The following is a 144179-nucleotide window of genomic DNA, read 5'->3' on the forward strand; positions in this document are numbered from 1 at the left end:
TTTCTGATTATGATGACCGAATTGTTTTATTAAGAGTTATGGAGTATGTGACCGATATATTATTAAATTACACCAACAACCTCAATGGTATTTATGTAAAAATAGTATATTATGATTGTTAATTATGCAGATGTTTAGGCTATATTATGATGCTCAGGATACTCAAGTTAATGCTGATGATATGAATGCTCTATAAGATATTTTATCGATATCACAGCCTGATAACCTTACAAGCTGCATTACTTCTGCATGCATGTTATGTTGTTAGAATGAGCGTGCACCTCAGAGTAACAGTAAGTTTACACAATGTTTTATTGTTTATGTTTTAAAGCATCCAACGCATTTACAGGCCAGTCCTGATGCAACAAGGTTTTGCCTAGACGGTGTGTTCAGATGCCCATGCTGCACTTATGCAACTGACCAACAATTCAAATTTACAACACACATTCAGAGCCACGTGAGACATGCAGTACAGCATAGAGGTAATTCCTAATGATGTTTATTGGTCTATTGATTTTGGTGGTTTTAAAACATACACATGCTTAAATGTAGAATGCACTTCTTACAATCAAGATAGACAAAATGATGTGGAGTTCCTTAGTGGGAGTCCCTGAAGTCATGTGAATATTGGTAAGCTAATTTACCTATGTTTGTGTTTTGTTTGACACTGTAACTTTCTGATCAGCTACTCCTGACCTCACTCCCCCAGTCCCGTTCTGTGTATACCTTTCTTTTCTGTTGATAGCTTTGGTCTTCATGTTGCCGTCTTGCAGGTTTCTTCATCAGCAAATGCAACAATTATTGCAGACCCACAGGACACTTTCATTGTCTTTATTGCAGCCAAACAATAATACGCAAAGACCAGTTTAAACATCATGTATCCCAATGCATCAGTGAAACCAAGCCAACCACAACGGAAGCGCATCAGTCACCTCCCGCCTCTCCTGCTCCCTCCTTTACTGCTTCTGAAGCTGCATGTCCCCCTCCCCCAGTCCCCATCCTCCACCCCTCACTTTCTTCATGTTCCTCTGATCCTGGCTCCTCAGCAGCACCAGCACTACCACCCCCTCACCCAAAGAAAGCAGAAAACAGTGAAGTGTACTAGCTGTGGCCTAATCCTTAATAGACGGAACCTACGGATACATCTTCGAAGACGTCACACTCCCATCAAAATGGACATTACGGCACAGAACCACCTCAGTGCTCAGTGTGTTGATTACACAAATGGAGTGTTTGCAGTAGCAAAGTCTTTTATAGCACCCAGCACACCAGTACGTGTCATTAAAAGGACATGGGGTCCTGAACAAAAAACAATGTGTGAGCTGGATATCTGCAGAATTAATGCAGAGTTTGCAGAGAGGTCAAACCTTCGTCCATTTGAGTGCCACCACATTCAGTCCCTCGTGTACTGCCCTCCAGCCAGAATGGACACTCCATCACTTACAGAGGATGTTTTGCAGGTGATGGTACATGACAAGTGGTTTGGGGAAGACAAAAAGGAAAGGTGTTTGGTACGTCAGAGAGAAGCAAATGATGCAGGAGTCCCGTTGTCCTGTCTGGTGACTGTGTGTGGACCCCCCTACAAAAAGCACATTTCTGTATACGAGTCAACTATCTCCTATTACAGCCGGCTTGGCAGAGTGGTGGTAAGGTACAATTCTAAAATCATTTCATGGCATTGTCCTTGCGCGAACCCAAGGCAGTCATGCATACCTAAATATGTTGCCAAGTGGCATTTATTTGAAACGGACCAGGCACTCTTCAGAAAAACCAGAAGTGTGGAGGAGAACATCACAGAACATTTTCCAATTGACATGGAAAGTTTTGACCTAGAAGAAGGAGCTCCATACTCACCTGAAGGCAAAAATCTGTCGCGGATGGTTCAATACATTTTTCATAAGAAGAAACTGCCTGCGATTTTCCCCTCAGACGTGGTCAAGACCATTCATTTCCCTGTGCACTTCATACCATCAGAAACCTTTTGCTCAGAATGTTTAGAGCCCACTCCTCTAAGCGAACCTGTGCTGATTACATCTAAGGCTAAAATCCTAACAATCACTGATGTCATAGAAGGTATGTTCTCTCTTTATTTAAATATTTATTATCGATATTTTAACATTTCATTACTCACTACATGTACTGTAAATGTCAGTGTAGCCATGACTTCCACTATCAGCAGCTTAGCCTCCTTCCCAGCAATTCACACTTGTATGCTTACTGAGATAATTTCATACACTGGCTTTTAGTACTGTGCAAAGTATAGAGACATGTCACAGTGTAAAATGGTGAAAGATAAATGTGTAACATTTACTGGTGCTTGTGTCCATTAGGAATTTCAGTGTACAGAAAATGGTGCTACAGGTGTGGTATGGCATATCGATACCAGGAGTGGACTGATGGTGTCCACAATTTCGATGACCACACACTTCTGTCCATATACATGTGCCATTTTCTACGCAATACACTTCAGGTAGGAACCATGTTCTGTTGTTTTAATCATTTAAAACAATTACGAATACTTTATCAAAATAATATATTGTAAAGCCTTTAAATGTCATACATCAATTTCACAGACTCATCAGGCAGTAGGGAGTGCCATGGATGTGTTGGAGAAGACCTCTGGTAAAACCTATCCATCCAGGGAAAGGGTCCTGCAGGCTTATTTAAGCTTTGAAGCACTGTCAGACCTCGGTTACACATATGCTTGTGTATCGTGTGGTTATCATCCAGTATCTGTTGTGATGGACCTTCATGAGAAGGGCGTTTTTAGCATGCCTGGTAAGTGAACACATTTATTCATTTTCTTAGTCTTACATTGTTTCAAGCACCACATATCCAGCTATGACTGTTTGGAACATGCTTACTTAAGTCTTGCTTTCCTTAGTGAGCAGCATTGAGGAACCATCTCAGACTTTTGATGGAAAGGTAAGTGTTGAAAATTTCTGGGAGATGGTTTCCCTTGAAATGATCAGCCGTGGGTTGGTCCCAAGTAAGTACAGTCCGCACAATGTTCTAGGTGGGATGACAGTATTCTAGCATTTACTTTGTTTATCGTGGAATAATGTACTGTTATGTTAATAATATTTTCTAACATCATTTAAAGGCAACAAGTCAAACCCATTTGTCGTCCATCCCAGTTACCATAGTTGGGCTCCGTGGATTGGTCCTCACACAAGAGATAGGGATGTTGTACTCAACACTGAATACAAAGAAGTGTATTCTGCTTGTAGTGCAAAGGAGGAATCTGAGTTTAACCTCACAGAGGACCGACTGACTGATGAACTTCTTAAGCTCAAGGTACTGAACTTAAGTCAATTTTTGTCAGTTTTGTCAAAGATGTGTGTTTTTGAACCACGCCAGACCAACTATACTAATGTTCATTATAGATGGAAGCTGTGCGTGCTCTGTGCCGACAGTGTGGCATAGACCCCAAAGGCTCACGGATGGACCTGGTAACGAGACTTCAACAAGAAATGAAGAACAGAGCGAGTTATGATAAGGTGTTTTCACAGATCTGGGGAGCTTCTGGTAAGTTGTGTTCTATTACTGAGAGACCGTTTTTACAGACAGTTCTTAGTTTCATTACTTGGAATGGTTGCACTCTGATTTACAGTTTCCTTAAACAGGTGGATGGGCTGTGGTCACCTGTCCTTGTGCTGTGGTGTATGGTGTTAAGTTCAACATAAGGGCTGAGAGCCCCCGGGACTTTGCTGACCTTTTATTGTCGATGAAACATTTTCCAAACATTGTATTATATGATTTTGCGAGAGGGTTGGCAACACATACCAACCTAAGAGATCCAGAATCATTACCCTTCAAACCTCATGGGGGTAGGTTACTTGAGCCTACTGAAGATAACATCAGATGTGCCACTACTGGACAGATAAAAGTGAGCTTGCCATGGCTAGTCACCAAGAAGCCAGTTCCTGATGAAAATGGCCACCCTATAACTGGATCGTCTGAGCATTATGCTCTTTATGATAGATTTCATGAGGCAAACTCAAAAGATGCCAGGGATGTCTTGCGAAAGGTGGAACTGGTCCCAGAGTTACGTGGTTGGATCAACAGCCCGTGTGCTGAACAGCTCTTTGCTGGAATGAGGAAAAACAATCATTTTCTCAACATGATGACTCCCTCATCGCATGTCTTTTTGATGCGAAATATTTTGTGTCACTACAACAATGCTAGAAATTCAAGAACCATAGAAAGCATGAAGAAGAGATTGGGCAAAGGAGTGGACATACAGTTAAATTCCAATGGTCAGACAGTTTTGGGTATGTATTCCACCCTCATTCTAAATTATTAGTGGTAATGTCATGTTTATGTCATGTTTATGTAATTTTGCTGTCCGGTGCCGTGAAGTTATATTTGTCTTTTAATTGTAGGTGATTCCTCATGTTTATTTTGCAATTTGAAAGATCATAAAGCTATAACTTACAAATCTGTCAGAAATGCTAGACAGCATAGCGTTGATGAGAAATGCATGCAGTACAACCGATTTAACTCATTCTAAATCATTTGGTTTAAAATGTGCTTTTTTGCAGCACCAGCTGAAGCACCAGCCGAACAAGCACAAACAACAACAGCAGCACCAGCTCATGGTATGACAACTGCAGCATCCCCTGGTATGAAGACAATATATATTTTTTGAGGGCCTGGTTGTACAACTTAATAAAAACCTTAACACATCCATGTTTTTTAGAATATGTATACTTATGTATGTTTGCAGTGGGTACTTGATCTGCAGCTAAATGTATACCAACCTTCAGCCACCCTAAGAAAGTGTTATATGCTTCATAAGATGGCTCAGTATCACAGAAATGTGGTGAAACACTTATTTGGTTAATATTTTCATGCATGGTCTGATATGTATGACAGGAGATCTACCAGTGTGCAGTGATGACTGCTGGGGACTACCACATCTGGAGCACACAAGTGCCCGATCGGAAATCAGAGACTCAGAGGTGCATGTTTTATGTTTTGTTCCTCCGTATTTGTTTGTTTGTTTATATATTGATTGACTCATTTGATTGATTGCCGCATGGGCTCTCTTAGTCGCAAATTTGGAAACCATTTAACAATTGGCAACCATTTCATGTAATACAGTTGTCATTGTTTATGGGTGTTATAACTTTTAACATCTAATGTATCGGTTATTATATTATTTATAACTTGGAAACAAACTATTCATTAATCAGTAATACAATTCCTTTTGTGTCATACTTTTTAAATATTTTCTGTGATGCCTCGTAGTGCATGGCATATAAGTGAAGTGATTAGTTGTCATTGACACACCACAGCACACAGTGCACAACAACAAAATGTGTACTCTGCATTTAACCTATATGACACCATGACATTGCAGAGGAGAGCAGTGCTTGGGGGTGGTACCTTGCTCAGGGTACTTCAGTGGCACCTTTCGATTACAAGTGCACTTCCCTATCCATTAGGCCACCACTGACCCTATTACAAACAGCAGCATAATTTAATGGAGTCAGATTAATTGGTCTTAGTGATCTGATCTGAAGGTGGGGATTAGGGTTGTAACGGTATGAGATTTTCACGGTATGATAATCGTCTCAGAAAATATCACGGTTTCGTGGTATACGGTATTAAACTATCATTATTATTAGTATAATCATCAGCTACAATGACCCTTAAATGAATAAAAAGAGATATGGTTTTTGGATGAACATGGTTTATTGTAACAAACTTTTTTTTAATGAAAATAAAAAAAACTTATGGAAGTATGAGTCTAACTTTTGGGGGAAAAATAAATAAAATAAAGCTGCGCATCTCCCATTTGAACAAAATAAGGAATAAGTTATTTCTCTTTATATTAGACAAGAATAAATCAAACTGTCCTTCCTCTTTAACAGCATATATGGGAGAGCAATATGTGCAGGGTCATGTTTGTTAATATTTTCCTGAGATTATCATAGCAGCATGCATTTCTTTGCTTTTTTTCAGGTCAGATTATGATGAAGAAATGTAAGCATGTTGAGATTTTCAGGGCTCAATCTTGACCGCTGAGGTGAGAGAATGTGTCCACTTGTACTAAACACCTATGAGTTTTCAGTTAGTGTATTTGATGATTATTCTTTTAAATAAAATTATAAAATGATCATTAAGTGTTCTCTTGAGAGTAGCTCTGGATATGTTCATGTGTTCACGTCTTCACATAGTGAATGAGACAGCAGACGCTTTAAAAACCATGACCATCATGCAGTGGCGGTTTTAGGCATGGGCGAACGGGGCAGCCGCCCGGGGCGGCACTTTTTCATGTCACGTGGGGGGCGGCACACGAACTTGGAGGAAAACAAAAATAATCTAAATAAAGCGTTTTTCTAGAGGATGGGCGAGCGGAGACGATAAGGGATGAAGTTGGGAGGGCGCCGGGAGGGATTCTATGGGGGGCGGCACACGAACCTGGAGGACAAAATAATCATCTGTGCCGCTGTGTGTGTGTGTGTGTGTGTGTGTGGGGGGGGGGGGGGGGGGGGTAGTTGGTTAATGAGCAAGCGGCAGCCTTTTTGCGCTGTATATTCACAGACGCACATCGCGATTTAATTTGCTGCACAGCTATATTTTGATTTATTCATCCATCTATCTATCAAATCGGACATTTTACGTGGCATCTGAATTATACTGTAATTGACTCCAATTACATGACTGGATTCCGGGATTCCCTCTGCATCACAGAAATAATACGGCTTTAAGTTATAAATGGAACTTACCTTTATCTTCACGGAGGGATGGTGTTCGCGAATATGGGAGAACATGTTCGACGTATTTCCTCCTTTTGCGGCCACTGTTCGTCCACATTTCTTGCAAACTGGATATCCACCCCACGATCATTTTTCGGATACCCAAAATATTCCCATACTGCAGATTTTAATTTTTTTTTCGGCGGGAAATAGAGATTAGAATTTGCAGCCACTATCGGACATTTTCGCCGCTGTGCATTTATGGGTGGAGTCTAAGCAGTAAAGCGGAAAGAAGTTGCATATACACAGCAGCGCAGGTGAGATCTGGTTTCTTTTTTTTTTTTTCCAAACCGCGGATAGGCAAATGTGCATGATATGATAATCGTACATGTCAATATCACAATAAACCGCCATACCGGTATACCGTTACAACCCTAGTCTTCACATAGTGAATGAGACAGCAGACGCTTTAAAAACCATGATCATCATGCAGTGGCGGTTTTAGGCATGGGCGAACGGGGCAGCCGCCTGGGGCGGCACTTTTTCATGTCACGTGGGGGGCGGCACACGAACTTGGAGGAAAACAAAAATAATCTAAATAAAGCGTTTTTCTAGAGGATGGGCGAGCGGAGACGATAAGGGATGAAGTTGGGAGGGCGCCGGGAGGGATTCTATGGGGGGCGGCACACGAACCTGGAGGACAAAATAATCATCTGTGCCGCTGTGTGTGTGTGTGTGTGTGTGTGTGTGTGTGTGTGTGTGTGTGTGTGTGTGTGTGTGTGTGTGTGTGTGTGTGTGTGTGTGGGGTAGTTGGTTAATGAGCAAGCGGCAGCCTTTTTGCGCTGTATATTCACAGACGCACATCGCGATTTAATTTGCTGCACAGCTATATTTTGATTTATTCATCCATCTATCTATCAAATCGGACATTTTACGTGGCATCTGAATTATACTGTAATTGACTCCAATTACATGACTGGATTCCGGGATTCCCTCTGCATCACAGAAATAATACGGCTTTAAGTTATAAATGGAACTTACCTTTATCTTCACGGAGGGATGGTGTTCGCGAATATGGGAGAACATGTTCGACGTATTTCCTCCTTTTGCGGCCACTGTTCGTCCACATTTCTTGCAAACTGGATATCCACCCCACGATCATTTTTCGGATACCCAAAATATTCCCATACTGCAGATTTTAATTTTTTTTTCGGCGGGAAATAGAGATTAGAATTTGCAGCCACTATCGGACATTTTCGCCGCTGTGCATTTATGGGTGGAGTCTAAGCAGTAAAGCGGAAAGAAGTTGCATATACACAGCAGCGCAGGTGAGATCTGGTTTCTTTTTTTTTTTTCCAAACCGCGGATAGGCAAATGTGCATGATATGATAATCGTACATGTCAATATCACAATAAACCGCCATACCGGTATACCGTTACAACCCTAGTGGGGATTGATACACCTTACAAAGTTGATGCTGTAATATTTATCACTCTGATGCATTGTTCTGACCCATATGCATATAAGCCTTTCAGTCTGACAAGCTGGTAGTATCATGACTGCCTTTTTCCAGGTCTGGTGCCCAACGTGATCAAATTGTTTTACACCTGTGCCCTCAGGTGGAGTCAACTCTATGTGATACCATTACAATATGTCATAGTTTTACAATAGTTGTGACAATATAATTTCTTTTAGGAAAATTCAATGTGTTGAAAGCACAGATGGTAGAGGAGGAGGAATGGGTTCCATCTCCATTGAACAGGTATTTATGTAGCTGATCTTACAGCTGAACCTGCTGTTTTTCTCTTTTTTTCTCTGTGCTTACTGTGCTGTACCCTACAAAAATGTGAAAACAATGAGCTTCATTTTAAGCAGTTGGAGTTGGAATGTAGAAGTCATGCTATTTTTGTCTGTTTTTGTTATATTACAGAACTATTGTAAAATAATATTTGCGTGCTTGTATGATTTCTTTCACAGATCCCCCTCGACGTCCTGGAGGATATCCTTTTAGAAGTAGTCCTGTTCGAGGGTGACAAAGCTTTTTTAAAGCTGTCACTTGTTTGTCACCTTTTTTTGGGACTTAGTCGGAAGGGAAACATTCCGTGCCCGAGCGCATTTTCAGTGGCTTGACAGTAGGTATAAAACATATTATGATATTTGAATACCCTTTGAGTTAGGATGTTTGTATTCCCATTAACAAGGGATTTTACTCTAATGAATCATTCTTAAATTTGAAACCTACAGGTGTAGTCCCATGGAAACTGTACAGTGCGGCCTATCAAGCACAATTCCGACGATTGTATCGCCTGGAATGCTGCCAGCACTGTCTAGAGACTTATAAGAACAGCTTACCAGGTATGCATACTGTGTAAGAATGTTGACAATTGTTGCTGAAGTCAGTGGTTGCAAAAAGAAAGTCACCAGAACAATTTATTGTGTGTCAGGTCCTGAATATTTTCTTGAAAGTATGCAATGAAAAACATTGTTGCTCTGTTTTGATACTAAGTATGCTTGCTTATTATTTATTGTCCCATAGGCTACATTGGGCGTGGAAGACGAGGGGAACTTCACACAGCCTGGGTTCTGCAGCGAGTTCTGCAAACACCTTACGGAAGACTTGGGTGTGTGAATGGGTGGGTGGGTCAGTGAGTGAGTGAGTGAATGGGTGGGTATGTAAGGAAAATAGCAAATTGGATGACTTTGGAATAAAAAAATAACAGCTACTATGCCTCTGTTTCCTTGTCTACACACAGACTACACACATGACCGAACCACATTTTAAGTTTTATCAGCTTTTCATTAAAAAGCACAGTGGCACCCAATTGTGATGAGTTACTGTATGTGGAAATGAGTGGCACCTCTGTATCATTTGTGAATAATTTGTCATCTCATATCGACATTAAATCATAAGTTTATTTAATTTTAATGTTGGCACAGAAATAAGTTACAGTGCCTTTGGAAATGCAATAAAATGCTCATTTGGAAAACGTTTAACTATCCTTTGTAATTGAGTAAAATTATGATAACTGAATACTTTTATAAGGCACTGTATACTTGATTGCAATGGGTTTTATTACTTTCCGGCTATATTAATACACCAATCAATATGTTAACCAATCATCACAGACAAGCATTACATCGATATCGGATTGAAACTATATTATGGCCATCCTACAGCTACATAAACAAGGGTAAATAGTCCTACTTTCACTGTCCTGGAGAGAGAGAGCGAGAGAGACAGAGATGTAAACATGTAAGCAGCAGCAGAATAAAATAGAAATATGATTTCAGAATGTTTTACTTACTGTATGCAAATGTCATTTTCGAGAAATGTTTGGCTCGCATTATCACCAAATTGATGACAATATCACCATTTACTACAAAACTTTGAACTCAATAATTAACAAAATAATATATAAGAAATAAATTGAGAAACTAAATTTCCTGTTACAGACAATTTATCTTAAAATAGTTTGATGTTCAGAATGCTCCTCACTCCACTTCACGCAACTTTAAAACACGCAAGGACCATGTTAGGCCAAAAGCTGAACAATGTTTGTGGGCAACACTCTTGATTTCCCCAGGAGATCTAGACATAGCATATATGCTCACCTAAAGGATTATTAGGAACACCTGTTCAATTTCTCATTAATGCAATTATCTAATCAACCAATCACATGGCAGTTGCTTCAATGCATTTAGGGGTGTGGTCCTGGTCAAGACAATCTCCTGAACTCCAAACTGAATGTCAGAATGGGAAAGAAAGGTGATTTAAGCAATTTTGAGCGTGGCATAGTTGTTGGTGCCAGACGGGCCGGTCTGAGTATTTCACAATCTGCTCAGTTACTGGGATTTTCACGCACAACCATTTCTAGGGTTTACAAAGAATGGTGTGCAAAGGGAAAAACATCCAGTATGCGGCAGTCCCGTTGGGCGAAAATGCCTTGTTGATGCTAGAGGTCAGAGGAGAATGGTCCGACTGATTCAAGCTGATAGAAGAGCAACTTTGGCTGAAATAACCACTCGTTACAACCGAGGTATGCAGCAAAGCATTTGTGAAGCCACAACACGCACAACCTTGAGGCGGATGGGCTACAACAGCAGAAGACCCCACCGGGTACCACTCATCTCCACTACAAATAGGAAAAAGAGGCTACAATTTGCACGAGCTCACCAAAATTGGACAGTTGAAGACTGGAAAAATGTTGCCTGGTCTGATGAGTCTCGATTTCTGTTGAGACATTCAAATGGTAGAGTCAGAATTTGGCGTAAACAGAATGAGAACATGGATCCATCATGCCTTGTTACCACTGTGCAGGCTGCTGGTGGTGGTGTAATGGTGTGGGGGATGTTTTCTTGGCACACTTTAGGCCCCTTAGTGCCAATTGGGCATCGTTTAAATGCCACGGCCTACCTGAGCATTGTTTCTGACCATGTCCATCCCTTTATGACCACCATGTACCCATCCTCTGATGGCTACTTCCAGCAGGATAATGCACCATGTCACAAAGCTCGAATCATTTCAAATTGATTTCTTGAACATGACAGTGAGTTCACTGTACTACAATGGCCCCAACAGTCACCAGATCTCAACCCAATAGAGCATCTTCGGGATGTGTTGGAACGGGAGCTTCGTGCCCTGGATGTGCATCCCACAAATCTCCATCAACTGCAAGATGCTATCCTATCAATATGGGCCAACATTTCTAAAGAATGCTTTCAGCACCTTGTTGAATCAATGCCACGTAGAATTAAGGCAGTTCTGAAGGCGAAAGGGGGTCAAACACCATATTAGTATGGTGTTCCTAATAATCCTTTAGGTGAGTGTATGTGTGTATGTGCACAATGAATGAATGGAATAAGCTGCTACAGTTACATTGAACCATGTGCTTGTGCTCATGTGCACAAGCACACACACACACACACACACACACACGCCGATGGGCTTTAAAGTTTAACTTTAGGTTTGTGAAAGCAGACATAATTATTTCTGTCAGGACCTCGATGTGTATCCAAGCCCCAAAAACACACTAACTCAGGCGTTCACGCAACTTATCGCGAAAAACCAGACAGAAATAGACTTGAAAATTTTAAAGAAAAGACATTAGCGGTTTTTGTTAATGTTTAAAGGTATAAAAAAAAACCTTTGCTGCCTTTCTTAAATGGCTAGAAAACATTGCCTCAACACTATTAAACACGGAATCCGCTGTTTGTAAACGGTCCGCATTTTACCCTCACCGCTAAAATAGTTGTGCTTGTTTCACACTTTCTCTTGTTTCGCTTGGGTATGCCTCTACTTAAATATTGTGTCTCTAGTTAAAAGTTTGGGACCTGTGTCTCATTCACATAGGCTTTCACATATGCAAATTGCCACCCCTCTTCTGGGCTAATGCCGTACGCTCATTTTGACAACGAATTACCAGCGTTATTCGTTGATTTTTTTTGTCTAAAATGTTTATTATTCACATTGGTAGAAAAGTGCTTCAATACTTTAAAAAAAAGGTCATGGTTTATTTGAAATAACTGGGCACTCCGTTTGTTGCTGCCATATTTTGAAATGGGTTGTCTAAGGAATCCTTATTCTTTGTTTGATGCCCCGGTTTCGGGTAAACATCCGCGACGGTTTATGACTACACCACATGGCCAAAGTGGCCTGCGAACGGACGATCACCCTGATAACAAAATACAACTAAATACATCTTTGTCAGGATGTGGGGGGGGGGAGAGGTCTATGACATTCGGGCTAAATGGGGGCAATAGCTTGGGGAGCCAGCCTATCTCAAAGCCTGTGGCCTGTTTGATTCTACCCCATGTTTCCTCCGTGTATGTCCGCTGTGATATGCTTAACAGACACGTTTGATGGCATTATTCTAACATAGCATGTTGCTAAATACCGCTCACTAGTTCCTACAGCTATTAAATGTATTTAAATGAAATCGGGGCATCTTGTTTAGAATAAAACTAAGAAAATACAGGAGATCGATCTTTCGCGTGTGTTGCTGCCGCCGCCATTTTGAAAGGCGCGTCTGCGTCACTGCGCATGCGCAAGCTTCGCATCCCATAAGGCAGTTATTTCGCCCGCATTGTTCAAACGGGTGGCACGCGCCTGGCCCTGCTCCTTGGATAATGGCAGCCTAGATCACGCTAGCTTTGTGCTACGCTGACGGGACCCAGAGCCGCTATGGATGGATCTTCGCCTTTGGTGAAGTGTTTTTTTTTCTCTTTGACATTGAAATAAAACTGTTAAACTGATTACGGCTTTTTCTCATTTTTAAAAACTTGGGCTAAAGTAGTTGTGCTTGTTTCACACTTTCTCTTGTTTCGCTTGGGTATGCCTCTACTTAAATATTGTGTCTCTAGTTAAAAGTTTTGGACCTGTGTCTCATTCACATAGGCTTTCACATATGCAAATTGCCACCCCTCTTCTGGGCTAATGCCGTACGCTCATTTTGACAACGAATTACCAGCGTTATTCGTTGATTTTTTTTGTCTAAAATGTTTATTATTCACATTGGTAGAAAAGTGCTTCAATACTTTAAAAAAAAGGTCATGGTTTATTTGAAATAACTGGGCACTCCGTTTGTTGCTGCCATATTTTGAAATGGGTTGTCTAAGGAATCCTTATTCTTTGTTTGATGCCCCGGTTTCGGGTAAACATCCGCGACGGTTTATGACTACACCACATGGCCAAAGTGGCCTGCGAACGGACGATCACCCTGATAACAAAATACAACTAAATACATCTTTGTCAGGATGTGGGGGGGGGGAGAGGTCTATGACATTCGGGCTAAATGGGGGCAATAGCTTGGGGAGCCAGCCTATCTCAAAGCCTGTGGCCTGTTTGATTCTACCCCATGTTTCCTCCGTGTATGTCCGCTGTGATATGCTTAACAGACACGTTTGATGGCATTATTCTAACATAGCATGTTGCTAAATACCGCTCACTAGTTCCTACAGCTATTAAATGTATTTAAATGAAATCGGGGCATCTTGTTTAGAATAAAACTAAGAAAATACAGGAGATCGATCTTTCGCGTGTGTTGCTGCCGCCGCCATTTTGAAAGGCGCGTCTGCGTCACTGCGCATGCGCATGCTTCGCATCCCATAAGGCAGTTATTTCGCCCGCATTGTTCAAACGGGTGGCACGCGCCTGGCCCTGCTCCTTGGATAATGGCAGCCTAGATCACGCTAGCTTTGTGCTACGCTGACGGGACCCAGAGCCGCTATGGATGGATCTTCGCCTTTGGTGAAGTGTTTTTTTTTCTCTTTGACATTGAAATAAAACTGTTAAACTGATTACGGCTTTTTCTCATTTTTAAAAACTTGGGCTAAAGTAGTTGTGCTTGTTTCACACTTTCTCTTGTTTCGCTTGGGTATGCCTCTACTTAAATATTGTGTCTCTAGTTAAAAGTTTTGGACCTGTGTCTCATTCACATAGGCTTTCACATATGCAAATTGCCACCCCTCTTCTGGGCTAATGCCGTACGCTCATTTTGACAACGAATTACCAGCGTTATTCGTTGATTTTTTTTGTCTAAAATGTTTATTATTCACATTGGTAGAAAAGTGCTTCAATACTTTAAAAAAAAGGTCATGGTTTATTTGAAATAACTGGGCACTCCGTTTGTTGCTGCCATATTTTGAAATGGGTTGTCTAAGGAATCCTTATTCTTTGTTTGATGCCCCGGTTTCGGGTAAACATCCGCGACGGTTTATGACTACACCACATGGCCAAAGTGGCCTGCGAACGGACGATCACCCTGATAACAAAATACAACTAAATACATCTTTGTCAGGATGTGGGGGGGGGGAGAGGTCTATGACATTCAGGCTAAATGGGGGCAATAGCTTGGGGAGCCAGCCTATCTCAAAGCCTGTGGCCTGTTTGATTCTACCCCATGTTTCCTCCGTGTATGTCCGCTGTGATATGCTTAACAGACACGTTTGATGGCATTATTCTAACATAGCATGTTGCTAAATACCGCTCACTAGTTCCTACAGCTATTAAATGTATTTAAATGAAATCGGGGCATCTTGTTTAGAATAAAACTAAGAAAATACAGGAGATCGATCTTTCGCGTGTGTTGCTGCCGCCGCCATTTTGAAAGGCGCGTCTGCGTCACTGCGCATGCGCAAGCTTCGCATCCCATAAGGCAGTTATTTCGCCCGCATTGTTCAAACGGGTGGCACGCGCCTGGCCCTGCTCCTTGGATAATGGCAGCCTAGATCACGCTAGCTTTGTGCTACGCTGACGGGACCCAGAGCCGCTATGGATGGATCTTCGCCTTTGGTGAAGTGTTTTTTTTTCTCTTTGACATTGAAATAAAACTGTTAAACTGATTACGGCTTTTTCTCATTTTTAAAAACTTGGGCTAAAGTAGTTGTGCTTGTTTCACACTTTCTCTTGTTTCGCTTGGGTATGCCTCTACTTAAATATTGTGTCTCTAGTTAAAAGTTTTGGACCTGTGTCTCATTCACATAGGCTTTCACATATGCAAATTGCCACCCCTCTTCTGGGCTAATGCCGTACGCTCATTTTGACAACGAATTACCAGCGTTATTCGTTGATTTTTTTTGTCTAAAATGTTTATTATTCACATTGGTAGAAAAGTGCTTCAATACTTTAAAAAAAGGTCATGGTTTATTTGAAATAACTGGGCACTCCGTTTGTTGCTGCCATATTTTGAAATGGGTTGTCTAAGGAATCCTTATTCTTTGTTTGATGCCCCGGTTTCGGGTAAACATCCGCGACGGTTTATGACTACACCACATGGCCAAAGTGGCCTGCGAACGGACGATCACCCTGATAACAAAATACAACTAAATACATCTTTGTCAGGATGTGGGGGGGGGGGGAGGTCTATGACATTCGGGCTAAATGGGGGCAATAGCTTGGGGAGCCAGCCTATCTCAAAGCCTGTGGCCTGTTTGATTCTACCCCATGTTTCCTCCGTGTATGTCCGCTGTGATATGCTTAACAGACACGTTTGATGGCATTATTCTAACATAGCATGTTGCTAAATACCGCTCACTAGTTCCTACAGCTATTAAATGTATTTAAATGAAATCGGGGCATCTTGTTTAGAATAAAACTAAGAAAATACAGGAGATCGATCTTTCGCGTGTGTTGCTGCCGCCGCCATTTTGAAAGGCGCGTCTGCGTCACTGCGCATGCGCAAGCTTCGCATCCCATAAGGCAGTTATTTCGCCCGCATTGTTCAAACGGGTGGCACGCGCCTGGCCCTGCTCCTTGGATAATGGCAGCCTAGATCACGCTAGCTTTGTGCTACGCTGACGGGACCCAGAGCCGCTATGGATGGATCTTCGCCTTTGGTGAAGTGTTTTTTTTTCTCTTTGACATTGAAATAAAACTGTTAAACTGATTACGGCTTTTTCTCATTTTTAAAAACTTGGGCTAAAGTAGTTGTGCTTGTTTCACACTTTCTCTTGTTTCGCTTGGGTATGCCTCTACTTAAATATTGTGTCTCTAGTTAAAATTTCCGGACTTGAAATGCCCTTAGATTCAGAACATGAGAAGGGTAACACATTGAATAGACTAAAATGAAATTGGGTATGCCTCTACTTAAATATTGTGTCTCTAGTTAAAATTTCCGGACTTGAAATGCCCTTAGATTCAGAACATGAGAAGGGTAACACATTGAATAGACTAAAATGAAATTTGAATAAATAAATCATGTATATATGTTTTGTTTTAGGGCGTAACACTAGAAAACGCAGACGGTACGTTTTGCTGCTAGGTTGTTTCTCTTTTGTTTCAGGGACCGCAGGTCTGGGCCTTATGTCCTAAAAATTATATGACAATATTGCAAAATATTTATCACAAATGCATATGTAGAAAACAGACTACGACAGGTGCTTTTGAGTTTTTCTGATTATGATGACCGAATTGTTTTATTAAGAGTTATGGAGTATGTGACCGATATATTATTAAATTACACCAACAACCTCAATGGTATTTATGTAAAAATAGTATATTATGATTGTTAATTATGCAGATGTTTAGGCTATATTATGATGCTCAGGATACTCAAGTTAATGCTGATGATATGAATGCTCTATAAGATATTTTATCGATATCACAGCCTGATAACCTTACAAGCTGCATTACTTCTGCATGCATGTTATGTTGTTAGAATGAGCGTGCACCTCAGAGTAACAGTAAGTTTACACAATGTTTTATTGTTTATGTTTTAAAGCATCCAACGCATTTACAGGCCAGTCCTGATGCAACAAGGTTTTGCCTAGACGGTGTGTTCAGATGCCCATGCTGCACTTATGCAACTGACCAACAATTCAAATTTACAACACACATTCAGAGCCACGTGAGACATGCAGTACAGCATAGAGGTAATTCCTAATGATGTTTATTGGTCTATTGATTTTGGTGGTTTTAAAACATACACATGCTTAAATGTAGAATGCACTTCTTACAATCAAGATAGACAAAATGATGTGGAGTTCCTTAGTGGGAGTCCCTGAAGTCATGTGAATATTGGTAAGCTAATTTACCTATGTTTGTGTTTTGTTTGACACTGTAACTTTCTGATCAGCTACTCCTGACCTCACTCCCCCAGTCCCGTTCTGTGTATACCTTTCTTTTCTGTTGATAGCTTTGGTCTTCATGTTGCCGTCTTGCAGGTTTCTTCATCAGCAAATGCAACAATTATTGCAGACCCACAGGACACTTTCATTGTCTTTATTGCAGCCAAACAATAATACGCAAAGACCAGTTTAAACATCATGTATCCCAATGCATCAGTGAAACCAAGCCAACCACAACGGAAGCGCATCAGTCACCTCCCGCCTCTCCTGCTCCCTCCTTTACTGCTTCTGAAGCTGCATGTCCCCCTCCCCCAGTCCCCATCCTCCACCCCTCACTTTCTTCATGTTCCTCTGATCCTGGCTCCTCAGCAGCACCAGCACTACCACCCTCTCACCCAAAGAAAGCAGAAAACAGTGAAGTGTACTAGCTGTGGCCTAATCCTTAATAGACGGAACCTACGGATACATCTTCGAAGACGTCACACTCCCATCAAAATGGACATTACGGCACAGAACCACCTCAGTGCTCAGTGTGTTGATTACACAAATGGAGTGTTTGCAGTAGCAAAGTCTTTTATAGCACCCAGCACACCAGTACGTGTCATTAAAAGGACATGGGGTCCTGAACAAAAAACAATGTGTGAGCTGGATATCTGCAGAATTAATGCAGAGTTTGCAGAGAGGTCAAACCTTCGTCCATTTGAGTGCCACCACATTCAGTCCCTCGTGTACTGCCCTCCAGCCAGAATGGACACTCCATCACTTACAGAGGATGTTTTGCAGGTGATGGTACATGACAAGTGGTTTGGGGAAGACAAAAAGGAAAGGTGTTTGGTACGTCAGAGAGAAGCAAATGATGCAGGAGTCCCGTTGTCCTGTCTGGTGACTGTGTGTGGACCCCCCTACAAAAAGCACATTTCTGTATACGAGTCAACTATCTCCTATTACAGCCGGCTTGGCAGAGTGGTGGTAAGGTACAATTCTAAAATCATTTCATGGCATTGTCCTTGCGCGAACCCAAGGCAGTCATGCATACCTAAATATGTTGCCAAGTGGCATTTATTTGAAACAGACCAGGCACTCTTCAGAAAAACCAGAAGTGTGGAGGAGAACATCACAGAACATTTTCCAATTGACATGGAAAGTTTTGACCTAGAAGAAGGAGCTCCATACTCACCTGAAGGCAAAAATCTGTCGCGGATGGTTCAATACATTTTTCATAAGAAGAAACTGCCTGCGATTTTCCCCTCAGACGTGGTCAAGACCATTCATTTCCCTGTGCACTTCATACCATCAGAAACCTTTTGCTCAGAATGTTTAGAGCCCACTCCTCTAAGCGAACCTGTGCTGATTACATCTAAGGCTAAAATCCTAACAATCACTGATGTCATAGAAGGTATGTTCTCTCTTTATTTAAATATTTATTATCGATATTTTAACATTTCATTACTCACTACATGTACTGTAAATGTCAGTGTAGCCATGACTTCCACTATCAGCAGCTTAGCCTCCTTCCCAGCAATTCACACTTGTATGCTTACTGAGATAATTTCATACACTGGCTTTTAGTACTGTGCAAAGTATAGAGACATGTCACAGTGTAAAATGGTGAAAGATAAATGTGTAACATTTACTGGTGCTTGTGTCCATTAGGAATTTCAGTGTACAGAAAATGGTGCTACAGGTGTGGTATGGCATATCGATACCAGGAGTGGACTGATGGTGTCCACAATTTCGATGACCACACACTTCTGTCCATATACATGTGCCATTTTCTACGCAATACACTTCAGGTAGGAACCATGTTCTGTTGTTTTAATCATTTAAAACAATTACGAATACTTTATCAAAATAATATATTGTAAAGCCTTTAAATGTCATACATCAATTTCACAGACTCATCAGGCAGTAGGGAGTGCCATGGATGTGTTGGAGAAGACCTCTGGTAAAACCTATCCATCCAGGGAAAGGGTCCTGCAGGCTTATTTAAGCTTTGAAGCACTGTCAGACCTCGGTTACACATATGCTTGTGTATCGTGTGGTTATCATCCAGTATCTGTTGTGATGGACCTTCATGAGAAGGGCGTTTTTAGCATGCCTGGTAAGTGAACACATTTATTCATTTTCTTAGTCTTACATTGTTTCAAGCACCACATATCCAGCTATGACTGTTTGGAACATGCTTACTTAAGTCTTGCTTTCCTTAGTGAGCAGCATTGAGGAACCATCTCAGACTTTTGATGGAAAGGTAAGTGTTGAAAATTTCTGGGAGATGGTTTCCCTTGAAATGATCAGCCGTGGGTTGGTCCCAAGTAAGTACAGTCCGCACAATGTTCTAGGTGGGATGACAGTATTCTAGCATTTACTTTGTTTATCGTGGAATAATGTACTGTTATGTTAATAATATTTTCTAACATCATTTAAAGGCAACAAGTCAAACCCATTTGTCGTCCATCCCAGTTACCATAGTTGGGCTCCGTGGATTGGTCCTCACACAAGAGATAGGGATGTTGTACTCAACACTGAATACAAAGAAGTGTATTCTGCTTGTAGTGCAAAGGAGGAATCTGAGTTTAACCTCACAGAGGACCGACTGACTGATGAACTTCTTAAGCTCAAGGTACTGAACTTAAGTCAATTTTTGTCAGTTTTGTCAAAGATGTGTGTTTTTGAACCACGCCAGACCAACTATACTAATGTTCATTATAGATGGAAGCTGTGCGTGCTCTGTGCCGACAGTGTGGCATAGACCCCAAAGGCTCACGGATGGACCTGGTAACGAGACTTCAACAAGAAATGAAGAACAGAGCGAGTTATGATAAGGTGTTTTCACAGATCTGGGGAGCTTCTGGTAAGTTGTGTTCTATTACTGAGAGACCGTTTTTACAGACAGTTCTTAGTTTCATTACTTGGAATGGTTGCACTCTGATTTACAGTTTCCTTAAACAGGTGGATGGGCTGTGGTCACCTGTCCTTGTGCTGTGGTGTATGGTGTTAAGTTCAACATAAGGGCTGAGAGCCCCCGGGACTTTGCTGACCTTTTATTGTCGATGAAACATTTTCCAAACATTGTATTATATGATTTTGCGAGAGGGTTGGCAACACATACCAACCTAAGAGATCCAGAATCATTACCCTTCAAACCTCATGGGGGTAGGTTACTTGAGCCTACTGAAGATAACATCAGATGTGCCACTACTGGACAGATAAAAGTGAGCTTGCCATGGCTAGTCACCAAGAAGCCAGTTCCTGATGAAAATGGCCACCCTATAACTGGATCGTCTGAGCATTATGCTCTTTATGATAGATTTCATGAGGCAAACTCAAAAGATGCCAGGGATGTCTTGCGAAAGGTGGAACTGGTCCCAGAGTTACGTGGTTGGATCAACAGCCCGTGTGCTGAACAGCTCTTTGCTGGAATGAGGAAAAACAATCATTTTCTCAACATGATGACTCCCTCATCGCATGTCTTTTTGATGCGAAATATTTTGTGTCACTACAACAATGCTAGAAATTCAAGAACCATAGAAAGCATGAAGAAGAGATTGGGCAAAGGAGTGGACATACAGTTAAATTCCAATGGTCAGACAGTTTTGGGTATGTATTCCACCCTCATTCTAAATTATTAGTGGTAATGTCATGTTTATGTCATGTTTATGTAATTTTGCTGTCCGGTGCCGTGAAGTTATATTTGTCTTTTAATTGTAGGTGATTCCTCATGTTTATTTTGCAATTTGAAAGATCATAAAGCTATAACTTACAAATCTGTCAGAAATGCTAGACAGCATAGCGTTGATGAGAAATGCATGCAGTACAACCGATTTAACTCATTCTAAATCATTTGGTTTAAAATGTGCTTTTTTGCAGCACCAGCTGAAGCACCAGCCGAACAAGCACAAACAACAACAGCAGCACCAGCTCATGGTATGACAACTGCAGCATCCCCTGGTATGAAGACAATATATATTTTTTGAGGGCCTGGTTGTACAACTTAATAAAAACCTTAACACATCCATGTTTTTTAGAATATGTATACTTATGTATGTTTGCAGTGGGTACTTGATCTGCAGCTAAATGTATACCAACCTTCAGCCACCCTAAGAAAGTGTTATATGCTTCATAAGATGGCTCAGTATCACAGAAATGTGGTGAAACACTTATTTGGTTAATATTTTCATGCATGGTCTGATATGTATGACAGGAGATCTACCAGTGTGCAGTGATGACTGCTGGGGACTACCACATCTGGAGCACACAAGTGCCCGATCGGAAATCAGAGACTCAGAGGTGCATGTTTTATGTTTTGTTCCTCCGTATTTGTTTGTTTGTTTATATATTGATTGACTCATTTGATTGATTGCCGCATGGGCTCTCTTAGTCGCAAATTTGGAAACCATTTAACAATTGGCAACCATTTCATGTAATACAGTTGTCATTGTTTATGGGTGTTATAACTTTTAACATCTAATGTATCGGTTATTATATTATTTATAACTTGGAAACAAACTATTCATTAATCAGTAATACAATTCCTTTTGTGTCATACTTTTTAAATATTTTCTGTGATGCCTCGTAGTGCATGGCATATAAGTGAAGTGATTAGTTGTCATTGACACACCACAGCACACAGTGCACAACAACAAAATGTGTACTCTGCATTTAACCTATATGACACCATGACATTGCAGAGGAGAGCAGTGCTTGGGGGTGGTACCTTGCTCAGGGTACTTCAGTGGCACCTTTCGATTACAAGTGCACTTCCCTATCCATTAGGCCACCACTGACCCTATTACAAACAGCAGCATAATTTAATGGAGTCAGATTAATTGGTCTTAGTGATCTGATCTGAAGGTGGGGATTAGGGTTGTAACGGTATGAGATTTTCACGGTATGATAATCGTCTCAGAAAATATCACGGTTTCGTGGTATACGGTATTAAACTATCATTATTATTAGTATAATCATCAGCTACAATGACCCTTAAATGAATAAAAAGAGATATGGTTTTTGGATGAACATGGTTTATTGTAACAAACTTTTTTTTAATGAAAATAAAAAAAACTTATGGAAGTATGAGTCTAACTTTTGGGGGAAAAATAAATAAAATAAAGCTGCGCATCTCCCATTTGAACAAAATAAGGAATAAGTTATTTCTCTTTATATTAGACAAGAATAAATCAAACTGTCCTTCCTCTTTAACAGCATATATGGGAGAGCAATATGTGCAGGGTCATGTTTGTTAATATTTTCCTGAGATTATCATAGCAGCATGCATTTCTTTGCTTTTTTTCAGGTCAGATTATGATGAAGAAATGTAAGCATGTTGAGATTTTCAGGGCTCAATCTTGACCGCTGAGGTGAGAGAATGTGTCCACTTGTACTAAACACCTATGAGTTTTCAGTTAGTGTATTTGATGATTATTCTTTTAAATAAAATTATAAAATGATCATTAAGTGTTCTCTTGAGAGTAGCTCTGGATATGTTCATGTGTTCACGTCTTCACATAGTGAATGAGACAGCAGACGCTTTAAAAACCATGACCATCATGCAGTGGCGGTTTTAGGCATGGGCGAACGGGGCAGCCGCCCGGGGCGGCACTTTTTCATGTCACGTGGGGGGCGGCACACGAACTTGGAGGAAAACAAAAATAATCTAAATAAAGCGTTTTTCTAGAGGATGGGCGAGCGGAGACGATAAGGGATGAAGTTGGGAGGGCGCCGGGAGGGATTCTATGGGGGGCGGCACACGAACCTGGAGGACAAAATAATCATCTGTGCCGCTGTGTGTGTGTGTGTGTGTGTGTGTGTGTGTGTGTGTGTGTGTGTGTGTGTGTGTGTGTGTGTGTGTGTGTGTGTGTGTGTGTGGGGGGGGGGGGGGGGGTAGTTGGTTAATGAGCAAGCGGCAGCCTTTTTGCGCTGTATATTCACAGACGCACATCGCGATTTAATTTGCTGCACAGCTATATTTTGATTTATTCATCCATCTATCTATCAAATTGGACATTTTACGTGGCATCTGAATTATACTGTAATTGACTCCAATTACATGACTGGATTCCGGGATTCCCTCTGCATCACAGAAATAATACGGCTTTAAGTTATAAATGGAACTTACCTTTATCTTCACGGAGGGATGGTGTTCGCGAATATGGGAGAACATGTTCGACGTATTTCCTCCTTTTGCGGCCACTGTTCGTCCACATTTCTTGCAAACTGGATATCCACCCCACGATCATTTTTCGGATACCCAAAATATTCCCATACTGCAGATTTTAATTTTTTTTTCGGCGGGAAATAGAGATTAGAATTTGCAGCCACTATCGGACATTTTCGCCGCTGTGCATTTATGGGTGGAGTCTAAGCAGTAAAGCGGAAAGAAGTTGCATATACACAGCAGCGCAGGTGAGATCTGGTTTCTTTTTTTTTTTTCCAAACCGCGGATAGGCAAATGTGCATGATATGATAATCGTACATGTCAATATCACAATAAACCGCCATACCGGTATACCGTTACAACCCTAGTGGGGATTGATACACCTTACAAAGTTGATGCTGTAATATTTATCACTCTGATGCATTGTTCTGACCCATATGCATATAAGCCTTTCAGTCTGACAAGCTGGTAGTATCATGACTGCCTTTTTCCAGGTCTGGTGCCCAACGTGATCAAATTGTTTTACACCTGTGCCCTCAGGTGGAGTCAACTCTATGTGATACCATTACAATATGTCATAGTTTTACAATAGTTGTGACAATATAATTTCTTTTAGGAAAATTCAATGTGTTGAAAGCACAGATGGTAGAGGAGGAGGAATGGGTTCCATCTCCATTGAACAGGTATTTATGTAGCTGATCTTACAGCTGAACCTGCTGTTTTTCTCTTTTTTTCTCTGTGCTTACTGTGCTGTACCCTACAAAAATGTGAAAACAATGAGCTTCATTTTAAGCAGTTGGAGTTGGAATGTAGAAGTCATGCTATTTTTGTCTGTTTTTGTTATATTACAGAACTATTGTAAAATAATATTTGCGTGCTTGTATGATTTCTTTCACAGATCCCCCTCGACGTCCTGGAGGATATCCTTTTAGAAGTAGTCCTGTTCGAGGGTGACAAAGCTTTTTTAAAGCTGTCACTTGTTTGTCACCTTTTTTTGGGACTTAGTCGGAAGGGAAACATTCCGTGCCCGAGCGCATTTTCAGTGGCTTGACAGTAGGTATAAAACATATTATGATATTTGAATACCCTTTGAGTTAGGATGTTTGTATTCCCATTAACAAGGGATTTTACTCTAATGAATCATTCTTAAATTTGAAACCTACAGGTGTAGTCCCATGGAAACTGTACAGTGCGGCCTATCAAGCACAATTCCGACGATTGTATCGCCTGGAATGCTGCCAGCACTGTCTAGAGACTTATAAGAACAGCTTACCAGGTATGCATACTGTGTAAGAATGTTGACAATTGTTGCTGAAGTCAGTGGTTGCAAAAAGAAAGTCACCAGAACAATTTATTGTGTGTCAGGTCCTGAATATTTTCTTGAAAGTATGCAATGAAAAACATTGTTGCTCTGTTTTGATACTAAGTATGCTTGCTTATTATTTATTGTCCCATAGGCTACATTGGGCGTGGAAGACGAGGGGAACTTCACACAGCCTGGGTTCTGCAGCGAGTTCTGCAAACACCTTACGGAAGACTTGGGTGTGTGAATGGGTGGGTGGGTCAGTGAGTGAGTGAGTGAATGGGTGGGTATGTAAGGAAAATAGCAAATTGGATGACTTTGGAATAAAAAAATAACAGCTACTATGCCTCTGTTTCCTTGTCTACACACAGACTACACACATGACCGAACCACATTTTAAGTTTTATCAGCTTTTCATTAAAAAGCACAGTGGCACCCAATTGTGATGAGTTACTGTATGTGGAAATGAGTGGCACCTCTGTATCATTTGTGAATAATTTGTCATCTCATATCGACATTAAATCATAAGTTTATTTAATTTTAATGTTGGCACAGAAATAAGTTACAGTGCCTTTGGAAATGCAATAAAATGCTCATTTGGAAAACGTTTAACTATCCTTTGTAATTGAGTAAAATTATGATAACTGAATACTTTTATAAGGCACTGTATACTTGATTGCAATGGGTTTTATTACTTTCCGGCTATATTAATACACCAATCAATATGTTAACCAATCATCACAGACAAGCATTACATCGATATCGGATTGAAACTATATTATGGCCATCCTACAGCTACATAAACAAGGGTAAATAGTCCTACTTTCACTGTCCTGGAGAGAGAGAGCGAGAGAGACAGAGATGTAAACATGTAAGCAGCAGCAGAATAAAATAGAAATATGATTTCAGAATGTTTTACTTACTGTATGCAAATGTCATTTTCGAGAAATGTTTGGCTCGCATTATCACCAAATTGATGACAATATCACCATTTACTACAAAACTTTGAACTCAATAATTAACAAAATAATATATAAGAAATAAATTGAGAAACTAAATTTCCTGTTACAGACAATTTATCTTAAAATAGTTTGATGTTCAGAATGCTCCTCACTCCACTTCACGCAACTTTAAAACACGCAAGGACCATGTTAGGCCAAAAGCTGAACAATGTTTGTGGGCAACACTCTTGATTTCCCCAGGAGATCTAGACATAGCATATATGCTCACCTAAAGGATTATTAGGAACACCTGTTCAATTTCTCATTAATGCAATTATCTAATCAACCAATCACATGGCAGTTGCTTCAATGCATTTAGGGGTGTGGTCCTGGTCAAGACAATCTCCTGAACTCCAAACTGAATGTCAGAATGGGAAAGAAAGGTGATTTAAGCAATTTTGAGCGTGGCATAGTTGTTGGTGCCAGACGGGCCGGTCTGAGTATTTCACAATCTGCTCAGTTACTGGGATTTTCACGCACAACCATTTCTAGGGTTTACAAAGAATGGTGTGCAAAGGGAAAAACATCCAGTATGCGGCAGTCCCGTTGGGCGAAAATGCCTTGTTGATGCTAGAGGTCAGAGGAGAATGGTCCGACTGATTCAAGCTGATAGAAGAGCAACTTTGGCTGAAATAACCACTCGTTACAACCGAGGTATGCAGCAAAGCATTTGTGAAGCCACAACACGCACAACCTTGAGGCGGATGGGCTACAACAGCAGAAGACCCCACCGGGTACCACTCATCTCCACTACAAATAGGAAAAAGAGGCTACAATTTGCACGAGCTCACCAAAATTGGACAGTTGAAGACTGGAAAAATGTTGCCTGGTCTGATGAGTCTCGATTTCTGTTGAGACATTCAAATGGTAGAGTCAGAATTTGGCGTAAACAGAATGAGAACATGGATCCATCATGCCTTGTTACCACTGTGCAGGCTGCTGGTGGTGGTGTAATGGTGTGGGGGATGTTTTCTTGGCACACTTTAGGCCCCTTAGTGCCAATTGGGCATCGTTTAAATGCCACGGCCTACCTGAGCATTGTTTCTGACCATGTCCATCCCTTTATGACCACCATGTACCCATCCTCTGATGGCTACTTCCAGCAGGATAATGCACCATGTCACAAAGATCGAATCATTTCAAATTGATTTCTTGAACATGACAGTGAGTTCACTGTACTACAATGGCCCCAACAGTCACCAGATCTCAACCCAATAGAGCATCTTCGGGATGTGTTGGAACGGGAGCTTCGTGCCCTGGATGTGCATCCCACAAATCTCCATCAACTGCAAGATGCTATCCTATCAATATGGGCCAACATTTCTAAAGAATGCTTTCAGCACCTTGTTGAATCAATGCCACGTAGAATTAAGGCAGTTCTGAAGGCGAAAGGGGGTCAAACACCATATTAGTATGGTGTTCCTAATAATCCTTTAGGTGAGTGTATGTGTGTATGTGCACAATGAATGAATGGAATAAGCTGCTACAGTTACATTGAACCATGTGCTTGTGCTCATGTGCACAAGCACACACACACACACACACACACACACGCCGATGGGCTTTAAAGTTTAACTTTAGGTTTGTGAAAGCAGACATAATTATTTCTGTCAGGACCTCGATGTGTATCCAAGCCCCAAAAACACACTAACTCAGGCGTTCACGCAACTTATCGCGAAAAACCAGACAGAAATAGACTTGAAAATTTTAAAGAAAAGACATTAGCGGTTTTTGTTAATGTTTAAAGGTATAAAAAAAAAACCTTTGCTGCCTTTCTTAAATGGCTAGAAAACATTGCCTCAACACTATTAAACACGGAATCCGCTGTTTGTAAACGGTCCGCATTTTACCCTCACCGCTAAAATAGTTGTGCTTGTTTCACACTTTCTCTTGTTTCGCTTGGGTATGCCTCTACTTAAATATTGTGTCTCTAGTTAAAAGTTTGGGACCTGTGTCTCATTCACATAGGCTTTCACATATGCAAATTGCCACCCCTCTTCTGGGCTAATGCCGTACGCTCATTTTGACAACGAATTACCAGCGTTATTCGTTGATTTTTTTTGTCTAAAATGTTTATTATTCACATTGGTAGAAAAGTGCTTCAATACTTTAAAAAAAAGGTCATGGTTTATTTGAAATAACTGGGCACTCCGTTTGTTGCTGCCATATTTTGAAATGGGTTGTCTAAGGAATCCTTATTCTTTGTTTGATGCCCCGGTTTCGGGTAAACATCCGCGACGGTTTATGACTACACCACATGGCCAAAGTGGCCTGCGAACGGACGATCACCCTGATAACAAAATACAACTAAATACATCTTTGTCAGGATGTGGGGGGGGGGAGAGGTCTATGACATTCGGGCTAAATGGGGGCAATAGCTTGGGGAGCCAGCCTATCTCAAAGCCTGTGGCCTGTTTGATTCTACCCCATGTTTCCTCCGTGTATGTCCGCTGTGATATGCTTAACAGACACGTTTGATGGCATTATTCTAACATAGCATGTTGCTAAATACCGCTCACTAGTTCCTACAGCTATTAAATGTATTTAAATGAAATCGGGGCATCTTGTTTAGAATAAAACTAAGAAAATACAGGAGATCGATCTTTCGCGTGTGTTGCTGCCGCCGCCATTTTGAAAGGCGCGTCTGCGTCACTGCGCATGCGCAAGCTTCGCATCCCATAAGGCAGTTATTTCGCCCGCATTGTTCAAACGGGTGGCACGCGCCTGGCCCTGCTCCTTGGATAATGGCAGCCTAGATCACGCTAGCTTTGTGCTACGCTGACGGGACCCAGAGCCGCTATGGATGGATCTTCGCCTTTGGTGAAGTGTTTTTTTTTCTCTTTGACATTGAAATAAAACTGTTAAACTGATTACGGCTTTTTCTCATTTTTAAAAACTTGGGCTAAAGTAGTTGTGCTTGTTTCACACTTTCTCTTGTTTCGCTTGGGTATGCCTCTACTTAAATATTGTGTCTCTAGTTAAAAGTTTTGGACCTGTGTCTCATTCACATAGGCTTTCACATATGCAAATTGCCACCCCTCTTCTGGGCTAATGCCGTACGCTCATTTTGACAACGAATTACCAGCGTTATTCGTTGATTTTTTTTGTCTAAAATGTTTATTATTCACATTGGTAGAAAAGTGCTTCAATACTTTAAAAAAAAGGTCATGGTTTATTTGAAATAACTGGGCACTCCGTTTGTTGCTGCCATATTTTGAAATGGGTTGTCTAAGGAATCCTTATTCTTTGTTTGATGCCCCGGTTTCGGGTAAACATCCGCGACGGTTTATGACTACACCACATGGCCAAAGTGGCCTGCGAACGGACGATCACCCTGATAACAAAATACAACTAAATACATCTTTGTCAGGATGTGGGGGGGGGGGAGAGGTCTATGACATTCGGGCTAAATGGGGGCAATAGCTTGGGGAGCCAGCCTATCTCAAAGCCTGTGGCCTGTTTGATTCTACCCCATGTTTCCTCCGTGTATGTCCGCTGTGATATGCTTAACAGACACGTTTGATGGCATTATTCTAACATAGCATGTTGCTAAATACCGCTCACTAGTTCCTACAGCTATTAAATGTATTTAAATGAAATCGGGGCATCTTGTTTAGAATAAAACTAAGAAAATACAGGAGATCGATCTTTCGCGTGTGTTGCTGCCGCCGCCATTTTGAAAGGCGCGTCTGCGTCACTGCGCATGCGCAAGCTTCGCATCCCATAAGGCAGTTATTTCGCCCGCATTGTTCAAACGGGTGGCACGCGCCTGGCCCTGCTCCTTGGATAATGGCAGCCTAGATCACGCTAGCTTTGTGCTACGCTGACGGGACCCAGAGCCGCTATGGATGGATCTTCGCCTTTGGTGAAGTGTTTTTTTTTCTCTTTGACATTGAAATAAAACTGTTAAACTGATTACGGCTTTTTCTCATTTTTAAAAACTTGGGCTAAAGTAGTTGTGCTTGTTTCACACTTTCTCTTGTTTCGCTTGGGTATGCCTCTACTTAAATATTGTGTCTCTAGTTAAAAGTTTTGGACCTGTGTCTCATTCACATAGGCTTTCACATATGCAAATTGCCACCCCTCTTCTGGGCTAATGCCGTACGCTCATTTTGACAACGAATTACCAGCGTTATTCGTTGATTTTTTTTGTCTAAAATGTTTATTATTCACATTGGTAGAAAAGTGCTTCAATACTTTAAAAAAAAGGTCATGGTTTATTTGAAATAACTGGGCACTCCGTTTGTTGCTGCCATATTTTGAAATGGGTTGTCTAAGGAATCCTTATTCTTTGTTTGATGCCCCGGTTTCGGGTAAACATCCGCGACGGTTTATGACTACACCACATGGCCAAAGTGGCCTGCGAACGGACGATCACCCTGATAACAAAATACAACTAAATACATCTTTGTCAGGATGTGGGGGGGGGGAGAGGTCTATGACATTCGGGCTAAATGGGGGCAATAGCTTGGGGAGCCAGCCTATCTCAAAGCCTGTGGCCTGTTTGATTCTACCCCATGTTTCCTCCGTGTATGTCCGCTGTGATATGCTTAACAGACACGTTTGATGGCATTATTCTAACATAGCATGTTGCTAAATACCGCTCACTAGTTCCTACAGCTATTAAATGTATTTAAATGAAATCGGGGCATCTTGTTTAGAATAAAACTAAGAAAATACAGGAGATCGATCTTTCGCGTGTGTTGCTGCCGCCGCCATTTTGAAAGGCGCGTCTGCGTCACTGCGCATGCGCAAGCTTCGCATCCCATAAGGCAGTTATTTCGCCCGCATTGTTCAAACGGGTGGCACGCGCCTGGCCCTGCTCCTTGGATAATGGCAGCCTAGGTTTATGACTCACATTGGTAGAAAAGTGCTTCAATACTTTAAAAAAAAGGTCATGGTTTATTTGAAATAACTGGGCACTCCGTTTGTTGCTGCCATATTTTGAAATGGGTTGTCTAAGGAATCCTTATTCTTTGTTTGATGCCCCGGTTTCGGGTAAACATCCGCGACGGTTTATGACTACACCACATGGCCAAAGTGGCCTGCGAACGGACGATCACCCTGATAACAAAATACAACTAAATACATCTTTGTCAGGATGTGGGGGGGGGGAGAGGTCTATGACATTCGGGCTAAATGGGGGCAATAGCTTGGGGAGCCAGCCTATCTCAAAGCCTGTGGCCTGTTTGATTCTACCCCATGTTTCCTCCGTGTATGTCCGCTGTGATATGCTTAACAGACACGTTTGATGGCATTATTCTAACATAGCATGTTGCTAAATACCGCTCACTAGTTCCTACAGCTATTAAATGTATTTAAATGAAATCGGGGCATCTTGTTTAGAATAAAACTAAGAAAATACAGGAGATCGATCTTTCGCGTGTGTTGCTGCCGCCGCCATTTTGAAAGGCGCGTCTGCGTCACTGCGCATGCGCAAGCTTCGCATCCCATAAGGCAGTTATTTCGCCCGCATTGTTCAAACGGGTGGCACGCGCCTGGCCCTGCTCCTTGGATAATGGCAGCCTAGATCACGCTAGCTTTGTGCTACGCTGACGGGACCCAGAGCCGCTATGGATGGATCTTCGCCTTTGGTGAAGTGTTTTTTTTTCTCTTTGACATTGAAATAAAACTGTTAAACTGATTACGGCTTTTTCTCATTTTTAAAAACTTGGGCTAAAGTAGTTGTGCTTGTTTCACACTTTCTCTTGTTTCGCTTGGGTATGCCTCTACTTAAATATTGTGTCTCTAGTTAAAAGTTTTGGACCTGTGTCTCATTCACATAGGCTTTCACATATGCAAATTGCCACCCCTCTTCTGGGCTAATGCCGTACGCTCATTTTGACAACGAATTACCAGCGTTATTCGTTGATTTTTTTTGTCTAAAATGTTTATTATTCACATTGGTAGAAAAGTGCTTCAATACTTTAAAAAAAAGGTCATGGTTTATTTGAAATAACTGGGCACTCCGTTTGTTGCTGCCATATTTTGAAATGGGTTGTCTAAGGAATCCTTATTCTTTGTTTGATGCCCCGGTTTCGGGTAAACATCCGCGACGGTTTATGACTACACCACATGGCCAAAGTGGCCTGCGAACGGACGATCACCCTGATAACAAAATACAACTAAATACATCTTTGTCAGGATGTGGGGGGGGGGAGAGGTCTATGACATTCGGGCTAAATGGGGGCAATAGCTTGGGGAGCCAGCCTATCTCAAAGCCTGTGGCCTGTTTGATTCTACCCCATGTTTCCTCCGTGTATGTCCGCTGTGATATGCTTAACAGACACGTTTGATGGCATTATTCTAACATAGCATGTTGCTAAATACCGCTCACTAGTTCCTACAGCTATTAAATGTATTTAAATGAAATCGGGGCATCTTGTTTAGAATAAAACTAAGAAAATACAGGAGATCGATCTTTCGCGTGTGTTGCTGCCGCCGCCATTTTGAAAGGCGCGTCTGCGTCACTGCGCATGCGCAAGCTTCGCATCCCATAAGGCAGTTATTTCGCCCGCATTGTTCAAACGGGTGGCACGCGCCTGGCCCTGCTCCTTGGATAATGGCAGCCTAGGTTTATGACTCACATTGGTAGAAAAGTGCTTCAATACTTTAAAAAAAAGGTCATGGTTTATTTGAAATAACTGGGCACTCCGTTTGTTGCTGCCATATTTTGAAATGGGTTGTCTAAGGAATCCTTATTCTTTGTTTGATGCCCCGGTTTCGGGTAAACATCCGCGACGGTTTATGACTACACCACATGGCCAAAGTGGCCTGCGAACGGACGATCACCCTGATAACAAAATACAACTAAATACATCTTTGTCAGGATGTGGGGGGGGGGAGAGGTCTATGACATTCGGGCTAAATGGGGGCAATAGCTTGGGGAGCCAGCCTATCTCAAAGCCTGTGGCCTGTTTGATTCTACCCCATGTTTCCTCCGTGTATGTCCGCTGTGATATGCTTAACAGACACGTTTGATGGCATTATTCTAACATAGCATGTTGCTAAATACCGCTCACTAGTTCCTACAGCTATTAAATGTATTTAAATGAAATCGGGGCATCTTGTTTAGAATAAAACTAAGAAAATACAGGAGATCGATCTTTCGCGTGTGTTGCTGCCGCCGCCATTTTGAAAGGCGCGTCTGCGTCACTGCGCATGCGCAAGCTTCGCATCCCATAAGGCAGTTATTTCGCCCGCATTGTTCAAACGGGTGGCACGCGCCTGGCCCTGCTCCTTGGATAATGGCAGCCTAGATCACGCTAGCTTTGTGCTACGCTGACGGGACCCAGAGCCGCTATGGATGGATCTTCGCCTTTGGTGAAGTGTTTTTTTTTCTCTTTGACATTGAAATAAAACTGTTAAACTGATTACGGCTTTTTCTCATTTTTAAAAACTTGGGCTAAAGTAGTTGTGCTTGTTTCACACTTTCTCTTGTTTCGCTTGGGTATGCCTCTACTTAAATATTGTGTCTCTAGTTAAAAGTTTTGGACCTGTGTCTCATTCACATAGGCTTTCACATATGCAAATTGCCACCCCTCTTCTGGGCTAATGCCGTACGCTCATTTTGACAACGAATTACCAGCGTTATTCGTTGATTTTTTTTGTCTAAAATGTTTATTATTCACATTGGTAGAAAAGTGCTTCAATACTTTAAAAAAAAAGGTCATGGTTTATTTGAAATAACTGGGCACTCCGTTTGTTGCTGCCATATTTTGAAATGGGTTGTCTAAGGAATCCTTATTCTTTGTTTGATGCCCCGGTTTCGGGTAAACATCCGCGACGGTTTATGACTACACCACATGGCCAAAGTGGCCTGCGAACGGACGATCACCCTGATAACAAAATACAACTAAATACATCTTTGTCAGGATGTGGGGGGGGGGAGAGGTCTATGACATTCGGGCTAAATGGGGGCAATAGCTTGGGGAGCCAGCCTATCTCAAAGCCTGTGGCCTGTTTGATTCTACCCCATGTTTCCTCCGTGTATGTCCGCTGTGATATGCTTAACAGACACGTTTGATGGCATTATTCTAACATAGCATGTTGCTAAATACCGCTCACTAGTTCCTACAGCTATTAAATGTATTTAAATGAAATCGGGGCATCTTGTTTAGAATAAAACTAAGAAAATACAGGAGATCGATCTTTCGCGTGTGTTGCTGCCGCCGCCATTTTGAAAGGCGCGTCTGCGTCACTGCGCATGCGCAAGCTTCGCATCCCATAAGGCAGTTATTTCGCCCGCATTGTTCAAACGGGTGGCACGCGCCTGGCCCTGCTCCTTGGATAATGGCAGCCTAGATCACGCTAGCTTTGTGCTACGCTGACGGGACCCAGAGCCGCTATGGATGGATCTTCGCCTTTGGTGAAGTGTTTTTTTTTCTCTTTGACATTGAAATAAAACTGTTAAACTGATTACGGCTTTTTCTCATTTTTAAAAACTTGGGCTAAAGTAGTTGTGCTTGTTTCACACTTTCTCTTGTTTCGCTTGGGTATGCCTCTACTTAAATATTGTGTCTCTAGTTAAAAGTTTTGGACCTGTGTCTCATTCACATAGGCTTTCACATATGCAAATTGCCACCCCTCTTCTGGGCTAATGCCGTACGCTCATTTTGACAACGAATTACCAGCGTTATTCGTTGATTTTTTTTGTCTAAAATGTTTATTATTCACATTGGTAGAAAAGTGCTTCAATACTTTAAAAAAAAGGTCATGGTTTATTTGAAATAACTGGGCACTCCGTTTGTTGCTGCCATATTTTGAAATGGGTTGTCTAAGGAATCCTTATTCTTTGTTTGATGCCCCGGTTTCGGGTAAACATCCGCGACGGTTTATGACTACACCACATGGCCAAAGTGGCCTGCGAACGGACGATCACCCTGATAACAAAATACAACTAAATACATCTTTGTCAGGATGTGGGGGGGGGGAGAGGTCTATGACATTCGGGCTAAATGGGGGCAATAGCTTGGGGAGCCAGCCTATCTCAAAGCCTGTGGCCTGTTTGATTCTACCCCATGTTTCCTCCGTGTATGTCCGCTGTGATATGCTTAACAGACACGTTTGATGGCATTATTCTAACATAGCATGTTGCTAAATACCGCTCACTAGTTCCTACAGCTATTAAATGTATTTAAATGAAATCGGGGCATCTTGTTTAGAATAAAACTAAGAAAATACAGGAGATCGATCTTTCGCGTGTGTTGCTGCCGCCGCCATTTTGAAAGGCGCGTCTGCGTCACTGCGCATGCGCAAGCTTCGCATCCCATAAGGCAGTTATTTCGCCCGCATTGTTCAAACGGGTGGCACGCGCCTGGCCCTGCTCCTTGGATAATGGCAGCCTAGATCACGCTAGCTTTGTGCTACGCTGACGGGACCCAGAGCCGCTATGGATGGATCTTCGCCTTTGGTGAAGTGTTTTTTTTTCTCTTTGACATTGAAATAAAACTGTTAAACTGATTACGGCTTTTTCTCATTTTTAAAAACTTGGGCTAAAGTAGTTGTGCTTGTTTCACACTTTCTCTTGTTTCGCTTGGGTATGCCTCTACTTAAATATTGTGTCTCTAGTTAAAAGTTTTGGACCTGTGTCTCATTCACATAGGCTTTCACATATGCAAATTGCCACCCCTCTTCTGGGCTAATGCCGTACGCTCATTTTGACAACGAATTACCAGCGTTATTCGTTGATTTTTTTTGTCTAAAATGTTTATTATTCACATTGGTAGAAAAGTGCTTCAATACTTTAAAAAAAAGGTCATGGTTTATTTGAAATAACTGGGCACTCCGTTTGTTGCTGCCATATTTTGAAATGGGTTGTCTAAGGAATCCTTATTCTTTGTTTGATGCCCCGGTTTCGGGTAAACATCCGCGACGGTTTATGACTACACCACATGGCCAAAGTGGCCTGCGAACGGACGATCACCCTGATAACAAAATACAACTAAATACATCTTTGTCAGGATGTGGGGGGGGGGGGAGAGGTCTATGACATTCGGGCTAAATGGGGGCAATAGCTTGGGGAGCCAGCCTATCTCAAAGCCTGTGGCCTGTTTGATTCTACCCCATGTTTCCTCCGTGTATGTCCGCTGTGATATGCTTAACAGACACGTTTGATGGCATTATTCTAACATAGCATGTTGCTAAATACCGCTCACTAGTTCCTACAGCTATTAAATGTATTTAAATGAAATCGGGGCATCTTGTTTAGAATAAAACTAAGAAAATACAGGAGATCGATCTTTCGCGTGTGTTGCTGCCGCCGCCATTTTGAAAGGCGCGTCTGCGTCACTGCGCATGCGCAAGCTTCGCATCCCATAAGGCAGTTATTTCGCCCGCATTGTTCAAACGGGTGGCACGCGCCTGGCCCTGCTCCTTGGATAATGGCAGCCTAGATCACGCTAGCTTTGTGCTACGCTGACGGGACCCAGAGCCGCTATGGATGGATCTTCGCCTTTGGTGAAGTGTTTTTTTTTCTCTTTGACATTGAAATAAAACTGTTAAACTGATTACGGCTTTTTCTCATTTTTAAAAACTTGGGCTAAAGTAGTTGTGCTTGTTTCACACTTTCTCTTGTTTCGCTTGGGTATGCCTCTACTTAAATATTGTGTCTCTAGTTAAAAGTTTTGGACCTGTGTCTCATTCACATAGGCTTTCACATATGCAAATTGCCACCCCTCTTCTGGGCTAATGCCGTACGCTCATTTTGACAACGAATTACCAGCGTTATTCGTTGATTTTTTTTGTCTAAAATGTTTATTATTCACATTGGTAGAAAAGTGCTTCAATACTTTAAAAAAAAGGTCATGGTTTATTTGAAATAACTGGGCACTCCGTTTGTTGCTGCCATATTTTGAAATGGGTTGTCTAAGGAATCCTTATTCTTTGTTTGATGCCCCGGTTTCGGGTAAACATCCGCGACGGTTTATGACTACACCACATGGCCAAAGTGGCCTGCGAACGGACGATCACCCTGATAACAAAATACAACTAAATACATCTTTGTCAGGATGTGGGGGGGGGGAGAGGTCTATGACATTCGGGCTAAATGGGGGCAATAGCTTGGGGAGCCAGCCTATCTCAAAGCCTGTGGCCTGTTTGATTCTACCCCATGTTTCCTCCGTGTATGTCCGCTGTGATATGCTTAACAGACACGTTTGATGGCATTATTCTAACATAGCATGTTGCTAAATACCGCTCACTAGTTCCTACAGCTATTAAATGTATTTAAATGAAATCGGGGCATCTTGTTTAGAATAAAACTAAGAAAATACAGGAGATCGATCTTTCGCGTGTGTTGCTGCCGCCGCCATTTTGAAAGGCGCGTCTGCGTCACTGCGCATGCGCAAGCTTCGCATCCCATAAGGCAGTTATTTCGCCCGCATTGTTCAAACGGGTGGCACGCGCCTGGCCCTGCTCCTTGGATAATGGCAGCCTAGATCACGCTAGCTTTGTGCTACACTGACGGGACCCAGAGCCGCTATGGATGGATCTTCGCCTTTGGTGAAGTGTTTTTTTTTCTCTTTGACATTGAAATAAAACTGTTAAACTGATTACGGCTTTTTCTCATTTTTAAAAACTTGGGCTAAAGTAGTTGTGCTTGTTTCACACTTTCTCTTGTTTCGCTTGGGTATGCCTCTACTTAAATATTGTGTCTCTAGTTAAAAGTTTTGGACCTGTGTCTCATTCACATAGGCTTTCACATATGCAAATTGCCACCCCTCTTCTGGGCTAATGCCGTACGCTCATTTTGACAACGAATTACCAGCGTTATTCGTTGATTTTTTTTGTCTAAAATGTTTATTATTCACATTGGTAGAAAAGTGCTTCAATACTTTAAAAAAAAGGTCATGGTTTATTTGAAATAACTGGGCACTCCGTTTGTTGCTGCCATATTTTGAAATGGGTTGTCTAAGGAATCCTTATTCTTTGTTTGATGCCCCGGTTTCGGGTAAACATCCGCGACGGTTTATGACTACACCACATGGCCAAAGTGGCCTGCGAACGGACGATCACCCTGATAACAAAATACAACTAAATACATCTTTGTCAGGATGTGGGGGGGGGGGGAGAGGTCTATGACATTCGGGCTAAATGGGGGCAATAGCTTGGGGAGCCAGCCTATCTCAAAGCCTGTGGCCTGTTTGATTCTACCCCATGTTTCCTCCGTGTATGTCCGCTGTGATATGCTTAACAGACACGTTTGATGGCATTATTCTAACATAGCATGTTGCTAAATACCGCTCACTAGTTCCTACAGCTATTAAATGTATTTAAATGAAATCGGGGCATCTTGTTTAGAATAAAACTAAGAAAATACAGGAGATCGATCTTTCGCGTGTGTTGCTGCCGCCGCCATTTTGAAAGGCGCGTCTGCGTCACTGCGCATGCGCAAGCTTCGCATCCCATAAGGCAGTTATTTCGCCCGCATTGTTCAAACGGGTGGCACGCGCCTGGCCCTGCTCCTTGGATAATGGCAGCCTAGATCACGCTAGCTTTGTGCTACGCTGACGGGACCCAGAGCCGCTATGGATGGATCTTCGCCTTTGGTGAAGTGTTTTTTTTTCTCTTTGACATTGAAATAAAACTGTTAAACTGATTACGGCTTTTTCTCATTTTTAAAAACTTGGGCTAAAGTAGTTGTGCTTGTTTCACACTTTCTCTTGTTTCGCTTGGGTATGCCTCTACTTAAATATTGTGTCTCTAGTTAAAAGTTTTGGACCTGTGTCTCATTCACATAGGCTTTCACATATGCAAATTGCCACCCCTCTTCTGGGCTAATGCCGTACGCTCATTTTGACAACGAATTACCAGCGTTATTCGTTGATTTTTTTTGTCTAAAATGTTTATTATTCACATTGGTAGAAAAGTGCTTCAATACTTTAAAAAAAAGGTCATGGTTTATTTGAAATAACTGGGCACTCCGTTTGTTGCTGCCATATTTTGAAATGGGTTGTCTAAGGAATCCTTATTCTTTGTTTGATGCCCCGGTTTCGGGTAAACATCCGCGACGGTTTATGACTACACCACATGGCCAAAGTGGCCTGCGAACGGACGATCACCCTGATAACAAAATACAACTAAATACATCTTTGTCAGGATGTGGGGGGGGGGGGAGAGGTCTATGACATTCGGGCTAAATGGGGGCAATAGCTTGGGGAGCCAGCCTATCTCAAAGCCTGTGGCCTGTTTGATTCTACCCCATGTTTCCTCCGTGTATGTCCGCTGTGATATGCTTAACAGACACGTTTGATGGCATTATTCTAACATAGCATGTTGCTAAATACCGCTCACTAGTTCCTACAGCTATTAAATGTATTTAAATGAAATCGGGGGCATCTTGTTTAGAATAAAACTAAGAAAATACAGGAGATCGATCTTTCGCGTGTGTTGCTGCCGCCGCCATTTTGAAAGGCGCGTCTGCGTCACTGCGCATGCGCAAGCTTCGCATCCCATAAGGCAGTTATTTCGCCCGCATTGTTCAAACGGGTGGCACGCGCCTGGCCCTGCTCCTTGGATAATGGCAGCCTAGATCACGCTAGCTTTGTGCTACACTGACGGGACCCAGAGCCGCTATGGATGGATCTTCGCCTTTGGTGAAGTGTTTTTTTTTCTCTTTGACATTGAAATAAAACTGTTAAACTGATTACGGCTTTTTCTCATTTTTAAAAACTTGGGCTAAAGTAGTTGTGCTTGTTTCACACTTTCTCTTGTTTCGCTTGGGTATGCCTCTACTTAAATATTGTGTCTCTAGTTAAAATTTCCGGACTTGAAATGCCCTTAGATTCAGAACATGAGAAGGGTAACACATTGAATAGACTAAAATGAAATTGGGTATGCCTCTACTTAAATATTGTGTCTCTAGTTAAAATTTCCGGACTTGAAATGCCCTTAGATTCAGAACATGAGAAGGGTAACACATTGAATAGACTAAAATGAAATTTGAATAAATAAATCATGTATATATGTTTTGTTTTAGGGCGTAACACTAGAAAACGCAGACGGTACGTTTTGCTGCTAGGTTGTTTCTCTTTTGTTTCAGGGACCGCAGGTCTGGGCCTTATGTCCTAAAAATTATATGACAATATTGCAAAATATTTATCACAAATGCATATGTAGAAAACAGACTACGACAGGTGCTTTTGAGTTTTTCTGATTATGATGACCGAATTGTTTTATTAAGAGTTATGGAGTATGTGACCGATATATTATTAAATTACACCAACAACCTCAATGGTATTTATGTAAAAATAGTATATTATGATTGTTAATTATGCAGATGTTTAGGCTATATTATGATGCTCAGGATACTCAAGTTAATGCTGATGATATGAATGCTCTATAAGATATTTTATCGATATCACAGCCTGATAACCTTACAAGCTGCATTACTTCTGCATGCATGTTATGTTGTTAGAATGAGCGTGCACCTCAGAGTAACAGTAAGTTTACACAATGTTTTATTGTTTATGTTTTAAAGCATCCAACGCATTTACAGGCCAGTCCTGATGCAACAAGGTTTTGCCTAGACGGTGTGTTCAGATGCCCATGCTGCACTTATGCAACTGACCAACAATTCAAATTTACAACACACATTCAGAGCCACGTGAGACATGCAGTACAGCATAGAGGTAATTCCTAATGATGTTTATTGGTCTATTGATTTTGGTGGTTTTAAAACATACACATGCTTAAATGTAGAATGCACTTCTTACAATCAAGATAGACAAAATGATGTGGAGTTCCTTAGTGGGAGTCCCTGAAGTCATGTGAATATTGGTAAGCTAATTTACCTATGTTTGTGTTTTGTTTGACACTGTAACTTTCTGATCAGCTACTCCTGACCTCACTCCCCCAGTCCCGTTCTGTGTATACCTTTCTTTTCTGTTGATAGCTTTGGTCTTCATGTTGCCGTCTTGCAGGTTTCTTCATCAGCAAATGCAACAATTATTGCAGACCCACAGGACACTTTCATTGTCTTTATTGCAGCCAAACAATAATACGCAAAGACCAGTTTAAACATCATGTATCCCAATGCATCAGTGAAACCAAGCCAACCACAACGGAAGCGCATCAGTCACCTCCCGCCTCTCCTGCTCCCTCCTTTACTGCTTCTGAAGCTGCATGTCCCCCTCCCCCAGTCCCCATCCTCCACCCCTCACTTTCTTCATGTTCCTCTGATCCTGGCTCCTCAGCAGCACCAGCACTACCACCCTCTCACCCAAAGAAAGCAGAAAACAGTGAAGTGTACTAGCTGTGGCCTAATCCTTAATAGACGGAACCTACGGATACATCTTCGAAGACGTCACACTCCCATCAAAATGGACATTACGGCACAGAACCACCTCAGTGCTCAGTGTGTTGATTACACAAATGGAGTGTTTGCAGTAGCAAAGTCTTTTATAGCACCCAGCACACCAGTACGTGTCATTAAAAGGACATGGGGTCCTGAACAAAAAACAATGTGTGAGCTGGATATCTGCAGAATTAATGCAGAGTTTGCAGAGAGGTCAAACCTTCGTCCATTTGAGTGCCACCACATTCAGTCCCTCGTGTACTGCCCTCCAGCCAGAATGGACACTCCATCACTTACAGAGGATGTTTTGCAGGTGATGGTACATGACAAGTGGTTTGGGGAAGACAAAAAGGAAAGGTGTTTGGTACGTCAGAGAGAAGCAAATGATGCAGGAGTCCCGTTGTCCTGTCTGGTGACTGTGTGTGGACCCCCCTACAAAAAGCACATTTCTGTATACGAGTCAACTATCTCCTATTACAGCCGGCTTGGCAGAGTGGTGGTAAGGTACAATTCTAAAATCATTTCATGGCATTGTCCTTGCGCGAACCCAAGGCAGTCATGCATACCTAAATATGTTGCCAAGTGGCATTTATTTGAAACAGACCAGGCACTCTTCAGAAAAACCAGAAGTGTGGAGGAGAACATCACAGAACATTTTCCAATTGACATGGAAAGTTTTGACCTAGAAGAAGGAGCTCCATACTCACCTGAAGGCAAAAATCTGTCGCGGATGGTTCAATACATTTTTCATAAGAAGAAACTGCCTGCGATTTTCCCCTCAGACGTGGTCAAGACCATTCATTTCCCTGTGCACTTCATACCATCAGAAACCTTTTGCTCAGAATGTTTAGAGCCCACTCCTCTAAGCGAACCTGTGCTGATTACATCTAAGGCTAAAATCCTAACAATCACTGATGTCATAGAAGGTATGTTCTCTCTTTATTTAAATATTTATTATCGATATTTTAACATTTCATTACTCACTACATGTACTGTAAATGTCAGTGTAGCCATGACTTCCACTATCAGCAGCTTAGCCTCCTTCCCAGCAATTCACACTTGTATGCTTACTGAGATAATTTCATACACTGGCTTTTAGTACTGTGCAAAGTATAGAGACATGTCACAGTGTAAAATGGTGAAAGATAAATGTGTAACATTTACTGGTGCTTGTGTCCATTAGGAATTTCAGTGTACAGAAAATGGTGCTACAGGTGTGGTATGGCATATCGATACCAGGAGTGGACTGATGGTGTCCACAATTTCGATGACCACACACTTCTGTCCATATACATGTGCCATTTTCTACGCAATACACTTCAGGTAGGAACCATGTTCTGTTGTTTTAATCATTTAAAACAATTACGAATACTTTATCAAAATAATATATTGTAAAGCCTTTAAATGTCATACATCAATTTCACAGACTCATCAGGCAGTAGGGAGTGCCATGGATGTGTTGGAGAAGACCTCTGGTAAAACCTATCCATCCAGGGAAAGGGTCCTGCAGGCTTATTTAAGCTTTGAAGCACTGTCAGACCTCGGTTACACATATGCTTGTGTATCGTGTGGTTATCATCCAGTATCTGTTGTGATGGACCTTCATGAGAAGGGCGTTTTTAGCATGCCTGGTAAGTGAACACATTTATTCATTTTCTTAGTCTTACATTGTTTCAAGCACCACATATCCAGCTATGACTGTTTGGAACATGCTTACTTAAGTCTTGCTTTCCTTAGTGAGCAGCATTGAGGAACCATCTCAGACTTTTGATGGAAAGGTAAGTGTTGAAAATTTCTGGGAGATGGTTTCCCTTGAAATGATCAGCCGTGGGTTGGTCCCAAGTAAGTACAGTCCGCACAATGTTCTAGGTGGGATGACAGTATTCTAGCATTTACTTTGTTTATCGTGGAATAATGTACTGTTATGTTAATAATATTTTCTAACATCATTTAAAGGCAACAAGTCAAACCCATTTGTCGTCCATCCCAGTTACCATAGTTGGGCTCCGTGGATTGGTCCTCACACAAGAGATAGGGATGTTGTACTCAACACTGAATACAAAGAAGTGTATTCTGCTTGTAGTGCAAAGGAGGAATCTGAGTTTAACCTCACAGAGGACCGACTGACTGATGAACTTCTTAAGCTCAAGGTACTGAACTTAAGTCAATTTTTGTCAGTTTTGTCAAAGATGTGTGTTTTTGAACCACGCCAGACCAACTATACTAATGTTCATTATAGATGGAAGCTGTGCGTGCTCTGTGCCGACAGTGTGGCATAGACCCCAAAGGCTCACGGATGGACCTGGTAACGAGACTTCAACAAGAAATGAAGAACAGAGCGAGTTATGATAAGGTGTTTTCACAGATCTGGGGAGCTTCTGGTAAGTTGTGTTCTATTACTGAGAGACCGTTTTTACAGACAGTTCTTAGTTTCATTACTTGGAATGGTTGCACTCTGATTTACAGTTTCCTTAAACAGGTGGATGGGCTGTGGTCACCTGTCCTTGTGCTGTGGTGTATGGTGTTAAGTTCAACATAAGGGCTGAGAGCCCCCGGGACTTTGCTGACCTTTTATTGTCGATGAAACATTTTCCAAACATTGTATTATATGATTTTGCGAGAGGGTTGGCAACACATACCAACCTAAGAGATCCAGAATCATTACCCTTCAAACCTCATGGGGGTAGGTTACTTGAGCCTACTGAAGATAACATCAGATGTGCCACTACTGGACAGATAAAAGTGAGCTTGCCATGGCTAGTCACCAAGAAGCCAGTTCCTGATGAAAATGGCCACCCTATAACTGGATCGTCTGAGCATTATGCTCTTTATGATAGATTTCATGAGGCAAACTCAAAAGATGCCAGGGATGTCTTGCGAAAGGTGGAACTGGTCCCAGAGTTACGTGGTTGGATCAACAGCCCGTGTGCTCTTCCAGCTGGAATGAGGAAAAACAATCATTTTCTCAACATGATGACTCCCTCATCGCATGTCTTTTTGATGCGAAATATTTTGTGTCACTACAACAATGCTAGAAATTCAAGAACCATAGAAAGCATGAAGAAGAGATTGGGCAAAGGAGTGGACATACAGTTAAATTCCAATGGTCAGACAGTTTTGGGTATGTATTCCACCCTCATTCTAAATTATTAGTGGTAATGTCATGTTTATGTCATGTTTATGTAATTTTGCTGTCCGGTGCCGTGAAGTTATATTTGTCTTTTAATTGTAGGTGATTCCTCATGTTTATTTTGCAATTTGAAAGATCATAAAGCTATAACTTACAAATCTGTCAGAAATGCTAGACAGCATAGCGTTGATGAGAAATGCATGCAGTACAACCGATTTAACTCATTCTAAATCATTTGGTTTAAAATGTGCTTTTTTGCAGCACCAGCTGAAGCACCAGCCGAACAAGCACAAACAACAACAGCAGCACCAGCTCATGGTATGACAACTGCAGCATCCCCTGGTATGAAGACAATATATATTTTTTGAGGGCCTGGTTGTACAACTTAATAAAAACCTTAACACATCCATGTTTTTTAGAATATGTATACTTATGTATGTTTGCAGTGGGTACTTGATCTGCAGCTAAATGTATACCAACCTTCAGCCACCCTAAGAAAGTGTTATATGCTTCATAAGATGGCTCAGTATCACAGAAATGTGGTGAAACACTTATTTGGTTAATATTTTCATGCATGGTCTGATATGTATGACAGGAGATCTACCAGTGTGCAGTGATGACTGCTGGGGACTACCACATCTGGAGCACACAAGTGCCCGATCGGAAATCAGAGACTCAGAGGTGCATGTTTTATGTTTTGTTCCTCCGTATTTGTTTGTTTGTTTATATATTGATTGACTCATTTGATTGATTGCCGCATGGGCTCTCTTAGTCGCAAATTTGGAAACCATTTAACAATTGGCAACCATTTCATGTAATACAGTTGTCATTGTTTATGGGTGTTATAACTTTTAACATCTAATGTATCGGTTATTATATTATTTATAACTTGGAAACAAACTATTCATTAATCAGTAATAGAATTCCTTTTGTGTCATACTTTTTAAATATTTTCTGTGATGCCTCGTAGTGCATGGCATATAAGTGAAGTGATTAGTTGTCATTGACACACCACAGCACACAGTGCACAACAACAAAATGTGTACTCTGCATTTAACCTATATGACACCATGACATTGCAGAGGAGAGCAGTGCTTGGGGGTGGTACCTTGCTCAGGGTACTTCAGTGGCACCTTTCGATTACAAGTGCACTTCCCTATCCATTAGGCCACCACTGACCCTATTACAGACAGCAGCATAATTTAATGGAGTCAGATTAATTGGTCTTAGTGATCTGATCTGAAGGTGGGGATTAGGGTTGTAACGGTATGAGATTTTCACGGTATGATAATCGTCTCAGAAAATATCACGGTTTCGTGGTATACGGTATTAAACTATCATTATTATTAGTATAATCATCAGCTACAATGACCCTTAAATGAATAAAAAGAGATATGGTTTTTGGATGAACATGGTTTATTGTAACAAACTTTTTTTTAATGAAAATAAAAAAAACTTATGGAAGTATGAGTCTAACTTTTGGGGGAAAAATAAATAAAATAAAGCTGCGCATCTCCCATTTGAACAAAATAAGGAATAAGTTATTTCTCTTTATATTAGACAAGAATAAATCAAACTGTCCTTCCTCTTTAACAGCATATATGGGAGAGCAATATGTGCAGGGTCATGTTTGTTAATATTTTCCTGAGATTATCATAGCAGCATGCATTTCTTTGCTTTTTTTCAGGTCAGATTATGATGAAGAAATGTAAGCATGTTGAGATTTTCAGGGCTCAATCTTGACCGCTGAGGTGAGAGAATGTGTCCACTTGTACTAAACACCTATGAGTTTTCAGTTAGTGTATTTGATGATTATTCTTTTAAATAAAATTATAAAATGATCATTAAGTGTTCTCTTGAGAGTAGCTCTGGATATGTTCATGTGTTCACGTCTTCACATAGTGAATGAGACAGCAGACGCTTTAAAAACCATGACCATCATGCAGTGGCGGTTTTAGGCATGGGCGAACGGGGCAGCCGCCCGGGGCGGCACTTTTTCATGTCACGTGGGGGGCGGCACACGAACTTGGAGGAAAACAAAAATAATCTAAATAAAGCGTTTTTCTAGAGGATGGGCGAGCGGAGACGATAAGGGATGAAGTTGGGAGGGCGCCGGGAGGGATTCTATGGGGGGCGGCACACGAACCTGGAGGACAAAATAATCATCTGTGCCGCTGTGTGTGTGTGTGTGTGTGTGTGTGTGTGTGTGTGTGGGGGGGGGGGGGGGTAGTTGGTTAATGAGCAAGCGGCAGCCTTTTTGCGCTGTATATTCACAGACGCACATCGCGATTTAATTTGCTGCACAGCTATATTTTGATTTATTCATCCATCTATCTATCAAATTGGACATTTTACGTGGCATCTGAATTATACTGTAATTGACTCCAATTACATGACTGGATTCCGGGATTCCCTCTGCATCACAGAAATAATACGGCTTTAAGTTATAAATGGAACTTACCTTTATCTTCACGGAGGGATGGTGTTCGCGAATATGGGAGAACATGTTCGACGTATTTCCTCCTTTTGCGGCCACTGTTCGTCCACATTTCTTGCAAACTGGATATCCACCCCACGATCATTTTTCGGATACCCAAAATATTCCCATACTGCAGATTTTAATTTTTTTTTCGGCGGGAAATAGAGATTAGAATTTGCAGCCACTATCGGACATTTTCGCCGCTGTGCATTTATGGGTGGAGTCTAAGCAGTAAAGCGGAAAGAAGTTGCATATACACAGCAGCGCAGGTGAGATCTGGTTTCTTTTTTTTTTTTCCAAACCGCGGATAGGCAAATGTGCATGATATGATAATCGTACATGTCAATATCACAATAAACCGCCATACCGGTATACCGTTACAACCCTAGTGGGGATTGATACACCTTACAAAGTTGATGCTGTAATATTTATCACTCTGATGCATTGTTCTGACCCATATGCATATAAGCCTTTCAGTCTGACAAGCTGGTAGTATCATGACTGCCTTTTTCCAGGTCTGGTGCCCAACGTGATCAAATTGTTTTACACCTGTGCCCTCAGGTGGAGTCAACTCTATGTGATACCATTACAATATGTCATAGTTTTACAATAGTTGTGACAATATAATTTCTTTTAGGAAAATTCAATGTGTTGAAAGCACAGATGGTAGAGGAGGAGGAATGGGTTCCATCTCCATTGAACAGGTATTTATGTAGCTGATCTTACAGCTGAACCTGCTGTTTTTCTCTTTTTTTCTCTGTGCTTACTGTGCTGTACCCTACAAAAATGTGAAAACAATGAGCTTCATTTTAAGCAGTTGGAGTTGGAATGTAGAAGTCATGCTATTTTTGTCTGTTTTTGTTATATTACAGAACTATTGTAAAATAATATTTGCGTGCTTGTATGATTTCTTTCACAGATCCCCCTCGACGTCCTGGAGGATATCCTTTTAGAAGTAGTCCTGTTCGAGGGTGACAAAGCTTTTTTAAAGCTGTCACTTGTTTGTCACCTTTTTTTGGGACTTAGTCGGAAGGGAAACATTCCGTGCCCGAGCGCATTTTCAGTGGCTTGACAGTAGGTATAAAACATATTATGATATTTGAATACCCTTTGAGTTAGGATGTTTGTATTCCCATTAACAAGGGATTTTACTCTAATGAATCATTCTTAAATTTGAAACCTACAGGTGTAGTCCCATGGAAACTGTACAGTGCGGCCTATCAAGCACAATTCCGACGATTGTATCGCCTGGAATGCTGCCAGCACTGTCTAGAGACTTATAAGAACAGCTTACCAGGTATGCATACTGTGTAAGAATGTTGACAATTGTTGCTGAAGTCAGTGGTTGCAAAAAGAAAGTCACCAGAACAATTTATTGTGTGTCAGGTCCTGAATATTTTCTTGAAAGTATGCAATGAAAAACATTGTTGCTCTGTTTTGATACTAAGTATGCTTGCTTATTATTTATTGTCCCATAGGCTACATTGGGCGTGGAAGACGAGGGGAACTTCACACAGCCTGGGTTCTGCAGCGAGTTCTGCAAACACCTTACGGAAGACTTGGGTATGTGAATGGGTGGGTGGGTCAGTGAGTGAGTGAGTGAATGGGTGGGTATGTAAGGAAAATAGCAAATTGGATGACTTTGGAATAAAAAAATAACAGCTACTATGCCTCTGTTTCCTTGTCTACACACAGACTACACACATGACCGAACCACATTTTAAGTTTTATCAGCTTTTCATTAAAAAGCACAGTGGCACCCAATTGTGATGAGTTACTGTATGTGGAAATGAGTGGCACCTCTGTATCATTTGTGAATAATTTGTCATCTCATATCGACATTAAATCATAAGTTTATTTAATTTTAATGTTGGCACAGAAATAAGTTACAGTGCCTTTGGAAATGCAATAAAATGCTCATTTGGAAAACGTTTAACTATCCTTTGTAATTGAGTAAAATTATGATAACTGAATACTTTTATAAGGCACTGTATACTTGATTGCAATGGGTTTTATTACTTTCCGGCTATATTAATACACCAATCAATATGTTAACCAATCATCACAGACAAGCATTACATCGATATCGGATTGAAACTATATTATGGCCATCCTACAGCTACATAAACAAGGGTAAATAGTCCTACTTTCACTGTCCTGGAGAGAGAGAGCGAGAGAGACAGAGATGTAAACATGTAAGCAGCAGCAGAATAAAATAGAAATATGATTTCAGAATGTTTTACTTACTGTATGCAAATGTCATTTTCGAGAAATGTTTGGCTCGCATTATCACCAAATTGATGACAATATCACCATTTACTACAAAACTTTGAACTCAATAATTAACAAAATAATATATAAGAAATAAATTGAGAAACTAAATTTCCTGTTACAGACAATTTATCTTAAAATAGTTTGATGTTCAGAATGCTCCTCACTCCACTTCACGCAACTTTAAAACACGCAAGGACCATGTTAGGCCAAAAGCTGAACAATGTTTGTGGGCAACACTCTTGATTTCCCCAGGAGATCTAGACATAGCATATATGCTCACCTAAAGGATTATTAGGAACACCTGTTCAATTTCTCATTAATGCAATTATCTAATCAACCAATCACATGGCAGTTGCTTCAATGCATTTAGGGGTGTGGTCCTGGTCAAGACAATCTCCTGAACTCCAAACTGAATGTCAGAATGGGAAAGAAAGGTGATTTAAGCAATTTTGAGCGTGGCATAGTTGTTGGTGCCAGACGGGCCGGTCTGAGTATTTCACAATCTGCTCAGTTACTGGGATTTTCACGCACAACCATTTCTAGGGTTTACAAAGAATGGTGTGCAAAGGGAAAAACATCCAGTATGCGGCAGTCCCGTTGGGCGAAAATGCCTTGTTGATGCTAGAGGTCAGAGGAGAATGGTCCGACTGATTCAAGCTGATAGAAGAGCAACTTTGGCTGAAATAACCACTCGTTACAACCGAGGTATGCAGCAAAGCATTTGTGAAGCCACAACACGCACAACCTTGAGGCGGATGGGCTACAACAGCAGAAGACCCCACCGGGTACCACTCATCTCCACTACAAATAGGAAAAAGAGGCTACAATTTGCACGAGCTCACCAAAATTGGACAGTTGAAGACTGGAAAAATGTTGCCTGGTCTGATGAGTCTCGATTTCTGTTGAGACATTCAAATGGTAGAGTCAGAATTTGGCGTAAACAGAATGAGAACATGGATCCATCATGCCTTGTTACCACTGTGCAGGCTGCTGGTGGTGGTGTAATGGTGTGGGGGATGTTTTCTTGGCACACTTTAGGCCCCTTAGTGCCAATTGGGCATCGTTTAAATGCCACGGCCTACCTGAGCATTGTTTCTGACCATGTCCATCCCTTTATGACCACCATGTACCCATCCTCTGATGGCTACTTCCAGCAGGATAATGCACCATGTCACAAAGCTCGAATCATTTCAAATTGATTTCTTGAACATGACAGTGAGTTCACTGTACTACAATGGCCCCAACAGTCACCAGATCTCAACCCAATAGAGCATCTTCGGGATGTGTTGGAACGGGAGCTTCGTGCCCTGGATGTGCATCCCACAAATCTCCATCAACTGCAAGATGCTATCCTATCAATATGGGCCAACATTTCTAAAGAATGCTTTCAGCACCTTGTTGAATCAATGCCACGTAGAATTAAGGCAGTTCTGAAGGCGAAAGGGGGTCAAACACCATATTAGTATGGTGTTCCTAATAATCCTTTAGGTGAGTGTATGTGTGTATGTGCACAATGAATGAATGGAATAAGCTGCTACAGTTACATTGAACCATGTGCTTGTGCTCATGTGCACAAGCACACACACACACACACACACACACGCCGATGGGCTTTAAAGTTTAACTTTAGGTTTGTGAAAGCAGACATAATTATTTCTGTCAGGACCTCGATGTGTATCCAAGCCCCAAAAACACACTAACTCAGGCGTTCACGCAACTTATCGCGAAAAACCAGACAGAAATAGACTTGAAAATTTTAAAGAAAAGACATTAGCGGTTTTTGTTAATGTTTAAAGGTATAAAAAAAAACCTTTGCTGCCTTTCTTAAATGGCTAGAAAACATTGCCTCAACACTATTAAACACGGAATCCGCTGTTTGTAAACGGTCCGCATTTTACCCTCACCGCTAAAATAGTTGTGCTTGTTTCACACTTTCTCTTGTTTCGCTTGGGTATGCCTCTACTTAAATATTGTGTCTCTAGTTAAAAGTTTGGGACCTGTGTCTCATTCACATAGGCTTTCACATATGCAAATTGCCACCCCTCTTCTGGGCTAATGCCGTACGCTCATTTTGACAACGAATTGCCAGCGTTATTCGTTGATTTTTTTTGTCTAAAATGTTTATTATTCACATTGGTAGAAAAGTGCTTCAATACTTTAAAAAAAGGTCATGGTTTATTTGAAATAACTGGGCACTCCGTTTGTTGCTGCCATATTTTGAAATGGGTTGTCTAAGGAATCCTTATTCTTTGTTTGATGCCCCGGTTTCGGGTAAACATCCGCGACGGTTTATGACTACACCACATGGCCAAAGTGGCCTGCGAACGGACGATCACCCTGATAACAAAATACAACTAAATACATCTTTGTCAGGATGTGGGGCGGGGCAGGTCTATGACATTCGGGCTAAATGGGGGCAATAGCTTGGGGAGCCAGCCTATCTCAAAGCCTGTGGCCTGTTTGATTCTACCCCATGTTTCCTCCGTGTATGTCCGCTGTGATATGCTTAACAGACACGTTTGATGGCATTATTCTAACATAGCATGTTGCTAAATACCGCTCACTAGTTCCTACAGCTATTAAATGTATTTAAATGAAATCGGGGCATCTTGTTTAGAATAAAACTAAGAAAATACAGGAGATCGATCTTTCGCGTGTGTTGCTGCCGCCGCCATTTTGAAAGGCGCGTCTGCGTCACTGCGCATGCGCAAGCTTCGCATCCCATAAGGCAGTTATTTCGCCCGCATTGTTCAAACGGGTGGCACGCGCCTGGCCCTGCTCCTTGGATAATGGCAGCCTAGATCACGCTAGCTTTGTGCTACGCTGACGGGACCCAGAGCCGCTATGGATGGATCTTCGCCTTTGGTGAAGTGTTTTTTTTTCTCTTTGACATTGAAATGAAACTGTTAAACTGATTACGGCTTTTTCTCATTTTTAAAAACTTGGGCTAAAGTAGTTGTGCTTGTTTCACACTTTCTCTTGTTTCGCTTGGGTATGCCTCTACTTAAATATTGTGTCTCTAGTTAAAAGTTTTGGACCTGTGTCTCATTCACATAGGCTTTCACATATGCAAATTGCCACCCCTCTTCTGGGCTAATGCCGTACGCTCATTTTGACAACGAATTACCAGCGTTATTCGTTGATTTTTTTTGTCTAAAATGTTTATTATTCACATTGGTAGAAAAGTGCTTCAATACTTTAAAAAAAAGGTCATGGTTTATTTGAAATAACTGGGCACTCCGTTTGTTGCTGCCATATTTTGAAATGGGTTGTCTAAGGAATCCTTATTCTTTGTTTGATGCCCCGGTTTCGGGTAAACATCCGCGACGGTTTATGACTACACCACATGGCCAAAGTGGCCTGCGAACGGACGATCACCCTGATAACAAAATACAACTAAATACATCTTTGTCAGGATGTGGGGGGGGGGAGAGGTCTATGACATTCGGGCTAAATGGGGGCAATAGCTTGGGGAGCCAGCCTATCTCAAAGCCTGTGGCCTGTTTGATTCTACCCCATGTTTCCTCCGTGTATGTCCGCTGTGATATGCTTAACAGACACGTTTGATGGCATTATTCTAACATAGCATGTTGCTAAATACCGCTCACTAGTTCCTACAGCTATTAAATGTATTTAAATGAAATCGGGGCATCTTGTTTAGAATAAAACTAAGAAAATACAGGAGATCGATCTTTCGCGTGTGTTGCTGCCGCCGCCATTTTGAAAGGCGCGTCTGCGTCACTGCGCATGCGCAAGCTTCGCATCCCATAAGGCAGTTATTTCGCCCGCATTGTTCAAACGGGTGGCACGCGCCTGGCCCTGCTCCTTGGATAATGGCAGCCTAGATCACGCTAGCTTTGTGCTACGCTGACGGGACCCAGAGCCGCTATGGATGGATCTTCGCCTTTGGTGAAGTGTTTTTTTTTCTCTTTGACATTGAAATAAAACTGTTAAACTGATTACGGCTTTTTCTCATTTTTAAAAACTTGGGCTAAAGTAGTTGTGCTTGTTTCACACTTTCTCTTGTTTCGCTTGGGTATGCCTCTACTTAAATATTGTGTCTCTAGTTAAAAGTTTTGGACCTGTGTCTCATTCACATAGGCTTTCACATATGCAAATTGCCACCCCTCTTCTGGGCTAATGCCGTACGCTCATTTTGACAACGAATTACCAGCGTTATTCGTTGATTTTTTTTGTCTAAAATGTTTATTATTCACATTGGTAGAAAAGTGCTTCAATACTTTAAAAAAAGGTCATGGTTTATTTGAAATAACTGGGCACTCCGTTTGTTGCTGCCATATTTTGAAATGGGTTGTCTAAGGAATCCTTATTCATTGTTTGATGCCCCGGTTTCGGGTAAACATCCGCGACGGTTTATGACTACACCACATGGCCAAAGTGGCCTGCGAACGGACGATCACCCTGATAACAAAATACAACTAAATACATCTTTGTCAGGATGTGGGGGGGGGGAGAGGTCTATGACATTCGGGCTAAATGGGGGCAATAGCTTGGGGAGCCAGCCTATCTCAAAGCCTGTGGCCTGTTTGATTCTACCCCATGTTTCCTCCGTGTATGTCCGCTGTGATATGCTTAACAGACACGTTTGATGGCATTATTCTAACATAGCATGTTGCTAAATACCGCTCACTAGTTCCTACAGCTATTAAATGTATTTAAATGAAATCGGGGCATCTTGTTTAGAATAAAACTAAGAAAATACAGGAGATCGATCTTTCGCGTGTGTTGCTGCCGCCGCCATTTTGAAAGGCGCGTCTGCGTCACTGCGCATGCGCAAGCTTCGCATCCCATAAGGCAGTTATTTCGCCCGCATTGTTCAAACGGGTGGCACGCGCCTGGCCCTGCTCCTTGGATAATGGCAGCCTAGATCACGCTAGCTTTGTGCTACGCTGACGGGACCCAGAGCCGCTATGGATGGATCTTCGCCTTTGGTGAAGTGTTTTTTTTTCTCTTTGACATTGAAATAAAACTGTTAAACTGATTACGGCTTTTTCTCATTTTTAAAAACTTGGGCTAAAGTAGTTGTGCTTGTTTCACACTTTCTCTTGTTTCGCTTGGGTATGCCTCTACTTAAATATTGTGTCTCTAGTTAAAAGTTTTGGACCTGTGTCTCATTCACATAGGCTTTCACATATGCAAATTGCCACCCCTCTTCTGGGCTAATGCCGTACGCTCATTTTGACAACGAATTACCAGCGTTATTCGTTGATTTTTTTTGTCTAAAATGTTTATTATTCACATTGGTAGAAAAGTGCTTCAATACTTTAAAAAAAGGTCATGGTTTATTTGAAATAACTGGGCACTCCGTTTGTTGCTGCCATATTTTGAAATGGGTTGTCTAAGGAATCCTTATTCTTTGTTTGATGCCCCGGTTTCGGGTAAACATCCGCGACGGTTTATGACTACACCACATGGCCAAAGTGGCCTGCGAACGGACGATCACCCTGATAACAAAATACAACTAAATACATCTTTGTCAGGATGTGGGGGGGGGGAGAGGTCTATGACATTCGGGCTAAATGGGGGCAATAGCTTGGGGAGCCAGCCTATCTCAAAGCCTGTGGCCTGTTTGATTCTACCCCATGTTTCCTCCGTGTATGTCCGCTGTGATATGCTTAACAGACACGTTTGATGGCATTATTCTAACATAGCATGTTGCTAAATACCGCTCACTAGTTCCTACAGCTATTAAATGTATTTAAATGAAATCGGGGCATCTTGTTTAGAATAAAACTAAGAAAATACAGGAGATCGATCTTTCGCGTGTGTTGCTGCCGCCGCCATTTTGAAAGGCGCGTCTGCGTCACTGCGCATGCGCAAGCTTCGCATCCCATAAGGCAGTTATTTCGCCCGCATTGTTCAAACGGGTGGCACGCGCCTGGCCCTGCTCCTTGGATAATGGCAGCCTAGATCACGCTAGCTTTGTGCTACACTGACGGGACCCAGAGCCGCTATGGATGGATCTTCGCCTTTGGTGAAGTGTTTTTTTTTCTCTTTGACATTGAAATAAAACTGTTAAACTGATTACGGCTTTTTCTCATTTTTAAAAACTTGGGCTAAAGTAGTTGTGCTTGTTTCACACTTTCTCTTGTTTCGCTTGGGTATGCCTCTACTTAAATATTGTGTCTCTAGTTAAAATTTCCGGACTTGAAATGCCCTTAGATTCAGAACATGAGAAGGGTAACACATTGAATAGACTAAAATGAAATTGGGTATGCCTCTACTTAAATATTGTGTCTCTAGTTAAAATTTCCGGACTTGAAATGCCCTTAGATTCAGAACATGAGAAGGGTAACACATTGAATAGACTAAAATGAAATTTGAATAAATAAATCATGTATATATGTTTTGTTTTAGGGCGTAACACTAGAAAACGCAGACGGTACGTTTTGCTGCTAGGTTGTTTCTCTTTTGTTTCAGGGACCGCAGGTCTGGGCCTTATGTCCTAAAAATTATATGACAATATTGCAAAATATTTATCACAAATGCATATGTAGAAAACAGACTACGACAGGTGCTTTTGAGTTTTTCTGATTATGATGACCGAATTGTTTTATTAAGAGTTATGGAGTATGTGACCGATATATTATTAAATTACACCAACAACCTCAATGGTATTTATGTAAAAATAGTATATTATGATTGTTAATTATGCAGATGTTTAGGCTATATTATGATGCTCAGGATACTCAAGTTAATGCTGATGATATGAATGCTCTATAAGATATTTTATCGATATCACAGCCTGATAACCTTACAAGCTGCATTACTTCTGCATGCATGTTATGTTGTTAGAATGAGCGTGCACCTCAGAGTAACAGTAAGTTTACACAATGTTTTATTGTTTATGTTTTAAAGCATCCAACGCATTTACAGGCCAGTCCTGATGCAACAAGGTTTTGCCTAGACGGTGTGTTCAGATGCCCATGCTGCACTTATGCAACTGACCAACAATTCAAATTTACAACACACATTCAGAGCCACGTGAGACATGCAGTACAGCATAGAGGTAATTCCTAATGATGTTTATTGGTCTATTGATTTTGGTGGTTTTAAAACATACACATGCTTAAATGTAGAATGCACTTCTTACAATCAAGATAGACAAAATGATGTGGAGTTCCTTAGTGGGAGTCCCTGAAGTCATGTGAATATTGGTAAGCTAATTTACCTATGTTTGTGTTTTGTTTGACACTGTAACTTTCTGATCAGCTACTCCTGACCTCACTCCCCCAGTCCCGTTCTGTGTATACCTTTCTTTTCTGTTGATAGCTTTGGTCTTCATGTTGCCGTCTTGCAGGTTTCTTCATCAGCAAATGCAACAATTATTGCAGACCCACAGGACACTTTCATTGTCTTTATTGCAGCCAAACAATAATACGCAAAGACCAGTTTAAACATCATGTATCCCAATGCATCAGTGAAACCAAGCCAACCACAACGGAAGCGCATCAGTCACCTCCCGCCTCTCCTGCTCCCTCCTTTACTGCTTCTGAAGCTGCATGTCCCCCTCCCCCAGTCCCCATCCTCCACCCCTCACTTTCTTCATGTTCCTCTGATCCTGGCTCCTCAGCAGCACCAGCACTACCACCCCCTCACCCAAAGAAAGCAGAAAACAGTGAAGTGTACTAGCTGTGGCCTAATCCTTAATAGACGGAACCTACGGATACATCTTCGAAGACGTCACACTCCCATCAAAATGGACATTACGGCACAGAACCACCTCAGTGCTCAGTGTGTTGATTACACAAATGGAGTGTTTGCAGTAGCAAAGTCTTTTATAGCACCCAGCACACCAGTACGTGTCATTAAAAGGACATGGGGTCCTGAACAAAAAACAATGTGTGAGCTGGATATCTGCAGAATTAATGCAGAGTTTGCAGAGAGGTCAAACCTTCGTCCATTTGAGTGCCACCACATTCAGTCCCTCGTGTACTGCCCTCCAGCCAGAATGGACACTCCATCACTTACAGAGGATGTTTTGCAGGTGATGGTACATGACAAGTGGTTTGGGGAAGACAAAAAGGAAAGGTGTTTGGTACGTCAGAGAGAAGCAAATGATGCAGGAGTCCCGTTGTCCTGTCTGGTGACTGTGTGTGGACCCCCCTACAAAAAGCACATTTCTGTATACGAGTCAACTATCTCCTATTACAGCCGGCTTGGCAGAGTGGTGGTAAGGTACAATTCTAAAATCATTTCATGGCATTGTCCTTGCGCGAACCCAAGGCAGTCATGCATACCTAAATATGTTGCCAAGTGGCATTTATTTGAAACAGACCAGGCACTCTTCAGAAAAACCAGAAGTGTGGAGGAGAACATCACAGAACATTTTCCAATTGACATGGAAAGTTTTGACCTAGAAGAAGGAGCTCCATACTCACCTGAAGGCAAAAATCTGTCGCGGATGGTTCAATACATTTTTCATAAGAAGAAACTGCCTGCGATTTTCCCCTCAGACGTGGTCAAGACCATTCATTTCCCTGTGCACTTCATACCATCAGAAACCTTTTGCTCAGAATGTTTAGAGCCCACTCCTCTAAGCGAACCTGTGCTGATTACATCTAAGGCTAAAATCCTAACAATCACTGATGTCATAGAAGGTATGTTCTCTCTTTATTTAAATATTTATTATCGATATTTTAACATTTCATTACTCACTACATGTACTGTAAATGTCAGTGTAGCCATGACTTCCACTATCAGCAGCTTAGCCTCCTTCCCAGCAATTCACACTTGTATGCTTACTGAGATAATTTCATACACTGGCTTTTAGTACTGTGCAAAGTATAGAGACATGTCACAGTGTAAAATGGTGAAAGATAAATGTGTAACATTTACTGGTGCTTGTGTCCATTAGGAATTTCAGTGTACAGAAAATGGTGCTACAGGTGTGGTATGGCATATCGATACCAGGAGTGGACTGATGGTGTCCACAATTTCGATGACCACACACTTCTGTCCATATACATGTGCCATTTTCTACGCAATACACTTCAGGTAGGAACCATGTTCTGTTGTTTTAATCATTTAAAACAATTACGAATACTTTATCAAAATAATATATTGTAAAGCCTTTAAATGTCATACATCAATTTCACAGACTCATCAGGCAGTAGGGAGTGCCATGGATGTGTTGGAGAAGACCTCTGGTAAAACCTATCCATCCAGGGAAAGGGTCCTGCAGGCTTATTTAAGCTTTGAAGCACTGTCAGACCTCGGTTACACATATGCTTGTGTATCGTGTGGTTATCATCCAGTATCTGTTGTGATGGACCTTCATGAGAAGGGCGTTTTTAGCATGCCTGGTAAGTGAACACATTTATTCATTTTCTTAGTCTTACATTGTTTCAAGCACCACATATCCAGCTATGACTGTTTGGAACATGCTTACTTAAGTCTTGCTTTCCTTAGTGAGCAGCATTGAGGAACCATCTCAGACTTTTGATGGAAAGGTAAGTGTTGAAAATTTCTGGGAGATGGTTTCCCTTGAAATGATCAGCCGTGGGTTGGTCCCAAGTAAGTACAGTCCGCACAATGTTCTAGGTGGGATGACAGTATTCTAGCATTTACTTTGTTTATCGTGGAATAATGTACTGTTATGTTAATAATATTTTCTAACATCATTTAAAGGCAACAAGTCAAACCCATTTGTCGTCCATCCCAGTTACCATAGTTGGGCTCCGTGGATTGGTCCTCACACAAGAGATAGGGATGTTGTACTCAACACTGAATACAAAGAAGTGTATTCTGCTTGTAGTGCAAAGGAGGAATCTGAGTTTAACCTCACAGAGGACCGACTGACTGATGAACTTCTTAAGCTCAAGGTACTGAACTTAAGTCAATTTTTGTCAGTTTTGTCAAAGATGTGTGTTTTTGAACCACGCCAGACCAACTATACTAATGTTCATTATAGATGGAAGCTGTGCGTGCTCTGTGCCGACAGTGTGGCATAGACCCCAAAGGCTCACGGATGGACCTGGTAACGAGACTTCAACAAGAAATGAAGAACAGAGCGAGTTATGATAAGGTGTTTTCACAGATCTGGGGAGCTTCTGGTAAGTTGTGTTCTATTACTGAGAGACCGTTTTTACAGACAGTTCTTAGTTTCATTACTTGGAATGGTTGCACTCTGATTTACAGTTTCCTTAAACAGGTGGATGGGCTGTGGTCACCTGTCCTTGTGCTGTGGTGTATGGTGTTAAGTTCAACATAAGGGCTGAGAGCCCCCGGGACTTTGCTGACCTTTTATTGTCGATGAAACATTTTCCAAACATTGTATTATATGATTTTGCGAGAGGGTTGGCAACACATACCAACCTAAGAGATCCAGAATCATTACCCTTCAAACCTCATGGGGGTAGGTTACTTGAGCCTACTGAAGATAACATCAGATGTGCCACTACTGGACAGATAAAAGTGAGCTTGCCATGGCTAGTCACCAAGAAGCCAGTTCCTGATGAAAATGGCCACCCTATAACTGGATCGTCTGAGCATTATGCTCTTTATGATAGATTTCATGAGGCAAACTCAAAAGATGCCAGGGATGTCTTGCGAAAGGTGGAACTGGTCCCAGAGTTACGTGGTTGGATCAACAGCCCGTGTGCTGAACAGCTCTTTGCTGGAATGAGGAAAAACAATCATTTTCTCAACATGATGACTCCCTCATCGCATGTCTTTTTGATGCGAAATATTTTGTGTCACTACAACAATGCTAGAAATTCAAGAACCATAGAAAGCATGAAGAAGAGATTGGGCAAAGGAGTGGACATACAGTTAAATTCCAATGGTCAGACAGTTTTGGGTATGTATTCCACCCTCATTCTAAATTATTAGTGGTAATGTCATGTTTATGTCATGTTTATGTAATTTTGCTGTCCGGTGCCGTGAAGTTATATTTGTCTTTTAATTGTAGGTGATTCCTCATGTTTATTTTGCAATTTGAAAGATCATAAAGCTATAACTTACAAATCTGTCAGAAATGCTAGACAGCATAGCGTTGATGAGAAATGCATGCAGTACAACCGATTTAACTCATTCTAAATCATTTGGTTTAAAATGTGCTTTTTTGCAGCACCAGCTGAAGCACCAGCCGAACAAGCACAAACAACAACAGCAGCACCAGCTCATGGTATGACAACTGCAGCATCCCCTGGTATGAAGACAATATATATTTTTTGAGGGCCTGGTTGTACAACTTAATAAAAACCTTAACACATCCATGTTTTTTAGAATATGTATACTTATGTATGTTTGCAGTGGGTACTTGATCTGCAGCTAAATGTATACCAACCTTCAGCCACCCTAAGAAAGTGTTATATGCTTCATAAGATGGCTCAGTATCACAGAAATGTGGTGAAACACTTATTTGGTTAATATTTTCATGCATGGTCTGATATGTATGACAGGAGATCTACCAGTGTGCAGTGATGACTGCTGGGGACTACCACATCTGGAGCACACAAGTGCCCGATCGGAAATCAGAGACTCAGAGGTGCATGTTTTATGTTTTGTTCCTCCGTATTTGTTTGTTTGTTTATATATTGATTGACTCATTTGATTGATTGCCGCATGGGCTCTCTTAGTCGCAAATTTGGAAACCATTTAACAATTGGCAACCATTTCATGTAATACAGTTGTCATTGTTTATGGGTGTTATAACTTTTAACATCTAATGTATCGGTTATTATATTATTTATAACTTGGAAACAAACTATTCATTAATCAGTAATAGAATTCCTTTTGTGTCATACTTTTTAAATATTTTCTGTGATGCCTCGTAGTGCATGGCATATAAGTGAAGTGATTAGTTGTCATTGACACACCACAGCACACAGTGCACAACAACAAAATGTGTACTCTGCATTTAACCTATATGACACCATGACATTGCAGAGGAGAGCAGTGCTTGGGGGTGGTACCTTGCTCAGGGTACTTCAGTGGCACCTTTCGATTACAAGTGCACTTCCCTATCCATTAGGCCACCACTGACCCTATTACAAACAGCAGCATAATTTAATGGAGTCAGATTAATTGGTCTTAGTGATCTGATCTGAAGGTGGGGATTAGGGTTGTAACGGTATGAGATTTTCACGGTATGATAATCGTCTCAGAAAATATCACGGTTTCGTGGTATACGGTATTAAACTATCATTATTATTAGTATAATCATCAGCTACAATGACCCTTAAATGAATAAAAAGAGATATGGTTTTTGGATGAACATGGTTTATTGTAACAAACTTTTTTTTAATGAAAATAAAAAAAACTTATGGAAGTATGAGTCTAACTTTTGGGGGAAAAATAAATAAAATAAAGCTGCGCATCTCCCATTTGAACAAAATAAGGAATAAGTTATTTCTCTTTATATTAGACAAGAATAAATCAAACTGTCCTTCCTCTTTAACAGCATATATGGGAGAGCAATATGTGCAGGGTCATGTTTGTTAATATTTTCCTGAGATTATCATAGCAGCATGCATTTCTTTGCTTTTTTTCAGGTCAGATTATGATGAAGAAATGTAAGCATGTTGAGATTTTCAGGGCTCAATCTTGACCGCTGAGGTGAGAGAATGTGTCCACTTGTACTAAACACCTATGAGTTTTCAGTTAGTGTATTTGATGATTATTCTTTTAAATAAAATTATAAAATGATCATTAAGTGTTCTCTTGAGAGTAGCTCTGGATATGTTCATGTGTTCACGTCTTCACATAGTGAATGAGACAGCAGACGCTTTAAAAACCATGACCATCATGCAGTGGCGGTTTTAGGCATGGGCGAACGGGGCAGCCGCCCGGGGCGGCACTTTTTCATGTCACGTGGGGGGCGGCACACGAACTTGGAGGAAAACAAAAATAATCTAAATAAAGCGTTTTTCTAGAGGATGGGCGAGCGGAGACGATAAGGGATGAAGTTGGGAGGGCGCCGGGAGGGATTCTATGGGGGGCGGCACACGAACCTGGAGGACAAAATAATCATCTGTGCCGCTGTGTGTGTGTGTGTGTGTGTGTGTGTGTGTGTGTGTGTGTGTGTGTGTGTGGGGGGGGGGGGGGGGGTAGTTGGTTAATGAGCAAGCGGCAGCCTTTTTGCGCTGTATATTCACAGACGCACATCGCGATTTAATTTGCTGCACAGCTATATTTTGATTTATTCATCCATCTATCTATCAAATTGGACATTTTACGTGGCATCTGAATTATACTGTAATTGACTCCAATTACATGACTGGATTCCGGGATTCCCTCTGCATCACAGAAATAATACGGCTTTAAGTTATAAATGGAACTTACCTTTATCTTCACGGAGGGATGGTGTTCGCGAATATGGGAGAACATGTTCGACGTATTTCCTCCTTTTGCGGCCACTGTTCGTCCACATTTCTTGCAAACTGGATATCCACCCCACGATCATTTTTCGGATACCCAAAATATTCCCATACTGCAGATTTTAATTTTTTTTTCGGCGGGAAATAGAGATTAGAATTTGCAGCCACTATCGGACATTTTCGCCGCTGTGCATTTATGGGTGGAGTCTAAGCAGTAAAGCGGAAAGAAGTTGCATATACACAGCAGCGCAGGTGAGATCTGGTTTCTTTTTTTTTTTTCCAAACCGCGGATAGGCAAATGTGCATGATATGATAATCGTACATGTCAATATCACAATAAACCGCCATACCGGTATACCGTTACAACCCTAGTGGGGATTGATACACCTTACAAAGTTGATGCTGTAATATTTATCACTCTGATGCATTGTTCTGACCCATATGCATATAAGCCTTTCAGTCTGACAAGCTGGTAGTATCATGACTGCCTTTTTCCAGGTCTGGTGCCCAACGTGATCAAATTGTTTTACACCTGTGCCCTCAGGTGGAGTCAACTCTATGTGATACCATTACAATATGTCATAGTTTTACAATAGTTGTGACAATATAATTTCTTTTAGGAAAATTCAATGTGTTGAAAGCACAGATGGTAGAGGAGGAGGAATGGGTTCCATCTCCATTGAACAGGTATTTATGTAGCTGATCTTACAGCTGAACCTGCTGTTTTTCTCTTTTTTTCTCTGTGCTTACTGTGCTGTACCCTACAAAAATGTGAAAACAATGAGCTTCATTTTAAGCAGTTGGAGTTGGAATGTAGAAGTCATGCTATTTTTGTCTGTTTTTGTTATATTACAGAACTATTGTAAAATAATATTTGCGTGCTTGTATGATTTCTTTCACAGATCCCCCTCGACGTCCTGGAGGATATCCTTTTAGAAGTAGTCCTGTTCGAGGGTGACAAAGCTTTTTTAAAGCTGTCACTTGTTTGTCACCTTTTTTTGGGACTTAGTCGGAAGGGAAACATTCCGTGCCCGAGCGCATTTTCAGTGGCTTGACAGTAGGTATAAAACATATTATGATATTTGAATACCCTTTGAGTTAGGATGTTTGTATTCCCATTAACAAGGGATTTTACTCTAATGAATCATTCTTAAATTTGAAACCTACAGGTGTAGTCCCATGGAAACTGTACAGTGCGGCCTATCAAGCACAATTCCGACGATTGTATCGCCTGGAATGCTGCCAGCACTGTCTAGAGACTTATAAGAACAGCTTACCAGGTATGCATACTGTGTAAGAATGTTGACAATTGTTGCTGAAGTCAGTGGTTGCAAAAAGAAAGTCACCAGAACAATTTATTGTGTGTCAGGTCCTGAATATTTTCTTGAAAGTATGCAATGAAAAACATTGTTGCTCTGTTTTGATACTAAGTATGCTTGCTTATTATTTATTGTCCCATAGGCTACATTGGGCGTGGAAGACGAGGGGAACTTCACACAGCCTGGGTTCTGCAGCGAGTTCTGCAAACACCTTACGGAAGACTTGGGTATGTGAATGGGTGGGTGGGTCAGTGAGTGAGTGAGTGAATGGGTGGGTATGTAAGGAAAATAGCAAATTGGATGACTTTGGAATAAAAAAATAACAGCTACTATGCCTCTGTTTCCTTGTCTACACACAGACTACACACATGACCGAACCACATTTTAAGTTTTATCAGCTTTTCATTAAAAAGCACAGTGGCACCCAATTGTGATGAGTTACTGTATGTGGAAATGAGTGGCACCTCTGTATCATTTGTGAATAATTTGTCATCTCATATCGACATTAAATCATAAGTTTATTTAATTTTAATGTTGGCACAGAAATAAGTTACAGTGCCTTTGGAAATGCAATAAAATGCTCATTTGGAAAACGTTTAACTATCCTTTGTAATTGAGTAAAATTATGATAACTGAATACTTTTATAAGGCACTGTATACTTGATTGCAATGGGTTTTATTACTTTCCGGCTATATTAATACACCAATCAATATGTTAACCAATCATCACAGACAAGCATTACATCGATATCGGATTGAAACTATATTATGGCCATCCTACAGCTACATAAACAAGGGTAAATAGTCCTACTTTCACTGTCCTGGAGAGAGAGAGCGAGAGAGACAGAGATGTAAACATGTAAGCAGCAGCAGAATAAAATAGAAATATGATTTCAGAATGTTTTACTTACTGTATGCAAATGTCATTTTCGAGAAATGTTTGGCTCGCATTATCACCAAATTGATGACAATATCACCATTTACTACAAAACTTTGAACTCAATAATTAACAAAATAATATATAAGAAATAAATTGAGAAACTAAATTTCCTGTTACAGACAATTTATCTTAAAATAGTTTGATGTTCAGAATGCTCCTCACTCCACTTCACGCAACTTTAAAACACGCAAGGACCATGTTAGGCCAAAAGCTGAACAATGTTTGTGGGCAACACTCTTGATTTCCCCAGGAGATCTAGACATAGCATATATGCTCACCTAAAGGATTATTAGGAACACCTGTTCAATTTCTCATTAATGCAATTATCTAATCAACCAATCACATGGCAGTTGCTTCAATGCATTTAGGGGTGTGGTCCTGGTCAAGACAATCTCCTGAACTCCAAACTGAATGTCAGAATGGGAAAGAAAGGTGATTTAAGCAATTTTGAGCGTGGCATAGTTGTTGGTGCCAGACGGGCCGGTCTGAGTATTTCACAATCTGCTCAGTTACTGGGATTTTCACGCACAACCATTTCTAGGGTTTACAAAGAATGGTGTGCAAAGGGAAAAACATCCAGTATGCGGCAGTCCCGTTGGGCGAAAATGCCTTGTTGATGCTAGAGGTCAGAGGAGAATGGTCCGACTGATTCAAGCTGATAGAAGAGCAACTTTGGCTGAAATAACCACTCGTTACAACCGAGGTATGCAGCAAAGCATTTGTGAAGCCACAACACGCACAACCTTGAGGCGGATGGGCTACAACAGCAGAAGACCCCACCGGGTACCACTCATCTCCACTACAAATAGGAAAAAGAGGCTACAATTTGCACGAGCTCACCAAAATTGGACAGTTGAAGACTGGAAAAATGTTGCCTGGTCTGATGAGTCTCGATTTCTGTTGAGACATTCAAATGGTAGAGTCAGAATTTGGCGTAAACAGAATGAGAACATGGATCCATCATGCCTTGTTACCACTGTGCAGGCTGCTGGTGGTGGTGTAATGGTGTGGGGGATGTTTTCTTGGCACACTTTAGGCCCCTTAGTGCCAATTGGGCATCGTTTAAATGCCACGGCCTACCTGAGCATTGTTTCTGACCATGTCCATCCCTTTATGACCACCATGTACCCATCCTCTGATGGCTACTTCCAGCAGGATAATGCACCATGTCACAAAGCTCGAATCATTTCAAATTGATTTCTTGAACATGACAGTGAGTTCACTGTACTACAATGGCCCCAACAGTCACCAGATCTCAACCCAATAGAGCATCTTCGGGATGTGTTGGAACGGGAGCTTCGTGCCCTGGATGTGCATCCCACAAATCTCCATCAACTGCAAGATGCTATCCTATCAATATGGGCCAACATTTCTAAAGAATGCTTTCAGCACCTTGTTGAATCAATGCCACGTAGAATTAAGGCAGTTCTGAAGGCGAAAGGGGGTCAAACACCATATTAGTATGGTGTTCCTAATAATCCTTTAGGTGAGTGTATGTGTGTATGTGCACAATGAATGAATGGAATAAGCTGCTACAGTTACATTGAACCATGTGCTTGTGCTCATGTGCACAAGCACACACACACACACACACACACACGCCGATGGGCTTTAAAGTTTAACTTTAGGTTTGTGAAAGCAGACATAATTATTTCTGTCAGGACCTCGATGTGTATCCAAGCCCCAAAAACACACTAACTCAGGCGTTCACGCAACTTATCGCGAAAAACCAGACAGAAATAGACTTGAAAATTTTAAAGAAAAGACATTAGCGGTTTTTGTTAATGTTTAAAGGTATAAAAAAAAACCTTTGCTGCCTTTCTTAAATGGCTAGAAAACATTGCCTCAACACTATTAAACACGGAATCCGCTGTTTGTAAACGGTCCGCATTTTACCCTCACCGCTAAAATAGTTGTGCTTGTTTCACACTTTCTCTTGTTTCGCTTGGGTATGCCTCTACTTAAATATTGTGTCTCTAGTTAAAAGTTTGGGACCTGTGTCTCATTCACATAGGCTTTCACATATGCAAATTGCCACCCCTCTTCTGGGCTAATGCTGTACGCTCATTTTGACAACGAATTACCAGCGTTATTCGTTGATTTTTTTTGTCTAAAATGTTTATTATTCACATTGGTAGAAAAGTGCTTCAATACTTTAAAAAAAAGGTCATGGTTTATTTGAAATAACTGGGCACTCCGTTTGTTGCTGCCATATTTTGAAATGGGTTGTCTAAGGAATCCTTATTCTTTGTTTGATGCCCCGGTTTCGGGTAAACATCCGCGACGGTTTATGACTACACCACATGGCCAAAGTGGCCTGCGAACGGACGATCACCCTGATAACAAAATACAACTAAATACATCTTTGTCAGGATGTGGGGGGGGGGAGAGGTCTATGACATTCGGGCTAAATGGGGGCAATAGCTTGGGGAGCCAGCCTATCTCAAAGCCTGTGGCCTGTTTGATTCTACCCCATGTTTCCTCCGTGTATGTCCGCTGTGATATGCTTAACAGACACGTTTGATGGCATTATTCTAACATAGCATGTTGCTAAATACCGCTCACTAGTTCCTACAGCTATTAAATGTATTTAAATGAAATCGGGGCATCTTGTTTAGAATAAAACTAAGAAAATACAGGAGATCGATCTTTCGCGTGTGTTGCTGCCGCCGCCATTTTGAAAGGCGCGTCTGCGTCACTGCGCATGCGCAAGCTTCGCATCCCATAAGGCAGTTATTTCGCCCGCATTGTTCAAACGGGTGGCACGCGCCTGGCCCTGCTCCTTGGATAATGGCAGCCTAGATCACGCTAGCTTTGTGCTACGCTGACGGGACCCAGAGCCGCTATGGATGGATCTTCGCCTTTGGTGAAGTGTTTTTTTTTCTCTTTGACATTGAAATAAAACTGTTAAACTGATTACGGCTTTTTCTCATTTTTAAAAACTTGGGCTAAAGTAGTTGTGCTTGTTTCACACTTTCTCTTGTTTCGCTTGGGTATGCCTCTACTTAAATATTGTGTCTCTAGTTAAAAGTTTTGGACCTGTGTCTCATTCACATAGGCTTTCACATATGCAAATTGCCACCCCTCTTCTGGGCTAATGCCGTACGCTCATTTTGACAACGAATTACCAGCGTTATTCGTTGATTTTTTTTGTCTAAAATGTTTATTATTCACATTGGTAGAAAAGTGCTTCAATACTTTAAAAAAAGGTCATGGTTTATTTGAAATAACTGGGCACTCCGTTTGTTGCTGCCATATTTTGAAATGGGTTGTCTAAGGAATCCTTATTCTTTGTTTGATGCCCCGGTTTCGGGTAAACATCCGCGATGGTTTATGACTACACCACATGGCCAAAGTGGCCTGCGAACGGACGATCACCCTGATAACAAAATACAACTAAATACATCTTTGTCAGGATGTGGGGGGGGGGGGGGAGGTCTATGACATTCGGGCTAAATGGGGGCAATAGCTTGGGGAGCCAGCCTATCTCAAAGCCTGTGGCCTGTTTGATTCTACCCCATGTTTCCTCCGTGTATGTCCGCTGTGATATGCTTAACAGACACGTTTGATGGCATTATTCTAACATAGCATGTTGCTAAATACCGCTCACTAGTTCCTACAGCTATTAAATGTATTTAAATGAAATCGGGGCATCTTGTTTAGAATAAAACTAAGAAAATACAGGAGATCGATCTTTCGCGTGTGTTGCTGCCGCCGCCATTTTGAAAGGCGCGTCTGCGTCACTGCGCATGCGCAAGCTTCGCATCCCATAAGGCAGTTATTTCGCCCGCATTGTTCAAACGGGTGGCACGCGCCTGGCCCTGCTCCTTGGATAATGGCAGCCTAGATCACGCTAGCTTTGTGCTACACTGACGGGACCCAGAGCCGCTATGGATGGATCTTCGCCTTTGGTGAAGTGTTTTTTTTTCTCTTTGACATTGAAATAAAACTGTTAAACTGATTACGGCTTTTTCTCATTTTTAAAAACTTGGGCTAAAGTAGTTGTGCTTGTTTCACACTTTCTCTTGTTTCGCTTGGGTATGCCTCTACTTAAATATTGTGTCTCTAGTTAAAAGTTTTGGACCTGTGTCTCATTCACATAGGCTTTCACATATGCAAATTGCCACCCCTCTTCTGGGCTAATGCCGTACGCTCATTTTGACAACGAATTACCAGCGTTATTCGTTGATTTTTTTTGTCTAAAATGTTTATTATTCACATTGGTAGAAAAGTGCTTCAATACTTTAAAAAAAAGGTCATGGTTTATTTGAAATAACTGGGCACTCCGTTTGTTGCTGCCATATTTTGAAATGGGTTGTCTAAGGAATCCTTATTCTTTGTTTGATGCCCCGGTTTCGGGTAAACATCCGCGACGGTTTATGACTACACCACATGGCCAAAGTGGCCTGCGAACGGACGATCACCCTGATAACAAAATACAACTAAATACATCTTTGTCAGGATGTGGGGGGGGGGAGAGGTCTATGACATTCGGGCTAAATGGGGGCAATAGCTTGGGGAGCCAGCCTATCTCAAAGCCTGTGGCCTGTTTGATTCTACCCCATGTTTCCTCCGTGTATGTCCGCTGTGATATGCTTAACAGACACGTTTGATGGCATTATTCTAACATAGCATGTTGCTAAATACCGCTCACTAGTTCCTACAGCTATTAAATGTATTTAAATGAAATCGGGGCATCTTGTTTAGAATAAAACTAAGAAAATACAGGAGATCGATCTTTCGCGTGTGTTGCTGCCGCCGCCATTTTGAAAGGCGCGTCTGCGTCACTGCGCATGCGCAAGCTTCGCATCCCATAAGGCAGTTATTTCGCCCGCATTGTTCAAACGGGTGGCACGCGCCTGGCCCTGCTCCTTGGATAATGGCAGCCTAGATCACGCTAGCTTTGTGCTACGCTGACGGGACCCAGAGCCGCTATGGATGGATCTTCGCCTTTGGTGAAGTGTTTTTTTTTCTCTTTGACATTGAAATAAAACTGTTAAACTGATTACGGCTTTTTCTCATTTTTAAAAACTTGGGCTAAAGTAGTTGTGCTTGTTTCACACTTTCTCTTGTTTCGCTTGGGTATGCCTCTACTTAAATATTGTGTCTCTAGTTAAAAGTTTTGGACCTGTGTCTCATTCACATAGGCTTTCACATATGCAAATTGCCACCCCTCTTCTGGGCTAATGCCGTACGCTCATTTTGACAACGAATTACCAGCGTTATTCGTTGATTTTTTTTGTCTAAAATGTTTATTATTCACATTGGTAGAAAAGTGCTTCAATACTTTAAAAAAAGGTCATGGTTTATTTGAAATAACTGGGCACTCCGTTTGTTGCTGCCATATTTTGAAATGGGTTGTCTAAGGAATCCTTATTCATTGTTTGATGCCCCGGTTTCGGGTAAACATCCGCGACGGTTTATGACTACACCACATGGCCAAAGTGGCCTGCGAACGGACGATCACCCTGATAACAAAATACAACTAAATACATCTTTGTCAGGATGTGGGGGGGGGGAGAGGTCTATGACATTCGGGCTAAATGGGGGCAATAGCTTGGGGAGCCAGCCTATCTCAAAGCCTGTGGCCTGTTTGATTCTACCCCATGTTTCCTCCGTGTATGTCCGCTGTGATATGCTTAACAGACACGTTTGATGGCATTATTCTAACATAGCATGTTGCTAAATACCGCTCACTAGTTCCTACAGCTATTAAATGTATTTAAATGAAATCGGGGCATCTTGTTTAGAATAAAACTAAGAAAATACAGGAGATCGATCTTTCGCGTGTGTTGCTGCCGCCGCCATTTTGAAAGGCGCGTCTGCGTCACTGCGCATGCGCAAGCTTCGCATCCCATAAGGCAGTTATTTCGCCCGCATTGTTCAAACGGGTGGCACGCGCCTGGCCCTGCTCCTTGGATAATGGCAGCCTAGATTACGCTAGCTTTGTGCTACGCTGACGGGACCCAGAGCCGCTATGGATGGATCTTCGCCTTTGGTGAAGTGTTTTTTTTTCTCTTTGACATTGAAATAAAACTGTTAAACTGATTACGGCTTTTTCTCATTTTTAAAAACTTGGGCTAAAGTAGTTGTGCTTGTTTCACACTTTCTCTTGTTTCGCTTGGGTATGCCTCTACTTAAATATTGTGTCTCTAGTTAAAAGTTTTGGACCTGTGTCTCATTCACATAGGCTTTCACATATGCAAATTGCCACCCCTCTTCTGGGCTAATGCCGTACGCTCATTTTGACAACGAATTACCAGCGTTATTCGTTGATTTTTTTTGTCTAAAATGTTTATTATTCACATTGGTAGAAAAGTGCTTCAATACTTTAAAAAAAGGTCATGGTTTATTTGAAATAACTGGGCACTCCGTTTGTTGCTGCCATATTTTGAAATGGGTTGTCTAAGGAATCCTTATTCTTTGTTTGATGCCCCGGTTTCGGGTAAACATCCGCGACGGTTTATGACTACACCACATGGCCAAAGTGGCCTGCGAACGGACGATCACCCTGATAACAAAATACAACTAAATACATCTTTGTCAGGATGTGGGGGGGGGGAGAGGTCTATGACATTCGGGCTAAATGGGGGCAATAGCTTGGGGAGCCAGCCTATCTCAAAGCCTGTGGCCTGTTTGATTCTACCCCATGTTTCCTCCGTGTATGTCCGCTGTGATATGCTTAACAGACACGTTTGATGGCATTATTCTAACATAGCATGTTGCTAAATACCGCTCACTAGTTCCTACAGCTATTAAATGTATTTAAATGAAATCGGGGCATCTTGTTTAGAATAAAACTAAGAAAATACAGGAGATCGATCTTTCGCGTGTGTTGCTGCCGCCGCCATTTTGAAAGGCGCGTCTGCGTCACTGCGCATGCGCAAGCTTCGCATCCCATAAGGCAGTTATTTCGCCCGCATTGTTCAAACGGGTGGCACGCGCCTGGCCCTGCTCCTTGGATAATGGCAGCCTAGATCACGCTAGCTTTGTGCTACGCTGACGGGACCCAGAGCCGCTATGGATGGATCTTCGCCTTTGGTGAAGTGTTTTTTTTTCTCTTTGACATTGAAATAAAACTGTTAAACTGATTACGGCTTTTTCTCATTTTTAAAAACTTGGGCTAAAGTAGTTGTGCTTGTTTCACACTTTCTCTTGTTTCGCTTGGGTATGCCTCTACTTAAATATTGTGTCTCTAGTTAAAATTTCCGGACTTGAAATGCCCTTAGATTCAGAACATGAGAAGGGTAACACATTGAATAGACTAAAATGAAATTGGGTATGCCTCTACTTAAATATTGTGTCTCTAGTTAAAATTTCCGGACTTGAAATGCCCTTAGATTCAGAACATGAGAAGGGTAACACATTGAATAGACTAAAATGAAATTTGAATAAATAAATCATGTATATATGTTTTGTTTTAGGGCGTAACACTAGAAAACGCAGACGGTACGTTTTGCTGCTAGGTTGTTTCTCTTTTGTTTCAGGGACCGCAGGTCTGGGCCTTATGTCCTAAAAATTATATGACAATATTGCAAAATATTTATCACAAATGCATATGTAGAAAACAGACTACGACAGGTGCTTTTGAGTTTTTCTGATTATGATGACCGAATTGTTTTATTAAGAGTTATGGAGTATGTGACCGATATATTATTAAATTACACCAACAACCTCAATGGTATTTATGTAAAAATAGTATATTATGATTGTTAATTATGCAGATGTTTAGGCTATATTATGATGCTCAGGATACTCAAGTTAATGCTGATGATATGAATGCTCTATAAGATATTTTATCGATATCACAGCCTGATAACCTTACAAGCTGCATTACTTCTGCATGCATGTTATGTTGTTAGAATGAGCGTGCACCTCAGAGTAACAGTAAGTTTACACAATGTTTTATTGTTTATGTTTTAAAGCATCCAACGCATTTACAGGCCAGTCCTGATGCAACAAGGTTTTGCCTAGACGGTGTGTTCAGATGCCCATGCTGCACTTATGCAACTGACCAACAATTCAAATTTACAACACACATTCAGAGCCACGTGAGACATGCAGTACAGCATAGAGGTAATTCCTAATGATGTTTATTGGTCTATTGATTTTGGTGGTTTTAAAACATACACATGCTTAAATGTAGAATGCACTTCTTACAATCAAGATAGACAAAATGATGTGGAGTTCCTTAGTGGGAGTCCCTGAAGTCATGTGAATATTGGTAAGCTAATTTACCTATGTTTGTGTTTTGTTTGACACTGTAACTTTCTGATCAGCTACTCCTGACCTCACTCCCCCAGTCCCGTTCTGTGTATACCTTTCTTTTCTGTTGATAGCTTTGGTCTTCATGTTGCCGTCTTGCAGGTTTCTTCATCAGCAAATGCAACAATTATTGCAGACCCACAGGACACTTTCATTGTCTTTATTGCAGCCAAACAATAATACGCAAAGACCAGTTTAAACATCATGTATCCCAATGCATCAGTGAAACCAAGCCAACCACAACGGAAGCGCATCAGTCACCTCCCGCCTCTCCTGCTCCCTCCTTTACTGCTTCTGAAGCTGCATGTCCCCCTCCCCCAGTCCCCATCCTCCACCCCTCACTTTCTTCATGTTCCTCTGATCCTGGCTCCTCAGCAGCACCAGCACTACCACCCTCTCACCCAAAGAAAGCAGAAAACAGTGAAGTGTACTAGCTGTGGCCTAATCCTTAATAGACGGAACCTACGGATACATCTTCGAAGACGTCACACTCCCATCAAAATGGACATTACGGCACAGAACCACCTCAGTGCTCAGTGTGTTGATTACACAAATGGAGTGTTTGCAGTAGCAAAGTCTTTTATAGCACCCAGCACACCAGTACGTGTCATTAAAAGGACATGGGGTCCTGAACAAAAAACAATGTGTGAGCTGGATATCTGCAGAATTAATGCAGAGTTTGCAGAGAGGTCAAACCTTCGTCCATTTGAGTGCCACCACATTCAGTCCCTCGTGTACTGCCCTCCAGCCAGAATGGACACTCCATCACTTACAGAGGATGTTTTGCAGGTGATGGTACATGACAAGTGGTTTGGGGAAGACAAAAAGGAAAGGTGTTTGGTACGTCAGAGAGAAGCAAATGATGCAGGAGTCCCGTTGTCCTGTCTGGTGACTGTGTGTGGACCCCCCTACAAAAAGCACATTTCTGTATACGAGTCAACTATCTCCTATTACAGCCGGCTTGGCAGAGTGGTGGTAAGGTACAATTCTAAAATCATTTCATGGCATTGTCCTTGCGCGAACCCAAGGCAGTCATGCATACCTAAATATGTTGCCAAGTGGCATTTATTTGAAACAGACCAGGCACTCTTCAGAAAAACCAGAAGTGTGGAGGAGAACATCACAGAACATTTTCCAATTGACATGGAAAGTTTTGACCTAGAAGAAGGAGCTCCATACTCACCTGAAGGCAAAAATCTGTCGCGGATGGTTCAATACATTTTTCATAAGAAGAAACTGCCTGCGATTTTCCCCTCAGACGTGGTCAAGACCATTCATTTCCCTGTGCACTTCATACCATCAGAAACCTTTTGCTCAGAATGTTTAGAGCCCACTCCTCTAAGCGAACCTGTGCTGATTACATCTAAGGCTAAAATCCTAACAATCACTGATGTCATAGAAGGTATGTTCTCTCTTTATTTAAATATTTATTATCGATATTTTAACATTTCATTACTCACTACATGTACTGTAAATGTCAGTGTAGCCATGACTTCCACTATCAGCAGCTTAGCCTCCTTCCCAGCAATTCACACTTGTATGCTTACTGAGATAATTTCATACACTGGCTTTTAGTACTGTGCAAAGTATAGAGACATGTCACAGTGTAAAATGGTGAAAGATAAATGTGTAACATTTACTGGTGCTTGTGTCCATTAGGAATTTCAGTGTACAGAAAATGGTGCTACAGGTGTGGTATGGCATATCGATACCAGGAGTGGACTGATGGTGTCCACAATTTCGATGACCACACACTTCTGTCCATATACATGTGCCATTTTCTACGCAATACACTTCAGGTAGGAACCATGTTCTGTTGTTTTAATCATTTAAAACAATTACGAATACTTTATCAAAATAATATATTGTAAAGCCTTTAAATGTCATACATCAATTTCACAGACTCATCAGGCAGTAGGGAGTGCCATGGATGTGTTGGAGAAGACCTCTGGTAAAACCTATCCATCCAGGGAAAGGGTCCTGCAGGCTTATTTAAGCTTTGAAGCACTGTCAGACCTCGGTTACACATATGCTTGTGTATCGTGTGGTTATCATCCAGTATCTGTTGTGATGGACCTTCATGAGAAGGGCGTTTTTAGCATGCCTGGTAAGTGAACACATTTATTCATTTTCTTAGTCTTACATTGTTTCAAGCACCACATATCCAGCTATGACTGTTTGGAACATGCTTACTTAAGTCTTGCTTTCCTTAGTGAGCAGCATTGAGGAACCATCTCAGACTTTTGATGGAAAGGTAAGTGTTGAAAATTTCTGGGAGATGGTTTCCCTTGAAATGATCAGCCGTGGGTTGGTCCCAAGTAAGTACAGTCCGCACAATGTTCTAGGTGGGATGACAGTATTCTAGCATTTACTTTGTTTATCGTGGAATAATGTACTGTTATGTTAATAATATTTTCTAACATCATTTAAAGGCAACAAGTCAAACCCATTTGTCGTCCATCCCAGTTACCATAGTTGGGCTCCGTGGATTGGTCCTCACACAAGAGATAGGGATGTTGTACTCAACACTGAATACAAAGAAGTGTATTCTGCTTGTAGTGCAAAGGAGGAATCTGAGTTTAACCTCACAGAGGACCGACTGACTGATGAACTTCTTAAGCTCAAGGTACTGAACTTAAGTCAATTTTTGTCAGTTTTGTCAAAGATGTGTGTTTTTGAACCACGCCAGACCAACTATACTAATGTTCATTATAGATGGAAGCTGTGCGTGCTCTGTGCCGACAGTGTGGCATAGACCCCAAAGGCTCACGGATGGACCTGGTAACGAGACTTCAACAAGAAATGAAGAACAGAGCGAGTTATGATAAGGTGTTTTCACAGATCTGGGGAGCTTCTGGTAAGTTGTGTTCTATTACTGAGAGACCGTTTTTACAGACAGTTCTTAGTTTCATTACTTGGAATGGTTGCACTCTGATTTACAGTTTCCTTAAACAGGTGGATGGGCTGTGGTCACCTGTCCTTGTGCTGTGGTGTATGGTGTTAAGTTCAACATAAGGGCTGAGAGCCCCCGGGACTTTGCTGACCTTTTATTGTCGATGAAACATTTTCCAAACATTGTATTATATGATTTTGCGAGAGGGTTGGCAACACATACCAACCTAAGAGATCCAGAATCATTACCCTTCAAACCTCATGGGGGTAGGTTACTTGAGCCTACTGAAGATAACATCAGATGTGCCACTACTGGACAGATAAAAGTGAGCTTGCCATGGCTAGTCACCAAGAAGCCAGTTCCTGATGAAAATGGCCACCCTATAACTGGATCGTCTGAGCATTATGCTCTTTATGATAGATTTCATGAGGCAAACTCAAAAGATGCCAGGGATGTCTTGCGAAAGGTGGAACTGGTCCCAGAGTTACGTGGTTGGATCAACAGCCCGTGTGCTGAACAGCTCTTTGCTGGAATGAGGAAAAACAATCATTTTCTCAACATGATGACTCCCTCATCGCATGTCTTTTTGATGCGAAATATTTTGTGTCACTACAACAATGCTAGAAATTCAAGAACCATAGAAAGCATGAAGAAGAGATTGGGCAAAGGAGTGGACATACAGTTAAATTCCAATGGTCAGACAGTTTTGGGTATGTATTCCACCCTCATTCTAAATTATTAGTGGTAATGTCATGTTTATGTCATGTTTATGTAATTTTGCTGTCCGGTGCCGTGAAGTTATATTTGTCTTTTAATTGTAGGTGATTCCTCATGTTTATTTTGCAATTTGAAAGATCATAAAGCTATAACTTACAAATCTGTCAGAAATGCTAGACAGCATAGCGTTGATGAGAAATGCATGCAGTACAACCGATTTAACTCATTCTAAATCATTTGGTTTAAAATGTGCTTTTTTGCAGCACCAGCTGAAGCACCAGCCGAACAAGCACAAACAACAACAGCAGCACCAGCTCATGGTATGACAACTGCAGCATCCCCTGGTATGAAGACAATATATATTTTTTGAGGGCCTGGTTGTACAACTTAATAAAAACCTTAACACATCCATGTTTTTTAGAATATGTATACTTATGTATGTTTGCAGTGGGTACTTGATCTGCAGCTAAATGTATACCAACCTTCAGCCACCCTAAGAAAGTGTTATATGCTTCATAAGATGGCTCAGTATCACAGAAATGTGGTGAAACACTTATTTGGTTAATATTTTCATGCATGGTCTGATATGTATGACAGGAGATCTACCAGTGTGCAGTGATGACTGCTGGGGACTACCACATCTGGAGCACACAAGTGCCCGATCGGAAATCAGAGACTCAGAGGTGCATGTTTTATGTTTTGTTCCTCCGTATTTGTTTGTTTGTTTATATATTGATTGACTCATTTGATTGATTGCCGCATGGGCTCTCTTAGTCGCAAATTTGGAAACCATTTAACAATTGGCAACCATTTCATGTAATACAGTTGTCATTGTTTATGGGTGTTATAACTTTTAACATCTAATGTATCGGTTATTATATTATTTATAACTTGGAAACAAACTATTCATTAATCAGTAATAGAATTCCTTTTGTGTCATACTTTTTAAATATTTTCTGTGATGCCTCGTAGTGCATGGCATATAAGTGAAGTGATTAGTTGTCATTGACACACCACAGCACACAGTGCACAACAACAAAATGTGTACTCTGCATTTAACCTATATGACACCATGACATTGCAGAGGAGAGCAGTGCTTGGGGGTGGTACCTTGCTCAGGGTACTTCAGTGGCACCTTTCGATTACAAGTGCACTTCCCTATCCATTAGGCCACCACTGACCCTATTACAGACAGCAGCATAATTTAATGGAGTCAGATTAATTGGTCTTAGTGATCTGATCTGAAGGTGGGGATTAGGGTTGTAACGGTATGAGATTTTCACGGTATGATAATCGTCTCAGAAAATATCACGGTTTCGTGGTATACGGTATTAAACTATCATTATTATTAGTATAATCATCAGCTACAATGACCCTTAAATGAATAAAAAGAGATATGGTTTTTGGATGAACATGGTTTATTGTAACAAACTTTTTTTTAATGAAAATAAAAAAAACTTATGGAAGTATGAGTCTAACTTTTGGGGGAAAAATAAATAAAATAAAGCTGCGCATCTCCCATTTGAACAAAATAAGGAATAAGTTATTTCTCTTTATATTAGACAAGAATAAATCAAACTGTCCTTCCTCTTTAACAGCATATATGGGAGAGCAATATGTGCAGGGTCATGTTTGTTAATATTTTCCTGAGATTATCATAGCAGCATGCATTTCTTTGCTTTTTTTCAGGTCAGATTATGATGAAGAAATGTAAGCATGTTGAGATTTTCAGGGCTCAATCTTGACCGCTGAGGTGAGAGAATGTGTCCACTTGTACTAAACACCTATGAGTTTTCAGTTAGTGTATTTGATGATTATTCTTTTAAATAAAATTATAAAATGATCATTAAGTGTTCTCTTGAGAGTAGCTCTGGATATGTTCATGTGTTCACGTCTTCACATAGTGAATGAGACAGCAGACGCTTTAAAAACCATGACCATCATGCAGTGGCGGTTTTAGGCATGGGCGAACGGGGCAGCCGCCCGGGGCGGCACTTTTTCATGTCACGTGGGGGGCGGCACACGAACTTGGAGGAAAACAAAAATAATCTAAATAAAGCGTTTTTCTAGAGGATGGGCGAGCGGAGACGATAAGGGATGAAGTTGGGAGGGCGCCGGGAGGGATTCTATGGGGGGCGGCACACGAACCTGGAGGACAAAATAATCATCTGTGCCGCTGTGTGTGTGTGTGTGTGTGTGTGTGTGTGTGTGTGTGTGTGTGTGTGTGTGTGTGTGTGTGTGTGTGTGTGTGTGGGGGGGGGGGGGGGGGTAGTTGGTTAATGAGCAAGCGGCAGCCTTTTTGCGCTGTATATTCACAGACGCACATCGCGATTTAATTTGCTGCACAGCTATATTTTGATTTATTCATCCATCTATCTATCAAATTGGACATTTTACGTGGCATCTGAATTATACTGTAATTGACTCCAATTACATGACTGGATTCCGGGATTCCCTCTGCATCACAGAAATAATACGGCTTTAAGTTATAAATGGAACTTACCTTTATCTTCACGGAGGGATGGTGTTCGCGAATATGGGAGAACATGTTCGACGTATTTCCTCCTTTTGCGGCCACTGTTCGTCCACATTTCTTGCAAACTGGATATCCACCCCACGATCATTTTTCGGATACCCAAAATATTCCCATACTGCAGATTTTAATTTTTTTTTCGGCGGGAAATAGAGATTAGAATTTGCAGCCACTATCGGACATTTTCGCCGCTGTGCATTTATGGGTGGAGTCTAAGCAGTAAAGCGGAAAGAAGTTGCATATACACAGCAGCGCAGGTGAGATCTGGTTTCTTTTTTTTTTTTCCAAACCGCGGATAGGCAAATGTGCATGATATGATAATCGTACATGTCAATATCACAATAAACCGCCATACCGGTATACCGTTACAACCCTAGTGGGGATTGATACACCTTACAAAGTTGATGCTGTAATATTTATCACTCTGATGCATTGTTCTGACCCATATGCATATAAGCCTTTCAGTCTGACAAGCTGGTAGTATCATGACTGCCTTTTTCCAGGTCTGGTGCCCAACGTGATCAAATTGTTTTACACCTGTGCCCTCAGGTGGAGTCAACTCTATGTGATACCATTACAATATGTCATAGTTTTACAATAGTTGTGACAATATAATTTCTTTTAGGAAAATTCAATGTGTTGAAAGCACAGATGGTAGAGGAGGAGGAATGGGTTCCATCTCCATTGAACAGGTATTTATGTAGCTGATCTTACAGCTGAACCTGCTGTTTTTCTCTTTTTTTCTCTGTGCTTACTGTGCTGTACCCTACAAAAATGTGAAAACAATGAGCTTCATTTTAAGCAGTTGGAGTTGGAATGTAGAAGTCATGCTATTTTTGTCTGTTTTTGTTATATTACAGAACTATTGTAAAATAATATTTGCGTGCTTGTATGATTTCTTTCACAGATCCCCCTCGACGTCCTGGAGGATATCCTTTTAGAAGTAGTCCTGTTCGAGGGTGACAAAGCTTTTTTAAAGCTGTCACTTGTTTGTCACCTTTTTTTGGGACTTAGTCGGAAGGGAAACATTCCGTGCCCGAGCGCATTTTCAGTGGCTTGACAGTAGGTATAAAACATATTATGATATTTGAATACCCTTTGAGTTAGGATGTTTGTATTCCCATTAACAAGGGATTTTACTCTAATGAATCATTCTTAAATTTGAAACCTACAGGTGTAGTCCCATGGAAACTGTACAGTGCGGCCTATCAAGCACAATTCCGACGATTGTATCGCCTGGAATGCTGCCAGCACTGTCTAGAGACTTATAAGAACAGCTTACCAGGTATGCATACTGTGTAAGAATGTTGACAATTGTTGCTGAAGTCAGTGGTTGCAAAAAGAAAGTCACCAGAACAATTTATTGTGTGTCAGGTCCTGAATATTTTCTTGAAAGTATGCAATGAAAAACATTGTTGCTCTGTTTTGATACTAAGTATGCTTGCTTATTATTTATTGTCCCATAGGCTACATTGGGCGTGGAAGACGAGGGGAACTTCACACAGCCTGGGTTCTGCAGCGAGTTCTGCAAACACCTTACGGAAGACTTGGGTATGTGAATGGGTGGGTGGGTCAGTGAGTGAGTGAGTGAATGGGTGGGTATGTAAGGAAAATAGCAAATTGGATGACTTTGGAATAAAAAAATAACAGCTACTATGCCTCTGTTTCCTTGTCTACACACAGACTACACACATGACCGAACCACATTTTAAGTTTTATCAGCTTTTCATTAAAAAGCACAGTGGCACCCAATTGTGATGAGTTACTGTATGTGGAAATGAGTGGCACCTCTGTATCATTTGTGAATAATTTGTCATCTCATATCGACATTAAATCATAAGTTTATTTAATTTTAATGTTGGCACAGAAATAAGTTACAGTGCCTTTGGAAATGCAATAAAATGCTCATTTGGAAAACGTTTAACTATCCTTTGTAATTGAGTAAAATTATGATAACTGAATACTTTTATAAGGCACTGTATACTTGATTGCAATGGGTTTTATTACTTTCCGGCTATATTAATACACCAATCAATATGTTAACCAATCATCACAGACAAGCATTACATCGATATCGGATTGAAACTATATTATGGCCATCCTACAGCTACATAAACAAGGGTAAATAGTCCTACTTTCACTGTCCTGGAGAGAGAGAGCGAGAGAGACAGAGATGTAAACATGTAAGCAGCAGCAGAATAAAATAGAAATATGATTTCAGAATGTTTTACTTACTGTATGCAAATGTCATTTTCGAGAAATGTTTGGCTCGCATTATCACCAAATTGATGACAATATCACCATTTACTACAAAACTTTGAACTCAATAATTAACAAAATAATATATAAGAAATAAATTGAGAAACTAAATTTCCTGTTACAGACAATTTATCTTAAAATAGTTTGATGTTCAGAATGCTCCTCACTCCACTTCACGCAACTTTAAAACACGCAAGGACCATGTTAGGCCAAAAGCTGAACAATGTTTGTGGGCAACACTCTTGATTTCCCCAGGAGATCTAGACATAGCATATATGCTCACCTAAAGGATTATTAGGAACACCTGTTCAATTTCTCATTAATGCAATTATCTAATCAACCAATCACATGGCAGTTGCTTCAATGCATTTAGGGGTGTGGTCCTGGTCAAGACAATCTCCTGAACTCCAAACTGAATGTCAGAATGGGAAAGAAAGGTGATTTAAGCAATTTTGAGCGTGGCATAGTTGTTGGTGCCAGACGGGCCGGTCTGAGTATTTCACAATCTGCTCAGTTACTGGGATTTTCACGCACAACCATTTCTAGGGTTTACAAAGAATGGTGTGCAAAGGGAAAAACATCCAGTATGCGGCAGTCCCGTTGGGCGAAAATGCCTTGTTGATGCTAGAGGTCAGAGGAGAATGGTCCGACTGATTCAAGCTGATAGAAGAGCAACTTTGGCTGAAATAACCACTCGTTACAACCGAGGTATGCAGCAAAGCATTTGTGAAGCCACAACACGCACAACCTTGAGGCGGATGGGCTACAACAGCAGAAGACCCCACCGGGTACCACTCATCTCCACTACAAATAGGAAAAAGAGGCTACAATTTGCACGAGCTCACCAAAATTGGACAGTTGAAGACTGGAAAAATGTTGCCTGGTCTGATGAGTCTCGATTTCTGTTGAGACATTCAAATGGTAGAGTCAGAATTTGGCGTAAACAGAATGAGAACATGGATCCATCATGCCTTGTTACCACTGTGCAGGCTGCTGGTGGTGGTGTAATGGTGTGGGGGATGTTTTCTTGGCACACTTTAGGCCCCTTAGTGCCAATTGGGCATCGTTTAAATGCCACGGCCTACCTGAGCATTGTTTCTGACCATGTCCATCCCTTTATGACCACCATGTACCCATCCTCTGATGGCTACTTCCAGCAGGATAATGCACCATGTCACAAAGCTCGAATCATTTCAAATTGATTTCTTGAACATGACAGTGAGTTCACTGTACTACAATGGCCCCAACAGTCACCAGATCTCAACCCAATAGAGCATCTTCGGGATGTGTTGGAACGGGAGCTTCGTGCCCTGGATGTGCATCCCACAAATCTCCATCAACTGCAAGATGCTATCCTATCAATATGGGCCAACATTTCTAAAGAATGCTTTCAGCACCTTGTTGAATCAATGCCACGTAGAATTAAGGCAGTTCTGAAGGCGAAAGGGGGTCAAACACCATATTAGTATGGTGTTCCTAATAATCCTTTAGGTGAGTGTATGTGTGTATGTGCACAATGAATGAATGGAATAAGCTGCTACAGTTACATTGAACCATGTGCTTGTGCTCATGTGCACAAGCACACACACACACACACACACACACGCCGATGGGCTTTAAAGTTTAACTTTAGGTTTGTGAAAGCAGACATAATTATTTCTGTCAGGACCTCGATGTGTATCCAAGCCCCAAAAACACACTAACTCAGGCGTTCACGCAACTTATCGCGAAAAACCAGACAGAAATAGACTTGAAAATTTTAAAGAAAAGACATTAGCGGTTTTTGTTAATGTTTAAAGGTATAAAAAAAAACCTTTGCTGCCTTTCTTAAATGGCTAGAAAACATTGCCTCAACACTATTAAACACGGAATCCGCTGTTTGTAAACGGTCCGCATTTTACCCTCACCGCTAAAATAGTTGTGCTTGTTTCACACTTTCTCTTGTTTCGCTTGGGTATGCCTCTACTTAAATATTGTGTCTCTAGTTAAAAGTTTGGGACCTGTGTCTCATTCACATAGGCTTTCACATATGCAAATTGCCACCCCTCTTCTGGGCTAATGCTGTACGCTCATTTTGACAACGAATTACCAGCGTTATTCGTTGATTTTTTTTGTCTAAAATGTTTATTATTCACATTGGTAGAAAAGTGCTTCAATACTTTAAAAAAAAGGTCATGGTTTATTTGAAATAACTGGGCACTCCGTTTGTTGCTGCCATATTTTGAAATGGGTTGTCTAAGGAATCCTTATTCTTTGTTTGATGCCCCGGTTTCGGGTAAACATCCGCGACGGTTTATGACTACACCACATGGCCAAAGTGGCCTGCGAACGGACGATCACCCTGATAACAAAATACAACTAAATACATCTTTGTCAGGATGTGGGGGGGGGGAGAGGTCTATGACATTCGGGCTAAATGGGGGCAATAGCTTGGGGAGCCAGCCTATCTCAAAGCCTGTGGCCTGTTTGATTCTACCCCATGTTTCCTCCGTGTATGTCCGCTGTGATATGCTTAACAGACACGTTTGATGGCATTATTCTAACATAGCATGTTGCTAAATACCGCTCACTAGTTCCTACAGCTATTAAATGTATTTAAATGAAATCGGGGCATCTTGTTTAGAATAAAACTAAGAAAATACAGGAGATCGATCTTTCGCGTGTGTTGCTGCCGCCGCCATTTTGAAAGGCGCGTCTGCGTCACTGCGCATGCGCAAGCTTCGCATCCCATAAGGCAGTTATTTCGCCCGCATTGTTCAAACGGGTGGCACGCGCCTGGCCCTGCTCCTTGGATAATGGCAGCCTAGATCACGCTAGCTTTGTGCTACGCTGACGGGACCCAGAGCCGCTATGGATGGATCTTCGCCTTTGGTGAAGTGTTTTTTTTTCTCTTTGACATTGAAATAAAACTGTTAAACTGATTACGGCTTTTTCTCATTTTTAAAAACTTGGGCTAAAGTAGTTGTGCTTGTTTCACACTTTCTCTTGTTTCGCTTGGGTATGCCTCTACTTAAATATTGTGTCTCTAGTTAAAAGTTTTGGACCTGTGTCTCATTCACATAGGCTTTCACATATGCAAATTGCCACCCCTCTTCTGGGCTAATGCCGTACGCTCATTTTGACAACGAATTACCAGCGTTATTCGTTGATTTTTTTTGTCTAAAATGTTTATTATTCACATTGGTAGAAAAGTGCTTCAATACTTTAAAAAAAGGTCATGGTTTATTTGAAATAACTGGGCACTCCGTTTGTTGCTGCCATATTTTGAAATGGGTTGTCTAAGGAATCCTTATTCTTTGTTTGATGCCCCGGTTTCGGGTAAACATCCGCGATGGTTTATGACTACACCACATGGCCAAAGTGGCCTGCGAACGGACGATCACCCTGATAACAAAATACAACTAAATACATCTTTGTCAGGATGTGGGGGGGGGGGGGGAGGTCTATGACATTCGGGCTAAATGGGGGCAATAGCTTGGGGAGCCAGCCTATCTCAAAGCCTGTGGCCTGTTTGATTCTACCCCATGTTTCCTCCGTGTATGTCCGCTGTGATATGCTTAACAGACACGTTTGATGGCATTATTCTAACATAGCATGTTGCTAAATACCGCTCACTAGTTCCTACAGCTATTAAATGTATTTAAATGAAATCGGGGCATCTTGTTTAGAATAAAACTAAGAAAATACAGGAGATCGATCTTTCGCGTGTGTTGCTGCCGCCGCCATTTTGAAAGGCGCGTCTGCGTCACTGCGCATGCGCAAGCTTCGCATCCCATAAGGCAGTTATTTCGCCCGCATTGTTCAAACGGGTGGCACGCGCCTGGCCCTGCTCCTTGGATAATGGCAGCCTAGATCACGCTAGCTTTGTGCTACACTGACGGGACCCAGAGCCGCTATGGATGGATCTTCGCCTTTGGTGAAGTGTTTTTTTTTCTCTTTGACATTGAAATAAAACTGTTAAACTGATTACGGCTTTTTCTCATTTTTAAAAACTTGGGCTAAAGTAGTTGTGCTTGTTTCACACTTTCTCTTGTTTCGCTTGGGTATGCCTCTACTTAAATATTGTGTCTCTAGTTAAAAGTTTTGGACCTGTGTCTCATTCACATAGGCTTTCACATATGCAAATTGCCACCCCTCTTCTGGGCTAATGCCGTACGCTCATTTTGACAACGAATTACCAGCGTTATTCGTTGATTTTTTTTGTCTAAAATGTTTATTATTCACATTGGTAGAAAAGTGCTTCAATACTTTAAAAAAAAGGTCATGGTTTATTTGAAATAACTGGGCACTCCGTTTGTTGCTGCCATATTTTGAAATGGGTTGTCTAAGGAATCCTTATTCTTTGTTTGATGCCCCGGTTTCGGGTAAACATCCGCGACGGTTTATGACTACACCACATGGCCAAAGTGGCCTGCGAACGGACGATCACCCTGATAACAAAATACAACTAAATACATCTTTGTCAGGATGTGGGGGGGGGGAGAGGTCTATGACATTCGGGCTAAATGGGGGCAATAGCTTGGGGAGCCAGCCTATCTCAAAGCCTGTGGCCTGTTTGATTCTACCCCATGTTTCCTCCGTGTATGTCCGCTGTGATATGCTTAACAGACACGTTTGATGGCATTATTCTAACATAGCATGTTGCTAAATACCGCTCACTAGTTCCTACAGCTATTAAATGTATTTAAATGAAATCGGGGCATCTTGTTTAGAATAAAACTAAGAAAATACAGGAGATCGATCTTTCGCGTGTGTTGCTGCCGCCGCCATTTTGAAAGGCGCGTCTGCGTCACTGCGCATGCGCAAGCTTCGCATCCCATAAGGCAGTTATTTCGCCCGCATTGTTCAAACGGGTGGCACGCGCCTGGCCCTGCTCCTTGGATAATGGCAGCCTAGATCACGCTAGCTTTGTGCTACGCTGACGGGACCCAGAGCCGCTATGGATGGATCTTCGCCTTTGGTGAAGTGTTTTTTTTTCTCTTTGACATTGAAATAAAACTGTTAAACTGATTACGGCTTTTTCTCATTTTTAAAAACTTGGGCTAAAGTAGTTGTGCTTGTTTCACACTTTCTCTTGTTTCGCTTGGGTATGCCTCTACTTAAATATTGTGTCTCTAGTTAAAAGTTTTGGACCTGTGTCTCATTCACATAGGCTTTCACATATGCAAATTGCCACCCCTCTTCTGGGCTAATGCCGTACGCTCATTTTGACAACGAATTACCAGCGTTATTCGTTGATTTTTTTTGTCTAAAATGTTTATTATTCACATTGGTAGAAAAGTGCTTCAATACTTTAAAAAAAGGTCATGGTTTATTTGAAATAACTGGGCACTCCGTTTGTTGCTGCCATATTTTGAAATGGGTTGTCTAAGGAATCCTTATTCATTGTTTGATGCCCCGGTTTCGGGTAAACATCCGCGACGGTTTATGACTACACCACATGGCCAAAGTGGCCTGCGAACGGACGATCACCCTGATAACAAAATACAACTAAATACATCTTTGTCAGGATGTGGGGGGGGGGAGAGGTCTATGACATTCGGGCTAAATGGGGGCAATAGCTTGGGGAGCCAGCCTATCTCAAAGCCTGTGGCCTGTTTGATTCTACCCCATGTTTCCTCCGTGTATGTCCGCTGTGATATGCTTAACAGACACGTTTGATGGCATTATTCTAACATAGCATGTTGCTAAATACCGCTCACTAGTTCCTACAGCTATTAAATGTATTTAAATGAAATCGGGGCATCTTGTTTAGAATAAAACTAAGAAAATACAGGAGATCGATCTTTCGCGTGTGTTGCTGCCGCCGCCATTTTGAAAGGCGCGTCTGCGTCACTGCGCATGCGCAAGCTTCGCATCCCATAAGGCAGTTATTTCGCCCGCATTGTTCAAACGGGTGGCACGCGCCTGGCCCTGCTCCTTGGATAATGGCAGCCTAGATTACGCTAGCTTTGTGCTACGCTGACGGGACCCAGAGCCGCTATGGATGGATCTTCGCCTTTGGTGAAGTGTTTTTTTTTCTCTTTGACATTGAAATAAAACTGTTAAACTGATTACGGCTTTTTCTCATTTTTAAAAACTTGGGCTAAAGTAGTTGTGCTTGTTTCACACTTTCTCTTGTTTCGCTTGGGTATGCCTCTACTTAAATATTGTGTCTCTAGTTAAAAGTTTTGGACCTGTGTCTCATTCACATAGGCTTTCACATATGCAAATTGCCACCCCTCTTCTGGGCTAATGCCGTACGCTCATTTTGACAACGAATTACCAGCGTTATTCGTTGATTTTTTTTGTCTAAAATGTTTATTATTCACATTGGTAGAAAAGTGCTTCAATACTTTAAAAAAAGGTCATGGTTTATTTGAAATAACTGGGCACTCCGTTTGTTGCTGCCATATTTTGAAATGGGTTGTCTAAGGAATCCTTATTCTTTGTTTGATGCCCCGGTTTCGGGTAAACATCCGCGACGGTTTATGACTACACCACATGGCCAAAGTGGCCTGCGAACGGACGATCACCCTGATAACAAAATACAACTAAATACATCTTTGTCAGGATGTGGGGGGGGGGAGAGGTCTATGACATTCGGGCTAAATGGGGGCAATAGCTTGGGGAGCCAGCCTATCTCAAAGCCTGTGGCCTGTTTGATTCTACCCCATGTTTCCTCCGTGTATGTCCGCTGTGATATGCTTAACAGACACGTTTGATGGCATTATTCTAACATAGCATGTTGCTAAATACCGCTCACTAGTTCCTACAGCTATTAAATGTATTTAAATGAAATCGGGGCATCTTGTTTAGAATAAAACTAAGAAAATACAGGAGATCGATCTTTCGCGTGTGTTGCTGCCGCCGCCATTTTGAAAGGCGCGTCTGCGTCACTGCGCATGCGCAAGCTTCGCATCCCATAAGGCAGTTATTTCGCCCGCATTGTTCAAACGGGTGGCACGCGCCTGGCCCTGCTCCTTGGATAATGGCAGCCTAGATCACGCTAGCTTTGTGCTACGCTGACGGGACCCAGAGCCGCTATGGATGGATCTTCGCCTTTGGTGAAGTGTTTTTTTTTCTCTTTGACATTGAAATAAAACTGTTAAACTGATTACGGCTTTTTCTCATTTTTAAAAACTTGGGCTAAAGTAGTTGTGCTTGTTTCACACTTTCTCTTGTTTCGCTTGGGTATGCCTCTACTTAAATATTGTGTCTCTAGTTAAAATTTCCGGACTTGAAATGCCCTTAGATTCAGAACATGAGAAGGGTAACACATTGAATAGACTAAAATGAAATTGGGTATGCCTCTACTTAAATATTGTGTCTCTAGTTAAAATTTCCGGACTTGAAATGCCCTTAGATTCAGAACATGAGAAGGGTAACACATTGAATAGACTAAAATGAAATTTGAATAAATAAATCATGTATATATGTTTTGTTTTAGGGCGTAACACTAGAAAACGCAGACGGTACGTTTTGCTGCTAGGTTGTTTCTCTTTTGTTTCAGGGACCGCAGGTCTGGGCCTTATGTCCTAAAAATTATATGACAATATTGCAAAATATTTATCACAAATGCATATGTAGAAAACAGACTACGACAGGTGCTTTTGAGTTTTTCTGATTATGATGACCGAATTGTTTTATTAAGAGTTATGGAGTATGTGACCGATATATTATTAAATTACACCAACAACCTCAATGGTATTTATGTAAAAATAGTATATTATGATTGTTAATTATGCAGATGTTTAGGCTATATTATGATGCTCAGGATACTCAAGTTAATGCTGATGATATGAATGCTCTATAAGATATTTTATCGATATCACAGCCTGATAACCTTACAAGCTGCATTACTTCTGCATGCATGTTATGTTGTTAGAATGAGCGTGCACCTCAGAGTAACAGTAAGTTTACACAATGTTTTATTGTTTATGTTTTAAAGCATCCAACGCATTTACAGGCCAGTCCTGATGCAACAAGGTTTTGCCTAGACGGTGTGTTCAGATGCCCATGCTGCACTTATGCAACTGACCAACAATTCAAATTTACAACACACATTCAGAGCCACGTGAGACATGCAGTACAGCATAGAGGTAATTCCTAATGATGTTTATTGGTCTATTGATTTTGGTGGTTTTAAAACATACACATGCTTAAATGTAGAATGCACTTCTTACAATCAAGATAGACAAAATGATGTGGAGTTCCTTAGTGGGAGTCCCTGAAGTCATGTGAATATTGGTAAGCTAATTTACCTATGTTTGTGTTTTGTTTGACACTGTAACTTTCTGATCAGCTACTCCTGACCTCACTCCCCCAGTCCCGTTCTGTGTATACCTTTCTTTTCTGTTGATAGCTTTGGTCTTCATGTTGCCGTCTTGCAGGTTTCTTCATCAGCAAATGCAACAATTATTGCAGACCCACAGGACACTTTCATTGTCTTTATTGCAGCCAAACAATAATACGCAAAGACCAGTTTAAACATCATGTATCCCAATGCATCAGTGAAACCAAGCCAACCACAACGGAAGCGCATCAGTCACCTCCCGCCTCTCCTGCTCCCTCCTTTACTGCTTCTGAAGCTGCATGTCCCCCTCCCCCAGTCCCCATCCTCCACCCCTCACTTTCTTCATGTTCCTCTGATCCTGGCTCCTCAGCAGCACCAGCACTACCACCCCCTCACCCAAAGAAAGCAGAAAACAGTGAAGTGTACTAGCTGTGGCCTAATCCTTAATAGACGGAACCTACGGATACATCTTCGAAGACGTCACACTCCCATCAAAATGGACATTACGGCACAGAACCACCTCAGTGCTCAGTGTGTTGATTACACAAATGGAGTGTTTGCAGTAGCAAAGTCTTTTATAGCACCCAGCACACCAGTACGTGTCATTAAAAGGACATGGGGTCCTGAACAAAAAACAATGTGTGAGCTGGATATCTGCAGAATTAATGCAGAGTTTGCAGAGAGGTCAAACCTTCGTCCATTTGAGTGCCACCACATTCAGTCCCTCGTGTACTGCCCTCCAGCCAGAATGGACACTCCATCACTTACAGAGGATGTTTTGCAGGTGATGGTACATGACAAGTGGTTTGGGGAAGACAAAAAGGAAAGGTGTTTGGTACGTCAGAGAGAAGCAAATGATGCAGGAGTCCCGTTGTCCTGTCTGGTGACTGTGTGTGGACCCCCCTACAAAAAGCACATTTCTGTATACGAGTCAACTATCTCCTATTACAGCCGGCTTGGCAGAGTGGTGGTAAGGTACAATTCTAAAATCATTTCATGGCATTGTCCTTGCGCGAACCCAAGGCAGTCATGCATACCTAAATATGTTGCCAAGTGGCATTTATTTGAAACAGACCAGGCACTCTTCAGAAAAACCAGAAGTGTGGAGGAGAACATCACAGAACATTTTCCAATTGACATGGAAAGTTTTGACCTAGAAGAAGGAGCTCCATACTCACCTGAAGGCAAAAATCTGTCGCGGATGGTTCAATACATTTTTCATAAGAAGAAACTGCCTGCGATTTTCCCCTCAGACGTGGTCAAGACCATTCATTTCCCTGTGCACTTCATACCATCAGAAACCTTTTGCTCAGAATGTTTAGAGCCCACTCCTCTAAGCGAACCTGTGCTGATTACATCTAAGGCTAAAATCCTAACAATCACTGATGTCATAGAAGGTATGTTCTCTCTTTATTTAAATATTTATTATCGATATTTTAACATTTCATTACTCACTACATGTACTGTAAATGTCAGTGTAGCCATGACTTCCACTATCAGCAGCTTAGCCTCCTTCCCAGCAATTCACACTTGTATGCTTACTGAGATAATTTCATACACTGGCTTTTAGTACTGTGCAAAGTATAGAGACATGTCACAGTGTAAAATGGTGAAAGATAAATGTGTAACATTTACTGGTGCTTGTGTCCATTAGGAATTTCAGTGTACAGAAAATGGTGCTACAGGTGTGGTATGGCATATCGATACCAGGAGTGGACTGATGGTGTCCACAATTTCGATGACCACACACTTCTGTCCATATACATGTGCCATTTTCTACGCAATACACTTCAGGTAGGAACCATGTTCTGTTGTTTTAATCATTTAAAACAATTACGAATACTTTATCAAAATAATATATTGTAAAGCCTTTAAATGTCATACATCAATTTCACAGACTCATCAGGCAGTAGGGAGTGCCATGGATGTGTTGGAGAAGACCTCTGGTAAAACCTATCCATCCAGGGAAAGGGTCCTGCAGGCTTATTTAAGCTTTGAAGCACTGTCAGACCTCGGTTACACATATGCTTGTGTATCGTGTGGTTATCATCCAGTATCTGTTGTGATGGACCTTCATGAGAAGGGCGTTTTTAGCATGCCTGGTAAGTGAACACATTTATTCATTTTCTTAGTCTTACATTGTTTCAAGCACCACATATCCAGCTATGACTGTTTGGAACATGCTTACTTAAGTCTTGCTTTCCTTAGTGAGCAGCATTGAGGAACCATCTCAGACTTTTGATGGAAAGGTAAGTGTTGAAAATTTCTGGGAGATGGTTTCCCTTGAAATGATCAGCCGTGGGTTGGTCCCAAGTAAGTACAGTCCGCACAATGTTCTAGGTGGGATGACAGTATTCTAGCATTTACTTTGTTTATCGTGGAATAATGTACTGTTATGTTAATAATATTTTCTAACATCATTTAAAGGCAACAAGTCAAACCCATTTGTCGTCCATCCCAGTTACCATAGTTGGGCTCCGTGGATTGGTCCTCACACAAGAGATAGGGATGTTGTACTCAACACTGAATACAAAGAAGTGTATTCTGCTTGTAGTGCAAAGGAGGAATCTGAGTTTAACCTCACAGAGGACCGACTGACTGATGAACTTCTTAAGCTCAAGGTACTGAACTTAAGTCAATTTTTGTCAGTTTTGTCAAAGATGTGTGTTTTTGAACCACGCCAGACCAACTATACTAATGTTCATTATAGATGGAAGCTGTGCGTGCTCTGTGCCGACAGTGTGGCATAGACCCCAAAGGCTCACGGATGGACCTGGTAACGAGACTTCAACAAGAAATGAAGAACAGAGCGAGTTATGATAAGGTGTTTTCACAGATCTGGGGAGCTTCTGGTAAGTTGTGTTCTATTACTGAGAGACCGTTTTTACAGACAGTTCTTAGTTTCATTACTTGGAATGGTTGCACTCTGATTTACAGTTTCCTTAAACAGGTGGATGGGCTGTGGTCACCTGTCCTTGTGCTGTGGTGTATGGTGTTAAGTTCAACATAAGGGCTGAGAGCCCCCGGGACTTTGCTGACCTTTTATTGTCGATGAAACATTTTCCAAACATTGTATTATATGATTTTGCGAGAGGGTTGGCAACACATACCAACCTAAGAGATCCAGAATCATTACCCTTCAAACCTCATGGGGGTAGGTTACTTGAGCCTACTGAAGATAACATCAGATGTGCCACTACTGGACAGATAAAAGTGAGCTTGCCATGGCTAGTCACCAAGAAGCCAGTTCCTGATGAAAATGGCCACCCTATAACTGGATCGTCTGAGCATTATGCTCTTTATGATAGATTTCATGAGGCAAACTCAAAAGATGCCAGGGATGTCTTGCGAAAGGTGGAACTGGTCCCAGAGTTACGTGGTTGGATCAACAGCCCGTGTGCTGAACAGCTCTTTGCTGGAATGAGGAAAAACAATCATTTTCTCAACATGATGACTCCCTCATCGCATGTCTTTTTGATGCGAAATATTTTGTGTCACTACAACAATGCTAGAAATTCAAGAACCATAGAAAGCATGAAGAAGAGATTGGGCAAAGGAGTGGACATACAGTTAAATTCCAATGGTCAGACAGTTTTGGGTATGTATTCCACCCTCATTCTAAATTATTAGTGGTAATGTCATGTTTATGTCATGTTTATGTAATTTTGCTGTCCGGTGCCGTGAAGTTATATTTGTCTTTTAATTGTAGGTGATTCCTCATGTTTATTTTGCAATTTGAAAGATCATAAAGCTATAACTTACAAATCTGTCAGAAATGCTAGACAGCATAGCGTTGATGAGAAATGCATGCAGTACAACCGATTTAACTCATTCTAAATCATTTGGTTTAAAATGTGCTTTTTTGCAGCACCAGCTGAAGCACCAGCCGAACAAGCACAAACAACAACAGCAGCACCAGCTCATGGTATGACAACTGCAGCATCCCCTGGTATGAAGACAATATATATTTTTTGAGGGCCTGGTTGTACAACTTAATAAAAACCTTAACACATCCATGTTTTTTAGAATATGTATACTTATGTATGTTTGCAGTGGGTACTTGATCTGCAGCTAAATGTATACCAACCTTCAGCCACCCTAAGAAAGTGTTATATGCTTCATAAGATGGCTCAGTATCACAGAAATGTGGTGAAACACTTATTTGGTTAATATTTTCATGCATGGTCTGATATGTATGACAGGAGATCTACCAGTGTGCAGTGATGACTGCTGGGGACTACCACATCTGGAGCACACAAGTGCCCGATCGGAAATCAGAGACTCAGAGGTGCATGTTTTATGTTTTGTTCCTCCGTATTTGTTTGTTTGTTTATATATTGATTGACTCATTTGATTGATTGCCGCATGGGCTCTCTTAGTCGCAAATTTGGAAACCATTTAACAATTGGCAACCATTTCATGTAATACAGTTGTCATTGTTTATGGGTGTTATAACTTTTAACATCTAATGTATCGGTTATTATATTATTTATAACTTGGAAACAAACTATTCATTAATCAGTAATACAATTCCTTTTGTGTCATACTTTTTAAATATTTTCTGTGATGCCTCGTAGTGCATGGCATATAAGTGAAGTGATTAGTTGTCATTGACACACCACAGCACACAGTGCACAACAACAAAATGTGTACTCTGCATTTAACCTATATGACACCATGACATTGCAGAGGAGAGCAGTGCTTGGGGGTGGTACCTTGCTCAGGGTACTTCAGTGGCACCTTTCGATTACAAGTGCACTTCCCTATCCATTAGGCCACCACTGACCCTATTACAGACAGCAGCATAATTTAATGGAGTCAGATTAATTGGTCTTAGTGATCTGATCTGAAGGTGGGGATTAGGGTTGTAACGGTATGAGATTTTCACGGTATGATAATCGTCTCAGAAAATATCACGGTTTCGTGGTATACGGTATTAAACTATCATTATTATTAGTATAATCATCAGCTACAATGACCCTTAAATGAATAAAAAGAGATATGGTTTTTGGATGAACATGGTTTATTGTAACAAACTTTTTTTTAATGAAAATAAAAAAAACTTATGGAAGTATGAGTCTAACTTTTGGGGGAAAAATAAATAAAATAAAGCTGCGCATCTCCCATTTGAACAAAATAAGGAATAAGTTATTTCTCTTTATATTAGACAAGAATAAATCAAACTGTCCTTCCTCTTTAACAGCATATATGGGAGAGCAATATGTGCAGGGTCATGTTTGTTAATATTTTCCTGAGATTATCATAGCAGCATGCATTTCTTTGCTTTTTTTCAGGTCAGATTATGATGAAGAAATGTAAGCATGTTGAGATTTTCAGGGCTCAATCTTGACCGCTGAGGTGAGAGAATGTGTCCACTTGTACTAAACACCTATGAGTTTTCAGTTAGTGTATTTGATGATTATTCTTTTAAATAAAATTATAAAATGATCATTAAGTGTTCTCTTGAGAGTAGCTCTGGATATGTTCATGTGTTCACGTCTTCACATAGTGAATGAGACAGCAGACGCTTTAAAAACCATGACCATCATGCAGTGGCGGTTTTAGGCATGGGCGAACGGGGCAGCCGCCCGGGGCGGCACTTTTTCATGTCACGTGGGGGGCGGCACACGAACTTGGAGGAAAACAAAAATAATCTAAATAAAGCGTTTTTCTAGAGGATGGGCGAGCGGAGACGATAAGGGATGAAGTTGGGAGGGCGCCGGGAGGGATTCTATGGGGGGCGGCACACGAACCTGGAGGACAAAATAATCATCTGTGCCGCTGTGTGTGTGTGTGTGTGTGTGTGTGTGTGTGTGTGTGGGGGGGGGGGGGGGTAGTTGGTTAATGAGCAAGCGGCAGCCTTTTTGCGCTGTATATTCACAGACGCACATCGCGATTTAATTTGCTGCACAGCTATATTTTGATTTATTCATCCATCTATCTATCAAATTGGACATTTTACGTGGCATCTGAATTATACTGTAATTGACTCCAATTACATGACTGGATTCCGGGATTCCCTCTGCATCACAGAAATAATACGGCTTTAAGTTATAAATGGAACTTACCTTTATCTTCACGGAGGGATGGTGTTCGCGAATATGGGAGAACATGTTCGACGTATTTCCTCCTTTTGCGGCCACTGTTCGTCCACATTTCTTGCAAACTGGATATCCACCCCACGATCATTTTTCGGATACCCAAAATATTCCCATACTGCAGATTTTAATTTTTTTTTCGGCGGGAAATAGAGATTAGAATTTGCAGCCACTATCGGACATTTTCGCCGCTGTGCATTTATGGGTGGAGTCTAAGCAGTAAAGCGGAAAGAAGTTGCATATACACAGCAGCGCAGGTGAGATCTGGTTTCTTTTTTTTTTTTCCAAACCGCGGATAGGCAAATGTGCATGATATGATAATCGTACATGTCAATATCACAATAAACCGCCATACCGGTATACCGTTACAACCCTAGTGGGGATTGATACACCTTACAAAGTTGATGCTGTAATATTTATCACTCTGATGCATTGTTCTGACCCATATGCATATAAGCCTTTCAGTCTGACAAGCTGGTAGTATCATGACTGCCTTTTTCCAGGTCTGGTGCCCAACGTGATCAAATTGTTTTACACCTGTGCCCTCAGGTGGAGTCAACTCTATGTGATACCATTACAATATGTCATAGTTTTACAATAGTTGTGACAATATAATTTCTTTTAGGAAAATTCAATGTGTTGAAAGCACAGATGGTAGAGGAGGAGGAATGGGTTCCATCTCCATTGAACAGGTATTTATGTAGCTGATCTTACAGCTGAACCTGCTGTTTTTCTCTTTTTTTCTCTGTGCTTACTGTGCTGTACCCTACAAAAATGTGAAAACAATGAGCTTCATTTTAAGCAGTTGGAGTTGGAATGTAGAAGTCATGCTATTTTTGTCTGTTTTTGTTATATTACAGAACTATTGTAAAATAATATTTGCGTGCTTGTATGATTTCTTTCACAGATCCCCCTCGACGTCCTGGAGGATATCCTTTTAGAAGTAGTCCTGTTCGAGGGTGACAAAGCTTTTTTAAAGCTGTCACTTGTTTGTCACCTTTTTTTGGGACTTAGTCGGAAGGGAAACATTCCGTGCCCGAGCGCATTTTCAGTGGCTTGACAGTAGGTATAAAACATATTATGATATTTGAATACCCTTTGAGTTAGGATGTTTGTATTCCCATTAACAAGGGATTTTACTCTAATGAATCATTCTTAAATTTGAAACCTACAGGTGTAGTCCCATGGAAACTGTACAGTGCGGCCTATCAAGCACAATTCCGACGATTGTATCGCCTGGAATGCTGCCAGCACTGTCTAGAGACTTATAAGAACAGCTTACCAGGTATGCATACTGTGTAAGAATGTTGACAATTGTTGCTGAAGTCAGTGGTTGCAAAAAGAAAGTCACCAGAACAATTTATTGTGTGTCAGGTCCTGAATATTTTCTTGAAAGTATGCAATGAAAAACATTGTTGCTCTGTTTTGATACTAAGTATGCTTGCTTATTATTTATTGTCCCATAGGCTACATTGGGCGTGGAAGACGAGGGGAACTTCACATAGCCTGGGTTCTGCAGCGAGTTCTGCAAACACCTTACGGAAGACTTGGGTGTGTGAATGGGTGGGGGGGGGGGGGGTGAATGAGTGGGTCAGTGAGTGAGTGAGTGAATGGGTGGGTATGTAAGGAAAATAGCAAATTGGATGACTTTGGAATAAAAAAATAACAGCTACTATGCCTCTGTTTCCTTGTCTACACACAGACTACACACATGACCGAACCACATTTTAAGTTTTATCAGCTTTTCATTAAAAAGCACAGTGGCACCCAATTGTGATGAGTTACTGTATGTGGAAATGAGTGGCACCTCTGTATCATTTGTGAATAATTTGTCATCTCATATCGACATTAAATCATAAGTTTATTTAATTTTAATGTTGGCACAGAAATAAGTTACAGTGCCTTTGGAAATGCAATAAAATGCTCATTTGGAAAACGTTTAACTATCCTTTGTAATTGAGTAAAATTATGATAACTGAATACTTTTATAAGGCACTGTATACTTGATTGCAATGGGTTTTATTACTTTCCGGCTATATTAATACACCAATCAATATGTTAACCAATCATCACAGACAAGCATTACATCGATATCGGATTGAAACTATATTATGGCCATCCTACAGCTACATAAACAAGGGTAAATAGTCCTACTTTCGCTGTCCTGGAGAGAGAGAGCGAGAGAGACAGAGATGTAAACATGTAAGCAGCAGCAGAATAAAATAGAAATATAATTTCAGAATGTTTTACTTATGCAAATGTCATTTTCGAGAAATGTTTGGCTCGCATTATCACCAAATTGATGACAATATCACCATTTACTACAAAACTTTGAACTCAATAATTAACAAAATAATATATAAGAAATAAATTGAGAAACTAAATTTCCTGTTACAGACAATTTATCTTAAAATAGTTTGATGTTCAGAATGCTCCTCACTCCACTTCACGCAACTTTAAAACACGCAAGGACCATGTTAGGCCAAAAGCTGAACAATGTTTGTGGGCAACACTCTTGATTTCCCCAGGAGATCTAGACATAGCATATACGCTCACCTAAAGGATTATTAGGAACACCTGTTCAATTTCTCATTAATGCAATTATCTAATCAACCAATCACATGGCAGTTGCTTCAATGCATTTAGGGGTGTGGTCCTGGTCAAGACAATCTCCTGAACTCCAAACTGAATGTCAGAATGGGAAAGAAAGGTGATTTAAGCAATTTTGAGCGTGGCATAGTTGTTGGTGCCAGACGGGCCGGTCTGAGTATTTCACAATCTGCTCAGTTACTGGGATTTTCACGCACAACCATTTCTAGGGTTTACAAAGAATGGTGTGCAAAGGGAAAAACATTCAGTATGCGGCAGTCCCGTTGGGCGAAAATGCCTTGTTGATGCTAGAGGTCAGAGGAGAATGGTCCGACTGATTCAAGCTGATAGAAGAGCAACTTTGGCTGAAATAACCACTCGTTACAACCGAGGTATGCAGCAAAGCATTTGTGAAGCCACAACACGCACAACCTTGAGGTGGATGGGCTACAACAGCAGAAGACCCCACCGGGTACCACTCATCTCCACTACAAATAGGAAAAAGAGGCTACAATTTGCACGAGCTCACCAAAATTGGACAGTTGAAGACTGGAAAAATGTTGCCTGGTCTGATGAGTCTCGATTTCTGTTGAGACATTCAAATGGTAGAGTCAGAATTTGGCGTAAACAGAATGAGAACATGGATCCATCATGCCTTGTTACCACTGTGCAGGCTGCTGGTGGTGGTGTAATGGTGTGGGGGATGTTTTCTTGGCACACTTTAGGCCCCTTAGTGCCAATTGGGCATCGTTTAAATGCCACGGCCTACCTGAGCATTGTTTCTGACCATGTCCATCCCTTTATGACCACCATGTACCCATCCTCTGATGGCTACTTCCAGCAGGATAATGCACCATGTCACAAAGCTCGAATCATTTCAAATTGATTTCTTGAACATGACAATGAGTTCACTGTACTACAATGGCCCCAACAGTCACCAGATCTCAACCTAATAGAGCATCTTCGGGATGTGTTGGAACGGGAGCTTCGTGCCCTGGATGTGCATCCCACAAATCTCCATCAACTGCAAGATGCTATCCTATCAATATGGGCCAACATTTCTAAAGAATGCTTTCAGCACCTTGTTGAATCAATGCCACGTAGAATTAAGGCAGTTCTGAAGGCGAAAGGGGGTCAAACACCATATTAGTATGGTGTTCCTAATAATCCTTTAGGTGAGTGTATGTGTGTACTGTATGTGCACAATGAATGAATGGAATAAGCTGCTACAGTTACATTGAACCATGTGCTTGTGCTCATGTGCACAAGCACACACACACACACGCCGATGGGCTTTAGAGTTTAACTTTAGGTCTGTGAAAGCAGACATAATTATTTCTGTCAGGACCTCGATGTGTATCCAAGCCCCCAAAACACACTAACTCAGGCGTTCACGCAACTTATCGCGAAAAACCAGACAGAAATAGACTTGAAAATTTTAAAGAAAAGACATTAGCGGTTTTTGTTAATGTTTAAAGGTATAAAAAACCTTTGCTGCCTTTCTTAAATGGCTAGAGAACATTGGCTCAACACTATTAATAGTTTATATGAGGATGGGGTCTTTGCAACAGTCACAATCCTATCAGTCAAGTATAGCCTGCCAAAGAAACATCTGTTTCATTTATTTCAAAGCAGACACTTTGTGCAAAAGCTGTTTCCTCATTTCCCTAATGGCAACCAGAATTGGAGGGTCCTTAAAGACCTTTCATAAGACTTGGGGCCCTATCCTGAGGTTTATCAAAGACCAGGTTCTAACACTAGCGGAGACTGTTGCTGTTTAAGTACTAGATGGGAAGACCCCAGCAATGAAATTCGTAACATTTCAAGATGTATAGGTCGTAAAACTGCTTGTATTTTATACTTTTAAAGACTATTGACCAGCTTTGGTGCCTCCTTTAAAATGTACATGTGGTGAGCCAATTTTTTTTATTTTATTTTATTTTTTTTTATTGCCCACCACCACCCCCCCTCTTCGGAGGACAACTTTATTTTACATTACATTCAAGAGTAAAGATTGTGGCCGCTCCGAACTCACCAGTACCGTGGAAAAGGAGAAAAACAGGGGGGGTACAAAAACAACAAGCGTAACAATAACAGGCATCAATCACCATGGGGAGAGGGGGAGAGAGAAAAGAAAAAAAAAAAGGTATACAGAAATAATAACACTAATAATGTAGGCGGGATGGAAAAAAGATGAAGTATAGGGGAATACAGAATACAAACAACCATAAGAAACATAACACTCATCAAACAACAAGAATTATAACAACATCAGTGATACTAATAATAATTAATACAAATCGGTATTATATATATGTAGCATACACACACGTAATCGTACCGTTATATATGTATATTTCAATTCCTAAATCTATAACATACCCTAAAAAGTAATAATAATAATGATATTGATCGCTCCACCAGTCTTGTATGCAAGTGTAGGTGTGACCTGATTTGTCATTGGATGTGCTGGCATTTAATGCCGTCAGGGGAGGCGGCAGCACCCCCCCCCCCCCCCAGGCCCAAGGCGGAGGCAGGAGAACCAGGCAACCGAGGCCACCCTACTGCCCCCCCGGCACAAGGGCCCACAGCCACGCATCCCAGAGACAACCACCCGCCCAACCCGAGAGGGAGCCCGCGAGGGACTAAGGGGGCGCCAACCCCCGCACAGGGAGGCCCGCAGAGGGAGGACGGGCGGCGAGCCCCCCAGCCCCACCCGCAACCCCCCCACCGGGGCAGGCGGGTCCAGGGCCACCCACCGGGACCACCCCCCCCACCCCCCGGCGGACGGCCCCCCACACACCGGGGGAGCCCCAGCCCCCCCAGCCCGTCCCCCGGGAGGACGGGCCGCCGCCCACCGCAGCGACCCGGCACGCCTCCCCCCCAACACTGCAGGATGATCCAAGGGGGGCCCATACAAAGAGTCCCCCCCCCCCACCCGGGAGCGGACCCGCGGCGACCGGGGAGCAGCAGACACCCCGCCCAGCCCAGACCGAACCCCCCAATCCGCCTAGCAGGGCCCAGAGTGTCCCAAGGTGAGCCAATTTTTGCCCATTTATGAATGGCAGCTAAAGTTTTTTATACCTTTAAATATTAACAAAATCAGTTAATATCTTTTCTTTAAAATTTACAAGTCTATTTCTGTCTGGTTTTTCGCGATAAGTTGCGTGAACGCCTGAGTTAGTGTGTTATGGGGCTTGGACATACATCGCGGTCCTGTACTTTCACAGACCTGAAGTTAAACTCTAAAGCCCCGATAACAAAATACAACTAAATACGTCTTTTAAGTTATTTACTCGTTTTGATTAGCTATCCGTTGGTGAAATTAGCTAAATGTTGCTAAACAGTCGGGAGTTGTGGTGTGAGTCTGACTTTTATTTAAATTAGAAATTGCCATCATTAAAATGATGGTCCTGCCTAAAATCAATTACTTGTTCTCAATGATCCCTAATAAACCCTCTATGGCTTGGTTTAAATCACTAGACTCAAGCATCTCGTCATTTTTATGGAAGAACAAACCATCATGGATAAGCTTGAAAACTCTGCAAAAAGCCAAAGGTAATGGTGGTCTAGAACTACCAAGTTTCTATCACTACTTCTTAGCCAACAGACTGCAGTATATATCAAATTGGATCAAATAAAGCCCGGTAGATAGTCCATGGATGGACTTAGATCAAGCAATCTGCAGAGAAGTAAAATTGTCTGATTTGCCTTTTATAAGTCCTACTATTAAGCGGTATAAATGTTTTAAGAGCCTTAGTATTACCACCTCATTAATAGCCTGGTGGGAATTTTTTAAAATTACTAGGTCTCCACTTATTCCCTGCAAACTAACACCCATTTGGAACAATCCAGATATTTGCCAAAAAAAGATAACATTGAACTTTCCCTTATGGCATGATAAAGGGATTAGAAATCTTGAACATGATATTCAAAACAGGAAATTTATTTCATTCGACGAACTAGTCTCAAAATACGGAATTAGCAACAGTAAATTTCTTGAGTACCAGCAACTGAAGTCCATTATTCAGGCAAGGTTCAATCTTAATCAGTTTAACTTAGAAATACCTCCATGGCTGCTAGAATTTTTTAATCTTTCTAGCCCCAAATTATTGACAAAAATGTATAAGTTATTGTCAAAAATGGATGACTCAATTTCCCTTCCAATCTCAAAATGGGAGAAAGATCTATCCATCGATTCAGATCAAAACTTTTGGAAAGAAATATGTTTAAACACCTTCAAAATGACTAAAAACCCAAACTTACAGCTTATACAATACAAAACTCTGCATAGAACTCATTATACAGGACAAAGGATGTTCCAAATGGGCCTTATCCACTCAAACCTATGCACCCACTGCTCAGGTGAATTTGCGGAGAACTACATGCATGCCATATGGTACTGCACCCCAGTTCAGAAGTTCTGGCAAAGGATATGTGAGGATCTATCAATTTGGTTTAATTGCTATATCCCAACCTCACCTACATTGTGCATTTTAGGTGATGCAAGTGTATTAGATATGGAAGAAAATAAAGTGCACATGATCCTTACTGCCTTAGGCATTGCAAAGAAAACTATCTTCATGAACTGGAAATCAAAAAATAATTTATGTGTTACTCAGTATAGAAATTTAATTCTAGACCACATAAGTCTGCAGAGAATGTCTGATTCCCTCCAAAAAAATCAATTGGGCAAATTGGATTCTCTCTGGTCCATTCTGACCAATTCCATTACATAGGGGGGGTGGTCGGCTGTGGTCTCGTCTCCTCGGGGTTCTGGCGGGTGGCGGGGTTGGGCCCCCGGGCTATGGGCGGCTAGTGGCTTCTTGAAGCTGGGGGGGCTGTGGCTGCCGTCCTGTGATGTCTGGTTGTCTGCCCTGGCTGGTGGTGGTGGGGGGGGCTTGGACGGGTGCTGCTCGGCAGTCATGGGGCGTGGGGTCTGGGGCGCCGGTGGTAGCGGGGGCTGGCCCTGGGATGGGTGGTTGGCCTCTTCGGTGTGGGCTTGGGTGGGGGGGTCTGGGGCTCTGGTGCCTGGGGCCTGGCCGTTTCCTCGGTGGGTGCCTTCCTGCGCGGGGGTGGCCTGTGGTCCCTCCGGGGCGCTGCCAGGGGGGGTGGGTCGGTCCATGTCTGGGGGGCCAGCCTGCGCTGTTTGGGGGGTGGCATGTCTCGAGCCCGGGCTGGTCTGCCACTTTTTTGCCGTCGAATGAGTGGGTGACTGAGTGCGGGCTGCCCTTCGGGGTGGGGGTGGGGGGGGGCTAGCTCTTGGCGTCGGCACTGCTCCGGGGCGTTGTCGCCGGGGGCTCCGGGTCCGCTCCATCCCATGCCGCGGTGGGGGGCTGGGGTGCCTAATGAGCCAGCTGGTTAGCTGGCTCTCTTCTGCCAGGGGGTAGTAAGCTCCCCCCTGGTATCATGAATCCCAGCCCCTCTCCCCCCTCACTCACATAACATGCCACGCACACATGTAGGATCTCGGGGTGGGAATGTGCCGCGCACGCTGCGGTGAGGGGGCCATCCACATGGCCTTACTCGCTGTGCTGTGCGGCCCTCTGCCTCCCCTTGTTTTAATTGTACTTTAGTCACCACATATCAGTATACACACAGGGCCTTGGGGGGTGGGGGCACTACTCAGAGGTTGGTGGGTGGGGCCGCTTAGGTGGTCTCACTTACCTCTTCACTGTTGCCCGCCCCTCAATTTTACTTACACCATATACATTGAGGGTCTTGGCGGGTGGGGGGGGGGTAATGGGGAGGAGAGCTGTGTGCAAGCAGCGCTCCTCCTCGCTTCCCCCGTCAATTTTAAATCCATCTTAAGTTTCTCAACAGTCATACTCATCCGGTACACCACATACACTCACAATCACCAACACATGCATCCAACACTTCACCTCTCACACAGGGGAGGAGAGTGGGCGGGTCTTCCTACACCCCTGCTCCCTGCCCGCGATGGTGGGGGGGCACTCGGGTAGTCGTCCGGCTGGCGGCGCCCTGGGGTTGCGGCTGGCGCTGGGGGGTGGCATCCGTTCCCCCGCATGGCGGAGGGCGGTCCAGAGTGGATGGGCTTATGTCTTTTTGTCTCTGTGTATGTGTCTGTTGTGTGAGTGGGTGTATGGTCTATGTGTATGGCTGAGAGGTGTGTCTGCGAGGTGTCTGTGTGGGCGGTGTGGGCCTGGGTCCGGGGCTAGCTGCTCCTTCCTGGGCGCGGCTGCCTCCTTGGCATGGTTGCTGTCCCTCCTCCCCGGGTGGTGGCCTGGGGGGGGCTCGGGCCTCTCCGGCGCGGGTGGGGCTCTCTGCCGGGGGCCGGTCGGCTCCCAGCCGCCTGGGGTCCTGGCCCGTGCGGGAGCGGCCGTCACCCTCGCGGGGTCGGCTGCCTGTTGCCTATGGTTCTCTGGGGCTCGTGCCCTTTTGGCTGCGGGGGCTGTGCCTGGGTCCTCCCTCCTCCTCCTGCTGGGGTGGGGACCCGGATGTCGTGGGCACGTGGGGCCTTGGCTCTTCCGTGCTCATGGGGGGCTGCGGACGCCTTGGGTCTCCTGGGCCTGTCTCCGCCGGCCTCTGGTTCTTGTGGGGTGTGGTTGCGGCCCCCCACCCTCGCTATCAAGTGCATTCCATGGAGAATTTCACATGCACCCAACACACGAATACATGTTCAAACACCTCCCCCAAACAGATGAACACACATGCTCCCTTCCAAGCACATGCTACAATTTTGTATGTCTGTATATCTGTTTTATTTTCTTTATTTCTGGTTGTGTCTTTGTATTTATGCTTTTTTGGTTGTATTTCAAATGCGTTTTTTTTTTCTTTCTTTTTTTTCTTGCCTTATGTGCTTTTTACGTTACTCCTGTCTTTCTTAGCCTCTCTGTCCCACTGTTGTCTCCGCCTTTGTTCGTGTTTGTTCGTCCTTATGTTTTTTTTTTTGTTTTTTTTCTCTCTCTCTCTCTCTCTCTCTTTCCTTCTTTCTCTTTCATTTCTCTCCCTACCCCTTTTCTTCACTCATTTTCCTAATCTATCACTTCCTTCCGGGCAGCACGGCAACTGTAATATTTTACATGTATTAAATAAGATACAATGAAATATACGAATAAAAAGAAATTGACCAACATGAAGGGCCTATACAGAGTTTATAGAGCCCCTCATGGTAAAGCAAATATGTCTGACACAGCAGTGCATTCAGACCATTATTCTGCTTGCAAAAGCTGCCGGACAGGACACATTAAAAAAAAAAAAAAACATTTAATTATTATAATATATTTGCTTTACATGGTAAAGTCTAAATATGACCTCACTAAATAAGTCAATTCTGAAAGGGTTGCATGAAGAAATCAGATAACATTGCAGTAGAGTATTATAGAAAAAAAATGATAATTTAGACATATTCAAAAAACAGTAATGATAACAAGGTGTGCAACTCTAAACCCAAAAACCTCACCACATAATAACCCCGTCCTCTTGCCAGATTGATTAATTAAAAAGAACACGACGACAATATTGTTTCTGGAACCTTACTGGGTATTACTAATAGACGGAGTCTGAGACCGAAGACTTGAAAAATACTCCAGGAAGGGCCCCCATACCTTCTGACATTCTTTGGTGGTATCACTAATCGAGTAGCGTATCTTTTCGAGGCTTAAACAGGACATAAGGTCCCTCATCCATTGAGCATGGGTGGGTGGAGCAGCACCTTTCCATCTGAGTAAGACTGCACGTCTGGCTAGAAGGGAAGCAAAGGATAGTGTCCGGCGTTTCACCGGGGTCAGACATGTATCAGCATCACTGAGGCCAAAGAGCGCGATCAAAGGGTCGGGGTGTATACAGTCATTGACAAAAGTCTTGTCACATAAGGACATAGTAACTTAAAAAGGCATATAACTTTATTTCTAATCAATCAATTGTTACAATGAATGGATCAATTTAATGCCAAGGGCTTTCATATTAATAACTGGGTGCAAAATGAAACAGTCAAAAAGTGTCCTGATGTTCACAGCTTGTTAAAGTCCAAAACACCTGTTTTTGCAAGGACAAAAGTCTTGTCATGTCTTTTAATTATTCAACCAATCACAAATTAGAGGTTCACCTTTGACAAATATTGTAATTAACATAATCCCAGGTGTGTATAAAAAGAACCCCAGCACACCAGACCTTCACTTGAAGTGCAGCCTGGCTTCTGAAAACATGCCAAAGATTCAACCACAGACCAAGTCTGCTGCTGAGGTGGCAGACATCGTTAATGTATCCAAACATCAAGTGGAGAGGATTAAAAAAAGATATAAAGAAACTGGTGATGTTCATGACAAGCCCAGGTCAGGCAGACCCCGTAAGACAACTCTTTGAGAGGACCGTTTGTTGCTTCGAAAGTCCAGGGCCAACCCTTTTTCAACTGCAGCAGAGCTACATCAGAACTGGTCACCAGAAACCGCTGTGTCTACAAGAACAGATTCTCGAATTCTCGCACGCAGTGGTCTCCATGGTCAAATTAGTGCTCAGAAACCAGCATTAACAAGAACACAACAAAAAAAGCATGTTGAATTTGCCAAGGCCCACAGCTTGCAGCAAGGATGGACAGAGGCAAAGTGGCAGAAGGTTGATTTTTCTGACGAATCATCCATTGAACTACATACCAAATGCCGCAAACACTGCAGGAGACCTGTTGGAACCCGCATGAACTCAAAATCCACCCAGAAAACAGTCAAGTTTGGTGGAGGAAAAATCATGGTTTGGGGTTACATCCATGGGGGTGTTCGAGAGATCTGCAGAGTGGATGGCAACATCAACAGCCTGAAGTATCAAGATATTCTTGCTGCCCATTACATTCCAAACCATAAGAGGGGGCAAATTCTGCAGAAGGATGGCGCTCCTTCTCATACTTCAGCCTCCACATTGAAGTTCCTGAAACTGAAGAGGATCAAGGTGCTCCAGGATTGGCCTGCCCAGTCACCAGACATGAACATTATTGAGCATGTCTGGGGTAAGATGAAGGAGGAGGCTTGGAAGACGAAACCAAAGAATCTAGACGAACCCTGGGAGTCCTGCAAAATTGCTTTCTTTGCCATTCCTGATGACTTCATCAACAAGTTATTTCAGTCATTGCCAAGACGTATGGATGTGGTCCTCCAAGCTCATGGGAGTCATACACATTATTAATTTTTTTTTTCCAAGGCACCATGACTTTATGTTCTGATGTTATTGTAGCATGTTTGTGTATTCTAAATGAAGTATATGTATAATTTCTACATTATTTTTGCATATGACAAGACTTTTGTCCAGGCAAAAGTTGACCTTTCTGTCCTAATTACATGACAAAACATGAATGATGCAAAACTTTATTTTGGTATAATAAGCATAATCTAGAGGGCTTTGCCTTTTCTCATAAGCCATTTCTGATTCCAACTGATTAACTACAGGTCAAGTTATTATTTGTTGTTCCTACAACTTGGTTAAGCGACAAGACTTTTGTCAGGCACTGTAGGCTGTTTGAGGACTAAGGACAGGGTTTGAAATATCCCCCTCCAGTATTCTTCAAGACTAGGACACGACCAGTACATGTGAATAAGCGAAGCATCCTCATTTCCACACTTGTCACAGCGGGGATCCACATTCGGGTAAATACGCGATAGTTTGACTTTGGACATATGAACTCTGTGCACAACTTTAAACTGTAAAAGACAGTGGCGGGCACATAAAGATGTTGAATTAACCAACTTAAATATTGAGTCCCAAGTGTCCTCACTCAATGACACGTTAAAATCCTGTTCCCAAGCAGTTTTGATTTTATTAATAGAAGGACATTTCATACCAGCCAGTTTGTCATAAATAACGGATATTAACCCTTTGCGCGTTGGTTGCAAAGTAAGAAACATATCGGCTGCATTCATAACTGGTGACTCAGGGAAAGTCCGAATTAGAGATTTGAGAAAGTGTCTAATCTGCATATATCTAAAAAATGAGTATTTGGGAGATCAAATTTATCAGAAAGTTGAGTAAAAGATGCGAAGCTATTGTTGAAAAACAAATCATTAAAAAACACAATTCCCTTTCTATGCCAATCATAAAATACAGGGTCGGATAAAGAGGGCTGAAAAAGATGATTTGATAAAATTGGACTCAAAAGAGAAAAACCAGTTAAATTGAAGTGTTTTCTCATCTGAGCCCATACTCTCACAGTATGCCAGACAACCGGATTATCAATTGACTTGTTTCGGGCTAAAGGAAGTGAGGATCCAAGAAGTGCCAAAACAGAAGATTCTTTAGCTGAATTCAATTCCAATGACACCCAGGATGGACAATTATCTTTGTTTTGGGAATAGAACCAAAACGCAATACAGTGTATATTAGCTGCCCAATAGTAATAACAGAAATTAGGCAAAGCCAGGCCTCCATAACGCCTAGATTTCTGGAGATGAGCTTTATTCAAACGGGGATGCCTTCCTCTCCATATATAAGAGGATATATCTGAATCTAAAGAAACAAAAAAAGATTTAGGAATAAAGGTAGGTATTGACTGGAACAGATACAAAAATTTAGGTAGCACGTTCATTTTAACAGAATTAATTCTCCCCACTAAAGATACATTAAAATGTTTTTAAATGAAAAATTCATACAAATTCATAAGATGACAGGCAGACTACAGTCACTCAGTGTCTCCACCCTCCGTTACTGCTTTTCCGCTACAGGATGTTGGGGAGCCTGTAACTGGGAACTGTGTATGTTTGCGCTGAAACTGGGCACTGTGTGTGTCTATGTGTGTGCGCTGAAACTGGGCACTGTAACAAACACTGGTTTGTTACCAGATGTCTGCAATTATACTCCTGTCCTCTAAGGGTCAGTATAATTTAATAGAGGACTATAAGGACCAAGAGCCTATATAAGGGCAAGGGCAGCCATGTTTGTTGAGGCTCAGAATAAAGGAAGTAAGTCCTTATTTGAGGAACGGGAAGCGTTCATGGCTCAATGTAAGATGTTTTTCTGAATGATATGGATGTATTGTTTGTTTAATTTAGTAACAATTATTTGAATGATATACATGTGTATTTGTTGGGTTTAGCAAAAAGCGGGATGTATGATTTTTTTATTCTCAGAAAGGCCTTTTTTTCCCCCCCTGATTTACTTGCAACTGCCAACCTTCTCTTTCCGACTTCACATCCTACCATTGTTTGGACCATCCTCACCTGGAAGAGGACGTTTGGTGTCCACTTTGGACTGTGCTATTCATTTCAGTTGTATGGTTATCCATCTCAACACCAGTTTTTTTGAGTTATTGTTAATTCATTATTTACATGTACATTTGCTGCTCACCTTTGTTAGTAAATATTCTTTGGTCTGTGAACTGATGGTGTATTTCTCTTTACGCCACCCTGAAATGTCCCTCCCTACGTATAGTGTGTAATAGGTTGGTTCTGAGGCAGGAATCAGCAGTGTTACATAAGTGGTGCCTGAACAGGGACCAGGGTTTAACAATTCATTGTATCTTGCATTAGTAGTGGTGTTGCCATGACTAGCAGCAGCCCTCAAGTAGAACATAAGAAAGAACATAAGAAATTTACAAACGAGAGGAGGCCATTCGGTCCATCAAGCTCGTTTGGGGATAACTTAACTAATAGCTCAGAGTTATTAAAATCTTATCTAGCTCAGATTTAAAGGAGCCCAGGGTTTTAGCTTCCGCTACACTAGAAGGAAGACTATTCCATACTCTAACTACACGCTGTGTAAAGAAGTGCTTCCTCAAATTTGATTTAAAATGTTCTCCCGCTAATTTCCACTTATGGCCACGAGTTCTAGTATTTAAACAAATATTGAAGTAGCCATTCGGCTGAACAGCATGCAGACCCGTTAGAATCTTATAGACCTGGATCATGTCCCCCCCTTAGTCTCCTTTGCTCAAGGCTAAACAGATTCAGCTCAGCTAACCTCTCCTCATAAGACATTCCTCTAAGACCAGGAGTCATTCCCGTAGCCCTCCATTGCACCTTTTCTAAGGCAGCAATGTCCTTCTTAAGGTATGGTGACCAAACCTGCACACAATATTCTAGGTGGGGTCTTACCAAGGAATTATATAAATGTGACATCACCTTCCTTGACTTAAACTCCACACACCTAGATATATAACCCAACATTCTGTTTATCTGTGTTAGAGACACGGGATGAGTTCCATGACTCAGACTTCACAGCTGGTCCATTTGTGACTCGACGAGAACCTTTGCAGAGGAGCATGCACAACTGCCTCCTAAGGGAAAAGCACCTCTTGCCCCTTTTTCTCCAGAGCAGTTACAGGAGATGTTAACCCGGTTGCAGGTAGTGGAATCGTTGGTGGAGAAAATCAACTCTGACTTCAGCACTTTTCAAACTTCTCTAGACACTTGCCAGGTATATGTACAAGGAGTGGAGGACAAGGCAAAGGCAATGGAAGAAAGATTTCAGTAGAGATTGAGTACAGAGGTAGATAGAATAAAACAACTTGTGGACTTACAGATGCAAGAGCTAGGTCAGTCAGTCTATGGATTGTTTGCAGAGGAGAGATGGACAATTGAAGGCTTTAATACAGACACGTGTTCTGCCATCTTCTACACCTGTCCAGGTTTACCCATCTTTTTGTCATTCCCATCCATCTGGCTGCGAAGGACGTCATTTTAAAACGGCCATTAAGATTGAGTTTCCACATTTTGGCCAGGAATCAGATGAAGATCCAGTGGCATATATTGAGAGGTGTGAAGAATTCTTAGCTGTTAGACCAATGAGCGATGTGGAAGTACTAGCTACAATGTCATCTGTTCTGTCAGGTACTGCTAAAGATTGGTGGTTGGCAGAGAGAAGAGCCATTGGAACATGGAGTCAATTTAAGGATGCTTTCCTAAGATCTTTTCTTTCCGAGGATTATGAAGCAGAAGCAGAGAGAAGAATCCATGAGAGGAAACAAGGACCCCAAGAGACCATCCGTAACTTTGCTTTCCAGTACAGGGCACTGTGTCTGCGATGGAAGAATGACATGACAGAGAAGGATGTGGTACATGCTATTCTGCGTAATTATAATCCCTGTCTGGCAAGCCTACTGAGAGGTACTGCTAAAACTGTGGAAGAGTTAGTGAGAGTGGGAACACTGATTGAACAGGATTGGCAGGAAGTCAAATGCTATCTTAATCAGTTCAACCACCCAAGAGCTGACCAACAACATAAACAAACTTCGAGTAAGGTTAGCCATACAAATACCTTACAGATGCAAGGAAGGGTGTCCATTACTTTCAAAGCGCTCACATTACCAATCACCATCAGGGGGCAGCAGTTTTTGGCAATGGTAGATACAGGCAGTTCTCTTTCATTAATACAGTGTGTGTGTTTGTGTGTGTGTGTGTGTGCGCGCTGTAACTGGGCACTGGGTGTGTGTGTGTGTGCTGTAATGGGGCACTGTGTTAGTGTGCGTGAGCTCTAACCGGGGGCTCTGTGTGTTTGTGTGTGTATGCTGTAATGGGGCACTGTGTCAGTGTGTGTGAGCTCTGACCGGGGGCTCTGTGTATGTGTGTGTGCTCTAAGTGGGCGCTGTGTGTGTGTGTGTGTGTGTGTACACACGTGTGTACGCGCTGTAACTGGGCACTCTGTGTGTGTGCTCTATGTGTGTTTGCGTGCTGTAACAGGGCACTGCGTGAGTGTGTGTGAGCACTAACCGGGGTCTGTGTGTGTTTGCTCTAAGTGGGCACTGTGTGTGTGTTTGCTCTAAGTGGGCATTGTGTGTGTGTGTGTTCGCGCTCTAAGTGGGCACTGTGTGTGTGTGTGTGTTCGCGTTCTAAGTGGGCACTGTGTGTGTGTGTGTGTGTTCGCGTTCTAAGTGGGCGCTGTGTGTGTGTATGTGCTGTAACAGGGCTCTATGTGGATAGTGTGTGTTTGTGTGTGCTGTAACAGGGCACTGTGTGTGTGTGTGTGTGTGTACTACATGTGGGGACTGTGTGTGTGCACGCGCTGTAACTGGGCACTGTGTGTGAGCTCTAACCGGGGTCTCTGTGTGTGTTTGCTCTAAGTGGGTGCTGTGTGTGTGTGTGTGTGGGCTGTAACAGCGCACAGTGTGTGTGTGTGTGTGTGTGGGCTGTAACAGCGCACAGTGTGTGGGTGTGTGTGCTCTAAATGGGTGCTGTGTGTGCGCGCTGTAACTGGGCACTGTGTGTGTGTGTGGGTTTGCATAGGTCGCATTTGATAAAATTGTCCCCAAAGTGTAGTGAAACATACACACAGACAAACAAATATACAATAAATTTACCTTGTGAATTATCCTAATAACCGTGGGAAAATATTTTTTCTATTTTCTTGCTACCATCTCCTGGCCGAATATAAGTATTGCAATTACCAGAAAAAATCATTTTGATGTTTTTAAATGGTAGTACTCAATTTTGGCCACCAGACGGCAGCATAAAATGTGCCTGTGCTGTAACAGGGCACTGTGTCTGTGTGTGTGAGCTCTAGCCGGGGGCTGTGTGTGTTTGTGCTGTAACAGGGCACTGTGTGAATGTGTGTGAGCTCTGACCGGGGGCTCTGTGTGTGTGTGCTCTAACTGGGCGCTGTGTGTGTGTGTGCTCTAACTGGGCGCTGTGTGTGTGTGTGCTGTAACAGGGCACTTTGTGTGTGTGTGTTTGTGTGTGCTGTAACTGGGTACTGTGTGTGTATGTGTGCACGTGCTGTAACAGGGCACTGTGTGTGTGTGTGCGTGCGTGCGTGAGCTCTGACCGGGGGCGTTCAGTGTGTGTGTGTGTGTGCGCTGTAACAGCATTGTGTGTGTGCACGTGCTGTAACAGGGCACTGTGTGTGTGTATGTGTGTGTGTTCCCTGTAACTGGGCATTGTCTGTGTGTGCTGTAACAGTGGACTGTGTGTGTGCTCTAAGTGGGCACTGTGTCTGTCTGTGTGTGTGCTGTAACAGTGCACTGTGTGTGTGTGTGTGTGTGTGTGTACTCCATGTGAGGACTGTGTGTGTGTGGGCGCGCTGTAACTGGCCACTGTCTGTGCGCTGTAACAGGGGACTGTGTGTGTGTGTATGCACTATAACAGGGCACTGTGTGCGTGCGTGCGCTAGCTGGGGGCTCTGTGTGAATGTGTGTGAGCTCTGACCGGGGGCTCTGTGTGTGTGTGTGTGCTCTAACTGGGAGCTGTGTGTGTTTGTGTGTGCTGTAACAGGGAACTGTGTGAATGTGTGTGAGCTCTGACCGGGGGCTCTGTGTGTGTGTGTATGTGTGCACGTGCTGTAACAGGGCACTGTGTGTGTGTGTGTGTGCGCGTGAGCTCTGACCGGGGGCGTTCTGTGTGTGTGTGTGCGCTGTAACAGGGCACTGTGTGTGTGGGTGCGCTGTAACAGGGCACTGTGTGTGTGTGCTGTAAGTGGGTGGTGTGTGTGTGTGCGCGCGCGCGCTGTAACTGGGCACTGTGTGTGTGTGCTCTATGTATGTGTGCGCTGTAACCAGGGACTCTGTGTGTATGTGCTGTAACTGGGCACTGTGTGTGCGTAAGCTCTAACTGGGGGCTGTGTGTGTGTGTGTGTGTGTGAGCTCTAGCCGGGGGCTGTGTGTGTTTGTGTGTGCTGTAACAGGGAACTGTGTGAATGTGTGTGAGCTCTAACCGGGGGCTCTGTGTGTGTGTGTGTGTGCGTGCTTGTGTGCGCTATAACAGCACTGTGTGTGTGTGTGTGTGCTGTAACTGAGTCCTGTATGTGTGTGTGTGCTGTAACAGGGCACAGTGTGTGTATGTGTGTGTGCTGTAAGTGGGTGGTGTGTGTGTGTGTGTGTGTGCGCGCTGTAACTGGGCACTTTGTGTGTGTGCACGTGCTGTAACAGGGCACTGTGTGTGTGTGTGTGTGGGTGCGCTGTAACAGGGCACTGTGTGTGTATGTGTGTGTGCTGTAAGTGGGTGGTGTGTGTGTGTGTGTGCGCGCGCTGTAACTGGGCACTGTGTGTGTGTGCGCGCTCTATGTATGTGTGTGCTGTAACTGGGCACTGTGTGTGTGTGTGTGTGTATATGTGTGTGTGAGTTCTAGCCGGGGGCTGTGTGTCTGTGTTTGTGTTGTAACTGGGCACTGTGTGTGTGTGAGTCGTAACTGCGAACTGTGTATGTTTGCGCTGTAACAGGGCACTGTGTGTGTGTGAGTCGTAACTGCGAACTGTGTATGTTTGCGCTGAAACTGGGCACTGTGTGTGCGTGCTTGTGTGCGCGTGAGCTCTGACCGGGGGCGTTCTGTGTGTGTGTGTGTGTGTGCGCTGTAACTGGGTACTGTGTGTGTATGTGTGCACGTGCTGTAACAGAGCACTGTGTGTGTGGGTGCGCTGTAACCAGGGACTCTGTGTGTATGTGCTGTAACTGGCCACTGTGTGTGCGTAAGCTGTGTGTGTGTGTGTGTGTGAGCTCTAGCCGGGGGCTGTGTGTGTGTGTTTGTGTTGTAACTGGGCACTGTGTGTGTGCACTGTGACTGGGCACTTTTTGTGTTTGTGTTTATCCATGTGTGTCTGTGCTGTAACTGGGCACTGTGTGTGTGTGTGGGTTTGCATAGATCACATTTGATAAAATTGTCCCCAAAGTGCAGTAAAACACACACACACACACACACACACACAATAAATGTACCTTGTGAATTATCATAATAACCGTGGGAAAATTATTTTTCTATTTTCTTGCTGCCATCTCCTGGCCGAATGTAAGTATTGCAATTACCAGAAATGATCATTTTTAATGTTTTTAAATGGTAGTACTCAATTTTGGCCACCAGACGGCAGCATAAAATGTGTGTGCGCAGTAACAGGGCACTGTGTCTGTGTGTGTGAGCTCTAGCCGGAGGCTGTGTGTGTTTGTGTGTGCTGTAACAGGGAACTGTGTGAATGTGTGTGAGCTCTGACCGGGGGCGCTCTGTGTGTGTGTGTGTGTGTGTGCGCGTGTGCACATGTTGTAACTGGGCACTGTGTGTGTGGGTTTGCATAGATCACATTTGATAAAATTGTCCCCAAAGTGCAGTAAAACACACACATACACTCACATACATACACAATAAATTTACCTTGTCAATTATAATAACCGTGGGGAAATTATTGTTCTATTTTCTTGCTGCCATCTCCTGGCCGAATGTAAGTATTGCAATTACCAGGCATTACTTAAAGCTTCTGCAACCTGAGAAATGCTTCCACAGGTGGCTGGGGCTTGAGTGTGGACCAATACGGGGGTGAGATTCAGCTAGGGTAGCATAATGCAGGTAGGTAACTATCACAGAAGTGTAACAGGACCGTTGCAAAACCATAACACACCGGTTAGAGGTCAGTCTTCCTCCTCTGTTGTGGGAGTCATTGTATTTGTATTTCTGTGAGGCATTTCTATGGATCAGCTGAGAAACAAGACTTTGAGGTGTATCACAGGGACTGACTAATAGCAGTGCCCCAAAGCCCTAGGTTGTTTTTACGGTTGACAAGATTGAAAACGTTCCTGTTCTCTATCCATGAATGTAATGACTTCCTGCATGGTGACACAGGCGAAGAAGACTGAAAGGGAAGCTAAGAGAAGGAGGGTGTGTGCGGTGTCGCTCTGTTAAGATCTACGAGGTCTTTGCTCCAGGAGGCCTGGACATTGCAGGCAGGCAGCTATTTACCTTTAATCAGCTGTGCCAATTATGCAGAATCAATGACTTCTTGTGGTGTCCTTTGTTCCCCTTGATATGGCCTTCAGGATGCTGCAGGCAAGGTTCTGGACCACTGGACTATCATGTCCCGGGAGGAGGAGATCTGTCCATCTAGGAGAAAGAAGGCCAGGCCATCGCAGTGCCCTCATCAAAGACTGACTCTGACATCAGGACTTTCATTGAGAGCAACAACCGCTCTCGTAGCCCCAGCCTGCTGACGCACCTCGAGAACAGCAGTCTCTCCACTATACACCACTTTGAGAACATCCCCAACAGCCTGGCCTTCCTGCTTCCTTTCCAGTACATCAACCCAGTGTCTGCCCCCATGCTGGGTCTGCCCCCAAATGGGCTCATGCTGGAGCAGCCAGGTCACAGGCCACGGGAGTCCAGTCTGCCAAACCTGAGTGACCCCAACGAGAGCAGTGAGTCGGAGGTGTCTCTCTCACCGTTCCGCTATGGGCAAAGCCCAGGCCTGGGGGGCACCGGTGTCACCGTGGCGATCGAGCCTAAGCCTGAGCCTGCTAGCGTAACAACCATCTCCCCGACCCCCACCTCCCAGCAGCCTCAACAGCAGCAAGCACCAATGCAGCAGCTGGCTGGACTGAGTGAGCAACATGCATTTGTTAAGAGTGAGCAAGCCAAGAGCATCGTTACCTCGTCCTTCTCCTCCAAGATGCATCGCATGCGGCGCATGGGTTCTATCTCACGCAAGGGCCGAGTGTGCTGCAACGCATGCGGCAAGACCTTCTATGACAAGGGCACCCAGAGGATCCACTACAATGCTGTGCACCTGAAGATCAAGCACCGCTGCACTATCGAGGGCTGCAACATGGTGTTCAGCTCCCTGCGCAGCCTCAACCGGCACAGCGCCAACCCTAACCCCCGACTACACATGCCCATGCTGAGGAACAACCGTGACAAGGACCTCATCCGCTCCAGCGTTGGCTCTGGCACATCTGTCATCTCCAGCACCAAAAGCAGTTTGACTCTGACCAGCCCGGGACGGCCACCTCTTGGCTTCACTACCCCACCGCTCGAGCCCATGCTGCAGTCTCCCCTGCAAAGTTCTCTGATCTTCCCATCCTTGAAATCAGTCCAGCCAGTACAACCGATACCCCCATTCTATTGTGCGCTGTTGTCCCCTGGGGATCTTGTCAGTTCACCGGTCTCCCTGCCCACCAGCTCCATACTCCCTCCGGCCTCTAACAACATGTCTCTCATGGAGCAGCAGGCCTCGGCCTCTGGCTCCCACAATCCTCTAGTGGCCGAGGCAGGGCTTGTCAGCCACAAGCTGCCTGGTACTGGCATTCAGGAACATTTTGTTGACCCCACACCCAAGAAGAAGCCCCGCAAATCCAGCATGCCAGTGAAAATTGAGAAGGAGGTCATCAGCGTGGCTGATGTGTTCGACGACAAAGAGGAGGAGGAGGAAGGGGTCAGGGTCCTGAATGGAATGACTAGCACCCAGGGATGCCACCATCCACATTCCCACCTTTACAACAACAGCAACCACAGTGGGGGCAGCAGCCAAGCATCTCCCAGCCGGGATGAGGTGAGCCCTGGGCTGGCACTGAGGAGCATTCTCCAGCTGGAGCAGGATGAAGCTCGGACTACCAGCAAGAGGTGGAGGGGGCCAGCGAAGGGAAGGGTGGCTCAAACAGGGCAGACTGGGTGAGGGGTGGTGCCAGGGAGGGGTTCCCAGAGCTGCCGGGCCAGGGGGTCGACCCGAGTGCTGTCCCGTGCATGCTGTGCCACAAACCATACAGCTGCAAGGGCACTCACTTCAAGACGGTACATCTGCACCAGATGCAGCGCCGCAAGGTTCCGGGCTGCAGCCTCACATTCTCCTCGGCGCGGAGCTGCAACCAGCAGAGCAGAACCCCAGCCTGCGCCGGCATGTGGCCAAATGACTGCCCCCCACCCCCAGGCCTCCTACTTTCACACTGTACTTGTGGAAGTCTCTAGATGCGCTTGGATGGGTAGCTCTGCTGCTGCTGCATCCCTGTGGCCCCAACACGTCCTGTCGCTTCCATGGAAACCCTCGTCCATCTCCAAAGAAACTGTTCGGACACTTCTTTTGTGACTGTTGCTCGCAGAAATGGTAGTAATAAGAAGAGAGCCTTCTCGGTGTATTATTAGTGTAATAATAGCTGTAGGATCACGCAGGCCCCACAGCCAGTATTTTATGGCCGCTGAGGGAGTGAGTCGGCCATGCCAAGATCTCCCTCCGTACCTCTTTGACCCAGGGCCCCTCTCCAGGAAGCCGAAGCCCGCATTCCAATGTTTATGGCCCTCAAACGGAGGACCCAGATAGTGGAAAGGGGGGGAGATCCTGCATCTCTCTGGAGTGGGACAAAGCTAAAATCATATGCCATCTATTGTGTATTTGATTGTGTGTTATCCTCACTATTATTTGGCATCATTACTGTAAACTTGGTGGATGTGTATGTGTCAGTCACCATTGTCTTCTATTCCTCTTATGAATGTCCCATTGTATCTTCACCACTTGGACAATTATATACATATATATATATACATATATATATATATTAATATGCACAGATAGGTAAACACTGGGGTTATCCAACCACGTGCTCACACCTCTCTCAGAGAATAGGGGGAATGAGTTTAAGTGGTGTAACCAAGTAGGTAGAAATGTTTGAGCACATAGTTATTTAGTTAATAGAACTAAGGAAGGCCCCCACCCCTCACCAAAAGGGGGGGGGAAGGGGTAGAAATGCGGTTGCTTATCTATGCCTTACAGTCGTAAATCAGAGATTCGCGCTCTTTTCCTGCCTCCCTTTGTCTGAAAGAGACTATGCAATGTATGTGAAAACTTGTGTACTGAACCCCTTTTTAATAGCCCGATTTGCTACATTTTATAATTTGGCAATGTATAATCAACCCTGTTCTTTTACTGAAGTAAAGAAAGTTACCCAAGCCATCCTTAATTATGACACACTGTATGCAATGGGGTACAGCTTCAGTAAAATATACCTGAACTTGTCACAGCTGTGAGATATGCCACCTAGCCATGTATTCTGTACATTGATGGCAATAATAAGCATGCACCTCATAAGAGGAATTATAAATTAATCAATGAAAATTAGCAAAGGTTTGGATCTAAGGTGGAATATCATGTTTGGTATCAATGTCATCCTAAATTATGTCCGAATGTGAATCCGGGGACGGATTATTACACAATTGAACCTATCCAAAGCTAAATTACTTAATTAAAATCAGCACAAAAGTTGGCCAAAGACCACCATAAATCTATGGGGACATTCGGGGAGCCTGCAACCGGCCCCTCGGATCCAGGTACCAATTCTCATTGGGTATGAGTTGGACCCTGGGTCATGAATATTCATGGGACCCATGGGGCATAAAAACCTCACACCCAGAGAATCGGAAGGAGGAGGAGGAGAAAAAGTCATCGAAAAAAACGTCATCGAAAAAGGAGAAGAAAACGTAAAGCCTCCAATCCAAGACTGCGGGAGAAACTACGCGCGGAGAAGATTAAATCTACCATCGAAACTACGAAGCCTCTTCGCCGCGAGTTTCAACAAAAGATAAAGCTGATCCCCGCTGCAATCACGTAAACTCACCGTCAACTCTCTCATAGGCAACTAGTACCGGCTGATTTACACTGAAATCTGGGTTGCCTGTTTAGATCCTAGGCTTGCCGTTGCAGAACAGTATTTAATCAAAGCTGATCACTGTTTCCTACTGTAAATCCATTTTCCGTAATTTCGTTATTGTGTTTGTATGTATTATGTTATGTTCAATTCCTACATAGCTTTTAAATGACCCATTAACAGAGCATGACAGCCTCATCTGTAAATAACATCCCAGAGGGTTCTTTATGTAAAAAATGTACTGAGGGTGTCAGTGCCCATGCTTGTTTCATTTCATGGCACCTCCAGCTCTCAGACTGAAGGAAAATGTAGCCTCTAGCTCATTTGATTTCTTTATTTTCACTTTGATGCACACTTCAGACTAAAAAAAAAAGCTCAAATTCTTTTATAAATGTACCAATGCAGAGAAGGCCTGCATGCTTTTGGCTTCTGAACATAGGATTTGTTCTTTGTGTTGCCACATTTGTATGTTGACCCAGTCTTGCACTTTTCAAGTCTACAAGGGGATGTGTAATATTTTGTGTGTCTTGAGGTCACCTGCCTCTAAGGTGTTTTAAGAAAATGCTGATGACATGATTTTCTGCTTTCCATTTGAAACAACCATTGAGTCTTAGCGCAATAGCAGATAAGCAGAGTAATATTAATCTCTGCTTTTAGCTCTCATAAGAGCAGCCCAAGTGCTGTTCAAGGTATTGTTCAGAGAAAGATCTCTGAGGTATCATCCAGAGTGTGATATCCAAGCTTAGTTGTTACTTCATTAATGTTCCTTCCAGAAGTTGACAAGATTTCTGTATCTCGATATTATTTACATTTTAATGCTTCATTTAAGGTGATCCAGGTGCTTTCTGAAGACTGCATAAATCAAGCATGTATTTGAACTTAACTGTGACGAAAAACAAATGAAGTGTTTTCATATTTCAGGCTGGGGACACAAGCATAAGACACGAGTTTTAAGTTTGCTCTCCAGAAAATCTGGCCACAAGTCACTTTGGGTCCTCACTTAGTGTTCTGATGTGCTGTACCGTCACTAGTGGTGCATAAGTATAGGTAGCCACTGGAGACAAACTTCACCAGATCATTCAGCATTTGGATATACACTCACCTAAAGGATTATTAGGAACACCTGTTCAATTTCTCATTAATGCAATTATCTAATCAACCAATCACATGGCAGTTGCTTCAATGCATTTAGGGGTGTAGTCCTGGTCAAGACAATCTCCTGCGGTCTGTTTCACAAAGCAGGATTACTTGCTTAGCCGGATAACTTGCCAGATTTAAGGTAGTCTGAGCTAAATAGACCTTATTTTCATCAACTTACATTTAGCCCAGGCTACCTTACCTTAGTATTTCACAATCTGCTCAGTTACTGGGATTTTCATGCACAATCATTTCTAGGGTTTACAAAGAATGGTGTGCAAATGTCGTGGTGCTAAGCTGTGAGTTTGGGGGAGCCACCCCCGGAGACACCGACTACGCCACCCTGGGAATTACACCCAGGGAAATAGTTCCTAACACTCCACAAAGGAAAGCACTCAGGTCCGTTATACACGGCAGCAGAAGACGTGACTCCACTTACAATCTTTTATTAACACAATAAAACACTGTCCACAATACAGAGTACAACCTCTGGGCTGGTGCACACGGGACAGGAGGTAAAGCAGTCAGGCATCCTAAAACAAAAGCACTACACCCCCATGCACACACACCAGGGCCCTGCTGCCACACACACACACACACACCACACCAAAGCTCCCTTCCTCCCAAGTGGCGTATCAACCCAGAACAGTCTTTAAAAAAAACACACAAAACTAAAAAAAAAACCCTAGCTCTAAACAGGTAAACCTGGAAGAACCAGTTAAAACAGAATTATAATCCACATTTACAATATAACTAAAGAGGCAAAGCAGCAGCAGCAACTGGAGGGCAGGCAATCCAGACCACAGCTGTAATAGAGCAGGCAAAACAGCAGCACTTAATGGCACGTCATGATCTTCCCAACTGGCTGGATAAACTCCCTCCGCATTGCCTGCAAAAGATCACGTCAGGCACAACAAGTTATTTAATACAAATAAATCACTGCCCGATCAAACTTACCAGCGAATTTGCAAAATAAGCCCGTTAGTCGCCAGCACCACCGTTTACCCCCAGCAACGTGCACCCAGGCATAACAGTTTGAATTAAGTTAGCCGAAACAGAATGGAGCAACATACCCACCGCCACCTACCAAGCAGTAGCTTCCAAGGAATCCATCGTATTCAGATCTATAAAATAAACCATACATTTAAACAGCCGCGAGGGTGACTTACAAGGACAAACGCGAAACAGCCCGCTGCATACCTTTAAACAGCGAAGTCAGGTAACCAAAAGAACACCTTGCCAGCGTTAGATTCCCAGCCAACCACTGCCACTTTTATAGGGTGCTACCTTGGAAACCAATAATCGCCCCGCAAATTTAAAGGCACAGCGCCCAAAATAGCTATTCTGCCACACAAAGGGAAAAACATCCGGTATGCGGCAGTCCTGTGGGGGAAAATGCCTTGTTGATGCTAGAGGTCAGAGGAGAATGGGCCGACTGATTCAAGCTGATAGAAGAGCAACTTTGGCTGAAATAACCACTCGTTACAACCGAGGTATGCAGCAAAGCATTTGTGAAGCCACAACACGCACAACCTTGAGGCGGATGGGCTACAACAGCAGTAGACCCCACCGGGTACCACTCATCTCCACTACAAATAGGAAAAAGAGGCTACAATTTGCACAAGCTCATCAAAATTGGACAGTTGAAGACTGGAAAAATGTTGCCTGGTCTGATGAGTCTCGATTTCTGTTGAGACATTCAAATGGTAGAGTCAGAATTTGGCATAAACAGAATGAGAATCCATCATGCCTTGTTATCACTGTGCAGGCTGGTGGTGGTGGTGTAATGGTGTGGGGGATGTTTTCTTGGCACACTTTAGGCCCCTTAGTGCCAATTGGGCATCGTTTAAATGCCACGGCCTACCTGAGCATTGTTTCTGACCATGTCCATCCCTTTATGACCACCATGTACCCATCCTCTGATGGCTACTTCCAGCAGGATAATGCACCATGTCACAAAGCTCAAATCATTTCAAATTGGTTTCTTGAACATGACAATGAGTTCACTGTACTAAAATGGCCCCCACAGTCACCAGATCTCAACCCAATAGAGCATCTTTTGGATGTGGTGGAACGGGAGCTTCGTGCCCTGGATGTTGTTGAATCAATGCCACGTAGAATTAAGGCAGTTCTGAAGGTGAAAGGGGGTCAAACACCGTATTAGTATGGTGTTCCTAATAATCCTTTAGGTGAGTGTATATATAATTTTTTTTAGAAAAAAATTAGTTTTATCTTTTCTAAATGTAAGACTGTACACTTAGTCTCTAACTTTAGTCTTTTGACTTGTTTTCCAACTGTGGTTTATGTATAGTGTGCATGATGGTGCAGTTCTTAACTCTTTCACTGTCGCCGCCTAGTGGTTCGGACGCATATACATAAGAACATAAGAACATAAGTCCAAATTTTCAATAACAAAAAAAAATGACGTTCAATAAAAGAAACAAATGTATCAAATCAACCAAAAACGGCTTGTTACACTACAAAAAACTTTTCAGATAATATCTGTAGAAAGTTGCGCAATTTTTGTGCCATGGATTTTTTGTAACAAGTAAAAATAAAATGACCATGGTAGCCATCTTTAAACTGGTCGAGTGTCAGGAAGTAAAATATAAGTGTTAATAAAATGAAAACTAAGCACTTCAAACTATTTCTTTCACGGCCAATAATTCATAAACCGTCACAGTATTAAGATAAAACACGCATTTTTCCATAAATATGACTGTAATGCTCTCAAATAGCTTGCTCACTCATCGTGGAAAAATGTCAGTCGGCATTCTGTACATTCGTGCAATGTTTTTTATCTTCAGAGTTTTAGAAGAAAACCAATGGATAAAATGACAAAGTTATCCTCGTTTGAAAGCTTGATCTCTTATGTACATAAATCAATCACTGTAATCCTTCATTGTCAAGTATTTTTTCAGATATATGCTCTGCTTCCCTGCTAGCACATTATTTTTTACGCACTGAACCTTTGCCCATGGTTATGTTTCGCCATACTAAACTTTTTACATGAACATCAAATTACAGTGTCATTTGCTTCATCCAATAGAGGTGTGTCTAAGGTTTGCAAAATGTGCTGATTGGGCATTGTTTTTCGCGCTGGGGACATGAATGCGCAACTTATTCTCTGCAGGTGCAGTATTTGTGGGAGTGTCTCGAGTACGCATTGCGCACGTAGTCTCCGTGAGTTTACCCAGTTATTTTCGGACAACAACTTTTTTGACTGAAGAAAAATGGCTCGGATGACTTTCACTGTTGAGAAAGCACAGAAGATGATTTTGAAGAGTGGTTCGGGGGAAGAAAGTGTCACTTTTATCCATTGATTCGATGGAGGAGGACGTTTTTTTGCGCGGAGAGGATGCAACGCTCGACATAAGTACATTTATTTACAGTTTACATTTTACTCTTTTATTCTATAGATTTTTATAATTCCGTGAGTCAGCAAATTACAATTAACATTTGCTTTGGTAACACTTGTATTGTGGTACATTGGGAAAAGTTCCGCATCGCCTTTGTCAAGCTTTGAAGTGTGCAAAGTAATGCAGCGCTTTTGGCTTTCACTTGGGCAAAATTACGCGGGGCTTTGTTTGGGCAAAGTTATGCGGGGCACTTGTCGGCTTTGTTTGGGCAACATTATGTACGGTACTTGTCGGCTTTGTTTGGGCAAAGTTATGCGGGGCACTTGTCGGGCTTTGTTTGGGCACAGTTATGCGGGGCACTTGTCGGGCTTTGTTTGGGCACAGTTATGCGGGGCACTTGTCGCGCTTTGTTTGGGCACAGTTATGCAGGGTTATGGTTAGAAACAAAATGTTTCTTATGACCCATAAGTGGTAATGCATTTAGAAAGAAAGACGCTATCCCAAAACACTGCTAGTTACACTGCGGCCATTTTGGATAGGTTTTGGATAGGTTTGGCACAAGTCGTGTGAATAAAATATAGATTTTCCTACAAATGTGTGGTGATGTTGTGTGACAAAATGTTACTTATGACCCATAAGTGGTAATGCATTTCGAAAGAAAGACGCTACCCCAAAAAACACTGCTAGTTACACTGTGGCCAGTTTGGATAGGTTTTGGATAGGTTTGGCACAAGTCGTGTGAATAAAATATAGATTTTCCTACAAATGTGTGGTGATGATGTGTGACAAACTGTTACTTATGACCTATAAGTGGTAATGCATTTAGAAAGAAAGTTGCTACCACAAAAAACACTGCTAGTTACACTATTGCCATTTTGGATAGGTTTCAGATTAGTTTAGGTTAGGTTTTGTATAGGAAAGGCTCCCAGTTGCACCATTTGCTCTTTCCTCCGTAAAACCTGTTCGGCTGCATCAAATGATATGAAATTGGGCACACATGTAGAAAACAAGTTTGGGAACCAGATTTTTAAAATTGGACCTATTCCATCATGTAGTTTTTGAAATATTTACAAAAATCCAAGACACAAAGACAGATTTTGTATTTTTCCAGCTGTTTTTGTTATATTCACATGTCCATAAATTATACACAGGTTATTCATTTCGTTATTGAACTTCCTACAATCAATTGTAAAGGGGTCAACTTTGATTTTAGGTATCAGGCATGTGTCTGTGACTTTTATATCTGAAGTTATAAGGTAATTATTCCAAAGAGGGAAGAAATGCCCCCCCATGCAAGGGGCCCCTGGTTCACTACATAGGGTTAATTGTTTAGGTTTAATTGTGTGCCATGTATGGTTTCATTAGACTAACCTAACAGTTTTGGAATTGCGACATCTGTTTTCTGATATTTGACTGAATTAGCAATTTTGGAATTGTGATGTGTGCTTTCTGGTTTTATTCGACTAACTTACCAATTTTGTAACTGTGATGTGTGCTTTCTGGTTTCATTGTTCAAAGTTCAAATCTTTATTGTCACATCATGTTACTGGTACAGTACATATGAGTGAAATTCTTGTGTGCTAGCTTCACAAGCAGTAGTGCTTGTGAATCTATATATAAAAAAAAATTAAGTACAAGATATACATATATAATATTAAACACATAAATTGCATGTGTGTATTTATAGTACTTTAGGATAAGTCTCTATCTATCTATTTGTCTATGGGCAGTGGTGGCTTGATGGTTAGGGAAGCGCACTTGTAATCGAAAGATTCCAGGTTCAAATCCCCCACCAAGTCACCACTGAGGTACTCTGAGCAAGGTACCGTCCCCAAGCACTGCTCCCCAGGCGCTGACTTAGCTGCCCCTTGCTATGTCACGAAAGTCACATATGGGTTAAATGCAGAGAACACATTTTGTTGTTGTGCACTGTGTGCTTTGCTATGGTGTGTTAACAATGACCACTGATCTCAAAATTTTAATTCTATCTAATTGCATTTTTATTTTTCCAAAGGACACAACATGGCTCGCAGAAAGCAGGCATGCCCGATATGTCACGTTTCTTATGTCAATGTTACGGTACATTTGCGTGACATACATAATGTGAACAGCAGCTAGGAGCGAAAGCTCCTCGTTTCTTCTAAGACGGGCCGCTTTTCTGGTCCATTAGACTGCCCAATCCCTGATTGTGCTGCAACAAAATTAAAACGGCTAGACAAGCACCTCCGACTAATGCACAATAAGAGTGGGGAAGAGCTTAAACTCCTCATTCATCGGACAAAATGTACCTCTGCAAGAACAGCAGTTCAAAATTATAGAGAGACAATAAAAGATAAGGATGGTGAAATGGAACAATTGAAGCGTCACATTAACAAGCTTGAATGCCGAATCGAAGAGTGTGAGGGACAGCATCCGGAAACACCAGGCAACAGGGAAGCAAGAAAAACACTTTTACTCGCAGGTAAGTCATTTTATGCAGTCATTTTGCAGTGGTGGCTTGATGGTTAGGGAAGCGCACTTGTAATCGAAAGATTGCAGGTTCAAATCCCCCACCAACAAGTCACCACTGAGGTACCCTGAGCAAGGTACCGTCCTCAAGCACTGCTCTCCGGGCGCTGTATTAGCTGCCCCCTGCTATGTCACGAAAGTCACGTATGGGTTAAATGCAGAGGACACATTTCGTTGTTGTGCACTTTGCTGTGGTGTGTTGACAATGACCACTGATCACTAAATTCTAATTCAAATTTTAACCTTCTGCAGTTGACGGCATTGTCGGCGATGCTGAATATCTTTCTTGTGTATTTCAGTTAGGGTTAGGGTGAGGTAAGTTTTTTTTAGGGTTACAGTTTGTTTTACCTGTCACTTGAAGATTGCTATTCACATTTTAAATAGCTGCACTAGAGAAGGTTAATTTTGTTCCTTTCTTCCAGATGTAGTACTGCCAGAATACAAGGAGAGCCTATTTCATGTCGGCGAGACAAAGAAAAAAACAAAATGTGAAGCAGGAAATTGGATATGTGAAGGGCTTTGTTAATTTTATGTGGGGCTCTACAACCGAGCAAGCAGCTGCTCATCTTAAACATTTAAATGACCCAAGCAAGATAAATAATTGGTTTAAACGTTTGGCAGAGAAATTTCAGGTGACAACCTGTAAAAATTATCTTCCCGCAGTTTGCAAATTTTTGCAGTTTTTGATTGACAGACGGCTAAAATCTGTCCGCCTTGGGCAAGCTATCTTACAAGGCATTCTAAGGAACTTAAAATTGCAGAGAATTGCCTTATCCAAAAAAATTGTAGGGCACCGGCAGCATGTGAAGGATCAAAAAAAAAAGAGGATGCCTTTGAAGGAACGCCTGTGTGAGCTCATCACAGAGCTACGGAGCCGAATTCCTGATTATCTTGGTAAGTGGGCTGCATTTACTGAATTAGCTGATCCCTGCTATGTCATGATGTCACATATTGGTTAAATGCAGAAGATACATTTTGTTGTGCATTGTGTGCTGTGATGTGTTGACAATGACCACTAATCAGTCATTTCTGGATTTTTTTTTAGATATTTTAGTTCATGTAATGTAAAAGGATGCTCGCTATTGTCTTGCAAACACCTTGCTGTTTTGGTCACAGATGACCTCTCTCAAGACCCCACAAATATTAGTAGAAAAAACCAGGCCATAGGCGCATTGGCCATGTACATATTTGCCTGCACCGGGCACCGGGTGAGTGTCCTCATAAACCTGACAATGATTGAGGTCCAGGAGTGTCAGGTCATGGATGATCAATATGTGATCCACGTGAGTACCCAAGAATTCATTGATAGTGTATTCATCTTAGGATTGTGACACACCAATGTAAAGTGCCTTGGGACAGCTAAGTTGTGAAAGGCACTATATAAACAGAAATTTAGTGAAATTAAACTTTTAAATTGTTTAACAACTTCATTGAAGTCATGTTTGTTTTGACTACATTAACCTGCTGTTTTCCACCTGCTGAGTAACACATTGTGCCATTCTCAAAGGTCTCCAGCCACAAGACCTCCGGCTCATTTGGGCGGGCTAATATTGCACTTAATAACAGGGAGTACTCATGGCTTGAGGCCTTCATTAAAATTAGGCCTCAGCTACCAGGGTACTGCTACAACCCAGAAACATTTTTCTTCTCATCATCTGGACAGCCGCTTAATAAGCTGTCTGAGACAGTGATGGAGACTACTACCAGTTGTGGGATGCCCCGCCCATATTCTGTTTCAGCGATCCGCTCAACTGTGTCGACTTGTGTGAGTATGAATTTACGTGTGTTTTCTGCTATCTGACTAACCTAGCAATGCCGGATTTGTGACGTGTTTTCTGGTATCTGACTAACCTAGCAATGCCGGGTTTGAGACGTGTGTTTTCTGGTATCATTTCACTAACTTAGCAATGCCGGGCATGTGATGTGTGTTTTCTGGTATCATCTTACTAACCTAGTGATACAGGTATTGATATGTGATGTTTCTGGTATCATCTGGTAACTTAGCAATGCCGGATATTCTGTTTCAGTGATCCGCTTCACTGTGTTGACTTGTGAGTCTGAATTTAAAGCCGAAGTACTGTCCTTAGTGTATGACTAAGACTAGCTATAATCTTATCTGTTTATCCATCTTTTTCACAGATTCACAAAAGCTTGTCTGAGGAACAGCGCCGACTTGTGGCACGGATCATGTGCCACAGTACTGAAACGGCAGATCGCTTCTATGTGGCGGAGCCGGAATTCCATGAACTCCAGCGGGGTCGGGCATTAGTTAATGACGCACTGGGTATTGGAAAGGGGGGGGGACAGAGGGTGAAGGGGCAGCTGCAGCCACAGGCCAGCAGCACACCGTTGACTTATAGACGCCGGATGGTCTTCAGCTCCTCCGATGAAGAGATGACAAGCATGTCATCCCAAACCAAACCCACACCAGGGCAGTCATATAGCGGAGAGTGCAGCTTTCACATGCCTCATCAAATTTTGGCAGATGACTTGACTTCTGATGAGGAAGATCAAAGTAAATATCAGTTATAGGTTAGTTGGTGGAAAGATGGTAAAGATGCTAATGATGTTAATAAGATATATGTTTCGTCACCAGCTATTTGCCCCGTGGTTAATAAGGAAGTGGAGGTGAACGAAAAGCAGGGTGATAAAGATGATCAGGAGGAGGAGGATGAAGAGGATGATAACCCTGAAGTAAGTCTCACAATACTTTTTATTAGCAATGGAAAAAGCAGATTTGCAATTGCAACATGTTTTCCGATATCATTACAATAATTTAGCAACGCTGGAATTGCGAAATGTTTTCTGGTTTCATTGGACTAACCTAGCAATGCCGGATTTGTGACATGTGTTTTCTGGTATCATCTTACGAACTTAGCAATCTTGGAATTGTGACGTGTTTTCTGTTATCTTACCTGTTGTTTCTTGTGACAGTGTCCGAGTCCACTTCCAAAGCAGGTGGAGCACATCACAGGACAGGTGAGGCACTCGATAAATTTTTAAATGTTTTGCATACACACATGTATGTCATGAAAGACATGTTGTCTGTTGTAATATTTCAGAGACTTATCTACAGAAGAAAACTGGTGTATCCGCAGGAGCTAAAACAAATGGTGCGCACCAAATACAAGGAGTATTGGAGCACGACAATAACAACAGACATTGTAAGTATAATTGTAAGTATAATCTTTTCAATGATCATGAACAGTAACCAAACAGAATATTGTCTTTTCAGATGAATAAAGTGCTCCTCAATTGTCCAGACTTGCTGTCATTCTGCAAATCAATGGAGATGACCGTGTACAACCTAAGAAGCCTGATACGACTGTTGCAAAGGTAATGCACTTCACAATTAGCCCAACAAGTATTCTGTTACTGTTATGGTTGTCCTTTCTGATAACCCACCTTTCACTTTTTGTTTCAGGGAAGATGGTGTGTAAAACAGCTAAGGTCAGGCCATGTTTTGTCAGATTTTTGATTTAAAATTTGGACGCTTCAGTTGCTGTTTATTTTTGAAAGAAACTTTTTTAATTGTTCAATGTTTTTGAACTTTGTAAAGCTGCAGATGTCAATTTGGAAAAGTTTGTGGCTGTTTAAATTTTTTGAAATATGTTTAGTTTCAGTGGCTGTTTAATTTTTTGAAATAGATTGTTTTTGAAAAGCAGCAGATATCAGCCTATCTAGTTTTAATCTTGTCTTTTAATTTTGAAAAGTTTGTGGCTGTTTTAATTTTTAAAAAATATTTAGTTTTTCAATTAAGGTTTTGATTTTAGTTTACGTGCAATTTAAATTGTATCATTTGTTTTTCTGCCACAATGTTCAAATAAAAGGTTTTGTGCATTAATTCGTGGTAAAGTTGTCATTTGACTAACCTTCAATTTCAGAATAGTAATGTGTGTTTTCTTGTAGTTAGACTACTTCTAGTTAGACTAACTTACCAATACTGCAATTACATGTTTTCTGGTATCATCTTACTAACTTAGCAATCCCGGAACTGCGACGTGACATTTCTGTTATCATCTTACTAATCTAGCAATTCCGGTACTGTGACGTGACTTTTCTGTTATCATCTTACTAACTTAGCACTTCAGGAATTGCGATGTGACTTTTCTGTTATCATCTTACTAACATAGCAATCCACTTATTGCTATGTGTCTTTCAGGTATTGCTATGAACGTAGCAATTCCAGAATCATCATGTGTGGTTTCTGGTATCATCTTACTAACGTAAGGCCTCAAACTAACAATGTTTCTGAAACTGGACAGCATACTGTACAATCCTCCAAATAGATGTCCATCAAAATTATGCCTAACTTAGCAATTCTGTAATTGTGATATGTGGTTTCTGTTATCACCTTACTAACGTAAGGCCTCAAACCAACATTAGGGGGCGTCACGGCCGAACCGTATGACCTACACATCTGACCTTTGGCATGCATAAAGTAGATCAGCTCTGGATCAAGTCTGCCAAGTTTTATGAATGTGACCCTTACGAAAGGCCTACAGTGACCTCTTTAATTTGCTATTGTCGGCAATGTTAAGTTAATGTAGACACCATACCTCTCATTAGACAGGCCATAACTTCAGGTAGCAGTGACCTAAGAAAATGATTAAAAGTGCTCCTGATACTAGACAGTCTGCTCCTAAATGTAATCTATACATGTCCATTAAAATTATGCCTCCTTAATTTAAAACCAAGGCATATTTTATCATTAGTGGCTGCACTTTTTTGACTAGGCCTCAAACTAACATGTGGGGGCGTCACGGCTGAGCCGTACGAGCTAGAGGTCTGAAATTCGGCCTGCACAAACTAGTTATACGTATTAATAAGTGTGCCAAGCCTCATGAACGCAGCACTTACCAAAGAGCTATAGTGGGCTGTAGAATTTGCTAAGTTGGGCAATGCAAGTCAATGGGGACATATGAGAGAGTAGGCCGTAAACGAACATGAGGGGCCGTAACGGCCCAGCCGTACGAGCTGCAGGTCTGAAACTCGGTGGAGACATACTAGACGGATGCCTGATGAAGCACGTGCAGCATCATCAGTGCCGACCTGACCAAAAAATTTCTACAATGTTTTTAATATTACAAAACCAACTTTGTTAGTGATATTTCCGGAAACGTGCGTTTTCCGGTTTGACTAACTTAGCAACTTCGGAATTGTGACATGTGTTTTCTGCTATCGTCTTACTAAGTTAGCAAACCCGGAAATGCGACGTGTTTTCTGGTATCATCTTACTAACCTAGCAGATTGGGAATTGTTATGTGTCTTTTCTGGTATCATCTTACTAACTTAGCAATTCAGGTACTGCTATGTGACGTTTCTGGTATCATCTTACTAACTTAGCGTTTCCGGAATCGTGATGTGTGGTTTCTGGTATCATCTTACTAACTTAGCACTATAGGAATTGTTATGTGGCTTTTCTGTTATCATCTCACTAACTTAGCAATCCCGGACCCGCGACGTGACATTTCTGATATCATCTTACTAACCTAGCAATTCCGGTACTGTGAAGTGACTTTTCTGGTATCATCTTATTAACTTAGCACTTTCGGAATCGCGATGTGACTTTTCTGGTATCATATTACTAACTTAGCAGATTAGTAATTGTTATGTGACTTTTCTGGTATCATCTTACTAACGTAGCATTTCAGGTACTGCTATGTGACGTTTCTGGTATCATCTTACTAACTTAGCGTTTCCGGAATCGTGATGTGTGGTTTCTGGTATCATCTTACTAACTTAGCACTATAGGAATTGTTATGTGGCTTTTCTGTTATCATCTCACTAACTTAGCAATCCCGGAACCGCGACGTGACATTTCTGGTATCATCTTACTAACCTGGCAATTCCGGTACTGTGAAGTGACTTTTCTGGTATCATCTTATTAACTTAGCACTTTCGGAATTGCGATGTGACTTTTCTGGTATCATCTTACTAACTTAGCAATTCAGGTACTGCTATGTGACGTTTCTGGTATCATCTTACTAACTTAGCGTTTCCGGAATCGTGATGTGTGGTTTCTGGTATCATCTTACTAACTTAGCACTATAGGAATTGTTATGTGGCTTTTCTGTTATCATCTCACTAAGTTAGCTATCCCGGACCCGCGACGTGACATTTCTGATATCATCTTACTAACCTAGCAATTCCGGTACTGTGAAGTGACTTTTCTGGTATCATCTTATTAACTTAGCACTTTCGGAATTGCGATGTGACTTTTCTGGTATCATATTACTAACTTAGCAGATTAGTAATTGTTATGTGACTTTTCTGGTATCATCTTACTAACTTAGCATTTCAGGTACTCCTATGTGACGTTTCTGGTATCATCTTACTAACTTAGCGTTTCCGGAATCGTGATGTGTGGTTTCTGGTATCATCTTACTAACTTAGCACTATAGGAATTGTTATGTGGCTTTTCTGTTATCATCTCACTAACTTAGCAATCCCGGAACCGCGACGTGACATTTCTGGTATCATCTTACTAACCTGGCAATTCCGGTACTGTGAAGTGACTTTTCTGGTATCATCTTATTAACTTAGCACTTTCGGAATTGCGATGTGACTTTTCTGGTATCATACTACAGCACTGTAATGTGTGTTTTCTGCTATCATTTGACTAACATAGCAACTACTGAATTGCGACATGTTTCATGTTGTCATCTTACTAACTTAGCAACGCCATAATTGCGACGTGTTTTCTGGTATCATCATATTAACTTTGTAAAATGTTACTAAAATAGTCAAGTCATAGTAATGCAGTAATTGCAATGTTTGTTTTCTTATAACATCTTAGTAATTCTGTAATTGTAACATATGTTTTCTGATATCTTACCTAGCAATTTTGGCATTGCGATGTGTCTTTTCTGGTCTTAGAAACTTTATGCATGGTCAATACTTCGGTAGTAATCAATAAAGATGCAGTTGATCACAAAGATCTCTGATTTGCTAAGTATAAGTTTCAGATTTGCTCATTAGGCTAACCCTACCCAGATTTCCTACGTGAAATTTTGGAATTGTGGTTTCAGATTTGTTAATTAAGCTAACCCTACCCAGCAATGCTAAGTGTAATTCCGGGATTGCTACTTCCAGATTTGCTAAATGTATTACCAGAACTGCTCATTAGTCTAACCCTACCCAGAAATGCTAGGTGTGATTCCGGGATTGTTACTTCCGGATTTGCTAAATGTATTTCCAGAACTGTTCATTTGTCTAACCCTACCCAGGAATGCTAGGTGTGATTCTGGAATTGTTACTTCCAGATCTGCTAAGTGTATTTCCAGAACTGTTCATTAGTCTAACCCTACCCAGAAATGCTAGGTGTGATTCTGCAATTGTTACTTCCAGATCTGCTAAGTGTATTTCCAGAACTGTTCAGTAGTCTAACCCTACCCAGAAATGCTAAGTGTAATTCCAGGATTGTTACTTCCAGATCTGCTAAGTGTATTTCCAGAACTATTATTAGTCTAACCCTACCCAGAAATGCTAAGTGTAATTCCAGGATTGTTACTTAACCCTACCCAGAAATGCTAAGTGACATTCTGGAATTGTTCATTAGGCTAACCCTACCCAGAATTGCTACGTGTATGTATGGAAGTGCTAAGACCAGGAATGTTAAGAAGCAATGCCGGAAATGTGACGTGTGCTTTCTGGTATCACCCTACTAACATAGTAAAATGGTACTATAAAAGTCAAGTCACAATTGCTAGATTGCTAACGTAGCAATGTAGCAATTGCAATATCTATTATCTGGTATCATCTTAGTAATTCTGTAATTGTAACATGTGTTTTCTGATATCTTACTAACAGCAATTTTGGCATTGCGATGTGTCTTTTCTGGTCTTAGAAACTTTATGCAAGGTCAATACTTCGGTAGTAATGAATAAAGAGGCAGTTGATCACAAAGATCTCTGATTTGCTTAGCATAAGTTTCAGATTTGCTCATTAGGCTAGCCCTACACAGATTTCCTATGTGAAATTTTGCAATTGTGCTTTCAGATTTATTAAGCTAACCTTACCAAAAAATGCTAATTCAATTCAGAAATTGGTCTTCCAGATTCGCTAAGTATATTTCCAGAACTGTTCATTAGTCTAACCCTACCCAGAAATGCTAAGTGTACGTCCGTTATTGTTCATTAGGCTAACCCTACCCAGAAATGCTAAGTGTAATTCCAGAACTGTTCATTAGTCTAACCCTACCCAGAAATGCTAAGTTTATGTCCGGTATTGTTCATTAGTCTAACCGTACCCAGAAATGCTAAGTGTAATTACAGAGCTGTTCATTAGTCTAACCCTACCCAGAAATGCTAAGTACAAGTTTCGGAATTGTTCATTAGGCTAACCCTACCCATAATTGCTAAGTGTAATTATGGAAGTGGTAATACCAGACATGCTAAGTGTAATTCCGTAATTGTTCTTCCAGATTTGCTAATTATACTTCCAGAACTGTTCATTAGTCTAACCCTACCCAGAAATGCTAAGTGTAATTGCAGAACTGGTCATTAGTCTAACCCTACCCAGAAATGCTAAGTGTATTTCAGGATTGGTTATTTGCAGATTTGCTAAGTCTCTTTCCAGAACTGTTCATTAGGCTAACCCTACCCATAATTGCTAAGTGTAATTATGGAAGTGGTAATACCAGACATGCTAAGTGTAATTCCGTAATTGTTCTTCCAGATTTGCTAATTATACTTCCAGAACTGTTCATTAGTCTAACCCTACCCAGAAATGCTAAGTGTAATTGCAGAACTGGTCATTAGTCTAACCCTACCCAGAAATGCTAAGTGTATTTCAGGATTGGTTATTTGCAGATTTGCTAAGTCTCTTTCCAGAACTGTTCATTAGGCTAACCCTACCCATAATTGCTAAGTGTAATTATGGAAGTGGTAATACCAGACATGCTAAGTGTAATTCCGTAATTGTTCTTCCAGATTTGCTAATTATACTTCCAGAACTGTTCATTAGTCTAACCATACCCAGAAATGCTAAGTGTAATTGCAGAACTGGTCATTAGTCTAACCCTACCCAGAAATGCTAAGTGTATTTCAGGATTGGTTATTTGCAGATTTGCTAAGTCTCTTTCCAGAACTGTTCATTAGGCTAACCCTACCCAGAAATGCTAAGTGTAATTGTGGAAGTGCTAATGACGTAAATGTTAAGAATGTAAGAATATCAATGAGGCGATTCCGGAACGAAGCCTAGCAATTCTGCTGTCGGTCCTACAGCGCCCCCAGGTGGGGGGACAACGGTATCTCGGGTGCTAACCTAAGCCACTTAGCAATTCCGGAATAAATATATGTAAAGTTGGAAAACCTTCAAATTTTCCTGAAAAGTTCTGGAATTGTTAATTCTTGGGGGCTAATTAGGGTTAGGGTTAGGGTTAGGGTTAGGGGTTAGGGGTTAGGGTTAGGGTTAGGGGTTAGGGTTAGGGTTAGGGTTAGGGTTAGGGGTTAGGGTTAGGGTTAGGGTTAGGGGTTAGGGTTAGGGGTTAGGGTTAGGGTTAGGGTTATGAATAGGGGCCGAGACCCCTGCCTGCACCCTGGCATGCCAGGGACACAGTAATGCACTGGCCAATCAATCAGGTTCATCGGTGCATCAGCCCGCTTACGCACCAACACATCATCCCTTTAAACAGGGTTTGGACATGCATAATTATCCCCATAGTAAAAATTGTCAATTCTTACCTGAATTCCTCCAGGGGACGGTGGCGATGATGTCATGGAAGGTCCAGGAGAGCACTAGCACCCGGTAGCTCTCTATGGGAGACGGTGGCCACTTACGGAGCCGACATTGTGACGCCAACAGGTTTGTGCCCTTCCCTGCAGCTAAAGTACCCCGGTCCATCCTTTAGATAATGTTTATGGGGTCTCAGCTAAAATGGCACCCCCTCAGATCTGCATTCCAATGTGGTTCAACAGCGTGGTGGGCCTTTAACCTCAGCCTACGCCGGTCCGCCTTCTCCCAGATCTGGCTATCTGCCCACTATAGGCTGGCAATCACCTGTGACGTCAACAATCGCTCACAGGCCTTTACCTCCCGGCGAGCAAGCCCTTATGGGATTAATGGTGGCCACTTACAGAGCCGACATTGCAGCACCAACAGGAGAATACACCCGCGGCATCAGCAGTAACTCACAGGCCGACCTCCCAGCGGGCAGGCCCCACGGTATAAGTGGTCGCCACTTACGGAGCCGACACCGAGGCGCCGACAGGAGAAAACACCCGCAGCGTCAGCAGCCTCCCACAGGCCGTTACTTCTCGGCGGCAAGGTCCCATGGGTTAAGTGGTCGCCACTTACGGAGCCGACACCGCCACGCCGAACAGAAGACAACACCCGCAGCGTCAGCAGCCTCCCACAGGCCGTTACTTCTCGGCGGCAAGGTCCCATGGGTTAAGTGGTCGCCACTTACGGAGCCGACACCGCCACGCCGAACAGAAGACAACACCCGCAGCGTCAGCAGCCTCCCACAGGCCGTTACTTCTCGGCGGCAAGGTCCCATGGGTTAAGTGGTCGCCACTTACGGAGCCGACACCGCCACGCCGAACAGAAGACAACACCCGCAGCGTCAGCAGCCTCCCACAGGCCGTTACTTCTCGGCGGCAAGGTCCCATGGGTTAAGTGGTCGCCACTTACGGAGCCGACACCGCCACGCCGAACAGAAGACAACACCCGCAGCGTCAGCAGCCTCCCACAGGCCGTTACTTCTCGGCGGCAAGGTCCCATGGGTTAAGTGGTCGCCGCTTACGGAGCCGACACCGCCACGCCGAACAGAGGACAACACCCGCAGCGTCAGCAGCCTCCCACAGGCCGTTACTTCTCGGCGGGCAGGTCCCATGGGTTAAGTGGTCGCCACTTACGGAGCCGACACTGCTGTGCACCAACAGCCGCTCACAGGCAGTTACTTCCCAGCGGACAAGCCCCACGAGTTTAGAGGTCGCCACTTACGGGGCCGACACTGCCACACTGACCGGTGCTGCGATCCCCCGCTCGACACAACGGCCTCTCACAGGCAGTTACTTCCCAGCGGACAAGCCCCACGAGTTTAGAGGTCGCCACTTACGGGGCCGACACTGCCACACTGACCGGTGCTGCGATCCCCCGCTCGACACAACGGCCTCTCACAGGCAGTTACTTCCCAGCGGACAAGCCCCACGAGTTTAGAGGTCGCCACTTACGGGGCCGACACTGCCACACTGACCGGTGCTGCGATCCCCCGTTCGACACAACGGCCTCTCACAGGCAGTTACTTCCCAGCGGACAAGCCCCACGAGTTTAGAGGTCGCCACTTACGGGGCCGACACTGCCACACTGACCGGTGCTGCGATCCCCCGTTCGACACAACGGCCTCTCACAGGCAGTTACTTCCCAGCGGACAAGCCCCACGAGTTTAGAGGTCGCCACTTACGGGGCCGACACTGCCACACTGACCGGTGCTGCGATCCCCCGTTCGACACAACGGCCTCTCACAGGCAGTTACTTCCCAGCGGACAAGCCCCACGAGTTTAGAGGTCGCCACTTACGGGGCCGACACTGCCACACTGACCGGTGAGATCCCCCGCGCGACACAACGGCCTCTCACAGGCAGTTACTTCCCGGCGGGCAAGCCCCATGGGTTTAGTGGTGGCCACTTACAGAGTCGACACCGCGATACCATCAGGCGACATCACCCGCGGCACCAACAACCGCTCACGGGCCTACCTCCCGGCGGGCAACTTCCAGGGTGAGGCCTATCTCCGGACTCAATCCACATCCATCTCACGCCAAACACAATCCCAATAAAGCTAATTGGCTAAAGCTGTGTACCATCTCCTTCCCCTGTAGGGGTTTGAGGGAGACATATGGTAACACAGTGAAGAAAAGTTTTAGATATGGGGGTTATTTAAACCCTCCATAGGTTTAGATGTGGTAGTCATTTTAATCCTCCACAATCCAATGTTGGGGGGCATGTTAGTCCTCCCCAAGTAGGATTTTAGGCCATCCAGTGCCAAGCACCTTTCCACTAGCATAAGTAAACTGATCGTGTTGTTTAATTAACACAGCATGAAAAGAATAATAAAGCCAATACCTGCAGCATTGTGTCCCACGTCCTTCCTCTGTAGAGGCTTAAGGAGAATGAAGGTGACACAGAAAGGGAAACAGACATTGCCCCAATAAAGTTTATCCATCCAGTGTTGTGTCATGCATCCTTCCTCTGTAGAGGCTTAAGGAGAATGAGGGTGACACAGTGAGAGAGTAGAATACAACCCCTGTAAAGTTGATCCATCCAATATATAGTGTGTCCCACATCCTTCCTCTGCGGAGGCTTAAGGCAAATGAGGGGAGCACAGTGAAAAGCAGTTTTTATATATGGGGGTCATTTAACCCTCCACAATTTTAAAAGTCATTCTAGACCTTATTATAATTATATTTAATGGTTATTTAATCATTAATGATTTTAAAAGTCATTTTAGACTTTGATATATTTATATTTAAATGTTATTTTAGATAAAGTGTTAATACATTTACATGTGGGGGTAATTTGACCCTCCATCATTGTAAAAGTCACTTTACACACTAAACATTTTTATAATGGGGGTATTTAACCCTCCAACACTTTCAAAGTCCCTTTGGACGTTAATATATTTATAATGGGAGTTATTTAACCCTCCATCATTATCAAACATGTCCAGACTATGAATTATATAAATAATTAACCCCCTCCAAGGGATGTAACCCAGTTGGATTACAATCAGGGGTGTATGGGTTCGAGGCCCCAAGTACAGTTGCCCTTAGGGTTTAGACTAGCTTAGAGTTTGGACCCCAAAGTAAATTATCCTTAGGGTTAGGATCAGAGGTGTAGTTTAGGTTCAGGGCCCTAAGGTAAATTATCCTTAGGGTTAGGGGTGTATTTGAGGTTAAGGCCCTAAGGTCAGTTATCCTTAGGGTTGGGGGTGTCTTAGGGTTAGGGCCCTAAGGTAAATTATCCTTAGGGTTAGGCATCACAGATGTGCGTTTAGGTTTAGGGCCCCAAGGTAAGTTATCCTTAGGGTTAGGCATCTCAGATGCGTTAAGGTTAGGGCCCCAAGGTAAATTATCCTTAGGGTTAGGCATCACAGATGCGTTTAGGTTTAGGGCCCTAGGCATAGTTAGCTTTATGTTTAAAGGTTATGGTTAGGGCATGGTTAAGGTTAAGGCCTATAATTTAAATATGGGTGGCCATGATCAGGTTCCAGACTTACAGGAATCCCGTATCAGGTCCCCAAGGTTAGGATCCTAAGGTAAAGTACCCTTAGGATAAGCATCAGGGGTGAGTTTTAGGTTTAGGGCCCTGGCAAAGTTAGCCTCAGGGCCTAGGCCAAGAACAACACGTTAAATAACCTAGGTGGTAACCCAGATCTGGCTCCAAAATAGGGTTAGGGTTAGGGTTAGGGTTAGGGTTAGGGTTAGGGGTTAGGGTTAGGGTTAGGGTTAGGGTTAGGGTTAGGTACCTTACACCGTTTAAATATTTATTTTACGCGAATGCATTCAAAAATCCCATATAAAGTGTGCATATATGTAACCAACAGTGGTTTTTTGTAAAAAATTGGTTGCATTTGTGAACCTCAATGTTAATTTCCCATATGGTTCATAAATGCATTTTTGACACATGTTTAAATTTTGGACCGTTTTTTAATGCAATTATGAACATTTAATTTTTATTTTTTAGGTAAATCCCTTGCACATACACCAGGAGGCATCAGTGAGCATCACAAAAAAACATTATTTCATTTCTGATTTTAAAGTTACGCTTTTGCACTTTGGACAAAGGGGCCCTAAACTTAAGGCCCACATACGGTCAGGCTCACCCGGCTTTAAGTGCACCTTCCCCGGCTACACTTTCGACAAAGGGGCCCTAAACTTAAGGCCCACATACGGTCAGGCTGACCCAGCTTTAAGTGCACCTTCCCCGGCTACACTTTGGACAAAGGGCCCCTAAACTTAAGGCCCACATACGGTCAGGCTCACCCAGCTTTAAGTGCACCTTCCCCGGCTACACTTTACGGCTTGGGGGAGAGACGAGCGGGCAGCTTATGCTGGAGCCTGGTTGACGATGACTCTCACATAATATCCTACTAGTACCGTGCACGGGCACCTCCCACAATGACCGCACCCAAGGGAGGGCGGGGCGGCGAGGCCCGTGCGGCTTCCCTTCTGCCTGGCTGGAGGCCTAGTTTCATCTCGTCCCTTTTGGAACATCATGTTGGCCAAAAAATCTAAACATAAGACCAGGCAAGCTTCTGAAAGGTACCCAGAAGTAAGTGCACCATCTCTGGGTACACTTATGACAAAGGCCCCTTGACCTTAAGGACCTCCTAAGACCAGGCAACCATCTGAAAGGTACCCAGAATGAAGTGCACCTTCCCTGTGACTTAGGGTTACTGTCACACCTGCTACTTATGGTACCACCCACAGTGCCCGCACCCAAGGGAGGGCGGGGCGGCGAGGCCCGCGCGGCTTCCCTTCTGCCCGGCTGGAGGCCTGGTTTCGTCTCGGGCCTTTTGGAAGATGATCATGTTGGCCACAAAATCTAAACGTAAGACCAGGCAATCTTCTGAAAGGTGCCCAGCTTTCAGTGCACCTTCCCTGGGTACACTTAGGACAAAGGCCCCTGACCTTAATGACCTCCTAAGACCAGGCAACCTTCTCAAAGGTACCCAGGATTCAATGCACCTTCCCTGGGTACGGTTTCACCGAGGGCCCGCTGCTTCCCGGACTCCCCTCTGACTTAGGGTTATGGTTTCAGCTGGCACTTACGGTTACGCTTGCAGATGGCACTTAGGGTTATGCTTCCACCTGCTACTTAAGGTACCACCCACCGTGCCCGCACCCAAGGGAGGGCGGGGCGGCCAGGCCCGCGCGGCTTCCCTTCTGCCCGGCTTGGAGGCCTGGTTTCGTCTCGTCCCTTTTGGAAGATGATCATGTTGGCCAAAAAATCTAAACGTAAGACCAGGCAATCTTCTGAAAGGCGCCCAGCTTTCAGTGCACCTTCCCTGGGTACACTTAGGACAAAGGCCCCTGACCTTAATTACCTCCTAACACCAGGTAACCATCTGAAAGGTACCCAGGAGTAAGTGCACCATCTCTGGGTACAGTTTCACCGAGGGTCCGCTGGTTCCCGGACTTCCCTGTGACTTAGGGTTATAGTTGCAGCTGCTACTTAGGGTTACGGTTGCAGCTGGCACTTACGGTTATGCTTCCACCTGCTACTTAGGGTTATGCTTGCACCTGCTACTTAGGGTTATGGAAAGACAGCTGGCCCAGGCTACCCAGGGTTAGATGCACCTTCCCTGGGTACAGTTTCACCGAGGGCCCGCTTGAACCCTAGGTCAATCTACCGGTCGGCCCCAGTAACCCTAGCCGGCTTTCAGTGCACCTTCCCTGGGTACGGTTTCACCGAGGGCCCGCTGGTTCCCGGACTCCCCTCTGACTTACGGTTATGGTTTCAGCTGGCACTTAAGGTTATGCTTGCAGATGGCACTTAGGGTTATGCTTCCACCTGCTACTTACGGTTATGCTTCCACCTGCTACTTAGGGTTATGCTTCCACCTGCTACTTAGGGTTATGTAAAGGGCCCTTCGGGCCCAAGACAGTCTGCCCAGGGGAGAGGGCCCTTCGGGCCCAAGACAGTCCGGCCTGCAGGGCCCTTCGGGCCCGGGAGGATGAGCCCTGCGGGCTCATGGAAGAGGGCCCTTCGGGCCCAAGACAGTCCGGCCTGCAGGGCCCTTCGGGCCCGGGACGATGAGCCCTGCGGGCTCATGGGAGAGGGCCCTTCGGGCCCAAGACAGTCGGCCCAGGGGAAAGGGCCCTTAGAGCCCAAGACAGTCGGCCCAGGGTGCCCTCTGGTCCCAGGATCCTGATCTCCATGGGAGCCTTGGTGCCCGAGCTTTAAGCCCCCCCCCGACTGCCGCCACCCCCGACCGCCCACCCCCCGAGGTTTATTCCCTTTAAGCGCCGCAAGATGGAACTCCGGCCATCTGGTCAACCATTTGCAAGTTCGGCCATCTGGTCAACCCTTTCCTACCTTGGCCATCTGGTCAACCCTTTCTAAGATGCCCTATTTAACCAAGTGCGACTTAGCCATCTGGTCAACCCTTTCCTACCTTGGCCATCTGGTCAACCCTTTCTAAGATGCCCTATTTAACCAAGTGCGACTTAGCCATCTGGTCAACCCTTTCCTACCTTGGCCATCTGGTCAACTGACCCATTCGGGCCCATGTCAGCCAGCCTAGGACGTGCCCTTCGGGGCCCTGGGGAAACAGTCGACCAGACGGCCTTATTTCAGGCGGTTGACCAGGTGACCACATTTAGTTCTGATTTTAAATGTTGCATTCATGGATTTATGAGTTCATGAAATAAACGGTGTATTTTTGATCTCACTGTTCAGATAGTAAATAATGCTTTCGTGGTTTACAATGTAATTCAGATTTTCATAATGCTTTTCCGTAATATGGTCTTAGGGTGACACCTAGTGGTCAAACGGTGGGATAGCGGCACCTAACTCAAAAGTTAGATTCCGGACATGTTTTAAACGTGATTTTACGTAATTGCATGATTTTTATTTAAAATCTGAACTTCACAAATGCAATTTTGCTCCAGGTCCCTGATTAGGGTTAGGGTTAGGGTTAGGGTTAGGGTTAGGGTTAGGGTTAGGGGTTAGGGGTTAGGGTTAGGGTTAGGGGTTAGGGGTTAGGGTTAGGGTTAGGGGTTAGGGTTAGGGTTAGGGTTAGGGGTTAGGGTTAGGGTTAGGGTTAGGGGTTAGGGTTAGGGTTAGGGTTAGGAGCCTGCCGTCATTATTACATAAAAAATCCGTCATTTCATTGTCGATTAACATTGGAACAAGACGAAATTGTGTACGACGACGAGTATCTGGCCTTAATTTAAAGGTTCGGAATTATTATTGTGTTTCCAATGTTAAATCCCATAGGTTCATAAAGCCACAATTCTTAAGATCTTAAGATTCCTGGCTTTTTGAATTTGGGTCAAACTGCGTTTCCACCTTTTTTCCACCAGGGGGCGACTCATAAATTTATTCAGAATTATTAGGTTTTTTTTTTGGCTTTCCTGTCCTTTCTTAACAAATCAGTATGTACTATTACGAATTGTGTAATATCAGCAGCAATTTTAAGCAGGTGACGGAAATCCGTATTAAAACCTAGCAATTCCGAACCATTAACTAAGACAGCCGGCCAACTTAGGACAAAGGGCCCCTGACCTTAAGGCCCACATACGGTCAGGCCGACCCGGCTTTGAGTGCACCTTCCCCGGCTACACTTTGGACAAAGGGCCCCTAAACTTAAGGCCCACATACGGTCAGGCCGACCCGGCTTTGAGTGCACCTTCCCCGGCTACACTTTGGACAAAGGGCCCCTAAACTTAAGGCCCAAATACGGTCAGGCCGACCCGGCTTTGAGTGCACCTTCCCCGGCTACACTTTGGACAAAGGGCCCCTAAACTTAAGGCCCACATACGGTCAGGCCGACCCGGCTTGGAGTGCACCTTCCCCGGCTACACTTTGGACAAAGGGCCCCTAAACTTAAGGCCCACATACGGTCAGGCTGACCCGGCTTTGAGTGCACCTTCCCTGGGTACAGTTTCACCGAGGGCCCGCTGGTTCCCGGACTCCCCTGTGACTTAGGGTTACGCTTGCAGATGGCACTTAGGGTTATGCTTCCACCTGCTACTTAGGGTTATGTAATGGGCCCTTCGGGCTCATGGGAGAGGGCCCTTCGGGCCCAAGACAGTCCGGCCTGCAGGGCCCT

At 42.6% G+C, this 144179-nt stretch overlaps 10 protein-coding genes, 1 long non-coding RNA gene and 1 pseudogene across 11 annotated transcripts; 11 read left to right on the forward strand and 1 right to left on the reverse strand.

Moving 5' to 3' along the window:
* Window positions 1-1031: 1031 nt before the first annotated feature.
* Window positions 1032-9417, forward strand: LOC140587740 (uncharacterized; the record flags this gene model as incomplete). Its single annotated transcript, XM_072709267.1, has 14 exons — window positions 1032-2073; window positions 2331-2470; window positions 2574-2778; window positions 2885-2989; window positions 3104-3297; window positions 3387-3528; window positions 3627-4274; window positions 4545-4625; window positions 4879-4964; window positions 5971-6034; window positions 8404-8470; window positions 8686-8840; window positions 8953-9063; window positions 9245-9417. Coding segments are annotated over 10 exons (2655 nt in total), but the record flags the coding sequence as incomplete, so codon positions are not given.
* Window positions 9418-17616: 8199 nt separating this feature from the next.
* On the forward strand, window positions 17617-25055 carry LOC140587720 (uncharacterized; the record flags this gene model as incomplete). Its single annotated transcript, XM_072709257.1, has 14 exons — window positions 17617-18667; window positions 18925-19064; window positions 19168-19372; window positions 19479-19583; window positions 19698-19891; window positions 19981-20122; window positions 20221-20868; window positions 21139-21219; window positions 21473-21558; window positions 22565-22628; window positions 24042-24108; window positions 24324-24478; window positions 24591-24701; window positions 24883-25055. Coding segments are annotated over 10 exons (2664 nt in total), but the record flags the coding sequence as incomplete, so codon positions are not given.
* Window positions 25056-32307: 7252 nt separating this feature from the next.
* LOC140587741 (uncharacterized) lies at window positions 32308-48287 on the forward strand. Its single transcript, XM_072709268.1, has 15 exons — window positions 32308-32328; window positions 40870-41950; window positions 42208-42347; window positions 42451-42655; window positions 42762-42866; window positions 42981-43174; window positions 43264-43405; window positions 43504-44145; window positions 44416-44496; window positions 44750-44835; window positions 45842-45905; window positions 47271-47337; window positions 47553-47707; window positions 47820-47930; window positions 48112-48287. Exons 1-11 carry the CDS (start codon window positions 32308-32310, stop codon window positions 45851-45853), a joined length of 2709 nt encoding a protein of 902 aa, XP_072565369.1. The 3' UTR covers window positions 45854-45905; window positions 47271-47337; window positions 47553-47707; window positions 47820-47930; window positions 48112-48287.
* Window positions 48288-56504: 8217 nt separating this feature from the next.
* On the forward strand, window positions 56505-58667 carry LOC140587742 (uncharacterized; the record flags this gene model as incomplete). The annotated part of the gene is made up of 4 exons (XM_072709269.1): window positions 56505-57528; window positions 57786-57925; window positions 58029-58233; window positions 58340-58667. Coding segments are annotated over 4 exons (1521 nt in total), but the record flags the coding sequence as incomplete, so codon positions are not given.
* On the forward strand, window positions 58540-63887 carry LOC140587743 (uncharacterized; the record flags this gene model as incomplete). The annotated part of the gene is made up of 10 exons (XM_072709270.1): window positions 58540-58752; window positions 58842-58983; window positions 59082-59729; window positions 60000-60080; window positions 60334-60419; window positions 61426-61489; window positions 62871-62937; window positions 63153-63307; window positions 63420-63530; window positions 63712-63887. Coding segments are annotated over 6 exons (1182 nt in total), but the record flags the coding sequence as incomplete, so codon positions are not given.
* A 9244-nt stretch (window positions 63888-73131) lies between these two features.
* LOC140587744 (uncharacterized) lies at window positions 73132-75315 on the forward strand (the record flags this gene model as incomplete). Its single annotated transcript, XM_072709271.1, has 4 exons — window positions 73132-74176; window positions 74434-74573; window positions 74677-74881; window positions 74988-75315. Coding segments are annotated over 4 exons (1542 nt in total), but the record flags the coding sequence as incomplete, so codon positions are not given.
* On the forward strand, window positions 75188-80559 carry LOC140587745 (uncharacterized; the record flags this gene model as incomplete). The annotated part of the gene is made up of 10 exons (XM_072709272.1): window positions 75188-75400; window positions 75490-75631; window positions 75730-76377; window positions 76648-76728; window positions 76982-77067; window positions 78074-78137; window positions 79543-79609; window positions 79825-79979; window positions 80092-80202; window positions 80384-80559. Coding segments are annotated over 6 exons (1182 nt in total), but the record flags the coding sequence as incomplete, so codon positions are not given.
* Window positions 80560-89875: 9316 nt separating this feature from the next.
* LOC140587746 (uncharacterized) lies at window positions 89876-91987 on the forward strand (the record flags this gene model as incomplete). The annotated part of the gene is made up of 4 exons (XM_072709273.1): window positions 89876-90848; window positions 91106-91245; window positions 91349-91553; window positions 91660-91987. Coding segments are annotated over 4 exons (1470 nt in total), but the record flags the coding sequence as incomplete, so codon positions are not given.
* LOC140587747 (uncharacterized) lies at window positions 91860-97105 on the forward strand (the record flags this gene model as incomplete). The annotated part of the gene is made up of 10 exons (XM_072709274.1): window positions 91860-92072; window positions 92162-92303; window positions 92402-93049; window positions 93320-93400; window positions 93654-93739; window positions 94746-94809; window positions 96175-96241; window positions 96457-96611; window positions 96724-96834; window positions 97016-97105. Coding segments are annotated over 6 exons (1182 nt in total), but the record flags the coding sequence as incomplete, so codon positions are not given.
* An 18690-nt stretch (window positions 97106-115795) lies between these two features.
* Window positions 115796-117725, forward strand: LOC111858157 (zinc finger protein basonuclin-2 pseudogene; annotated as a pseudogene).
* A 3237-nt stretch (window positions 117726-120962) lies between these two features.
* On the reverse strand, window positions 120963-121833 carry LOC111850822 (uncharacterized). Its single transcript, XR_011989358.1, has 2 exons — window positions 121733-121833; window positions 120963-121656 (listed from the first exon to the last, which is right to left on the reverse strand). It is a non-coding gene; the product is annotated as an uncharacterized lncRNA (long non-coding RNA).
* Window positions 121834-127937: 6104 nt separating this feature from the next.
* LOC111842579 (uncharacterized) lies at window positions 127938-130189 on the forward strand. Its single transcript, XM_023809316.2, has 7 exons — window positions 127938-128164; window positions 128539-128914; window positions 128996-129093; window positions 129334-129378; window positions 129462-129563; window positions 129635-129735; window positions 129824-130189. The coding sequence occupies exons 1-7, from the start codon at window positions 128090-128092 to the stop codon at window positions 129837-129839; spliced, it is 813 nt and encodes a 270-aa protein (XP_023665084.1). The 5' UTR covers window positions 127938-128089; the 3' UTR covers window positions 129840-130189.
* Window positions 130190-144179: the final 13990 nt, after the last annotated feature.

This window comes from Paramormyrops kingsleyae, chromosome 2 (assembly GCF_048594095.1).
Source record: "Paramormyrops kingsleyae isolate MSU_618 chromosome 2, PKINGS_0.4, whole genome shotgun sequence".
Classification (NCBI taxonomy): domain Eukaryota; kingdom Metazoa; phylum Chordata; class Actinopteri; order Osteoglossiformes; family Mormyridae; genus Paramormyrops; species Paramormyrops kingsleyae.

Coding starts and splice junctions, on each gene's coding strand:
- LOC140587741 (XM_072709268.1), top strand. CDS start 32,308: ATGACTCACATTGGTAGAAAA. Junction 42,348..42,450: donor TTCTACGCAATACACTTCAG/GTAGGAACCATG, acceptor TCAATTTCACAG/ACTCATCAGGCAGTAGGGAG. Junction 43,175..43,263: donor ATGAACTTCTTAAGCTCAAG/GTACTGAACTTA, acceptor TGTTCATTATAG/ATGGAAGCTGTGCGTGCTCT.
- LOC111842579 (XM_023809316.2), top strand. CDS start 128,090: ATGGAGACTACTACCAGTTGTGGGATGCCCCGCCCATATTCTGTTTCA. Junction 128,915..128,995: donor TTCTGATGAGGAAGATCAAA/GTAAATATCAGT, acceptor TTTCGTCACCAG/CTATTTGCCCCGTGGTTAAT. Junction 129,564..129,634: donor CGACAATAACAACAGACATT/GTAAGTATAATT, acceptor TTGTCTTTTCAG/ATGAATAAAGTGCTCCTCAA.